Below are 108,493 nucleotides of genomic sequence, written 5' to 3'. Positions count from 1 at the left end.
TTCCGCAAGGCTTGCCCAGAGTTTCCTCTTGAAAGGATACAAGACAATGAAGCCTCCCTCTTCCCCCTTCCCATTTTTCTTTCTTTTTTTTCTAAAGATTTATTTATTTTTATCACAAAGTTAGATATCCAGACATAGAGAGGAGGAGAGACAGAGAGGAAGATCTTCCTTCCGATGATTCACTCCCCAAGTGACCACAATGGCCGGTACTGCGCCGATCTGAAGCCGGGAACCAAGAACCTCTTCTGGGTATCCCACATGGGTTCAGGGTCCCAAGGCTTTGGGCCATCCTCGACTGCTTTCCCAGGCCACAAGCAGGGAGCTGGATGGGAAGTGGAGCTGCTGGGATTAGAATCAGCGCCCATATGGGATTCTGGCGCGTTCAAGGCGAGGATTTTAGACACTAAGCCATGCCGCCGGGCTCACCCCTTTCCCATTTTTCTAAAGATTTGTTAAGTTTATTTGAAAAGGAGAGAGAGAAAAAAGAAGAGAATCTTGTGTCCACTAGTTCACTACCCAAATGCCAGGATGGGGCCAAACTAAAGCCAGACACCAAAAACTTCATCCTGGAACTCCATTTAGATCTTTCATGGAACTCAAACTCCCATTTGAGATGCCAGCATCTCAGAGGCCAAAAGCAAGCCCTAAGCTTCTGGCAGCAACATGTCTGCACTTACCTCCCTCTTCTGTTTCCTTCCTCGAGCCCACCACAGCATCTCCTACCCGACATGTGGTAGGTGGGTTTTGTATAGAATTGTGACATTTTAGAGTTGAGATCATTAGTCCCACCCCTTAATTGTACAAAACAAAACAAAAAACACATAGTAAAGACCAGAAGAGAGGAACTTAAGGTCACAAAGGCAGAATGGAGACTCCAGAAGCCAAATTAAACTAGAAGTCATGCTTACATTACACGTGCACCTACCGTGCTCCCACAACTGTGGAAGGTACTGGGAATAAAGAGAATTTGGCCTCCTCTAGACACTAAGCTCAGAAAGCACACAGAACTGGGAGCCATGTTAGGGTAGATGCCTGTTGTCAAGGTGCAGTGAGCGAGGGTGGGAGCTCTCACAGGCAAAGTGACCACGGGGTATCTTCACTGTGTTGTGGTCATCCAGAGCAGGTGCAGCCAGTCTTGCCTGAAACAGTCAGTCTTGCCTGAAACAGTCAGGGCAGGCTTCCAGGAAGAAGTAGAACCTGAACCAGTATCGAGGCATGAATGAGACCAGATAAGCACAGGGACAACATGCCACCTGGCTCCTGGAGGGTAAGGAGGCCACTGGAAGGACTCTGTGATGTAAGAATGGGAGCTCCAGCCAGAAGCCACACAGGAATTAGCTTATAGGATCCCTAAATCTTCCGTGGCCACTCCACACCTTTCCATCCTATGCCTAAGCACCCAGCAAGAGGACAGGTCAATGGCTTTAGCCCCTAATGGGTGGAGCTTTCCCAGTCCTACCATCTCACAGGGTAGCTACCAGCCTATGACAGAGTCACTCTCCAGCTGGAGGACCATCTCCACTCTAATGGGGGGTCACCAACCAGCCCACAGGACAGGCACCTTAGGGTGTGAACAGAAAGAGAACTATTTAAGCAAGAAAGGAATGCTGAACTAAATGAATGAACCCACTATGTATGTCTCAAGGACCATTTTGAAGAACTGATATCAAGTCCAGGTGTACATTACACACCAACGGAGGCACCACCAAAAACACACATGTCAGTGCCTCACCCCAGACATCAACATGTGAATGCCCAGCATGCATGTCTATCTGTTAATTCCTGGGTCTGTTTGCTTGTTTTAAACTTCTCTGTGAAGCAGGTGTATTGCCCAGGATCCATTTCCATCACAATCTCCTGTTAATCCTTCAAGGGTTGAAACCTTGGCATCACAAGGTAAGACAGCACATTGTCCATTTCACAGATGAGGAAATCAAGGCTCAGACAGGTGAAGTGATTTGCCCAGGATCACACAGTCATGGGATCCAGGTTTGACACCTGAGGTAGAGAGACATATTTCTGTGTTGGAGAGAGGTGGTTCCATTGTAAGACACAAGGACCTATCCAGCAAGCAGCAGCACTAGGAACTGGGAAAGGTGGAAGTGGAGGACCTCAGGGCTTGGCAGTGCCTTCTGGCTGGCAAGGGAGCAGCCTTCTCGGAGACATGCATGGACCCCAGGAAAGATCCTGTATCTTGGTTCAGATGGAACATCAGGATTTCAAGGCCACCCAGAAAATAGGTGGAGCCATTTGGTGTGGAGAAGGGCTATACCATCTCTTCCTCCAAGAAATCTTTTCAAGATCACTGCTCGGTGGAGGAGTAGGTATTTGGTATGGCAGCTGAGATGCCACCAGGGATGCCTGCAATCCTCACTGCAGGGCCTCAGTGCAAATCCAAGCTCTGCTTCTGACTCTGGCTTCCTGCCAACATGCACCCAAGGAGGTAGCATGTGCTAGCTCAGGTGCACAGTTCCCCTCCCAGCCATCTGAGAGAGTCAGATGCAGTTCCAGGCCCCTGGCAGCAGCCTGGTCCAGCACAAGCTGTAGAGGGCACTTGGAAAGTGAACCACCAGATGGACGCTCTCTCATTGGCTGTGCGTATGTGTGTCTGTGCCTTTCATATAAATCAACTGCTGTAAATATTGTCATCTCAGCCTCTGTTTACAGAGCTCTGTAGCCACACTGCCTGATTCCCATTTGTTCTAGAGTGCCTGCTACTGAGAGGGAGGGACTGAGTCCTTGGGCCTCTGTTTCCTTAGCTGTCAAATGGGGCCAAGGCTTCCAAATGTCTTGCTTATACCACGTAGAATCTTACCATCAAGTGAGTCACATGAGAGAAATCAGTCAATTCTACTTCTCCCATCTCAGAATGAGTGGTGGGACCAGTGTTGTAGGGCAGCAAGTTAAGCCTCTGCTTGAAATTCTGGAGCCTGGTTCAAGACCAGGCTGCTCTACTTCTGATCCAGTTCCCTGCGAGTGTGCCTGTGAAGGCAGCAGAGGATGCCCGGGTGCTTCAGTTCCTGCCACCCACATGGGACAGGAGGATGGAGTATCTGGCTCCTGGTCCAGCTTGGCCCAGTGCTAGATAAGCTGGCACTATAGAACGAATGGGAATCAGGCAGTGTGGCTACAGAGCTCTGTAACCAGCAGATGGAAGATACCTCTCCTTCTTTCCCTCTCTTTCTCTGCCATTCTGCCTTTGAAATAAATAAATCATAAAAGGAAAAAAAAGAGAGGTTTATGGGGTCTTTGAGGATAATGTCAACAATTGTAGCTGGGTGAATGTAAGGCCACACCTCTAAATACCTGTGCAGGAATGGAAAACATGCTTTTAAAAATAATAATTAAAAGATTGTTTTGTTTGAAAGGCAAAGTTATACAGAAAGGGGAGAGACAGAGAGATCGTCCACTCGTTAGTTCACTCCCCAAATGGCCACAACGGCCATGCCTGGGCCTAGCTAAAGCCAAAAGCTCCTTCTAGATCTTACATGGCTGGCAGAGGCCCAAGCACATGGACCATTCTTCTGGGGGCATTTCCAAAGCTGCATTAGCAGGGAGCTGGATCAGAAGCTGAACCCATAGGACTCAAACCAGTGCCCATATAGGATGATGGCATTACAAAGGTAGTTTAATGTGCTGTGCCACAATGCCAGCCCCTGGGCTGTGGTTTCCTGTTCCTGGGTCTAGACAGTAGAGCAGAACTTGCAGGTTGACATTCTTAGGCTCTAAACATTTTCAGGATAGGAAGCCAACTTACAGAAGGGAAGTTCCAAAGGCAGCAACTATCAGTTTTAGGGAAGGTCCTGGAAGCTGCCAGTATATTCCATTTTAAAATTCCACACAATGGGGCCCAGCGCAATGGCCTAGCGGCTAAAGTCCTCACCTTGAATGCCCCAGGATCCCATATGGGCGCCGGCTCTAGTCCCGGCAGTCCCACTATCCATCCAGCTCCCTGCTTGTGGCCTGGGGAAGCAGTCGAGTACGGCCCAAAGCCTTGGGACCCTGCACCCGCGTGAGAGACCTGGAGGAAGTTCCTGGCTCTTGGCTTTGGATTGGCACTGCACTGGCTATTGCGGTCACTTGGAGAGTGAATCATCAGATGGAAGATCTTCCTCTCTGTCTCTCCTCCTCTCCGGATATCTGACTTTGCAATAAAAATAAATAAATCTTTAAAAAATTATATTTTCACACAGTGGGTCCAGCACGATAGCCTAGTGGCTAAAGTCCTTGCCTTGCACACACTGAGATTCCATATAGGTATTGGTTCTAATCCCGGAAGCCCTGCTTCCCATCCAACTCCCTGCCTGTGGCCTGGGAGAGCAGTCAAAGACGGTCCAAGGTCTAGGGACCCTGTACCCCACAGAGACCCAGAAGAAGCTCCTGGCTCCTGGCTTCGGGTAGGCTCAGCTCTGGTCATCGCAGCCACCTAGGGAGTGAACCAGTGGACACAAAATCTTCCTCTCTGTCTCTCCTTCTCTCTGTATATCTGACTTTCCAATAAAAAATTTAAAAAATAAGTCTTAAAGAAAATTTCTACACAGTAAAAATAGTAATGTTTAGATTACTAAAAACACATAAACAACAATGACAGAGTGTTGGCAAAGCCATGAGGAAATAAACGCATGTCAGTGAATGGTAAACTGGCTCTGTATTTCCACTGTCAGCTGAGAAGCATCAGTAATAACCTCTGACTGGCACACCACCTCGGGGACAACACAACAATGCAAAGGCGGGAAATTCAACAGGTATGATTACAGGAAAACAATTATTTTTAGCAGAAACAACAGGGGAAGACGAAGTAAATTGGAAATAGCTACGTAGTCAAATATTATGAAAATGTATATGGAACGCATGTATTTTTTTTTTACAAGATTAACTTATCTGAAAGCTGGAGTTATAAGAGAAATATGGAAAAAGAGAGATCTTGGCTGGTTCATTCTCTAAAAGGCCACAACGGCCGGCACTAGGCCAGGCAAAGCAAGGAGAGTTATCTAACTTACTGTGCGGGTGCAGGGTCCCAAGGCTTTGGCCCATCCTCTCTGCTTTCCCAGGCCACAAGCAAGGAGCAGGATGGGAAGTGGGGCTGCCGGGATTAGAACCAGTGCTCACAGAGGATGCTGGTTTGCCAAACGGCAGCTTTACGCACTACACCTCCATGCCAGCCCCAGGTGCACTTATTTTTATAAAGGCCAGTATTCTCCCAAATGTCAGTGTTGATGAAGTCAAGCAGACGCTGAGGAACTGTTGGAAATGAAAACAGACTAAAAGCAGTGACACCAAGATGTAACATGAGCTCCTGCGAGGCTCTTCCAAGTAGTCGGGAAAATTGCAGCCAAACCCCCCCGGGTGGGAATACCAGCTAAAGTGGGACAAACGTAAGACAGCTGAGAAGAAAATATACCAGTAAGAAATGCTGCACACTGCACTGTGATTATGTGCACGAATGTCCACATTTTTAGGGAATGCTATACACGAAGACACAATGAGGGATGAGGAAGTATGCCTGCAAGCCATTCTCAATGGTTTGAAAACAACAATAGGTACAGAGATGGGGATACATGGGTGAGGAGACACAGGGGGACTGAGAGGACAGTCGTTATATATCAGGGCCAGTGTGGTGGCTCAACAGCCTAGTCCTCCACCCTCTGGCACTGGCAACACATATAGGTGCCAGTTTGTGTCCCAGATGCTCCACTTCCCATCCACCTCCCTACTTGTGGCTTAGGAAAGCAGCAGAGGATGGCCTAAGCCCTGAGACCCTTGCACCCATATGGGAAACCTAGAGGAGGTCCCTGGCTCCTGGCTTTGAATCAGTTCAGCTCTAGCCATTGTCGCAATTTGGGGAGTGAATCAGTAGGTGGAAGATCTTTCTTTGTCTCTCCTTCTCTCTGTAAATCTATCTTCAAAATAAAAATAAATAAATCATTTTTTAAAAATCAGTTATCTGGATCAAAGGTATATAGGAGCTCTGTTATTCTTACAACTTCTTTATTACAATGATGTCAACATAAAAAATATAAGCATATGAACTCTGCATCATGGAAAGGCATAAAGGAAAGAAATTCAGTCAAAAAAAAAAAGACATGTTGTAGTTAAGCAAGTAAAGCTGCTGCTTGCAACGCCAGCATGCCCCATCGAATTGCTAGGTCAAGTCCCAGTTACTCCACTTCTGCCCAGCTTGTTCCTAATGTTCCTGAGAAGGTAGTACAAGATGGCCCAAGGGCTTGGGTCCATATCATGCATGTTGGCAATGTGGATGAAGCTCCTGGCTCCTGACTTTGACTTGGCCCAGACTTGACTGATAGACAATCAGGGAGTGAGCCAGCGAATGGATGGTATCTTTTTCTCTGTGTCATTTGCCTTTCAAATAAATAAACTTGTTTTTAAATTTTTATTTATTTTTACTAGAAAGGCAGATTTACAGAGAGAAGGAAAGACAGAAAGATCTTCCATCTAGTAGTTCACTCCCCAAGTGGCTACAACAGCTGGAGCCAAGCCTATCTGAAGAAGGATCCAGGAGCTTCTTTTGGGCCTCCCATGTGGTTGCAGGGTCCCAAGGCTTTGGGCCGTCCTCCACTGCTTTCCCAGGCCACAAACAAGGAGCTGGATGGGAAGTAAAGTAGCCGGTGCCCATATGGGATCCTGGTAGCTGCAAGATGAGGATTTAGCAACTAGGCTATCATGCCAGGCCCTTAAATGAATAAATCTTAAACACGCCTACACATCTTGGCCTAGCACTTAAGATGCCTGAATCCCATATCAGTATGTCTGCCTTCCATGCCCAACTGAAGCTCTCTGCTGGAATAAAGCAGGCGCTGAGTCAAGCTGTTGAACCACTTCTACGGGAGACCTAGGTGGAGTTCCAGGCTCCCAGCTCCAGTCTTGCCCAGTCTTGGCCATTTGCAGACATTTGAAATATGCACTAATGGATGGTTAATCTCTATCTCTTAAATAACAATAAGCACTTTATGTCCTGGCAATTAACACATGGAAAAGGAGGTAAATACGGTAGCTGCAAGTCTACAAAATCTCCCATTACCTCCACAGGAGTCCCCTCTGCTCTGCCAGTTTTCATGATGGACTCAAAGAGATCCACACTCCCGGGGAAGGCAAGCGTTTGGCCCCGAGTGCTGCACTGCCCCCTGAGCATGTGCAATGCAGCCACTTTGAGTGGCTTTGTGCTTTGTTTTCTTAACAAAGGGTGACGAAAGCGCCTCCCTCCCTCAGCCACGACTTCTGTCACCCAGGGCCCTCCATGGGTGGCTGTCTCGGGACAGCCCCATCCCTCCAGCCTCTCTCCAGGCTCTCGTATCTGAGCTTAGTCCCCCAGCTACTCATTCCTGTCACAGCCCTTTGCCCAAGTAGGTTACTGCCTAGCTCCAGGACTAGGCCACGAAGAGCTGCCCCGCTCATCCCAAACTCCCCCACAGATTTGGACGTTCCTCTATGGGCGTATGGCCTAGTCTACCTTCTCATTTCATTTGGCTTTGAGGGGAGTGCCCTTAGACCGCCAATTAAGTCCCAAGTCTCTTCCACCCATCATGGTGACTAACGCACAGTGAGTGCCTGAGACTTATGACTGTCAACATCACTGCCATCATAGAGGCCAGCATGAGTGACAGAACTGTACTATCCCGGGTTGTTTTGCATCTGTGTGGCTCACGGCTCCCTCCATCCTTCAGGACACCTGCCAAGGGCTTGTTGGGGGGGAGGGGCAGGGATTGGAGGGGAGAATGGAGATGGGGACATGGGATGCCAACACTCGCATCTCTGAAGTCTGGTTTGGGATGGGCAAGGTCAGAGATGATGGCAATGACCACTTCCTAGACCCTCAGTGTGGAGGGGGCTGGAAAGACAGAGAGAGAGAGAAAGAGAGACAGCTCCTGTTCACTGGTTCAGTACTCAAATGCCCCAGAAGCCAGGACTGGGTCAGGCTGAAGCAAGGAGCTGGACAGTCAATATGGTCTCCCACATGAGCAGCAAGGACCCGTGAAAGCACCTGAACCCTTCCAGGGTGCGCATGAGCAGGAAGCTGAATTCAGGAATGCAGCTGGGGCAGAAACCCAGGCACTCTGAGACTAATGCAGGCATCCCAAACAGAATCTTAACCAGCATACAAATGTCCACCCCTGGAAGTCATATTTGTGCTTTTGTTTCTTACTTTGTGCTTAGGAAATCCTGGGCAGTCAGACGCTAGGCCTATTGAAACTGGAGACTTGGCTAAGATCTTTTGCCTTATATTTAACTCAAAGCAGATTCCAGATAGTTCTGAAGGTAGCAGCATCTCTGCAACAGGGCAGGTGGGTGGATACAAACTGTGACAAGTTTTTCAGGACCCTTGACACTAAATAAATATGGGAAGCAATAAGCAGGAGGGGTGGGTGGAGAAGGGTGGGTCACAGCAAGCTTGTCCACGAAGTCAGCATTTGATTTGGACTTTTTTTTCCCAAAGATTTCTTTTATTTGTATTGGAAAGGTAGATTTACAGACAGAAGAAGATACAGAGAAAAAAAAGATCTTCCATCTATTAGTTCATTCCCTCAAGTGGCTGCAATGGCCAGAGGTGAGCAGATTCGAAACCAGGAGCCAGAAACTTCTTTCGGGTCTCCCACGTGGTTGCAGGGTCCCAAGGCTTTGGGCCATCCTCGACTGCTTTCCCAGGCCGCAAGCAGGGAGCTGGATAGGAAGTGGAGCAGCCGGGATTAGAACCGGCGCCCATATGGGATCCTGGGGCATTCAAGGCGAGGACTTTAGCAGCTAGGCCATGGCACCGGGCCCGACTATTCCACTTTCCATCCAGCTTCTGCTTGTGGCCTGGGAAAGCAGTTGAGGATGGCCCAAAGCTTTGGGACCCTGCGCCCGTGTGGGAGACCTGGAAGAAGTTCCTGGATCCTGACTTCGGATAGGTGCAGCACCGGCTGTTGTGGCTGCTTGGGGAGTGAATTATCGGACGGAAGATCTTCCTCTCTACCTCTCCTCCTCTCTATAAAATAAATCTTTAAAAAAAAAAAGAAAGTGGAATAGTCGGGATACGAACTGGTACCCATATGGGATCCTGGCAGTTTCAAGGTGAGGATTTAGCCACTGAACCATCATGCTGGGGCCCCTTGATCTGGTCTTTCAAGGGAAAGCATAAGAGCAAGAAGAAAGGAGAACTGCAAGGCCTTGGTCGCAGTGTCATCACAGTGACGGTCAACTCAGCAGCACAGATGCACACCTGCTTTCAAAGGGCTGCCAGTCCAGGGTAAATGAGCCTGAGAGAGGCCTCATCTCATCCTCACCGGGCCCCAGCAACTCAGCCCTTGGGGGGACGCAAAGACATGCAAGTGTGTGCGCCTTCAGTGGATACAGGAGAGGAGGGGACGTGTGGGTGTGGGAAACACCCTTGGGATGATTAGAAGGTTAGACTCACAGACAGAAATAGCCATGGGGCTAAGACGGCTGATGTTTCATGCCTTATGTGGACACGAAACATTTTTTGTATTAAAAAAAAAATCTTTTCACTAAAAATGACTCTCAGATCTACTGCACTGTTGTGAAAAGATATTCAACCTGCGTCACAAAAGTGAAAAGACATTTTCAAGGTCAGGTGATTCCAACTAAATCCTCACATACAAGGGAGTTTCAAAAATTCATGGGGAAAAATGAATCAAAAAATAAGTTTAGGAGACTGTGCCTCATTAGGCTAATCCTCCACCTATAAGTGCCAGTATCCCATATGGGCGCTAGTTTGCGTCCCGACTGCCCAACTTCCCGTCTAGCTCCCTGTTTATGGCATAGAAAAGCAGCCTTGGGCCCCGGCACCTGTGTGGGAGACCCAGAAGAAGATCCTGGCTCCTGGCTTCAGATTGGATCAGTCAGATCCAGCCACTGTAGCTATTTGGGGAGTGAAGATCTTTCTGACTCTCTTTCTGTAAATCTGCCTTTTAAGTAAAAATAAAATAAATATTTTTAAAGTCTTTCAAATAAAAAAATCTTCAAAGATAAATCTATTGTGGTGCAAAGAAAAGAGTTTGAAATCTATTTCTCGGAGCAGTGTAGATGTAGATGGGAGCAAATAAACACTTATAAAAAAAGAAATCTATTTCTGGGGCAGCAGAGTAGGGGGAGGAGTCTCTTGAAAGTTTATAGGAGGGGAGGCATTGTGGCATAATGGGTTAAACCGCTGCCTGCAATGCCAGCATCCCAAATGGGTGCCAGTTGAGTTTCGGCTTTTCCACTTCAGATCCAGCTCCCCACTAATACACCTGGGAAATCAGCAGAGCATGACCCAACTCCTTGATCCCCTATACCCATGTGGGAGAAAGAAATAGGACTCTGGGTTTCAGCCCTGTGACCAAGGATAAACACTATTGTGACTTCTGGCACCATCAATTCAATTTCCCGGTTTTGAACTTGACACCAATGGAGTCACATAGCTACTCCTTTTGAGTCCGACTTCCTTCACTCAACATGTGTGTGGGCTTCAGTCATCATTCCATGTAACAGGCCGTCGTTAATCTTCATTTTCACACAGGGCAGGACAGATAATGAGTTACAGCCAGTAAGACCCTTGAATCTATTTCAAGAAGCAGGTTTATAGACAGCTCTCCCAGAAATCAGGAGGACTTCTCCTGGGCTTTGGGGTGGTGGTACCCAGCTTGGAAGGCAGGGCCTTGCTGGTCCAAACTTACTGCAAAGCTACAGTCTGTCATCTCTGGAAAGCCAGAGGCTCTTGCTTGAACTTAGCCCTATGCCCAGTCCTCTGAGGGACACCCATACAACCAAGAGGTGGGTATGACTCATGCCCCCATTTTGCAGACAATAAAATGGAGACTGAGATCAGTGGTAAAAATGGGTTTAATCACCGCCTGCAACACTAGCATCCCATACAGGTACTGGTTTGAGTCCCCACAGCCATGTTTCTGATCTGGCTCCCTGGCAATGCACCTAGGAAAGCAGAGGAGGATGGCCCAAGTGTTTTGGGCCCCTGAATCCACAGGGGAGACCTAGAGGAAGCTCCTGGCTTTGGCCCTGGCCATTGCTGCCATTTGGGAGTGAACCACTGATTGGAAGATTTCTCTCCCTCTCTCTCCTTTCTCTTTCTCTGTAACTTTACCTTTCAAATCAAATAGCTACAATAAATCTTTTTTAAAAATGAGATAAAGCTGACTTGGAGGAGTTGAGTAAGTTGTCCTAAGGTTCCACAGCAAGAAAGAGGACCCAGACCCTGACCCATGCGGCCCTAAAAGCCAAGCCTCTCCATAATGGCAGAGATTTTGCCAGCTAGATCCGGCCCCCACTACATACCTGTTCTAGCTCTGCTGCCCAGGCTCACCTGCCAGGGCCACTCTGGCCTCCTGGCAGCAGCTCCAGCCCCAGGCTCCTCTCTGCCTCAGGACCTGTCTGCGCTGATTCCTTTGCCTGCATATTAACCCCTCAGCTCTCAAATCCAAGGCCACGTCCTAGCACGGCCTTGTCTGATCACTCAGTCTTAAACTCCGTCCCTCCTCCCACTTTTCTTGGGGACTCCTGTTCTCTCTTATTCAGTCTTTCACACACCTTAAAACAATGTACCCATTGACATTCCTGTGTGTAATGCCTTTCTCTACCAACAGATCATGAACTGCAAGAGGAGGGCTAAGAGGACTGCCCTAGATGGCCACTTTCCATACTTCCAGCTACTTGAGCACAATTGTAGTACACACTTCATTGAGTGCAACATTATCTAACTAATCACCTCATAGGCTTTAAATTGTACCTCATTCCCAGTCCCATGATGCAATGTCTCAGGATCCTGCTCTGTCCCATTTTTGATGCGAATCATCCATTTGGCCATTGGATCCACACAGTATAGGCTACTCTTTGCTTAACCACTTAGTTACCAGTATCAATGCTTGTTTTCAAGTTACCCTGAATTTACTCAATAATGGTCCCAACATACAGGAGTCATGATGGCAATTCAGATATTCCAAAAAGACTATCTGCAAGATGGAAAGGGAAAAGTTCTTGACTCAAGCAAAGAAAAGAAAATCTTAAATCTTATGTTCAGCCTGCCTTGATCCATGACACAAACAAATCTTCTATCCACACAATTGTGAATAAGGAAAAAGAAACGTGCTTTATTGCTGCACTTGCAAACTGTGAAAACTACATCCACAGGCCAAGTGCTTGGTTAGGATGGAAAGGGCATTCAATGCCAAGGCTTTGTATTATTCAGGGTTTGGGGCATACCCTGGGAGATTATGAGGTGATCCCCATAAATGACCAAGGACTCCTACATAAAGGGATAAAAGGAAGCAGGAGAGTTAGGTGGGCGCCTGAGGGCAGCTGTAGTTCCAGGCTATTCTGTGGCCCCAGGAGAGCTCCTTCTTCTCTCTGAACCCGTGGGGCCTCGAATGGAGGACCTCTAAAGATCCCTCTAGCTCATCTGATGCCTATTCCTCTAGGCCTCTTACCCGCTAACAGCCCAGTCAGCACTGGGGGAGAGGAGGAGGAGGTCACCCCAGGCTGGCAGCTGCATGGAGCCTTAGCAGTCTGAGAAGTGGCAGGGGTGGAGGCTCCCCCAGAGCTTAGGTTCTTGATATACAGAATGGGAAGAGACAGATCACAAAAGAATATGACGGGAATTATCCAGGAAACTGCTTCCACTTCCTTCTATAACTAATTATTATTTGAAAGGCAGAGTGACAAAGAGGGAGAACAAAAGAAGAGGCAGCCATCTTCCATCTGCTTGTTCACACCCCAAACTGCCCATAATAGCTACAGGCTGGGCCAGACCAAAATGAGGAGTCAGGAATGCCATCTGGGTCTCCCATCTGAGTGGCAGAAAACCAAGTATTGAGCCATCAGGTGCTGCCTGCCGGGGCGGGGTGGTGGGTAGGGGGTAATCAGGAAGCTGGGTTAGAAATGTGGAGCAGCCAAGACGTGAGCCAGACACCACAGAATGTGGGCATTTGCGCCACAACACTCACTCATATTCTCAGTTCCTTCACACACACAACCTACCTCTCGCGCTGTTTGCATGCATCTGCCCCCACTGCCAGGCCAGAGCCCAGAGAGGACAGAGGCTGTGTCCTCCTCATCTTTATAGCCCAGCTGTTGTAAGGCATTTGGGGAGTGAGCCAGCAGATCAGAAACCTCTCTCAATCTCTCCCTTTTTCACTCTGTAACTGTGCCTTTCAAATACATACTTTTTTTTTTTTTTGAGAACAGACAAATTTATTTTGGTGCAAAATTTTAAAATTCACGATAGATTTTTTCACTTAAGAGACCATGCACAGACTCCAAAAACTTTATGCATCAAAATAAACTTCAGCTGTCATTCTGTTTTCCACCAACTTTCTGAAGTGGCCTCAGGCCTTGCAGAGCTGGGAGGCTTTCTATCTGCATGCTGTTTGGCAAACCTTGGAATGGCCCCAAGTAACTCAGATCCCAGGCTCGTATGGCTAATTGCTCAACACAAATCCACTTCCAGGAGGGTTACTTCACCTCCCCATCAGCCTCAGAGCTTTGGAAACAAAATCCTAGGCACTGCAGAGCAGCCGCAGTGGGAAGCAAGACCAATACCACCAGGTCAGGTGCCCCAGTGGAGCCTGGGCAGGGCTTTGTATGAAAAGGAACATGCAAAACAAGAAGCATCTAGAAGTGCTAGCGCGAACAACACAGATCTCAACAGCTCTAGAACCTTCCAAGGCAAGTCCATCATTCCAGAGAGATGACTATTTGCAGGGTTATTTATGAAGAGGCATAAACCGCAGCAGGTTTTCTAGAATGTCCAACTCATCCTGTGACAAGCCCAAGGCTTGCAATGCTGGCTTGGTGATCCCGGTAGAAGCAGCCCATCCCCTGGGCTCCATCACATGCCCCCTCCACTTCTCAAAGTCTCTTACCTCCCCAGCTCCTCTCCTATGTCATAAAAGTCCTCCACCTTCTGCTGCTTGAACGTCTCCATGTTTGGGCTCCTCATTGAGGCCTGGACCAGGCACCCCTGAAATGGGAGGACACCTAAGATTAGCACAGCCATGCAAATGAGCACAAACACAGGAAGTGTGAGGCCTAAAGCTAATAAGCTGCAGGGGAGAGAGTAACTGAACAGCAGTCCCCAGCCCTGGTTCCTCAAAGACCTCTTGTCACCCATAGCTAACTTGTTATGTGACTTAGATGTATTCCCACTTGTAAAGACAGAGGAACACATACATAGCCAACTGCATCTCTTTCTCATTTCACAGGATGGGCACATGGCCTAGCAGTCACAACGCCTGAATCAGAAAAGTTGAGGCGCCAGTACAATGGCTAAGTTGCCTAATCCTCTACCTGCAAGCACTGCTGGGATCCCGTATGGATGCCACTTTGTGTCTCGACTACTTCACTCCCCATTCAGCTCCCTGCTTGTGGCCTAAGAAAACAGTAGAGGATGGCCCAAAGCCTTGGGATCCTGTACCCACATAGGAAACCTGGAGGAAGCTCCTGGTTTATGGCTTCAGATCAGCTCAGCTCTGGCTGTTGTGGCCACTTGGGGAGTGAAACTGTGGATGGGAGATTTTCTGTCCTTCCTTCTTTCTGTAGATCTGCTTTTCCAATAAAAATAATTTTTTGGAAAAAAAAATAGAAAATTTAGGTCTGATACCAGATCTGGTTCCTGTCTCCAGCTTCTGACCAGTGCAGACCCTAGGAGGCAGCAGATGACGGCTCAACAGTCAGGTCCCTGCCTCCCATGTAGAAGATCTGGATTAAGTTCCTAGCTTCCACCTTTGGCCTGGCCTAGTCTAGCTGCTGTTATAGGCATTTCAGGATGGAACCTCTCTCTCTCTGCCTCTCAAGTAAAAGTATAAATAAAAGAAGAGGAAACTCTGATGCAGGGAGAAAGCTCACTGATGTTTGAGCCAGAACTCCTCGGTTGGGCCCGGCGGCGTGGCCTAGCAGCTAAAGTCCTCGCCTTGAACGCGCCGGGATCCCATATGGGCGCCGGTTCTAATCCCGGCGGCTCCACTTCCCATCCAGCTCTCTGCTTGTGGCCTGGGAAAGCAGTCGAGGATGGCCCAATGCATTGGGACCCTGCACCCGCGTGGGAGACCCGGAAGGAGGTTCCTGGTTCCCGGATTCGGATCGGCAAAGCACCGGCCCGTTGTGGCTCACTTGGGGAGTGAATCATTGGACGGAAGATCTTCCTCTCTGTCTCTCCTCCTCTGTTTATCTGACTCTGTAATAAAAAATAAAAAATCTTTAAAAAAAAAAAAAAAAAGAACTCCTGGGTTCCAGCTTGCCTTGGGTGAGCCATTTCAGTGACCACAGACTTAGCCTCTTCATCTACAAAATGGAGCTAATCGTATACTAATCAAGACAGGAAATCCTTCCAAAAATAGTAAAATGCTGTATTGAAACGCAAGGGATTAGCATGACCTCAGCTCCCTGGGAGGTGTGCCACCCAACTGCAAGTCTGAACTGATGTGTAGACTCTCACTGTCATCACCCCATGGAGACAGTGGGCGGGAAATGGCATGACAAATTACAACAAGCTCCAGGAGCCAGGAGCCTGAGGCGCTGGTTGCAGCTTGGCCCACAACTAGCACTGTGATCTCACCTCATGTCATCAGGGCCTCAGTGTCCTCATCTGTCAAATGGAGCTATCCTGGCTGCCCAGGGCATAGCAGTGAGGGTCACTGGGCAGCTCTGCAGCTTGGGGAGCATTTGGCACTGCATCCAAAGAGACTGCACCTGTGCCTGGGATCCCCCTCCCTGGGGAAGCTCATCTGCTCCCAGAACAGCCACATGCCAGGCTGGACAGCACCCAGAGCACAGCCGGCAAATCACAAAGATAAAGCCAGCTGCCTGTGCACACAGGAAGTCTTTCTTGGCAAAGGCATCGCAGAGCTCTTTCTGCCTGACCTGGGTGACTACTCATCTACCTGCCAATCAGATACAACCCACTCCCAGACTCCAAAATCCCCCCTGAGACTATTTTCACCATTTCTTACTTCAAGGGCAGGTGTCAGTGATGCCAGTGGCCAGGCTGTTATAGCTCTCACTCACCCTCCTTTCTCACCTGTGCCCCTGGCAAAACACAGTTCCATCAACAACATGCCACTGCTCCTCTCCCTCCTAGGGAAGTATACCCAGCCCTGAAGGTCCCTGGCAGAGGTGGCCTGGCATTCCCACCTCATTCTCCCTGCCCATTAGCACTGTGGTCTAGCACATGCCTTCCTCCCTGCTTGGTCTGCACCGTGTGCAGGCCAATGGGTGAGAGCAGCCAGCGGCCCCAGCTGGGAACCAGCTTGGGTCCATGTTACCTTGGTGGCTTACAGGATGCTGGTGCCCTCTCTGGGTTTTGTTCCCCTCCTCCGTAAACAGGGACACCACTTCCTCCCCCAGCAGCTGCACGTGTCTACATGTGATCCATTGTGACAGGGAGGTAAACTACCAGACGAGACAGAGATCAGCAGTGAGTTGGATGCAGCCCAGGCCACAGTTTGTTTGTGCCGCTTCCCAAAGCTGTTGTGATGGCCAATTTGCTGCTTCCTTACTAAGAGAGAAGGCTTTCGGGGTTCCCCTGGCAAGTCTGGCTAGACCAGAACCAGGAAGTAGATGCATCTTCACTAGCATCATCTTGGCACATCTCCCAAGATTAGCCCAGAGGATGGTGGCACAGCTGCCTGCCAGCCTCTCTCTGCTAAAGAAAAAAAAATCCTTCCAAGCAAACCACACGGGTCAGGTCCTGGGAGGGGGAAGTGTTGGAATGAATAATTTCACACAGCTCAATGCAAGCAGAAAGCTCTAGAAAACATGGAGCAGGCCTTGTGCCACTGTAGGTTAAGCTACCTGTTAGGAGGCCCACATCCCATATCGGATTGCCTGGTTCTACTCCCTGCAGCTCCATATCCAATCCACCTTCTTGCTAATGTGCTGGGAGGCAGTAAACAATGGACCAAATACTTGTGTTCCTGCCAATAATACAAGAGACTCAGATTGAGTTCTAAGCTCCTGGTTTCAGCCTGACCATTCCTTGGCTATTGTAGGTATTTGGAAAGTGAATCCGCAGATGAAATATTGCTCTGTCACTCAGCCTTCCAAACAAATAAATAAATCATTGGCGAGGGGAAAGCCTTTAACAAAACAGCTCAGGGGCCTGGTGTAGTAGCCTAGTGGCTGAAATTCTCATTTTACATGTGGCAGGGTCGCCAGTTCGTATCCTGGCTGCTCCACTTCCCCTTCAGCTCCGTCCCTGCTTGTGGCCTGGGAAAGCAGATGAGAAGTGCCCAAGGCCTTGGGACCCTGCACCTGTGCAGAAGATCCAAAGGAAACTCCTGGCTTCGGATTGGCTCAGCTCCAGCCATTGTGGTCAATTGGCGAGTGAACCAGTAGATGGAAAATCTTCCTCTCTGTCTCTCCTTCTCGCTGTCAATCTGACTTTCCAATAAAAATAAATAAAATCGGGCCCAGTGGCATGGCCTAGCAGCTAAAGTCCTCACCTTGAAAGCCCCGGGATCCCATATGGGCGCCGGTTCTAATCCCAGCAGCTCCACTTCCCATCCGGCTCCCTGATTGTGGCCTGGGAAAGCAGTCAAGGACAGCTCAAATGCTTTAGGACCCTGCACCCGTGTGGGAGACCTGGAAGAGGTTCCTGGTTCCTGGCTCCGGATTGGCACAGCACCAGCCGTTGCGGCTCACTTGGGGAGTGAATCATCGGACGGAAGATCTTCCTCTCTGTCTCTCCTCCTCTCTGTATATCTGGCTGTAATAAAACGAATAAACCTTTAAAAAAAATTTTTGCTGATGGTATGTTGGAGCTTTCAATTGACTGGGATGATACTCTGCTGGCTCTGTCTTCAGACCAGAGAGGGTATACCTAAGAAGCCGTTGAACTTGACTGGACAATAAGATGCTGGACTCTATGTTTGGTATACGCTTGCAATGGGGGAATCTCAACTGAACTTGAGCTGTGGTTATGCAACAAGGTGGAGGAATCCACCATGGTGGGAGGGTTTGGGGAGGGGTGGGAGAACCCAAGTATCTATGTAACTGTGTCACATAATACAATGTAATTAATGAAGTTAAATGATAAATAATTTAAAAATAAATAAATAAATAAATAAATAAAATCTTTTTTAAAAAAGAAAAGAAAGAAGAAAAAAAAAAAACCAGCTTGGGTTCAGAAACCTTGAGAGTAGCTCCAGGAACGGCTAAGATCCTCCACACAGTGAGAACAGATCCACCTGTGTGACCCAGACTCAGGCTGGACTTCAAGCAGTCTCAGCTCCCCAGCAAAAGTGCCCCCTTCCCTCCAGGCCTAAATGCTACTCCTCCGTGAGACCTTGCCATCCCTTCCTCCAAAGCCACTTGAACACCCACCTCCCTCCCTACACCACACAAACATGTTAAATTCCCTAGGGAGTGTTCCTCTTGCATTTTTTAAAAGAAGATTTATTTATTGTAAGTCAAGACTTCAAGATTTCAAGTCTGCCATCCATTGGTTCACTCCTCAAATGACTGCAATGGACAGAGCTGGGCTGGCCTGAAGCGAGGAGCCAAAAGTTTCTTCCAGGTCTCTCACATCAGTTCAGGGGCCCAAGGGCTTAGGCTCCTCTGCTGCCTTCCCAGCATACAAGCAGGAAACTAGATCAGAGCTGCAGCAGCTGGAACGTGAACTGACGCCCATATGTAATGCCAGTCGTGGTAGGCAGAGGATTAGCTTGCAGCGCCCCCCACCCCCAAAAATAAATGAAGTGTTAAGAAGTAGAAATTCCATAGGCCAGTGCCGCGGCATAGTAAGTTAAGCTTTCATCTGTGATATCAGCATCCCATAAAGGGTGCCAGTTCTCAAGTTCTGACTGCTCCACTTGTGATCCAGCTCCCTGCTACTGCAGCTGGGAAAGCAGCAGCGGATGGTCCAAGTGCTCTTGGCCCCTGCCACCCACATGGGAGACTCAGAAAAAGCTCTAGGATCCCAGCTTTGGCCACTGTGGCCATTTCAGGGAGTGAACCACTGGACAGATCTCTCTTTGTCTCTTCCTCTCTATATAAATCTGCCTTTTAAGTAAGAATAAATATATCTTTTAAAAATTCTATCTGTATTATAAAAGAAAAAGAAAACCTTGTTTTTCAAACAAATTAATAAATAAAAGGAAGGAAGGAAAGAAGAAAGGGAGGGAGGGAGGAAGGGAAGGAAGAGAAAAAAAAGGAAAGAAAGGAGAGAAAGAAAAAACATAGTGTGGGTTTAACTCAACCATTTTACAAAAGGAGGGTTAAGACTCCTGGGGGAACAGCCGGGAGGATGTGTCCAGGCTGGAGACCCTCTGAAGGAACTGGCCCCTCCCCCGCCCCACTCATGATGCCCTCTCTCTGCTGTGGCCCTCGCCCCCTTGGGCCAACTGAACCCAAGCAAGAGAAGCAGGTCCAGGGGACACACCTCCTGTTACACGGAGCAGGTGCCAATAGACAAATCGGGAGGGGAGTTGCGAGAGGGAGCCCCAGCATCACAGAACCCCTCTGGGCACTGCAGACACCCACCCAGCATCCTCCCACCCCATAAGGAAGCCCCCCGCCCCCCCCCCCCCCCCCCCCCCGCTGAGCCGTCCTGATGAAGACTTCTTCTGGGAAAGCGCCTCTAAACAGGACAGCCTGCTGGCTAACCTCCTGGCCTAAGGAGCTGGCCAGGGACAGTTCAGGGCTCCATCTGTGTCCTCAGGACACCTGCCCCAGCCCCCTATGCAGCTGCTCAGTGGGGCCACTGTGGATATGCTGAAAACATGTCTTGGGATAGGATTTACTTAATGCCAGCAAGGTAACTGTGAGCAGGACAAGGTGCCGGTGCCCCTTAGTCCTCAGGACTCAGTCAGCAATACCTCCCACAAAAACACTGGATTCCAGTGTGCAGGTGTCGGGGACTAGCAGCTAAGTGTCCCTCTCTCCCCAGGGGCACCATCTCCTGGCCTTCCTCCAGTGCCCAGTGCGAGTTACTCATTTCTACTTTGTGTAGACAGCTGAAAGTTAGGGCCTGCTCCAAGCCATGGTCAGCTGTAACACTGTCCGAAGCCAGCAGCAGGCCTGCTGGCTGCCCCCACACCCACCTTTGCTCTGTGCCCACCCCTCTGAGCCCTGGCTCCTGCGGGCAGGATCCACAGCTTCTGTGTGGCCACACAGAAAGCATGCTGTGACTGAACACCTGCCTGGCATCAGCCCCTGGCACTGGCGGTGAGCAGGAGGTGGGAGAGGCACCGCCACTGCCGGTAGGACCTCTGCCCCCTCGAGGGGGCCAACCCCAGTGGATATCTCTGTGGTGCCAGACCTCTGCCCACCGCCCCTCCCCATCTCCCCATCTCCAAAGCGTCAAGTTTCCAAGTATACCGGAGGGCAGAGGCGGGCAGATCCCACGTTCGGGGGAGAGCCCCGGGTGTGGCGTTCACGGTCGTGGTCGGCCACCCGTGGGGGCCATAGGCCCAGGATCCACACATGAGGTCACCCCGGAGCACTGAGACCCGTCAGTGCCGGTCCTTGGACCCACTGCAGCCAGACCAGGCACTGCGTCCCGCCCGTCGAACCCACACACACGCACGCACTACTCACGGTGCGAAGTTGTGCTGCAGCGTCCGCTGCGGGTACTGGGTGCGTGTGGAGGTGCGCAGTGCTCGGCTGCACACTTTCCTCCCGCTGCGCCCGGGGCCCGAAGCCGCCGGGGAACAAGGGGGCGGAGCGGCCGGCCCTGTCCCAGGCGCCGGCTGGAGGCGCGCCCGCGGGCCCGGGACGGGGCTCGGGGCGCCCCCTGCTGGGAGCCGCCTGCGGACAGCACCCCAGGGTACAGTGCACATCACTCCCAGCTGGTCCCCTATGGGCACCTCCTGGGAGAGGGGGCGACATGCGCTGATGCCAAGACCCGCACACCTTGCGTGCAAGAGGAAATAGACTGCCTGCTTCCTCCCAGCCAGACAGGTTAACAAATCAGAGCAGATCTCCATTCTGGGGAGCCTTAGCTCCAATTCTTTCTGCCTGCCTCCAGGCCCTGCTTGGGCACCTTCAACTATAGAGCATGGTCACAGGTAAAGTGAGAAAAGTCTTCCCTCCCCTGCCACTCCCCCTTTGAAAAAGCCCCTCACCAAGCTCTCTCTGACTTGGATTAAGAGTTGAAAGGGTTATTGCCAATGCAACCATCCAATTTGGTCATTTCTTCTTCGAAGCATCTGAAGCTCAGAGAAACAACATCAGTATGCCAAAGTCACACAGTTGCACCCACATGGGAGACCCAGAAGAAGCTCCCAGCTCCTAGCTTTAGACTGGCTCAGCTCCAACTGTTGCAGCCACTTGGGGAAAGAATCAGCAGACAAAAGATTTTTCTGTATCTCCTTCTCTCTATATATCTGCCTTTCAAAAAAAAAAAAAAAAAGAACTTGAGACCACTTTGCTCCCTGCTCAGCATAGTAACTAAGCTGGCCAACGAGCGTCCCCCGGCATTCCCAGCTGCCACCTGTATTCACATCCTCTTTCTTCCCTCTCTGTGTGCATGTTCAGGTTGCACGACTGCCCGCTCTCACCACCATGCTTTTGTTTGAGCTGTTACCACCACTACACCCTTTGGCACTTCCTACAAACCCTATCCATCCTCCAGGGCCCTTGAAGGCCTCATGTCTACCACGGAAGTTTGCCTGGTCTGCCCTCCAAATGCCTCTCCTCTGGACTCCAGCAACTCTTGATCTGTACTTCTCCCTTCTTTCTCCTTCCTCCAATGCAGTTACCATTACTGTCCACTTCTCTTCCCCTCAATGGTAAGGACAATGTCTTGTTTGTCTTGGAGCCCATACAGTGTTTGACATCCCAACCCAATACAAGTTTGGTAAATTTAATTACTACGCTGTAAACCTAAGCTGCCTTGTCATCTATGGTTCCCCCAGGACATGCAGGTGCTGAGCACTTGCTAGCTGCTCAATAGCCACACGGTGGGTGGATGAAGTCGTAATCATTGCCACTAGTCACATTTCTTCCAGGATGCACCTTCCCAGTGTTCTACTTTGGGACAGATGCTGTTAGTCCTCCCTCTGACAGCTGAGCTAACTGAGGGGACACTCACTTGCCCATGTCTCCCTGACTTGTAAGTGGTTGAGCTGTGATGTCAATCTTGCTCACCCATCTCCTAAGTTCTAGTCCTTTCTGCCTTTTCATGAAAACTTTTAAGATTTCTAAATCAGTGTTAATGTGGGGAATTTCATCCCTGGCTACATATCAAAAATCACCATAGGGTTGTTCCAAAATTCCCCAGGCTCCCACTGCACCCTGAATTAAATCACATCAAAACCTCGGGAGGTGTGGCCTGCACACCAGCAGTTGTCAAAACTCCCCCAAAGTGATTCCAGTGCATGGGCTGAGGCTGGCTTTGTTCTTGTCACAGACATGCAGGGCAACAAAGGCATCTTCCATCAACCCACCCAACTGCAGATGCCTGTCAAAAGGCATTGGTACTGGCGATCCCTACATCCTGATAGCTTCCTGACAGGAGATAGGGAGAAGATTAAGAGGATGTCTGATATGGCCACGGCCAATAAGCCCCCAGGGTTGGCTTAGATGTAAAGCATGGGGCTGGCAGTTGGTGCAGTAGTTAATTCACCAGGTGGGAAGCCCACTGCCCATATCAGAAAGCATGGGTTCAAGCCCTCCGCCCCACTTCCCAGCCAGCTTCCTGCTCACACACACCCTGGGAGGCAGCAGGTGATGGCTCAGATAGTTGAGTATACCTGCCACCTATATGGGACACTTGGAGTTCTGGCCTTCTGGTTTCAACCTGGCCCATCCTTGTCTGTGGGTGTTTGGAGGGATGAACCACAAGATGAAAGATCTGTGCGTGCGTGTGTGTCTGCATGCACAAACACGGATGTACATGCCTATTGAATAAATGTTAAAAATAAATTTAAAAACATTTTAAAGATGCCTAGTGTGAGGTCATAATCTTAGAACAGAGGCCAGGCAGCCAGTGGAAGCCAGTGGAAGCCAGTGTGGCTTCCAGACATAATTTACTGTGTGCCCTAGGGCGGGACACTTGATCTTACTGTGCGTCATGAACCCCACCACCCTATCAGTAATGTTTGGGTTACTGTGAGCACTCAGCTCGTTATCAATAAGTGTAAAAGCTGTGGTTCAGTGTGTGGCACTTAGCAAGCTGCGCCCTGAGGATCAGCTGAGTTTATTACTCCATTGTCAGGCGTCAACTTCCTTACGGAGGAAATGGGTGTTGTTCACCTTTGCACCCCAGCCTGGCCCAGAACAGATTTTTCACAAGTAGCAAATACAGTTTCAAACAGGCAGACTCTGAGACAGCAAGGGTGAGCACTGACACAGGTCTTTGGCTGTGTCAGGTCAGCCCAGCAGATCCCTCCCACACCGGCCAGGCCCCTGGCTGGAAGGCACGCAGACAGGTAGCCTCCTCCCATGGGTGGCCTGCTGGCCTGGCTTCTCAGCCCTTTCCCAAGCCCTGCTTACCCTCCCTGTGCCCTCTGCTCTCCCACACCCAAGCAGGCAGGGTCAGGGCGTGGAGCAGGCCTGGCAGTCCTTCCTGATTCCCCCGAAGGAGGCCCCCCTGACTCCTGCAGCTACTTGAGTGTCTAGACTTTCTGGCTTCAACAGGACCTTTGACTCCTCCACAGAGAGGGGCAGGGAGACGGGAGGAAGAAATTGGGGATGGGAGGCTCTGGAGGATGGGGATTTCCTGGGCGCAGGCGCACACACTCATTCACTTGGCAAACGTTCATTGGTGGCTCCTGGAGCTGGGCACAGGAAAGGGAGATGTGGAGGCTGGGTGCTGGTGAGACTCAGGTCTACTCCGGGAGGGGCTGCAAGAGGAGAGGAAGACTTGAGTAAAGCTAGAAAGCAGAACATGTCGCCTGGGAGGACAGCAGAATGGGGCGAAGAAGGGAGGATGCAGGAAGTGGGAACAACCTGACGTTAAAGGATTGGGGATATGACATCACCTGTCTTACCACAGGGATCATACTGTGGGTTTAGGACCTAGGACCCAGGCACATGCCATTGGCTTGTTTTTATTTTTTAAAGATTTATTTATTTATTTTTACCGGAAAGTCAGATTTACAGAGAGAAGGAAAGATAGAAAGATCTTCTGTCCACTGACTTACTCCCCAAGTGACCGCAACAGGCAGAGTTCAGTTGATCCAAAGCCAGGAGCCAGAAGCTTCTTCTGGGTCTCCCATGTGGGTGCAAGGTCCCAAGGCTTTGGGCCATCCTTGACTGCTTTCCCAGGTCACAAGGTTGGGAAGTGGAGCAGCCAGGACACAAACTTATGCCCATATGGGATTCCAACACATACAAGGTGAGGACTTTAGCTACTAGGCTACCACAAAAGGCCTACCATTGTCTTCTACTGAGCAATCACATAACATGTTGATTGACCAGGGCCCCCAATTATGCCCACCTTGAAGTTTACAAATTTTACCCACATACTTGCCTTAGTCTAAGGAACCGACAGGTCTATTTGTATTCCTGCCTGGTAATTTCTGGATAAATCACTTCCTATCTTTGGGTTTCCATTGCCTCAACTATAGAATGGGAATAATTATCTCTTCCTCCTAAGGTGGATGTGAAGTGTAGACTGAAAAAGCACTGGGCCAGATGTTTGAGAAAGCATGGGATGGAGTGGGGGTTGGTTTGAGGTGGGGCACAAGTGCCAGCTTCCCTCCTAGGACAAACATATTCCCTCTTCAGGACTGTGTGGCCCTGTGCCCTCTCTCCAGCCAAGTCGCTCCTGCCCCTGCTGCTTCAACTCCTTCTTTTCTCCTGACTCTACCCAAGGCTCCACACAGTTCCAGCCTCATTCCTTCTTCCAAACTGTCCTGGTGCGCACATCCTGAGCTGGGCTCTGAGAGGAGGCAAGCCCTCACTCCTGGCCTTTAGCAACTCGGGTGTCCAGCTGAAGGTTCAGCCTGGGAACACATCCCCAAAGACTGCGTGTTGTGGGGCCAGGCAGGAGCCCAGGGCTGGGCACAGAGCGCCTGGGCTGGACCCATAAGGCCTTTTGGCAGAAAGGAACCCTTCCCAGTCTCTTGATCACGGTGCAGATGTTATCTGCCCAGCTCCAGATTGGATTTCACCTTGCCTGTATTTGCTAATGGTCCCTTGCTCCTGCACCCCTTCCCACACTGGCCAAGGAAGTGGCCTTTGCTAGATCCATAGGAGAAGGAAGGGGAGATCTGCATTTCCTGTCTCCTTCCCAGCTGAGAAATTACAGGACAATGCCTCACGGCTCTGAGGCCAGCTCCTTTCACATGGCTGCTTGACCCCTGATCTCTGGGTGGGCTGACCCTGCCACTGAGAGGGTGTCCCTGCACTGCCCTCCCTGGTCTACATGGTGACCCATCCCAGCTAAGCCAGATCCTGACCCAGTTATGAACAGCTGTATCCAGAGGAGTAAATGCACACAAGGCTAAGTCCAGACATCTATAGCAACCTCTCCCTGCTCCAGCCCCTGCAGACCTGCTTCCTGAAGGCTGAGGGACCCCAGATTTCCACAAACTTCTCCTTCCTTAGATTCTTCTAGACCCTAAAACTTGGGTGTCCATCACTCCATCCACATAGAATATTTTTAGATCTCAACCCAGACTGAAACTAACATTTTAATTTATTATAAAAAGTTGTTTGAAAGACAAAGAGAGATCTTCCATCTGCTTGTTCATTTCCTCAAATGCTTGCAACATTCAGGCTGGGCCAGGCCAAAGCCAGGAGCCAGGAACTCAACCTAGGTCTGTCATGGGGATGGCAGGGACTCAAGGACTTGAGCCATTACCTGATGCCACAGAGGGTATGCATTAGCAGGCATCTGGATTAGAAGCTGAACTGAGACTTGAACCCAGATAACTCTGATATGGGATACAGGCATTCCAAATGGCATCTTAACCACTGCATTAGTCCCTTGCTTGCAATAAACATTTCTGGAGAATTTATCATGAGTCAAGCATCACGTTGTTTCCTAATTAACTCCTTTAGTCCCCAAGCTGAATATCTTTTCCTGGACCAACATCATTATTATTATTATTATTATTATTATTATTATTATTATTACTATTTAGGTAAAAAAACTAACAATCAAGAATATTGTAGGCATTTGCATATATTTTGGCTGTCCAATTACCAGTCCCCCTTCCTATTTGTAAGGAGATAGTTTAAGTGGCTGTAGTAGCACATAAATGGATGCAATGTACCACCAGAATTCGGAGGAGAAAATACCCTCTTCCGATCCATGAGATTTTGGCCTGGTCAACCACATACTTCTGCCCTGCACTTGAACCCCAAGTGAGTAATGCCAAGACGTCGTTGGCGGGGAAGGAGAACTGGCAACAATCAAAGCATCCTGGAAAGACAGTCACTCCACCCTTGGCAGTCCCTTCGGATCCTGCTGCTCCGAGCACCTCTGGGCTTCCAGTAAATCCCTTTGTGCTAAATCAGCACAAACCCGATTGATACTGGGAAGGACAAGAATGTTCTCAACACTAAAGAGGGGCTCTGCACGATAGCACAGCGGTTAAAGTCCTTGCTTTGAACGTGCCGGGATCCCATATTGATGCTGGTTCTAATTCCGGTGGACCCACTTCCCATCCAACTCCCTGCTTGTGGCCTGGGAAAGCAGTTGAGGACAGCCTAAAGCTTTGGGACCCTGCACCCACATGGGAGACCTGGAAGAGGCTCTGGACTCCTGGCTTTGGATTGGCTCAGCTCCAGCTATTGTGGCCGCTTGGGGAGTGAACCATTGGATGGAACATCTTCCTCTCTGTCTCTCCTCCTATCTGCATATCTGCCTTTCCAATAAAAATAAATAACTCTTAAAAAAAAACACTCAAGAGACCAACTTCAAACACCTTCTGTTGGGGCCAATGCTGTGGTGCAGCATATGAAGCCTCTGCCTGAGACACTGGCATGATATATGAGCAACCAGATCAATTCCTATCTGTCCCACTTTGGATCCAGTTTCCTGCTCCAGCACCTGGGAAAGCAACAGAAGATGGCCAAAGTGTGTGAGCCCTACATCCACATGAGAGACTCAGAAGAAGCTCCTGACTTCAGGCCTCTCCCTGGCCCAGCTCTGGCCATTGCAGCCATTGGCGGAATGAACAAGCAGTTGGAAGATCTCACCCTCTCTCTGTAACTTTGCTTTTCAAATCAATATAAAATGAGCAAATACCTGCTGTCCCACCCTGAGTGTCCCACCCTGACACAGGGTTGCCACCACAGGAGAGAGACGGGAGGAGTTGGCAGCCTACAGCAGCCAGGACCAGTCTGCAGCAGGGAAGAGAGGGTTCCCAGGGCAATACTGCCAAGCAATCAGTTGTTTTTGGCTTTTGTAAATAAAGTTTTATTGAGATCCAGCCACGCTCACTTCTTTATATATTGCCTGCGGCTGCTGTCTTATTACAATACAGGCCACATGATCTAAGAAGCTGAAAATACTTACTATCTGGACATTTGCAGAGAGTTAGGCAATCTTTTTTAACCTTGAGAGTAGAGTTCAGGAGTGAATTCATCACAGGTGCATAGAGAATTGAATCAATACATAATAAAATGATTGTTAGGGCAATCCTATAACAAACAAAAACATACAAGAAAGCAAATGACATCATAACACACTATAGCTGAGCTTTGAGCTGTGAATAATGTTTACACATGACAGTGATGTGAGAGATATCATTTTTTATCTTACCACGGTAGACAGAAGGGAATGAACACTAAATCCTCACCTTGAAGACTCAGAAGTTGGTAGATACTCAAAACTGAATCATCGTGAAAAAACTTTCTATTAATGTTGTTTTGGAAATAGGATTTGAATAACAGAAGAAGGTGTGACCATTGAAACTGCTGGCTTTGGAGCCAGGATGGGGTGGAGCACTTGGTTTTTGTAAGACCTATAAAGCTTTTGACCTCAGAAAGATTGATTTAAATTTTTTAAAAAAGGGGGGCGGAGAAAATGGGTAAAATCATATAGAGAGGAAACAGGCAGATAAAATCACAGTAGAAGGTGGGCATTTGGGCTCACACTGCAACTCCCTCGGAGCTGATGAGACTGCCTGGGCTCCCTCCCGATTCCAGCTCCCAGTGCTCACTTCCTTCACAGACAGCAGGCGATGGCTCAGGCAGCGGGGTCCCCAACACCAATGTGGGAGACATGGATTGCAATCTTGGCTTGTGGTTTCAGCCTGGCCCAGTCATGGCTGTTACACTATTTTAGAAGTGAATCAATAGCCACGATCATTCTAGGCATTTGGGGAAGTAAATCAGTACTACAAGATAGCTCTCTCTTGGGTCCAGTGTGGTAAACCAGTGGCTAAAGTCTGCCTCGCACGCGCCGGGATTCTATGGGTAACAGTTCTAATCCTGGCTGTTCCACTTTCCATCCAGCTCCCTGTTTGTGGCCTGGGAAAGCAGTTGAAGATGGCCCAAAGCTTTGGGACCCTGCACCCACACTGGAGATCCAGAAGAGGCTCTGGGCTCTTGGTTTTGGATTGACTCAGCTCCAGCCATTATGGTCACTTCGGGAGTGAATCATCGGATAGAAGATCTTCCTCTCTGTCTCTCCTCTCTGTCTGACTTTCCAATAAAAATAAAACAAATCTTTAAACTATATATATTTCTCTCAAACAAGTAACAATATTAACTAAAAACAAACCAAACACAGTAGAGTGACCAGCACAGCAAGTTAAGCTATTGCTTGTAATGCCAGCCTCCCGTGTCCAAGTGCCAGTTCCACCTGCTCAGCTTCCTGTCCAGCTCCCTGTTAATCCTCCTGGGAAATCAGGAGAACACAGACTGACCACTCAAGCCCTTGTAGCCATGCGGGGACCCAGATGAAGTTGTATCTCCTGGCGTTGGCCTGGCCCAGTTCTGATGGCTGTAGTCATCCGGGGAATGAATCGGCAGATGGGAAGATCCCTCTCTCTCTCTAACTCTGCGTTTCAAATAACTAAAATAATAATTTTTTCCCTTTAAATCACAACAGTAAGTAATAGTTTTTACTAATAATTGAACTTTTTAAAAACTATTTGATTTTTTTATTGGAAAGGTAGATTTACAGAGAGAAGAAGAGACAGAAAGGAAGATCTTCCATCTGATGATTCACTCCCTTAGGGCCCACAACAGCTGGAGCTGTGCCAATGTGAAGCCAGGAGCCCGGTGCCTCTTCTGGGTCTCCCACATTGAGTGCAGGGTCCCAAGACTTTGGGCCGTCCTCGACTGCTTTCCCAGGGCACAAGCAGGGAGTTGGATGGGAAGCGGGGCTTCCAGGATTAGAACCAGCACTGCCAGGATTAGAACTGCGCCCATATGGAATCCTAGCATGTGCAAGGTGAAGATTTTAGTCGCTAGGCTACCATACCAGGCCCTAATAACTGAACTCCTAGTGCAGACAAATCATGACTTTATCACAATCCCTATTTAATAGATGAAATCTGTGGAGGTTCACATAGTTAACATGCACCAAATCCAAGAAGCTTAACTGCAGAGCCCTAATTATGCTGTGCTCAAAACTGCACTGTCAGGAAGAGCAGAAATCAACTGGGGAAGGAGAGGGGGTCTGCGGGACCATGCATGAAGTGCACAGCAGGACCCTACGTTCCTTCTCTGTTCTTCCACCTAACAGAGGATATTTGGGATTTGCAGGAAAGCCTGAGATGAACTCCAGACTGGCCCAGAAAAACCCCCTAATAAAGGCAGCCTTGGGGAGAGGATAGCAGAGGTAACAGGTCCTCCATGATGGATGGGGCAGGAAAAGGCAAAGGAAATGGCAGCTCCATCTCCAATGTAGCGCCCCTTGGTGTGGAACACACCCAAAAAGCTGTGGCAGTTTGTGGTCCCCAAACGATATGCTCCCTACACACCCCACAGACTGCACAGCTGGTGAACAACAGACATGAATTTCTCACAGCTCTGGGACTGGGATATCTAAGATCAAGACCCTGGCAGGCCTGGGGGTGGTGAGGGCCCACGTTCTGGCCCCTGATGGCATCTTTCCTGTGTGTCCTCTCATGGGGAGGAGAGGACAGGCAGCTCTCTTGTGCCCCATTTTTTTAAATTGTACTTTTTTAAATGTACTTATTTTCATTTCATTTGAGAGATATGATAGACAAAGATCTTCCATCTGCTGGCCCAGCTAGCAAAAACTGGCTACCACGGTCAAAGACAGGAACCTGGAACTCTATCTGTGTCTCTCTCGTGGATGGCAGGGACCCAAGGCCTTGAGCTATCATGAGCTATCATGCCCACTCCACCAGGATGCACATTACAGGGAAACTGTGGGCCCAGCGCAGTGGCCTAGCTGCTAAAGTCTTTGCCTTGAATGTGCTGGGATCCCACACGTGTGCCGGTTCTAATCCCAGCAGCCCCACTTCCCATCCAGCTCCCTGCTTGTGGACTGGAAAAGCAATCGAGGACAGCCCAAAGCCTTAGGACCCTGCATCTGTCTGGAAGACCTTGAAGAAACTCCTGGCTCCTGGCTTCATATCAGCACAGCTCCAGCCACTGCAGCCATTTGGGAGTGAATCATCGGATGGAAAATGTTCTTCTCTGTCTCTCCCCCTCTCTATATCTGACTTTGCAATAAAAATAAAATAAAATCTTAGGAAAAAAAAAAAGGAAACTGTATTTGAAACAGAGCCAGGACTTGAACCCAGGCCCTCTGAGACAAGCTCTAAGCATCCCAAGTAGTGACACTGCTGTTGCACCCTGCCCCTTCCTGGGCCGTTTTATAAGGCCTGCGCCACCCTAATGGCTTGGTCCCTTTCCAAGGTTCTCTGTCCTAGTACTATCACCTTGGAATTCATGAATGTGGAAACAGACACACAGTCACACCACAGCAGACAGTAACCCCAGGGTGGGCGGACATCTTACACTCTTTAAACACTTTGGGGTTTTTGCTATTTTTCTGTAACACTTCTATGATGAAAGAAAACTAGATTAATAAATAAAACATCTACAACAGAGGCTGCTCTGAGGATAGTTAAGTTTGTGCCACGGAGGCCTCTTTAGCCCACAAATGAGAGAGTAAATACCGTGCTTAATGCCTCTCACTGCTCGTTAAGCTTACAGACGTGTTAATGAGTGCCAAGGTTTCTAGGGCTCACCAGGGACTCCTCAGCCTCATTTGTGCTCAACACCAGCACTTATTCAAGGGCACTGTGTTCTTCTCTTAAATCTTGCTAAGGAGAAAAAAAAAAAAAAAAAACACCAAGAATATTCAACATTACCAAGTGAAGACATGTTGCACTTGCTAATGTCTTTCAGAAATTGACAATGACCAAATAAGTAAAGCCATGTCTGATTGTTATGTCGGCTCTAGTCAGGTTTTCATCAAATCAAAACACCTGCCTTTGGCTTACATTTTCAGGAGTCCACAGTCCAAGATGAGGTGGCCACACTGGTTCAGCCTTTCAGTGACACGGGAGGCTGGCCTTGGCAGGGCAGGTGCAGGAATGCTCACTTGGTGAGCCAGGAAGCAGGGAGAGAGGCCTGGTCCTATTCAGGCTAACATCACCCACGCCCCTAGGAAAACTACCTCCTGAGGTCACGCACAATCCATGACTAAGAACCACCCACCAGCCTGTCTCCAAAAATCTCTCCCCCTGGGGGCCTTCTTGGGGTCCAGCCCTTACCACAAATGCCCTTTTGGGGATATCTAAATTAACACCCAAATAAGAGAAATGTCTTAGCTTGTGTCCTTTCTGGGAAAGTTCTATGTCAATCTACTTAGTCCCTTCTTTCAGTTTCAAAATAAATAAATAAATAAACGAAGGACCTAGAAAAATTCACATTTTATTCTAAGCTCACTTTCACCAAGAGAGATACAGTTTTCCTAAATCACACTGCTGATGACCAGCAAATGCTCCCCCAGGCCCCAAGCCTCTCTTCATCTCTCATCACCCAGTTGGTCCCAATTCTTTCATGCTGTACACCTGTGCTCACACTTTGCTCAGCCTCCCTGTCCAGAGTGGGGTGTGAGGAGCAGGTTAACTGCTGTGTGCCCTTTGTTGGTAAGCATGCATTTCCTTGGGAAGGTGCCCCCAGGCTGCACAGTTTGATGAGGTCCACTCTGCAAGGCAAGTCCAGCCCCGCACACAGTCCTTTACCATTCTGACTTATCTGAATGAACTTCACCTGACCGTGGCCAAGAACAAGAGCTAACACACCACCCGCCACAAGGAGACTACACCAGCAAGATCCAGCTTAGCTTTAGCAGCTTAGCCAGAACAAGAGAAAAAGGGGGAGGGGGTAGGAAGCTAACAAGATTTGATGAAAGATCATAATCATTTTTTTAATTCCTCATGAATCTATAGCTTAGCAAACACAAACTAACCTCCATACTACACGTTCCTCTAGTAGCTAATGCATCCTCGGAGCTCTAGCAGAGCTGGAATTCCTCACAGCTTCTACTAGTAGAAAGTTAAAAACCAGAAAGAACTTCCAGACACTGTCCAACACCTTTGTTTTGTAGAAAGAAAAAGAGTCCCAAAGACAGGAAGTGACTTACCCAATGTCACACGTGTCTAGGGCTGAGTCAAGATTACAAATTGCATCTCCTGACCTCTGACCTGTGACATTCCTCATGTGAAACGCCAAAGACTGGAACATGCGGTGAACTGGTGCCACAGTGAGCCTAAAATAATTCAAGACCGGGTTGGCGCTATTACAGCAGATAACGCCACTGACGCTAGCGGCATCTGATTTGTGCAGAGGTTTGAGTTCTTGCTGCTGTACTTGCGACCCATCTCCCTGTTAATGACCTGGGAAAGTAGCAGACGATAGCTCAGGTGTGTGGGCTCCTGCACCCACATGGGAGACCCGGAAGAAGCTCCTGGCTCTGACCACGCCCAGGCCTGGCCTTTGCAGCCATCTGGAGGGCAAACCAACGAATGAAAGATCACTCTCCCTCTCTCTGGCTTTCCCACTTCCTCTGACACTCTGCTTCTCAAACAAAATAAATCTTAAAAAAAAAAAAAAAAAATACAGGTAACTATTCTTAAATTTCTATTTTATATTCTTGTAGCTATTTTATACAAAGAAAAGGGGTTCTTTTGTTTATAATTTGGATTATTAGCCTTATATTGTATTTTGCTTTTCTCTCTACTAAAAATTTTCTTTATTTATTTGGACGGCAAAACAGCAGAGGAAAAGAGAGAGAGGATCTTTTGTCTGTTGATTCACCCCCAACAATGGCTGCAGCAGCCAGGGCTGGGCCAGGCTGGAGCCAGGACTATGTAACTCCATCCTGATCTCCCATGTTGGTGGCAGGGACCCAAGGATGTGAGCCATCTTCCCTCACTTTCCCAGGTACCTCAGCGGGGAGCTAGATCAGAAGTGGAGCAGATGGAACTCAAACTGGCACACCAAGACATGTTGGCATTATACGTTATAGGCTTTTTTTTAAAAAAATTTATTTATTTTTATTACAAAGTCAGATGTACAGAGAGGAGGAGAGATAGAGAGGAAGATCTTCCGTCTGATGATTCACTCCCCAAGTGAGCACAACGGCTGGTGTTGTGCCGATCCGGAGCCAGGAGCCAAGAACCTCCTCCAGGTCTCCCACATGTGTTCAGGGTCCCAAAGCATTTGGGACGTTCTCCACTGCTTTCCCAGGCCACAAGCAGGGAGCTGGATGGGAAGTGGAGCTGCTGGGACCAGAACCAGTGCCCATATGGGATCCCGGGGCGTTCAAGGAGAGGACTTTAGCCGCTAGGCCACGGCACCAGGTCCTATACGTTGTAGGCTTAACTCACTGTGAGTTAAGTCTCCCCACTTAATTTTCACTTGACAACTGTTCCTTGTAGAAACTATTAAAAAACACGAATACTTCATAAAATACTGTAGTAGAAATTATTTCACAATTTACCTATTGTCAGATATTAAGTTGTACATGGGTCATTATAAAAAAATGCTATGATTACATCATTCCTAGAGAAGAATTTACAAATAATGATTATAGATAAGATGAGCCATTCAGGGCCCAGCACGATAGCGTAGCAGTTAAAGTCCTCGCCTTGAATGCACCAGAATCCCATATGGGCGCTGGTTCTAATCCCAGCGTCCCGCTTCTCATCCAGCTCCCTGCTTGTGGCCTGGGAAAGCAGTCGAGAACAGCCCAAAGCTTTGGGACTCTGCACTCATGTGGGAAATCCTGAAGAAGCTCCTGGCTCCTGGCTTTGGATTGGCTCAGCTCCAGCCATTGTGGCCACTTGGGGAGTGAATCATCAGACGGAAGATCTTCCTCTCTGTCTCTCCTCCTCTCTCTGTATATGCACCTTTCCAATAAAAATAAATAAATCTAAAAAAAAAAAAAAAAGATGGGCCATTCAAAAGTTAGTGTCAAGACAGTAATCAGCCATTTGGACAAAAATGGGATTGGCCCCTTCTTCCTCTCTCTACCAGGATAAATTCCAAACAGCTCAAAGATTGAAATGTTAAAAAATGAAATCATCATGCATGGCATGGTAGCCTAGTGGCTAAAGTCCTTGCCTTGCACACTCCAGGATCCCATATGAGCTCTGGTTCTAATCCCAGCGGCCTCACTTCCCGTCCAGCTCCCTGCTAGTGACCTGGGAAAGCAGTCGAGGACGGCCCAAAGTCTTGGGACCCTGCACCCGCGTGAGAGACCTGGAAGAAGCTCCTGGCTCTTGGTTTCGGATCGGCTCAGTTCTGGCCATTGTGGCCACTTGGGGAGTGACTCATCGGAAGAAAGATCTTCCTCTCTGTTTTTCCTCCTCTCTGTGTATCTGACTTTCCAGTAAAAATAAATCTTTTTAAAAAATGAAATCATGAAAGCATTAAAGGAAATAATAGGAAAATGTTTCCCTTGTAGAAAAAAACAGGATACATAAAAACTGACACAATCATAAAGTCTTCATGACAATAAAATAAAAAAACAAATGACCAATGGGGACAGAGGGAAAAAGCAGGTTTAAACCTTGCAGCACAAACTACTGTCTTAATAAAGCATTCCCTCATGTTACTTTCCAATTTGAGAGACAGAGTGTGACAGAGAAAGCTCACAGCTGCTGCACGCCCCAGGGCCTGTAACAGCTAGGGCTGCAGTGGGGAAGAAGCCAGGTGCCAGGAACCCCAGCCAGGTCTCCTTCACGGGTGGCAGGAATGCAGTTCCTTGGGCCATCACCGCTGCCCTCCAGGGTCTGTGTCGGCCATGTCAGAGCCAAGAATTGAGCCCAGGCAGTTCAGCATGGGACGCAGTATCTTGAGAGCTGGGTCAAATGTCTGCCCCACGACACACTGTTAAACATTTCAAGAGGGTTTGCCCTGTGACCCCATGGGTTAAGCTACTGCCTGCGACACCAGCAATGGATATGGGTGCCAGCTCCAGTCCCAGCTGCTCCACTTTTGATCCAGCCCCCTGATAACATGCCTGGGAAAACAGCCGGAGATGGCTCAGGTGCTTACACCGTGCCATCCATGTGGGAGACCTGGATACAAATCCAGGCTCCAGGCTTTGGCCCAGCTCCCACCCTGGATGTTCTGACCACTGGAAGTGAACCAGTGGGTGAAATTCTCTCTCTCTCTCCCTCCTTCCCACATCACTCTGCCCTTCAAATAAAATAAATCTTTTAAAACAGATGATTATACAAAGCCCACAGTTATAGAGTAGATGGAAATTATGCTTTTGCAAAAATTAAAGAAAAATGGGGAGAAGAAGGGTGACTGAAGGAGAGATAGATAGTACAATATGATTGTGGTCTTAGAACTGTACCTAAGGGGCCCAGCATGGTGGCCTAGCAGCTAACGTCCTTGCCTTGAATGCGCCAGGATCCCCTATAAGCGCCAGTTCTAATCCCAGCAGCCCCACTTCCCATCCAGCTCTCTGCTTGTGGCCCGGGAAGGCAGTCGAGGACGGCCCAACAGCTTGGGACCCTGAACCCATGTGGGAGACCTAGAGGAGGTTCCTGGCTCCTACCTTCGCATTGGCGCAGCACTGGCCATTGCAGTCACTTGGGGAGTGAATCATTGGAAAGAAGATCTTCCTCTCTGTCTCTCCTCCTCTCTGTATATCTGACTTTGTAATAAAAATAAGTAAATCTTTAAAAAAATAAAGAACTGTACCTATGAAATAATGAAATATTTTCTCTTTATATTAATAGAAACTAAAAAAGGAAAGTACAAGTAAAAGATGTTCATTTTGGTACAAAACATTCTGAAAGCCATGCAAGAGTTTTTTTTAATGCATTTTCCACAAAGTAATTGAAGCACCCTTATAATATACTCACAGAAAATTTGAGTCTCCATATTACACAATTTGCTTTTTGAAAAGTAAACTTCGGGTTGGGAGTTCTGGCGCTGGGAGCTGCTTGTGGAGCTGGCGTGCCCTGCTGGAGAGCCGATGTCAGTCTCAGGGCTCGGCTTCTGATCCTGTCCCACTAAGGTAGGTGCCGGAAAGACAAAGAAAACAGCCCAGGTGAGAAACCCGGTTAAGCTCCCGGCTCTGGCTTCTGTCTGGCCTCAGGCTAGGCTGTCGTGGACATTTGGGAAATGAGACTGTAAAGATCTCGCTCATGCTCCGGTTTTCAATCTAAACCCATTTTTTTTTCCAACTGAACATTGTACACATTGCAATAGAAAATTAAGCAAAGGGGTATAAGAAGATACTGAAATTTCCAATAGCAGTGTTTTTCAGTATTAGACCTTAGCTAACAGTTACATATGTAAAAGACATCATTTTTCATCCTCTACCTTGGACAAATTTTTTTCAAATAATATCCAATAGGGCAGGGACCCGCCCCCCACATACACATTCTTGGTGGAACTTCAATTCCACCAAGTTTTTCAGAGGGCAATTCAGTAAATTCAGTACATAATAATCTTTGTCAAAGTAACTCCACACCCAAGCAAGCCTGCAAGACTAATGGCTGCCATCAAGAACAGAGGCTCAGACTGCAGAATCCAGCGTGGTCTCTGCTGCGGGTGGGTGCAGCCAGCTGGGGCTGGGGGACAAGGGAGGGCAGAGGGGGGAAATGTGCCCTAGGCGTTCCTGGGAAGGTCTCTCTGCAGGAGCTGGGAACATCCAAGGCAGGAGACGCAAAGTTGGGACTCCTGTCACCAAGGATCGTGTTTTGCTGCCATCTAGTGCTTCCCTCAGGTATCTGCACTCTGTGGAAACACCGCCATCCAGTGACTCAGCACCCAGTAGCCCTCTTCCCTAATTTAACAAATGACGAAGGGTTTACCAGGCTTCAGCCACAGTACTCAGCACTTACTTTTTTTTTTAAGATTTATTTATTTTTATTACAAAGTCAGATATACAGAGAGGAGAGACAGAGAGGAAGATCTTCCGTCCAATGATTCGCCCCCCAAGTGAGCGCAACGGACGGTGCTGTGCCAATCCAAAGCCGGGAACCAGGAACCTCTTCCAGGTCTCCCACATAGGTGCAGGGTCCCAAATCTTTGGGCCATCCTCGACTGCTTTCCCAGGCCACAAGCAGGGAGCTGGATGGGAAGTGGAGCTGCTGGGACCAGAACCAGTGCCCATATGGGATCCCGGGGCGTTCAGGGAGAGGACTTTAGCCGCTAGGCCACGCCGCCCGGCCCAGGACTTAATTTTTTTTAAAGATTTATTTTATTTTTATTGCAAAGTCAGATATATATATATGGAGGAGGAGAGACAGAAAGATCCTCTGTCCACTGGGTCACTCCCCAAGCGGCTGCAATGGATAGAGCTGTGCTGATATGAAGCCAGGAGCCAGGAGCTTCTTCGAGGTCTTTCAGACAGGTGCAGGGTCCCAAAGCTTTGGGCCATCCTTGACTGCTTTCCCAGGCCACAAGCAGGGAGCTGGATGGGAAGAGCAGCAGCCAAGGATACAAACCGGTGCCCATATGGGATCCTGGCACATGTAAGGCAAGGACTTCAGCTGTTAGACTCTTGTGCTGAGCTCAGCATGTAATTCTTTTGTAAAGAATTCCCTTTATGGGCCCGGCGGCGTGGCCTAGCGGCTAAAGTCCTCGCCTTGAAAGCCCCGGCATCCCATATGGGCGCCGGTTCTAATCCCGGCAGCTCCACTTCCCATCCAGCTCCCTGCTTGTGGCCTGGGAAAGCAGTTGAGGACGGCCCAATGCATTGGGACACTGCACCCGTGTGGGAGACCCGGAAGAGGTTCCTGGTTCCCGGCTTCGGATCGGCGCGCATCGGCCCGTTGCGGCTCACTTGGGGAGTGAATCATCGGACGGAAGATCTTCCTCTCTGTCTCTCCTCTGTATATATCTATCTGGCTGTAATAAAATGAATAAATCTTTAAAAAAAAAAAAAAAAAAAGAATTCCCTTTATTTGGTCTATTAACATCACCATACTATCTATAAGGTCATTTTTATCATCTCTGCTTCATAGGTGAGAGAACTAAGGTACAGGGTGGTTAGGTAACTTGGCCATGTTTACACAGCTATTAAGTAAGCAACTGAGTCCAGGGTTAGAACAAGGTGGCGGCTTGACACCAGACTGTTGCCCTTGACTGCATTATGTGTGAGGGTCAAGGGCCCATGTGATGCCAATAGGCTCTCGTTTTCCTGGCACATCTGCCCCCAGTAAGTTCACAGACTGAGCTCATTCCTGCCCTATGCAAAATGCCTGCTCACTCTAATACTTTCTTTCTTTATTTTTATTTGAAAGGCAGATTTACAGCGAGAAAAGAAAGGGCAGAGAGAGACAGAAAGATTGAAAAGAGGGATCTTCCATCAGTTGGTTCACTCCCCAGATGGGCCAGGCTAAAGCAGCAGCCCAGAGCATCCTCCAGGTCCCCCACATGGATGTAGAGGCCCAAGGACTTGAGTCACCGTATGAGGCTCTCTCAAGCCCCAAGAAGGGAACTGGATCAGAAATGGAGCAGCCAGCACTCCAATGGGCACATATATGGGATGACAGTGCTGCAAGTGGAGGCTTAGCCTACTACACATGGCACTGGCCCCTCCAATCTTTACTTCTAAATACTTTGTAAATGTCAAAAGCTACAAGGATAAACAAAAAAAATTTTTTCAACACTTACCAGCAGCATAAAACAACAGAAGTGACAGTAGTGGTGCATGTGTTAACATCAGGTAGCAGTCCTTGAGCTCAGAAGGCAACATGACTTGATTGCAATCCCCTTTTCCAACGAACAAGTCCTCCCCTAATCATAGTCGATATTATTCCACTGGAAACATTTGCTGTTTGGGTAACAAAACAGTTGTTTTCACAGTGGAGCTGAGAGTGCTTCTGGATTATCTGTGAGGGCCTAAGAAGGTACTGCCATGAGCCCAGGGTCTTTGAGTTTCCAATTAAGTGGGCTCCGCTGGTGTTCCCTGGCCTCCGTCGGTGCCTTGACCAGGTCCACTAATGGCCTGGGGTCGCATGCAAAGTGTTGTTTTTCATGTGCAAGGCAGTGACACGGAGAGAGCTCTCCCATCTGCTGCCTCATTCCCTGAGAAGCCAGAGCTCTCATCCCATGTGGAAGGGAGCCATCATCTGCTGCCTCTTAGGAAGATGGAATTGGAAGTGAAACCAAGGCTTCAGTGTGGCACTCCCAAGGGGGGCAAGGGTCCCAAGTGATAGTTGACGTGCTACACCGCAACTCCCTGCGTCGTTTTACACACACACACACATACACACACACACACACACAAGCCAAACTCTAGGTGAATGCCTCTTTCTTTTTTTCTCCCTAACACGAGGGTAGGGGACCTTTTTTCTGCCAAGGGACACGGGGGTATTCTTCACACCATTTGTGGGTACACAAAAGTATCAACGTCAAAATTTGTCTGCTATAGGCCTGGTGTGGTAGCCTAGCTGCTAAAGTCCTCACCTTTCATGCGCTGGGATCCCTCATGGGTGCTTGTTCATGTCCCGGCAGCTCCATTTCCCATCCAGCTCCCTGCTTGTGGCCTGGGAAAGCAGTCGAGGATGGCCCAAAGATTTGGGACCCTGCACCTATGTGGGAGACCCAGAAGAAGCTCCTGGCTCCTGGCTTTACACTGACTCAGCTCTGACCGTTGCAGTCACTTGGAGAGTGAACCAGAGGATGGAAGATCTTTGTCTCTCCTTTTCTCTGTAAATCTGCCTTTCCAATAAAAATAAATAAATCTTTTAAAAAAATTGTTTGCTATAGATGGATTGAATTCCAATCTGTGGTTGCCTGAGAGGGCCAGACCACATGATTCTGCCCACCATGGAAAGCCCATGGGCCAAATGTTCCCTGTCTTGAGACACAGGCCATTCAATATCTTTGGATTCTCATGTGGGTCTGAGACCTCCAAAAAGGTTAAGAAACACACTTGAGAGTCCCCAAATAGCCTACAACCCAAACCTAGCCCACTGCTTGATTTTATAAACTAAAGAATGGATTTTGGGGAATCAAGATGACAGCAAAGGGTACAGACATGTTCAAGATGATGGAGAATCACTAGACAGGGCAAAGAACAGAGAGCAGATTACAGAAAAAGATAGCAGTCAGGAAGTCAACAGGAAGTCAACAGGGAGGTACCTGGAGAACCCCTGGACACAGAGGGAAGAGGCAACGATGGCAGAGTGGTGTTACAGAGAACAGAAAACCCATCAACCACCTGTAAGCTGTGATCTGGACTCCAGCGACAACCAGGGATCCAGCGTCAGGCACAGATTAGCCCTTGCAGCAGCCAGGCCTGTAGATAATACATCTTATAAATCTGCACTAAGCATTCTGGTCTGGATATGGCTGCAATCTCCCTTGGCACAAGTGTGAACTGGGGCTGGGTATACCTAGCCAGGCTAGACACCAGCACCATCTGGTGCTCTGGAGAACCTGGGTAGATGTAGGACAGACTAGTCTAGGTCTCTGTCCCTACTGAGCCATGTGTAAGCAGTGTCTGGGTATGAACAAGCTTTGTCTGGGCTGAAACATCCAACAGTAAGAACTGGAATGGATTGAAGGCCAGCAAGGAGGGCTGCCCACGGACCCACCAGTATGCACAAGATCTGGCATAGGGAGAGGTTCTCATGGAGGAGCTTGGGAAACTCCTCTGTCGGGACACAGTCCCTACAGGTGAGTCCCTACAGACCAGGCCAGAGAAAGATACCGATCGGCCTACATTAGGCATAGGTTAGGGGCAGACCAGGCTGAACCAATTCACATCACCCGCTGGTGAATCCAACCACCAGAACAGTGTGTGGGTCGAGCCAGGTTCAGTGCACAAACCAGTGCACATTACAAAATGTCAACGTGAGGTGAGCTGTACCAGATGTGGCCCACAGCACCCAAACAGCACACGAGAGAACCAGGGAGGGAGGGGGCTAAGACGGCAGGGGGAATGTAGGCTCCCTTGCTGGACCACCACTCTCCCTGGACAGCATGAGTTGGTATGGGGGCAGACCAGACCAAGTAGGGCTACAACACTTGTGGGCCCCATGTGAGCTAAATCAGGGAAAAGCCAGGTTGGGCTGACTGTTCCTACTGGTGCAAGCAAAAATCAGAGTGGGTGAGGGTTGACTGGGCTTTGCTGCAGCATCAGCTGGCACAGGCTGGCACTGGGAGTTAAATCTGTCAAGTTAAATTCCAGAACCACCTGGAAAGTGCATGACCTGGGGGTGGGAGTGGCCTAGTAGGGAAATAGTGGGCACTTCCCTCTTGGATTACCACTCCCACTGGACAGCATGAAAACCAGGACAGGGGCGGAGGTGGCTAGACAGAAAGGCACCCACCAGTATGTGTGTGGGCTGGATAGTAGGGTTGGTTGGGTTGAACTAGGCTTCAATGCCCTTTGACATGTACAGGAGTTAAATGGGATGTGGAACTGACTGAACAAGTCTGCAGTACATACTGGCAAGCATGGGAACCAGGGTAGGGGGCAGGCCTGGTGGGGTTATGAGGAGTTGCCCCAACTAGGCTGCAGCTCCCACTGGTTTGCATGAGGGCCAAGTGTGTGGTGGGCAGGATCAGACTTGACTGCAACACCCACTGGTTTGTGTGGAAGACAGGGCTGGAAACAGAACTGACCCAGCAAATGCAACCACCAGCATGTGCATAAGCTCACTGGGGCGACATACTGTGCCGGACCCTGTACTGGCAAGCAAGCACACACAAGAATCAGGTCTGGGATCACCTCAGATGAAGTTTCTTTGGAGATCCCTCCAACTGAACTGCTGATCTCAGAATCCCAACCATGAAGAGACTGTCAGCCAGTAGATTCTGAAGAGATTTCATTGTGCTTGGAATGGCTACACTGGCAGCAATTCACAACTGTTGAACTATCAAAATTGCTTGAGCAGGACCCTTTGAGTATGCCCCACATCGGGGACCTGGGATGGGTGGGATGCTGGGTGGGGTTTCTCCCTTTGTTTCTCCCCTGACCCCAGATACAGGGAAAAAAATGATGATATTAGTGTGGAAACAATGGTCTTACCCACTTTCCTATAGCCCTTGACCCTTTTCACCCTAATCAACTATGTAAGATTAAAATATATATATATACATGCATATACTTAACTGTAAATAGATAATAACAGTTTCCAGTTACATAAACTTACCTTTTCTTATTTTGTTAGCAGTATGGTGACATCAGTAATAAACTTTTAAATTTCTCCATCAAAAAAAAAAGAGAGAAAAGAAATCTGCACTAAGGAGAAAAATACGCCAAACAGGATTGCAATGTCAAAAATTAAGAGACAGAGGCACAATGAATCTTATTGAAGACTCCCCAATAAAGGAACAAAAGCCTCTACCAATCTCAGAGTTAACTGAGGAAGACATTCAAAGAAAGCACTTACTATTTTTAATGGTTTAAAGAAATTACAGCTGTGGCACATGAAATTCAAATTTGTGTCCAAACATGTGACATGTGGATGGAATTGAATAGTTGCAATTAAATATTTGGTTTGAAAACTCTCAAGTATTTCCTGTCTGGCCCTTTTCCAAAACAGCTGTCAACCTAGATAATATATCTTGCAAAGGCAGGGACCTGTTTTCCATTTATAGATGTTGCTGTAACTCACAAGGTTCATTTTCGAGTATTAGTCATCTGAACCCTCTTTCTATATTTGGGATGTTTCCAAGTCTTTTAAGTTTTGCCGGAAGATAAGAGTTTTTCTTTCCCACATGGAGGCCAGGTTCTCTTTTCTCCCCCATCCATGGCAGCCAGGATGTAGGCATGGGACCTAGGCTCAGGAGATAGAGCCAGCAGAAGGGGTCACATGCATACAAACGAGCACGCAGAGATAGAGGAAAAATCATTCTGATAGTGGTAGTGACAGAAGTTACACCCAACTTCCAGGAACTTAGTGGCCAGCAGGATGGTGGCCTCCTACAGCAGTGACACATTTCTGGTTGCAGATCCTCACCAGACAGTCCCTAAAGCATGGTACTATCTTTGGTCGTGACAGCTAGGGACTACTAGCTCAGGCGCTGGACAGGCCTGAGTCTGCATCTCTCATTGTCCAGAGCAGAGAGGACAAAGACAGAGGCCACCAAATGTGAACTCCAAGTGGACAGAAATGCAGGGTCACCTCTGTGTTCTTGGCACTTTGGACAGTACCTGGGGCAAAATATCGGTGGATGAGACAGCCAGTGAGCAAGTGCACAGATGGACGCAAGACGGGACTAGGGTTTTCTGACTTACTTGCCGCTGGGACTTACCTGCCGCTGGCGATGAGAGCAAGAGATGCAGGAGCTCCTGAGGTCATGTGAATGGCCCTGCTCTGCAAGTCCTACAGGCAGCTGCCTGAGTCTTCCAGGTCCACGGTGAGCCTCAGGGACAAGGAAAGTTCAGGACCTGGAGCATTCTGTGCAGGCTCCGGAGCAAGTCAGGTGTCATAGCTACCTGACATTGGATACCCAAAACTGTAGGGGCGCAGGACATGTGGTGTCTTTCCTTGCTCACATATCATCACAGCTAACACTCCTAGAACAAGACAGGTTAGCAAGAGACTATCATACCAGATTTACTTAGTCCAAGTTTTCCATGGACATGAGAGTTCTCGGAAAGGAAGAACCAAAGATCTAGAGAGTACTATTGATATTGTCAATTGTGATGAGGAATAGGCAGAAAAGAGAAATAGGATTGGACAAAAGGTTATGGCCTGAGGGTTATGAATTGGGGTATGGGGTAGGGCTCAGTCAACCCCTGCAAGTCCTCTCCATTCAGGTTCCTCCTGGCCTTTCTGCTAGCATCACCTGCTCTGCAGGTGGGCACCTCTCCTCCAGGATTAAAGATTTATTTATTTTTATTGGAAAGTCAAATTTACCGAGAGGAGAGACAAAGATTTTCCATCCACTGGTTCACTCCACATGTGGCTGAAACAGCCGGAGTTGAGCTGAACCAAAGCCAGGTGCCAGGAATTTCTTCCAGGCCTCCCATGAGGGTGCAGAGTTCCAAGGCTTTGGGCCATCTTCTGCTGCCTCCCCAGCCCACATGCAAGGAGCTTACGGGAAGTGGAGCAGCTGAGACAAGAACTGGCACTCATATGGGATCCTCGCAGTTGCAAGGCAAGGACTTTAGCCAGTAGCCTACTGTGCCAGACCCCAAGATGTCTTATGACTTGTACTATCAGACAAGGTAGGCCAGCTTCAACGTAGAAGTGTCTAGGTATGCTGACTAATCCAGAGTTAAGATTGCTCTGGGGGAAGAAAGTTCCAGGTTCTATGACCACTCTGGGGAAGAGTAATTCTGGCTTCTCTGATGCTCTTTGGGGGAAAAACGAAGAGTGGGAGGCAACAGAGCAGGCCAAAGTCAGATTTGCATCCGATCTTGAGTCCAAGGTACTCCGCATGTACAGTGCTACTGTTTTCTGAACTCCAACAGTGTTAAGTCTGACCCTGGACCATAATCCGCAAAGCCTGTTCAAAAGATGCCCATCGTATCTTCTAGAAGCAACTGGTCATACAGCCTTCTGTGTTCACATGAGCATACACTGGGTGGGAGAAAACAGAGCTGCAAAAGCATCAAGTACACTTAACCACCTGTCATGGTCCTGGATCACAGATTATAGTGAAGCCGGAAACTTCATATTGGTTCTAACAACATTTTCCTGGTGGATTTGTAATTTTGAAAGAAGGGATCACAGTGATGCTTCGAATCAGGGACAGTTCATTATTTCCGGGTCTACATATAAAAGCTGGGTGACAGACTTCTGAAGAGCTAGAAGGAAAAGAGGAGCTGATGGGAACATGTGACAGCAGAAGATGAAGAACTGAGAGTGGCAGTACCATAAACCTTGTGTTTTGCTTACTGCCAGGTAACAGAATGCAGGGAGGAAGCAAAATGAGCCTTAGCAGAAGCCAGGATGATTATTTTATTTATGTATTATTATTTTTTTATTATCCAAACTGTGTTTGTTGAGAAGGTCTCCCACTCATCTTAATTCAGGATGCCCTTAGTGCTGCTTCCTTGGGGAGAAACATCCTTCTGTAAGCCTCGCTTTGACTCCCATGGGCTAGCAAAGGACAGTCGAGCAGTGAACACACAGAAACAACTGTTTGCGTGTGGTGATTTTGTAGCATCCTGGGCACCTGACATCCATGAAGTAGGAACTGGGGTTCTGCACCAGATGTTTCTTCTTGTTTCCTCTTCTCCCCCAGAAAGGGCTGCAAGAGATCCTTGGCGACAGGCATGTTCGCGTGGGGAGGTCATCACCACTGGAAAACCCCTATAACCAGTGTGTGGGGCAAGAACTGGTTTTATTTTTGTCCCACCTCTTTCTCTGCCCGTGAGTAAAGACATGATTTCGCTCAGACTGGTTTTTCTGACACTTTGATCATACTGTTGCATTTCCTAAGCTATCTGGTCACAGTTCATAGCCAACACCACACACATGGAGGGTGGTGAGTCTAGTTTGGAAGATGCCTGTGTCCCCCTATGTTCAGTTGCTGGCTTGGGCTCCGATTCCAGCTGCCTGTTAACGCAAACATCCGTGAGAAGCAGCAGTAATGGCTCCACAAGTCAGGTTCCTGCCACAACCACTGCAGGCATCTTGAGAATGAACCAGAAGATGAAAGCTCTGTCTCTCTGACTCTCAAATCAAAATGCCACTTTAAACTTGGAATTACATCTTCTGCTAGCTTGAGCTTGCTTCAAGCTTGACACCTACGGGGAAGAAATGGAATGGAATGCTTTGCATGCTCTTCAACTCTCCCGCCATGGCCCTGGAAGCTAGGACAGGGAAGGCAGTTCTTCAGCTCTGTGTTCTCTGGGTCTGCCTGGTTGTTAGAAGTAGCTCTTTCATGGGGTTACCAGCAGTTCCTGCTGAGCCTCTTGACCCTGGCAGCTGCATATCCACACTGGCTTCTCACTGACTCTAATCTCCATCTGGGGAGCCAGGCAGGAATAAATCATGTCCAGACACCTTCTCCTGCCAAGGTCTCCCAGGCCCAATGATGGATTTGACCGTGGCAAAGGTGAACTCCAGCAGATCCACGAGACACACTCTCTTATGCTTTGCCCTGGGGCTGCGCCATCCAAGGAAAGAGCCTTTTCTTTCTCTCACCCTCTAGACTTGCAGGGCAGCTGTCACCTTCAGCCACTTCTATTCTCTACCTCAGGCCGGAGTCTCCCAATCGCACAGACACATTTCCAAACTCTGATTGTTCCCCAAAGTTCGACCACAGCAGTTGTCATCTCCCATTCTTCTGCCAAAACACTGGTCGGAGCACAGTGGTACCTTCTACCTCAATTACAGACTGTTTCATTAACAAATTACCCCAAAACTTAGTGGCCTAAACAGTGGATGCTTATTATCTCTCATAGCTTCTTTGGGCCAGGAATTTGGGAATGGACTGGTGAAGCAGCTCTAGCTCAGGGTCTCTCGTGAGGTTCCAGTCAAAACACCACAAAGTTCAGTCCCTCCTGCTCACATGGAGTCCTCCACAACCTGAGACCAAGGGGAAAGCAGCCAGCTCTTTCCATGATCTAGCCTCAGCAGTCACACTTCCTTCCAAGGAAGGAAACTATGGCACTAGAACCATCTTAAAGGCTGCCTGCCAAATCATGGAACCATTAATCCTTAAACAAACTAACAAAGCCATAAATGAAGAGAAAGTAAATTTAGATTGTAGAATAAAAGTTTAAAAAAATTTTTTTGAAAGGTAGTTACACAGAGAGAGGGAAGGAGATATCTTCCATTATCCTGTTCACTACCCAAATAGCTGCAACAGCTGAGGCTAGGCCAGGTTGAAGCCAGGAGCCAGAACTCCCACTTCTATGACAGGGACGCAAGCACTTGGGCTATCCATGGCTGCTTTCCCAGGCACATTAGCAGGAAGCAGGATCAGAAGCAGAGTAGCCAGCTTTACCACTATGCCATAGCACCAAAAAAAACCTTCTTCGATTCTCAAAATTATGTGTTGGGGGCCAGTGCTTGGGCTTAACTAGCTAAATCTTCCATCTCCAAGAGGCAGGATCCCATATGAGCACCAATTCATGACCCAGTTGCCCCACTTCCCATCCAGCTCCCTGTTTGTGACCTAGGAAAGCAATTGAGGAAGGGTCAAAACCTTGGGACCCAGCACCCATATGGGAAGACCAGGAGGAGTTTTCTGGCTTCAGATTGGCTCGGTTCTAGCCATATAGTCATTTGTGAAGTGATCCAGCAGACAGAAGATCTTTCTATTTCTTTCCCTCTGTAAGCATGCCTTTCCAATGAAAATAAATAAATCCCCCCCCCCCCAAAAAAAAAAGAAAAAATTGGGCCCGGCACCCAGCGCGATAACGTAGGGGCTAAAATCCTCACCTTTCATGCACCAGCATCCCATGTTGGCATCAGTTCGTATCCCAGCTGTTCCACTTCTCTTCCAGCTCCCTGCTTGTGGCCTGGGAAAGCAGTTGAGGACGGCCCAAAGCCTTGGGACCCTGCACCCGCGTGGGAGACCTGGAAGAGGCTCCAGGCTCCTGGCTCCTGGCTTTGGATTAGCTCAGCTCCAGCCGTTGCAGCCACTTTGGGAGTAAATCATGGATGGAAGATCTTTCTGTCTCTCCTTCTCTCTGTAAATCTGCCTTTACAATAAAAATAAATAAATCTTAAAATAAAAACATTATGTGTCGGATAGCCAGTGTTATTGCAGAGGAGTAAAGACGTTGCCTGCAGTGCTAGCATCCCACATGGATAGCAGTTCATGTCCTGATTACTAAAGGTCTGGGAAAATGGCAGAAGCTAGCCCAAGGTCCCAGCTGTTGCAGCCATGTGGGCAATGAACCAGTGGAGTAAAAAATACATGCTTTTTCTCTCTCTCTCTCTCTCTCTCTCTATATATATATATATATATGCATACATATATATAGTCATTACTATGACTCTTTCAAAATAAATCTATATCTATCTATAAATATATATCAGTCATATATATGACTCTGACTTTCAAAACAAATCTATATATATTATATATATATCAGAGTCATATATATATACGACTCTGACTTTCAAAATAAATTTATCTTTGGTAGCACATATACAAAATAAATCTTTCAAAAAATAAAATTTGGTGAGCTGACTGGCAGACAGAAGATCTCTTTCTCTCCTTCTCTTTGTAACTCTGACTTTCAAATAAAAATAACATCAATCTAAAAAAAAAAAAAACCTTAAAGTCTGTCATCTAACCTACATTTTTGTTCCTCTTTTATAACAGGACTCACTGAAGGATCTGATCTTCCAGGCACTTTTAGTTCATAGATCTGATTTTACATAATAATTAGCAAAAATAAAGTGGTGGGAAGTTCTTTTGGAAGTCAACAATTACACTCAAATTTACAGTTTGAAAAACACATTTGAAGCTGAATCATTACAAGAATCATCTTTTTAAAATTTATTTTATAGACCAATGATTTAAATTGGATACATTTGGGCACGGTAGGTATTTGACACAAAAAGTAGCTGTATCAGAATGGGCACCAGAAAAATAGCAACTCATGTTATACATAAGAGCTAGAAAATATTTTTCTGTCTGATCACGTGTTACAAATCCTGAGAATGTTATCTGCTGAGCAAATCAAGTCCTACCTTATAATTAAATGTTACTTGGAAATAATCCTTTAAAAAAGATTTTGAGGTACAAATCACCTTTGTATTAAACATGAGTTTTTTCTATTTTACAAAGAGTTTAAACAAATATAGCAAATAATTACAATTTGGTGGCTCTTAAGACAGCAATTAGTCAGGCTCCAGGACACACTGTTCCACTATCTCCCGTAGGTTGGGGTTCTCCATTGCAGCGGCCACCCGCTCTTTGTCATTGATCTGCTTGTTGACTGTAAAACACAGAGAGAAGGTAACAGAACTTTGTCAGTATATCACACCAGATATTTTTACAGAACAAAGAATTTTTTTAAAAAAAAGCTTCATTTATTTAGTTGAAAGGCAGAGAGAAAGACATCTTCCATCAGCTGGTTCCCACCCTAAGTGGCTAAGGCTGGGCCAAGACGAAGCTAAGAGCTTCTTCTAGGTCTACCATGCAGGTACGGAGGTCCAGAGATTTAGACTGTCTTCCACCATTTTCAGCAGGGAGCTGAACTAGAAGTGGAGCTGTCAGGACTTGAACCAACATTCACACGTGATGCTGGTGCTGCAGGAGGCTGTGCCACAGCACTGGCCCACAGGACAAAGAATTTAACTCCTTAAGACATTAAAGTTGTTTATTACTCATAATGTGGTTTTTAAACTTTGGAAAGCCAACTGAAGGGAAAAAATATTTCCTATGATCCTACTACTCTGCTACAACTATTTTAATTTCTTTTTTTTTTTTAAGATTTATTTATTTTATTACAAAGTCAAATATACAGAGAGGAGGAGAAACAGAGAGGAGGAGAAACAGAGAGGAGGAGAGACAGAGAGGAAGATCTTCCGTCCGATGATTCACTCCCCAAGTGAGCCGCAATGGCCGGTGCTTTGCCGATCTGAAGCCAGGAACCAGGAACCTCTTCCGAGTCTCCCACGCGGGTGCAGTGTCCCAATGCATTGGACCGTCCTCGACTGCTTTCCCAGGCCACAAGCAGGGAGCTGGATGGGAAGTGGAGCTGCCGGGATTAGAACCGGCGCCCATATGGGATCCCGGGGCGTTCAAGGCGAGGACTTTAGCTGCTAGGCCACGCCGCCGGGCCCCAACTATTTTAATTTCTTTCCCATCACTGTTCATGTACATAAACTTTATATTCCAAGTACATACATCTCTGAAACGGCTATTTTTCCTTTTTAGTCATTTTTTTAAAATACATTTATTTTACTTGAAAAAGTTACAAAAACAGAGAGAGGGGGAGACAGAGCTCTTCTGTTGCTGGTTCACACCTCAAATGGCCACAATGGCCCAAGTTGGGGTGATCTGAAGCCAGGAGCTTCTTCTGGGTCTCCCAAGTACATACAAGCACCCAAGGACTTGAGCTCCCCCACCGCACACCACTGCTTTTCCAGGCTATTAACAGCGATCTGAATCTGAGATGGAGCAGCCATGACGAGAAGCAGTGCTGATACAGGATGCTGGCATCTGCTACGTCACCACTCGAGCCATTTTTTAAAAAAGGCAGAGCTGGGTGTCTCTCTCCCTCCTCTTTTGAGAGGCACCCCACCTCCCGACTTTCTCTCTGGAGGTGCTCTTTCCCTTTCCCTGTTCACCTGGTCCCTTCGCAAATAAACTCTTCTATCTGCAACAGAAAAAAAAAAACTGTAGAGTCATTTTTAACATGGAAAAAAAAAGTGTGATTATGAAGACTAAGTTGCAGGGGCTGGTATCCTGGCTCAGGGGATTAAGCTGCTGCTTGTGAAGCAAGCATTCTACTGAGGAATATACCTGTCCTACCTGCTTAGCTTCTAATCTAGCTTCCTACTATTGCGTCTGGGAAAGCAGCAGAAGTCAGCCCAAGTACTTTGGTCCGTGCCAGTCTTATGGGAAACCAAGATGAAATTCCTGGCTCCTGATTCTGGCTTGACCTAGCCCTAGCTACAGCAGGCATTTGGGAATAAATCCGGAAATGGAAGATTTTCTCTCTTCCTTTCCCTCAGTCTTTGTCACTGTGCCTCTATTTTCCAATAAACAAATCACCTCAGAAAAAAAAAGAATGAGGTCAAAGAGTATGAATATTTTATATGTTATCACTGAATCATTTTTCCAAAAATATTTACCAATTTACTTGGCCAAAACAATACACAAACTATAAGTATGCCAGCAAAGCAAATACACACACATAAACACAAAACAGAAAAATGTTTCCACAATAATGCGAGTTGCATTTCCCTAATTAATAGTGCTGGAACATTTTCCATGTTTATTTTTTAGTTCTCCTAGTGTGGATTTTTGGTTATATTCTTTACTATCAATCCACCAGGTCTTTTATTTTTTAACATCACCATAAAAGGACATTGAGATTCATAGGATGACAATTAATAGGTTATCATTTGTATGAGAACAACTGATTGGATTGAATGAGGACACTTGATTGGATGTACAAAACAAAAAACAGTTTCAAACAAGAGTGTGGAAACAATTGATGGGTTCTGTAGAAAGGCTTATGGGAACTACGTAAGCTCCTCCTCCTCAATACCTCCTCCCTTATCCTGTGTGAGCCTCAGTCTATAAAAGTCTGATGCCACTAATAAACTTTGGCTATCTCACCAACACGGTAGTCCATGCGTGTTATTACAAGCTCTGTGCACCAAGTCCATCGCTGCAAGACAGCGAACACATCACCTTGCATGCATCTTCATATAATGAAGGTATTGATCTGTTTTGTTGTAATTTGTTAATGGCTTTTTTTAAGAGATTTACTTCTTTTGTTGGAAATGCAGATTCACAGAGAACTAGAGCTAGAGAGAAGGTCTTACATCCACTGGTTCACTCCCGAAGTAGCCAAAACAGCTGGATGGATCTAAGCCAAACCGGAGCCAGGAGCCAGGAGAAAAGCCTTCTCTGCATCTCCCATACAGATGCAGGGTCCCAAGGCTTTGGACCATCCTCGATTGCTTTCCTAGGACACAAGCAGGGAGCTGGATGGGAAGTGGAGCAGCCAGGACACTAATTGCACCCCTATGAGATCCCAGTACACGCAAGGCAAAGATTTAGCAATTGAGCCATCACATTTGACCCTGCTAATAGTATTGTTTCTTTATTTCTTTAAAGATTTGTTTATTTATTTTATTAGAAAGTCAGATATACGGAGGGGAGGAAAGACAGAGAGGAAGATTTTTCCATCCAATGATTCACTCCTAAGTGTCTGCAATGGCTGGAGCTAAGCTGATCAGAAGTCAGGAGCTTCTTCCAGGTCTCCCACGCGGGTGCAGGGTCCCAAAGCTTTGGGCCATCCTCGACTGCTTTCCTAGGACACAAGTGGGGAGCTGGATGGGAAGCTGAATGGAAAGCAGGGCCACCGGGATTAGAACCCCAGGCCCATATGGGATCTCGGCATGCACAAGGCTGGGACTTTAGCCACTAGGCAACCACACAGGGTCATATTAATGGCATTCTTAATGGAAAAGTTCAAAAGAGAGATGTTGGGATCAGTGATGTGGAGTTATGGTCTATAATGTGAGCATGTCCTGCCTATTCAAATCCTGGAAGCTCTATTTCCAATTCAGCTCCTTGCTAATGCAATGGAGAAAGCAGGGGAATATGGCACAAACACCTGGGCCTCTGCCCCTCGATGTGTGAGGAGACCTGGATGGAGTGCCAGGCTCCTGGGTTCAGCCTGGCCCAGCCCAGCCCAGCTGCTACAATCAGTCATTTGGGAAGTGAACCAGCAGCAGATGGAAGATCTCATTCTCTCTATGCCTCTCCCTGTCTCTGTCACTTTGTCTTTCAATAAATAATTCTTTTCGGGCCCGGCGGCGTGGCCTAGCGGCTAAAGTCCTCGCCTTGAAAGCCCCGGGATCCCATATGGACGCCAGTTCTGATCCCGGAAGCTCCACTTCCCATCCAGCTCCCTGCTTGTGGTCTGGGAAAGCAGTTGAGGACGGCCCAGTGCATTGGGACCCTCCAGCTGCGTGGGAGCCCGGAAGAGGTTCCAGGTTACCGGCTTCGGATCGGCGCGCAACAGCCCGTTGCGGCTCACTTGGGGAGTGAATCATCGGACGGAAGATCTTCCTCTCTGTCTCTCCTCCTCTCTGTACATCTGACTTTGTAATAAAATAAATAAATCTTTAAAAAAAATTTAAAAAGTTGTATTTTAATAATAATAATAATAATGTGTTTAAAATGTTCATGCTGTGGGTAGGGCTAGTGCCTCTACAATGCTGGTATGCCATATAGGCCCTGGTTCTAGTCTTGGTTGCTCAGTTTCTGAATCAGCTCCCCATTTAAAGCACCTGGGAAAGCAGTGGAGGATGGATGGCCCAAGTGCCGGGGCCCCTGCAGCCACCCATGAGACAGGGACAGAGTCCCAGGCTCGTGGCTTAGGCCTAGCCCTGTCATGTTCATTGCAGCCAGGTGGGCAATGAACCAGCGGATCGAAGATCCCTCCCTCTTCTCTATGTCTTTCTTTCTGATAATGCTTTTCAAATAAATAAATACACTATAAAAAAATGTCTCAAGACTAGTACTTACTGTCTTCTTCTGTTGAGTGAGTTCCTTCAGAAATGTAGATCTCCAACTGGGAAGAAAAAAGAGGAAAAACAAAACATTGGCACATTCAAAGACTCCTAGAATGACAGCCTGGATTCTATTTCTAGTATCAAAGATTTGGGGATGAATTTCACAATCTTCTCTAGATAAAGAAACACAAACAGTAGGATTTTTTTTTTTTTTTTTAATTTAGGTCACTTGTGAAAACCTTGCTGGGGGTAATTCCCCTCTCTGCTTTCAGGAACACACATGAACACAGTGGCACACATACAGATTTCAGGGACCAGGCGCAATTGCTCAGTGGCTAAACCACTTACCTGGCATACACCAGGATGCCATATGGACATAGGTTCATGTCCTGACTGCTCCACTTCCCTTCTAGCTCACTGTCTGCGGCCTGGGAAAGTAGTGGAAGATGGCCCAAAGCCTTGGAACCCTGCAACCAAATGGGAGACCCAGAAGAAGCTCCTGGCTCCTGGCTTTGGATCAGCTCTGCTGCATACATTGTGGCTGCTTAGGGAGTGAATCATGAGACAGAAGACCTTCCTCTCTGTCTCTCTTCTTCTCTGTATATCTGAATTTCCAATAAAAATAAATAAATCTTTAAAAAACAAATAAAGAAAAATCATCAAAAGGCGATGGCACTGCGGCACAGAAGGCTAAGCTTGTGATGCTGACATCTCAGATGGGAGTGCCACGTCAAGTCCGATTCAGCTCATTGTTATTGCACCTGGGAAAGCAGCAGACCTTGCCACCCACATGGGAGATGGGGACGAAGTTCCTGACTTCCGCCTTTGCCTTACCCCAGCCCCACCTCTTGCTCACTTGGAAGTAAACCAGTAGACTGGAAGGTCTCTGTTGCTTTGCCTTTTTGAAAAAATATTTTTAATAAATTGAAAAAGTAGGGTCCAATGCGGTGGCTCAATTGGCTAATCCTTCCATTGCAAATGCCAAGATGCCAAATGAGCGCTGGTTTGTGTCCCAGCTGCTCCACCCCTCATCCAGCTCCCTGCTTGTAGCCTAGGAAAGCAGTAGGATGGACCAAACCCTTGGGAGCCTGCATCCATGCAGGAGTCATGGAAGAAGCTTCTGGTTCCTGGCTTCAAATCAGCTTAGCTCCAGCCTTTGCGGCCACCTGGGGAGTGAATCAGTAGACGGAAGATCTGTCCTTCTTTCTGTATATCTGCCTTTCCAATAAAAATAAATAAATCTTCAAAATCAAAGAATCCTTACAAGTCAGGAATAAAAAGTCAACTCAATTTAGGTAAAGGTTCTGAATTACTAGAAACCACTGAATTATACACTTTTTGTATTTTAAGTTTCTTCATTTGAAAAGTTCAACTGTTGCTTCACATTCCAAATGGCCAGAACTACCAAGGGTGGGCCAGGCCAAAGCCAGGAGCCTGGAAATCCATCTGCGCCTCCTAGCCCAGCTGCAGGGGCCCCAATATTTGGGCCATGATCAGCTGCTTTCCCAGGAGCACTGGCAGGGAGCTGGATCAGGACTAGAGCAGCTAAGACTTGAACAGGCATCGTGACATAACAATGTCGGCCTCCTGAATTACTTGAAACAGGTGATATTGCAGTTTACAAATTCACAAGACCATTCTAAACACAAACAACACTTTCCTTACCTTATGTTTAAATGGCAAACATCTCTGAAGTTTTACTCTTAAGCATAGCCCTGAGGAAGAAAAAGAAAAACCTCTCCAGTTAACTCTGCATTGTATCTTACCAGTTTCTGGAAAAGCATAGTGTGTGTAGGTGCCCCATTCAACAGGGCAGCTGAAAACAGCTTGGCAGCAGCCCACTGTAGGTTTCCTTTGAGCCTGGCCCTGTGACGGGGAGTCCTGTATACTGCTCATGATAATCCAGCGAGCTAGGCATTACTAATCATGTTCTTCACACTATAAATCCAAGATCAAATGTAACCTGGCCAAGATCACTAAGCCAGCAAACTGGTACAGTTGGAGCTGGAATCTAGCATGGCTCTAATGCCCAGGCTGTATCTCATCTCTACATCAGCAGGCCTTCAACTGAGGGTCAGGTAAGTCACTCAGCTATAATGATTTTCCGCTTTAGGCCAGAACATGCAGACATGTAAAACCCAATTATACTCACATTTATTTATTTTTATGGGAAAGTCAGATATACAGAGAAGAGGAGAGATAGAGAGAAATATCTAATGCCCGCTGATTCACCCCCCAAGTGGCTGCAATGGCCAGAACTGAGCCATCTAAAGCCAGGAGCCAGGAGCCAGGAGCCTCTTCTAGGTCTCCCACGCAGGTGCAGAGTCCCAAGGCTTTGGGCCGTCCTCGAATGTTTTCCCAGGCCACAAGCAGGGAGCCAGATGGGAAGCAGGTCTGCCGGGATTAGAACTGGTGCCCAGAAGGAATCCCGATGAGTTTAAGATGAGGACTTCAGCTGCTAGGTCACCATGCCAGGGCTGTAAGACTCATTTTTAAAAGGCTGTGTGGTTATAGCCAAACATTCAGCCTACAGTTAAAACTCTAGCTAGGAAGCCTGAGCCATATATTTAGAGAGTCTGGGTTCAAGTGCTAGCTCAACTTCTTTATTATTATTATTTTTTTCTTTTTTAAAATTGATACATTTTGGGCCTGGTGCAATAGCCTAGTGCTAAAGTCCTCACCTTGCAACTGCCGGTATCCCGTATGGGCACCAGTCCGTGTCCCAGCTGCTCTACTGCTCTTCCAGCTCCCTGCTTGTGGCCTAGGAAAGCAGTTCAGCTCAAAACCTTGGGACCCTGCATCCGCGTAGGATGACCTGGAGGAAGTTCCTGGCTCCTGGAGACCTGGAGGAAGTTCCTGGCTCCTGGCTTTAAATCAGCTTAGCTCTGGCCATTGTGGCCACCTGAGAAGTGAACCAGTAGATGGAAGAGATCTTTCTCTCTGTCTCTCCTTCTCTCTATAAATCTGCCTTTCCAATAAAAATAATTAATAAATCTTTAGATTTACAGAGAGAACAAGAGACAAAAAGATCTTCTGTCCAAGTATCTGCAGCCAGAGGTGAGCCAATCTGAAGCCAGAAACCAGGAGCTTCTTCTGGGTCTCCCATGTGGCCACAGGGTCCCAAAGTTTGTCAATCTCCACTGGCCTCCCAAGCCACAAGCAGGGAGCTGGAAAGGGAGTATCCGGAACATGAACTGCTGCTCATATGGGATCCTGGCACTTGCAAATGAGAGGTTTAGCCAACTGAGTCTTCACTCCGGACCCTGGCTCCACTTCTGATGGTAACTTTCTGCTGGGAGCCCAGGGGAGAGAGTAAGTGCTGGTGCAAGCAGTAAAGGCCTTGTCGTCCACCTAAGAGACCCAGGTTGAGTTTCTGACTTCTGATTTTCATTTTGGACCAGCTCCAGCTGCTGCAGGCACTCTGGGAAGAAAGCAGATGAGGGCTGTTTCTGCTGCTCAAATAAATATGAGTAATATCCATCATCTCAAAATTCTCTCTTCTAAAAAAAAAGAAAAAGGTACAAGACCATAAGGGCACCTTCAGCCTGGCAGTTAGGATAACCAGGGGGAACACCATGTTACAGTTTAGAATTTCTGGGTTCAATCCTGGTTCCAGCTCTTGATTCCAGCTAACAGCTAATGTGACTCCTGCAAAGCACCAGGACCACTCGAATAGCTGGCTCTCTCCCACCTATGTGGGATACCTGGATGGAGTTCCTGACTCCTGGCTTCAAGCCCTGGTCCAGCCGTAGCTATGTGGACACTAACGGCATAATCCAACAAGTAGCAGCTGCCTTACTTCTGTCCACGTCTCTGCTTCTCTAATGTATGATGTACCATGAAACTTCCCAATGTGGATTCCTTTATGACTGCAAGACACTAATTACTTTCCCAGAGCAAGCTCAGCTTCTGTTCAGTTTATCACCACAGGTAAGTCACAGTTCAATAGTTGCTGTTTGCAGTTGAGACTTATCACAGAATTTAAAACTGGACTTGGAACCGATCCTTGGTGCCAATGTTCCACTGACTCCTCATCTTGAATTAGAGAGAGAACTTTCAAATCAAATCCATATTCTGGACAATAGAAGATAGATGAAACCACTCTCACTATGAAGAGTGTTTCAGTTAAAATTTATAAACAAAAAAATAAAGACACAATATGAATCTCTGACTTTGCAGGCTTCTATTTGGAGCAATTTAATTCCTCTCCCAACTAATGCATAATGGCTTGTCATGCTGAAGACAATTTCTTAGTGTTTTTGTCTTATTAAAAATTAAATATTAGGACCAGCGCAATGGCTCAACTAGCTAATCTTCCACCTGTAAACACCAGAATCCCAGCTGCTCCACTCCCCATCCACTTCCATGCTAATGTTCCTGCAAAGGCAGCAGAGGATGGCCCAGATGCTGGAGTCCCCGCCACCCACTTATAGATGACAGCCTAAGCTCTTGACATGAGGTTTGCCCCACCCTGGAAATTACAGCCATTTGGGAGAGACTGAAGACCTCCCATTGTCTGTCTGTCCCTCTAACTGTGCCTTTCAAATAATACTTTTAAAAAAAAGACATTAACAACAAAACCCCAAAGCAACACAGCCAACTAGGTGTTAGACTACATTTTTGGGGGAGGGATAAAATTAATTTGCTTTTGATTTCCTAAGAACCATTAAGTTTCAAACAAAATATTTTTTAAAATCACAGAATACAGAAAACAATTTGATGACCCAATGAGACTGTGCTTAGCTCAGAGTATAAAAGCACAGTAGTCCTGTTAAACTATTAAGCGACATTATATAAAATTTATCATTTCCTTCAGAGGAATAAGAGCTGCCTTGAGTATATCCAGGAGGGTTCCTCTCTCTTTACTCCAAATCTGTCTCATGGGCTCAGCAAGAGGGCTCAGTGGCTAAATCCTTGCCTTGCATGCTCCAGGATCCCATATGGGTGTCGGTTCTAACCCCAGCTGTTCCACTTCTCATTCAGCTCTCTGTGTATGGCCTAGGAAAGCAGCAGTGGATGGCTCAAGGCCTTAGTACCTTACACCTGCATGGAAGACTTGGAAGAAGCTCCTGGCTCCTGGCTCCAGCCGCTGTGGCCACTTATGGAATGAACCAGCAGAGAGAAGATCTTCCTCTCTGTCTCTCCTCTCTAAATCCATCTTTCCAGTAAAAATGAATCTTGAAAAAAAAATTTAAAACAAAATCTGTCTCCTTAACTCATGATTTTCACACCACCTGAACATCTTTATGTGTGTGGTCACTATTGCCAGGCATTTTACCCGTAAACAACTGCTTATTATTCACAAAACACTTTCTTTAGAGTTATCCTCAACAGACATGGTATAGCATAACTGAGACATTTTGGGTTCCTAGCTGTGTGACCCTGCACAAGCTACCACCTCAACCTCTCTAACCTTCAGTTTCTATATTTGTAAAAAAAAAAAAAAAAAAAAAAAAAAGTGCAGAAACAGTACTACCACGAATGGGAGCGGAGAAGGCCCATGGAGGATTAATAAATTGTAATACACTCTATGACACATAATAAGTGCCCAATGGGTGCTAGCAATCACTATTTTATAATTTTCATTTTACAGTCAGCAAAATAAGGTAAGTGGTTTATCCAACATCATATAGTGGCACAGGTGGACACCTCCCAAGTCCAAACCCTACACCCTATTCATTGGACCACAGCCACTCTTGGGTGACCTAAGTCAGAACAAACTGTTAGCAATCAGTTCCCTGGCAACTCCGAGTTACATGTGTTCATAGTCTTGTCTTTTGGCATTCCTTTCCAGGGCAAGGCTGAGAAGATGGCCGGCTAGGCAGCCAGGCCGGGGCTGTTACTCAGGAGCCTTTCCTTTCCCTGGGAGGACTGCCTGCTCCTCAGATGCATCACTCAGCACATGGGCCCCAAAGTGGGCTCTCCTCGGCATCTCCCCACTGGATGGATCGAACACAAAGGCTGTGACAGACTATTACACTCCCCTCCGAAAGGCCAACGGTCTTAATCCCTTATCAGTGGACCAGCCAAAGTGATGGGACTTTGGGAAATGAACAGGTCTGAAATATCAACCTGAACCTACTCTCAGCCCTGCTTCGTCTCTGTCCCCACGAATCCAGTCTGTCTATAACTGTGATCAGGATGATTTGTATGTAATTGCAAGAGGAAACTTCAAAACATTCAGGGAAAAAATAAATTCAATGTTAGTTTATTTTAGTGCAAAAAATTTTGAAGTCTATCCATAGGGTTTGGTTAGTTTTTATTTATTATTTATTTTCATTTGATTTGAAAGGCAGAGAGAAAGATAATAGCCAGGGCAGGTCTAGGCAAAAGCCAGGAGCCAGGAACTCAACCTGGGTCTCTGCAATGAGCACAGGGACCCAAGCACTTGAGTCATCACCTGCTCTCTCCTAAGGGGCACCTTAGTAGGAAGCTGGAATTGGAAGAGGAGCCTGAATTTCATGCCCAGCACTCCAATAAGCACAGTCTCAAACACTTGTCCTCAAGTTCTAAAGATAATATGCATTTCCCACTAACTTTTGGAATACCCATCAAAATAATCTGGAATTAAACTGTTAACTAACTAGAGGTTAATATTTAACTAGAAATAAAAGCATTCTTCACATTTCAAGCCTTTGATGACTTTACTCTTACAGCTCTGGAGATAACCTTCATTATTTCCATTTTACAGCTAAGGAAGCTGAGGCATGGAAAGGCTAAGTAAGTCTGCTCAAGGCAACCACATTCTTCTGTGGAATTACTTCCTTAATCCCTGGATCAAAGAATACAGACTTTTCAATACGGATTTGTCATATATACCAACATACATGCTATTCTTCACCGTATCAGTTGGAGCTGCCAGAGCTGCAATTTTAACCCAAATACATGTTCTTTCATGACAGAGGAGTTTTATGTCCCCCATTACGCTTTCTACAGCTTCACATTTACCCAGTAAACTTGCTACTTTTATAACTTAGGTAAGTGAGATTTAAAAAAATAAATAAATTTACTGGGGCAAGTGTTGTAGTGCAGCAAGATAAATTCCTGCTTACAACAACATGGGCTTCCCACATCAGAATGCAAATTTGAGTCTTGCTCTACTTTTGATCCAGCTCCCTGATGAAGGACCTGGGAAGATGTGGAAGAAGGCCCAAGCAAATGGGATCCTGTCACCCATGTAGCAGACTACAGTGGAGTTCCTGACCCACAGCTTCGGCCCACTCCAAATATGGTTGTTGCAGCCATTTGGGGAATGAACCAGCAAATGGTAGAGCTTTCTCTCTCTCTCTCTGCTGTCTCCCTCTCTCTGCAACTTTACCTTTCAAATAAATGAATAAATTTTTTAAAAAAATTTCTCTAGTTTCTTGGACCCTTTAAGGACTCATACGTCAAACTAGGATTTTTTTTTTTAGATTTATTTTTATTGGAAAGACAGATCAGATTAACAGAGAGAAGGAGAGACAAACAGAAAGATGATCCATCTACTGCTTCACTCTCCCAAAAAACTGCAGTGACTGGAGCTACACTAATCCAAAGCCAGGAACCAAGAGCTTCTTGTGGGTCTCCCACATGGGTGAAAGGTCCCAAGCTTTGGCCTATCCTCTGCTGCTCTCCCAGGCCATAAGCAAGGGACTAGATGGGAAGTAGAGCAGCCAGGACACGAACCAGGACCCATATGGGATCCTGGTGCTTGCAAGGTGAGGATTTAGCCACTGAGTCATTGTACCAGGACCACAACATGTCAAAGTATTTTTTAAGACATACTTTCTGGGCCCGGCACTAAAGTGCTTGCCTTGCGCATGCCAGGATCCCATATGAGCACCAGATCTACTCCCGACAGCCCCGCTTCCCGTCCAGCTCCCTGCTTGTGGCCTGGGAAAGTAGTCGAGGATGATCCAAAGCGTGGAAAACCCAAAAGAAGCTCCTGGCTCCTGGCTTTGGATTGGCTCAGTTCTGGCCATTGTGGCCACTTGGGTAGTGAATCAGCGGATGGAAAATGTTCCTCTCTGCCTCTTCTCTGTGTGTATATCTGACTTTCCAATAAAAATAAATAAATCTTAAGAACAAACAAACAAAAAAAGATATGGAAATGCGGCCAATCCACATTTTTTTTTTTTTCAATCCACATTTATATAAAAAAAAAGACATACTTTTTACAGCAAGAAAATAGTAGTCTTTTTAACATCTGTAGGCTCAGATATTGTCCAATAAGAAACATAACTATGCATCCAATAATGCTTTTACTAGTTTTGGAACTTAAGTTACATAATGCCTACAGATCCACAGAGCTTCCAGTCCCTGGGCAGCCCATATGCTAGAAGCCTCTAACACTGGGAACCCAGTTCAACTGATGACAAATAAGACAGAAATCACAACAATCAGAGGAGCAATACTGAAATACTGACCTTCTCAATCCTTTCAATAAATGTGCTAGTCCTTTAATAGAAAATATATTCCATAGATTAAAATATTTTAAATACAGAAAGTCTCCATCTACCCTATCCTCCCATCTCCCCACTTCACCCACCCTTATCCCAAATGTCCATCATATCAATTATTTTCTTCTGCATTCTTATGCATACAACAGCAGAGATTAGCATGGTGGCATAGTGAGTAAAGTTGCCACCTATAATGCCATCATCCAAGCAGGTGCTGGTTACGGCTCTAGCTGCTCTACTTCCTATCCCACTCCCTGCTAATGGCCTGGGAATAGCAGTAGAAGACAGCCCAAACGTTTGGCCCCTATCACTCACATGGGAAAACGAGAAGCTCCTGGCTCTTGACTTCAACTTGGCTCAGTCTCAGCTATTGAAGTCATTTGGGGAGTGAATTAGCAGATGGAAGATCTTTCTCACTCTCTTTCTACCTTTAATTCTAACTAAAAAGAAAACAAGAAATTGTAAAAACTAAAATAGGAGTGCTGTATCAGAGCAGATAACAATTCCTCCTGCAATTCCTTATGAAGGCGCTGGTTCAACCTTAGCTGCCTTACTTTCGATCCAGCTTCCTATGGTCTGGGAAAGCAGCAGAGGATGGCCCAAGTGCTTGGGCCCCATACCCAAGTAGAAGACCCAAAATAATCTTCTAGCTCCCAGCTTCAGACCTGCCCAGTGCTGGCCATTGCAATGAGCCAGCAGATGGAAACTCTCTCTATATATCTCTCTATATAACTCTGCCTTTTCTTTTTTTTTTAAAAAAAAGATTTATTTATTTTATTACAAAGTCAGATACACAGAGAGGAGGAGAGACAGAGAGGAAGATCTTCCGTCCGATGATTCACTCCCCAAGTGAGCCGCAACAGCCAGTGCACGCCGATCCAAAGCCGGGAACCAGGAACCTCTTCCGGGTCTCCCACGCGGGTGCAGGGTCCCAATGCACTGGGCCATCCTCGACTGCTTTCCCAGGCCACAAGCAGGGAGCTGGATGGGAAGTGGAGCTGCCAGGATTAGAACCGGCGCCCATATGGGATCCCGGGGCTTTCAAGGCGAGGACTTTAGCCGCTAGGCCACGCTGCTGGGCCCAACTCTGCCTTTTCTTTCTTTTTATTGGAAAGGCAGATTCACAAAGAAGAAAGACAGAAAGATCTTCCATCCCCAAGTGGCCGCAATGGCCAGAGCTGAGCCGATCCAAATCCAGGAGCTTTTTCTGGGTCTCCCATAGGAGTGCAGAGTCCCAAGGCTTTGAACCACCCTCTACTGCTTTCCCAGGACACAAGCAGGGAGCTGCTTGGGAAGAGGAGCATCCAGGACGTGAACCAGTGCTTGCAAGGAGAAATTAGCCACTCCATTGCACCAGGCCCCTGTAACACTGTCTTTCGAATGAAAAACATAAGCCTTTAAAAAAATTAAGATAAAATACAGATATATACTTGTGGTTTTAGATGAATGGTGGCAATACCATTCTTGTTTACAATGCTTAAGAGAATGTCATCATAAAGAGCTTCTTCACCCCCTTTTTTACCTGTCTTATATCCCATTGTTCACATTTTCCACTGCTGGTAGGTTAATCAGTTCCCTACCAATGAACACCTGGCTTGAAACAAATTCCTTTCACACATTTTATAACAAAGCAGAGATGTCAAAGATACCTATTTCTTAATTTTGCTGTGAACTAACACAAACTGTTGGGAATGCCACCTCCTAAAAAGAAGACTGTCGGGCCCAGCTCAATAGCGTAGCACTTAAAGTCCTCGCCTTGAATGCCCAGGATCCCATATGGGTGCCAGTTCTAATCCTGGCAACTCCACTTCCCATCCAGCTCCCTGCTTGTGGCCTAGGAAAGCAGTTAAGGACGGCTCAAAGCTTTGGGACCCTGCACATATGTGGGAGACCTGGAGGAAGTTCCTGGCTCCCGGCTTTAGATCAGCGCATCACCGGCTGTAGCCCTCACTTGGGGAGTGAACCATCTACGGAAGTTCTTCCTCTCTGTCTCTCCTCCTCTCTGTACATCTGACTTTGGAATAAAAATAAATAAATATTAAAAAAATAAATAAATGAAAAAGAATCAGAGGCTTAAGCCATTTCTCGGCCAATGTGATCATGGGTAGACACCTAAAATCTCTGAGCTTCAGGTTCCACATTTGAAAAACGAAGACTCTATCCATACTACGGAATCGTGTGTGTGTGTGTGTATGTGTGTGTGTGTGTGTACAAAGAACCCTTACCAATAAGAGTTGCCAAAGAGCAGTGAGGTACTGTTGGTGTGAACCTGATGACAACCAAGTAGTCGTCTTCATTTATCTCCTGAACCTCCACGCAGCTTTCCGTCACCACTTCCAGTTCTTCCAAAGTATTGGGTTTTTCTGGGTCCCGGATAGTTCGAATCAAATCTAAAGAATCATGGAAAACAAGGTACTCTATGAAAACATGCATACTTCCCAATAAGGAACAAGTAGCACTGATCATATAAGCACTGATTTTTGTTTGTTTAACGAAAATACTACAGCCAACTCCCAGATATCTGACAGAAATTCCCATGACTGGCTTCTTTCTGAAAAAACTATTTTCTCATCATGCCAGAACATGCCCAGTTTCTGGGGCTCCATGCTGTAGAGAAAACATAAAGAGAATGCGGAAAGTGGCAAGGAAGCCCAGGGGGAAGAGACATTTAGTGTTGGAGCATGTGATATCAAGCATGCGAAACCTGCAGCAAACTTTCCAAAATGGGAAACATTTTAGGGCAGGTGTTCTGTGTAACAGCTGCCACTTCTGACCTACACCCCTTTGCAGCATGCTGGGCTTCAAACCCTAGCTGCGCTTTTACTATAGCGTCCTGCTACTGCATACCTTGGGAGGCAGCAGGTCTGGGCTCAAATAACTGGATCCAACCAACCATGTGAAAGACCTGCCTCAGGTTCCTGCCTCCTGGCTCTGGCCTGAACTAGCGCTGAGCTACTGTAGCCATGTGGAGTGAATCAGTGGATAGAAGAGCTCTGTTTCTGTTTTCGTCTCCATTTTTCAAATAAAAACAATATCTTTAAAAAACTAAAATAGGTAACATTTCAATATGAGGGCACTTCAGTAAGTTCATGGAAAATGGAATTAGAATTCTGGTTGAACAAAAATTCTGAATTGTATACAGGAATATCTAAAACATAAAGTGAATCACAAGAAGTTTAAGATCCCTGGAACCTGACATAAGTGAGGAAGAATAGAACAACAGGTTTGGGTGGGACTATCCAAGGCCTTTCAGGTGCCAAAATAGTGGCCTAACAGGCTAACCTTTCTCCCTGTAGTGTTGGTATCCCATATGGCTGCCAGTTCGAGTCCTGGCTGCTTCATTTCCCATCCAGCTCCCTGCTTATGATCTGGGAAAGCAGCGGAGAATGTCCCAAAGCCATTCATGCACTTGGGAGACCTGGAAGAGGCTCCTGGTTCTTGGCTTCTCACCAACTCAACATGCACATTGGAGACCGGGAAGAAGCTCCTGGCTCCTGATTTCAGATCGGCTCAGCTCTGGCCGTTGAGGCCGTTTGGGGAGTGAACCAATAATGGGAAACCTCTCTCTATCAGTCCTTTTCTCTCTGTAAAATCTGTCTTTCAAATAATAAATAAATAGGGCCCAGCGCTATGGTCTAGCAGCTAAAGTCCTTGCCTTGAACATGGTAGGATCCCATATGGGTATCAGTTCTAATCCCAGCAGACTGACTTCCTATCCAGCTCCCTGCTTGTGGCCTGGGAAAGCAGTCGAAGATGGCCCAAAGCCTTGAGACCCTGCACCTGCGTGGGAGACCTGGAGAAAGTTCCTGGCTCCTGACTTCAGATCAGCACATCATCGGCCATAGCGTTCACTTGGGGAGTGAATCATTGTACGGAAGATCTTCCTCTTTGTCTCTCCTCCTCTCTGTATATCTGACTTTCCAATAAAAATAAATATTTAAAAAGAAAGGAAGGAAGGAAGGAAGGAAGGAAGGAAGGAAGGAAGGGAGGAAGGAAAGAAGGAAGGAAGAATGGAAGGAAGGGAGAAAGAATGAACGGAGCTGAAAAATCTGGGGCTAAAATAGGCAGCACATGACAATGTAAGAGCAACAGGAGGAAGTTCATTTCAGAGGCAGAATTAACCGAATGTGACAATCATTTGGATGTAGAAGACAAGAAGGAAGATGAGTCATATTTTACCTCTAAGAAACAAAGATTTAAGGGAGAGTACTGAGCAAAGGAATAAGATGCTGGCTGAACACTGGAATGACCAGGAACCCTTTAAAATTAAACAACTTGATGTCTGAGTCACATTCCCAGAGTTTCTGATTTAATTGGCTTGGAGTATGGCCTGAGCATTGAAGAGTTGCAAAAATTCCTCAGGTTGGAATGGGTGCTGTGGTGCAGGAAGTTACGCTGCAACTTGAGATACCCACATCCCATATCAGAGTGTGGGTTCAAGTGCCCGCATCTCCACTCAGACCCAGGTTCCTGCTGGCACACCTTGGGAGGCAGCAGATGATGGCTCAAGTGTCTGGGACCCTGCCACCCAAGTGGGAGACCAGGATGGAGTTTCTGGTTTCCAGCTTCAACCCCCGCCTAACTGTGCCATATTCTGGAAATGGAACAGTAGATGGAAGCTCACTCGCTGTGACCCTCCCTTGTTCTATTTTTCAATTTTTTTTTTAAGAAAGTTCCTCAGATGATTCTTATGCTTAGTTCTGTTTGAGGAACTACTGGTGTGAACAGGAAGAGACCCTAGGAGAGAGCCTTATGGGAAGCACATAATGTAAGGTTTAGAATGAGAAAGGGCAGCAAGAATCAGAGCAGGGGACAGGCAGTGAGAGCTGAATCAAGGCATCCATTGGTCAACCAGGAGGCAATCAATCAAGAAGTGAAGGGAGGGCCCCAGATAAGCTTGCAAAAAGCAAAGCAAGTGAGGACTGAAAATATATTCCTAGAGTTTTGGTTGGGAAGAGCAGAGAAAGACCAGCAGCTTAATAAGGAAGCTAGAACAAAGAGAAGGATTAGGGAAACTTGAGTATGCTTTATAGCGCAAAAGGAAGAATGAAACAACAGACTGAAAACATACAGTGGGGAGGAGGGAGGCTGGGAAAATAAGCACATGACAGGGTCATGAAGGATCACGAAGGTGGGGACCGGAGCTGGCCTTGGAGAGACAAGATTTCCTTCTTACTGAGAGGCTACACAGAAGAGAATAGGGTCAGTGCAATAGCTCAGTGGCTACTCCTCCACCTTGTACAGCCAGATCCCATTTGGCTCATATGGGGTTTGTGTCCTAGCTAGCTGCTCCACTTCCCTTTCAGCTCCTTGTTTGCGGCAGTGTAGGATGGTACAAAGCGTTGGGATCCTATATCCTCATGGGAGACCCAGCTTGAGGCTCCTGGCTCCTGACTTCAGATCAGCTCAGCTCTGGCCACTGCAACCATCTGTGGAATGAACCAACGGATGGAAGATCTTTCCTACTGTAAATCTGCTAATAAAAATAAACTAATCTTTATGAGCCCAGCGCGATAGCCTACTGGCTAAAGTCCTCGCCTTGCATGCGCCGGGATCCCATATTGACACTGGTTCTAATCCCGGCGGCCCCACTTCCCATCCAGCTCCCTGCTTGTGGCCTGGGAAAGCAGTCAAGGACGGCCCAAAGCCTTGGGACCCTGTACCCGCCTGGGAGACCCAGAAGAGCTCCTGTCTCTTGGCTTCACATTGGCACAGCTCCAATCGTTGCACACACTTGGGGAATGAACCATCAGATGGATTTCTGTCTCTCCTCTTCTCTGTATATCTGCATTTTCAATAAAAATTAATAAATCTTAAAAAAAAAAAAGCTAATCTTAAAAAAAAGCTGAAGAGAACAATAAAGAGGAACAGAGGGGTGAGGACTTTAGCTGCTAGGCCAACACATCAGACCCGAACTTCTGCAGTCTTTCCTCAAGTCTCTGTGCTTCTGCAAAGCTAGCTCTCCCTCAAGGCTGGTTGAAAGGACTAGGACCACACTCTCCAAGGCTGTGTCCCCAGTGCCCTGCCATCCGTGGATGCCATGGAGGAGGCCTGGAAGGACAAGTATGTCTCCATACACTCCTCCCTAGCTGGCCAGGATGAAGGAAGTCCTCCCCCCATCCCAAACGTCTTTCCCATTCCTAGGTTCCTTCTCCTAGCCTGTAAATCCTCACCAAAACATTACCTGTATTCTTACAGGTGGATCTTTCAATACCTACATCCATTCTTGTTAGTTTTTTTTTTTTTTTTTAATACACAATTCCAGGGGAAAAGCCACATGGCACCTGTAAGGTGCTGGAAAATTCCTCAAGTTGAGAATTGGAAGAGCTAGACTTAGGTCTTTGCCCCATTTCTTACTGAAAGTGATTATACTTTCCTCACATGTACACCTAAGATGGTCCCACAGTTTAAAAAATATTTACTGTATAGAAAAAAAAAACATATATGTGTATACACGAAAGACCTTAAATTTTATGGAGGGTTGAGCTGCGGCAGCACATGCATCCCATATGGCCACTGGTTGCGTCCAGGCTACTCTGCTTCCAATCCATCTCCCTGTTAATGCACCTGAGAAAAGTGCAAAAGTTGGCCCCAAAAAAGAAGTTGGGCTCCTGCACCCACATGGGAGACTGGGAAGAAGCTTCTGGCTCCTGGCTTCACACAGCTCTGACTCTAGCAAAGTAAACCAGTGGATAAAAAAATCTCCTCCCTCTGTCTCTAACTCTGCCTTTCAAACACATAAATATTTAAATAAAACAAAAACAGTTTGTGGCAAAGGGAATTAAAACACTGCTCCTTTTCCATGAACTTTCTGAGATCCCCTCATACATGGGTTTTGCATTTCCTCATGACTGGGCAAAAGACCTCACCATGAGAACTGTCCTCCCCTCAGAGACCTCTGCCTATTGACTTTGCCGCAAAAGAAAGCGGCTGTGACCTTGGCCCGGTACCGAAGTCGGCCATCCCCCAGCAGTGCCCTCTGCAGAAGCGGGAAGACCACACGTCCAGCAGCGAGGAAAGGCAGGAGTATCAAGCAGTACAACCCAGGCCAGATCTGCTTGCGAGCCAAGCACCGTGGACTGCTGCTCCGCCCACGAGTCTTGGGAAGGCTGCAAGGGCGTGGGACAGGCAACCCTCAGGTTCCGTGTGCCTTGGGTTTAGGAAGAGCCGAGGTCCTAGAAGAACCCACACTCCCGCGTGACTCAGTGCCCCCAAAGAAAATGCTGCCTTAGCCACCACCGACAGCCAAAGAAAATCCGGGTCTCACTCCCAAAACCCTCAGGTGAGGCCCTGTCCTCCCCGCCCCACCTCCACACTCCGACCTTGCACTGAGAGCGCCAAAAGCGGCACTGAGTAAAATTAATTACCATAAACCTCTAGCGCTTTCTCTTCCATGATCCGGGGCTGCCGGGCAGCTCCGCTCTCAGAGAAGCCTGAGAGCCACAGGACTCTGTTCAGCGTCCAGGAGAACAGCCCGGACACCCGCTCCATCCTCACGTTCCGCCATCCCTGGCGGCTGTCCCACCCGAGCCACCGTCTCTCAGCAGCCGGTCTCAGGATTTAGCAACTTCCTGGTCTTCGACAGGGCCAACACTAAAAAAAGGGAGCTAGGGAGAGGCGGGGCCCAGCCAGAGTAGCGCGAAAGACCTAAGGAAAGGGGCCGCACGGACTACAAACCCCAGCATGCTTTGCTCGGCTTACCACTCCGCGCGGCGTGCGTGAGGGGATGTATGGGATGTTTTCTCCAGAAAGACAGCGAACTGTATTCTGGGACTCGTAGTTTTCTCCGAGAAGAGGGCGCGTGTAACGGTCTCTTCACACGCCGCTCAAGATCTGACTCAGCCGACCGAAAAAAAAAAAAAAAAAAAATTTAAAGATGAATCCTGAAGAGGTAGAGTGACCGGGAGTTTGGTTTCCAGTACGGGGGGAAGTTTCTATCACGGAGACTATTTACAGACACTTCCTAAAGGTTTCTGTCAGCTGAAGAGGGTGTGAGAAGGCCAGTAAAAAGAGTTAGACATGGCGGGATTTCTTGGTTTTCTCCTCTCCTAGGGATTCAGGCTAGCAGAACTCCTCACTGGGGGCTGAATATTTTTGCCCGTCGCCTCCTAGGATGATTTAGAGAGAGACAACTTTCCCTAATCCCAAAGGTAACATAATAGAGTTGGCCATCCTCAAAAGAATATCCGAAACCCCTTGGTCTTAACCTGTTGTGATGGATGCCACTGTGTCACTTCATCCATCTCTCCTCTGGGTAAATCTCAAGTGTCAGTTGGGTATTTCGTGGTATTCCGTAGACACCAACATGGGACACGACCCCTGTCCTCAAGCAGCCCACATACCTTTGAGGAGGCCAGCTCCAATATTGGAAAATCTGCAAGTAGACACAACGTAAATCTTTTGTTAGTGAAGAAAGGCAAGATTATCTTACAAAAGTATCCTATCTCCTAAGGTTTTTTTCTTAAGATATCATTTGTATTGAAAACTCAGATATACAGAGAGGAAGAGAGACAAAAACGGACAGCTTCCATCCATTGATTCCCCAAGTGGCTGCAATGGCTGGAGCCAAGCTGATCTGAAGCCAGGAACCCAGAGCCTCTTCCGGGTCTCCCACACAAGTGCAGGGTCTCAAGGTTTTGGGCCGTCCTCCACTGGTTTCCCAGGTCACAAGCAGGGAGCTGGATGGGAAGTGGAGCTGCCAGAATTAGAACCAGTGCCCATACGGGAAGCTGGTACTTGTGAGGCGAGGCCCTTAGCCACTAGGCCATCGTGCCAGGCCCTCCCCTAAATTAAAAAACAAAAAACAAAAAACAAAAAAACTCCCATCTTGTTTATCTGGTTGATTTAGACTTCAACACACACACACATATTAAATCTTTTTAAAATCTGTTTAAGAGAAAGCGGACAGAGTGAAACAGATCTTCCATCTGCTGGTTCACGCCCCCAAATGGCTGCAATAGCTGGGATTAGGCCAGGCCCAAGCCAGAAGCCAGGAGCTTCCTCTGGGTCTCTTGTGGGTACAGGAACTCAAAGATTTAGACCAACTTACGCTGATTTCCTGAGGTGTATTAGCAGGAAGGCCGAGCAGCCAGGATTCCAACCAGTGCCCAGAGGGGATGCCGGTGGCATCACAGGCCTAGCTGTCTTCTTCTGAGCCCCAAAGCCAGCCCCTAAGGTCGACTTTAGACTCGGCAATGAGTCACTAGTTTAAACCCTGGGAAAATTCTAACCCGAAAGTGGTTGTTTCCCTGCGACCTGTCCCAGGACTTGTACAGCAGGTGATCAACCTAACTTCTTTCCAACCCAATTTAGTACAGCGGGGTCCAGCGGCCAGTCCTCAGCCCTTGGGGCTTCCCTAGGCACAACTGAAGAGACCTTGTTCACTGTGCTCCCGCAGCACCCTAAGGTGTTGAATTATTGATTTGCATGCCTGGCTTCTAAGCACCTCAGTAGGCAGGCCAAGAGCCTTTTTATTTCTAGATCTCCAGTGCAAGGTGCCAGGCACACAGTAGTAGCTGCTCCGTATCTAGTTCTCAAATGAGTTAACTGCAGTACAAAAAGAATAAAGGGTGACACTTTCCTGCTGTCTGTTCAGAGATTTCAGTGCCAAAAATTCCTTGGATCTCTTGATAGGGGCAGCCTGCTTGGCCTGGGCAGGTGGCAGGTGGAGGTTTTTTGGTTTTTATTTTTTGTCTTTTTCAGTCACAAAGACTGCTTTATTCAAACGCAATCTTTAGAAGTCGGTTAGATAACGCTATCACAGAGCACTGAGAGCCCCAGAAACTTAATTCCTGCTCTTCTGCTCACCCCCGGGTCGGCCTCGCCTGAGCACCCCCGGGTCCGGGGCTCGGATTCTCCAGGCGGCGGTCGAGGGGGCCGGGCTCGCTCCGCCCCGCAGCGCCCCGGGGACCCGCCCCGTCCCCCACGCCCCCGCTCGGCCGGCCCCGCAGGGTCTGTGGCGGCCCTGGAGCTCCGCGGGTAGCCCCCGCCCCTGGAAACGCTTTGCTCGCGGCGCTATCTGCTCTATAAAGTTGTTGTTGCGGCTTCCGCCGCGGGTAGAGGAAGATGGCGTCGGGCGGTGGCGGCTGTAGCGCCTCTGAGAGACTCCCTCCACCCTTCCCCGGCCTGGAATCGGAGTCCGAAGGGGTCGCCGGAGGGTCAGAACCCGAAGCTGGGGACAGCGACACCGAGGGGGAAGACATTTTCACCGGTGCCGCGACGGCCGTGAGTTCGCATCCCTTTCAGAGGGGTGCTTCAGCCGGCGCGGGGAGCAGGGGAGCCCCGCCAAGGAAGAGTGAGGCGACAGCGATGGCGTGTAGGAGGCCGGGCGGGTGTGGGCCGCTCCTCAATGTCCTCCTGCGGACTCGGGGCTTGGAGGGGTATGGGACGTGGGGTGGTCTTGGATGAGCGCCGAGTCATAGGGCCTGGCTGCCCGACTCCCGGACGGCAGATTGAGGCGTGAGGGGGTGTGGTGGCCTCCCCAGCCGCGGGCCCCTAACAATGCAGAGGCGCCGAGGCCGTCCTCTGGCTCTGTTGTGGGGTAACACCCCCCACCCTCCACGGATCTGCGGGCCCGGGCTGACTTGATGGGTCTGGATGAGGGGGTGGTTTGCAGCCCTGTGTTTTGCTGGCGTGGCCGGCCGGGCCCGGGGCAGAGGGGTGGGGGTTGGGGAGTAGTGTCCAGCCCATAGATCATCTAGGTTAGCCCCTAACTTGGAGGTAATTAATTACCAAGGGCTATTTCCGGGTCTTTAGGTAGCCAGAGTTGAGCGGACTCCCCCAGTTGCTAGGAGAATTTTTGCCAGCAGCGGGTGAAGGGCGGGGGGGCTGCCAGCTATCTCATTCCACAGAGCAGAAAGCTTTGTTCCACTTTGAAGGGATGCCTTCAAGTACCTCTGCAAATGCGAGAGGGAAGTGGTGTTTCCCAAAGTGGAAATCCACGTTTCTGGTAGAAGTGAGGCTTTGGGAAAAAAGTTGATCTTTCAACATGGTCCGTGGAAAGCAGTAATCCCCGTGGAGAGATTTTTGGACTGATTGAGAATACCCTGATTTACATCATTTAGTACATACAGTTCATCCCAGCTTGTCAACTTCAGTGCTGGGTCTGTGAATTAATCTGTCTCAGGTCATGCTTCTCCTCCAGTATGTAACTAAGTAAAGTAGCTTTAAATGTTTTAGGTGGCATGTGTCTGAAAAAGTTTCATTCATTTGTGTCAACAAAGGATTAAGGTTTTGATTTTTTTTTGTTTGTTTGAAATTTTCCATGACAGTCATTAGAATTTGCTCCCTACTGTATTCAGTCATTCAGTCATAATCCCCACGCATGCAGTGCTTGCTGGTGCTAATGTCACAACAGACTGTCAAATGATGTTTGTTCTGACAAACGACTCTCAGGGCTCACTTAGATTAGTCTTGTGCATCCCTTTGAAAATAAATCTTGAGTCTGTTGGTTTAGTGATTCTCCCATAAATCATGACCCAACAGCTACTGTTGCTAACTGCTGGGATGACAGATATTCAGACCCAGGGTCTGAAATAGAAACTGTGGCACTGGAAGTGACTGGATACATGGGCAGACCTTGATTTGTTTTCCAAACGGGCATGAAACGGCACAGAGTTGTTTTATTCTAAGAGTTCTCTAAAGAAGTTCAGGAGTCTGGTGATTTTTTCCCACCAGGTTAGTTACTTTCTGGAGGTGTGAGGCCTCTCTGTAGTAAGATGGTGAAAATTCCTTGCCTAATTTCCAGTTAACACACGATCTTATTGTACCAAGAAAGCACAGTTACTTCTATTTATGCTTGATCCAGGAAAACTGAATGGCTAAAGAAACTAAAATATCACTTACCTGCCAGTTGGCTTTTTTGTCCTTAAGATTTATTTATTTATTTGAAAGGTAGATTTACAGGGCCCAGCGTCGTGGCCTAGTGGCTAAAGTTCTCGCCTTGAAAGCCCCGGGATCCCATATGGGCGCTGGTTCTGATCCCGGCAGCTCCACTTCCCATCCAGCTCCCTGCTTGTGGCCTGGGAAAGCAGTCGAGGACGGCCCAAAGCTTTGGGACCCTGCACCCGCGTGGGAGACCCGGAAGAGGTTCCTGGTTCCCGGCATAGGATCGGCGCGCACCGGCCGTTGTAGCTCACTTGGGGAGTGAATCATCGGACGGAAGATCTTCCTCTCTGTCTCTCCTCCTTTCTGTATATCCGGCTTTCCAATAATAATAAAATCTTTAAAAAAAAAAAAAAAAAAAAGTAGATTTACAGAAAGGAGAGAAAGATCTTCCATCCACTGGTTTGCTCCCCAAGCAGCCACAACAGCCAGAGCCGAAGCCAGGAGCTTCCTCTGGGTCTCCCATACAGGTACAGGGTCCCAAGGCTTTGAACCATCCTCTTCTGCTTTCCCAGGCCACAAGCAGGGACCTGGATGGGAAGTGGGGCATCAGGACACAAACCAGTGCCCATATGGGATCTTGGTGCGTGCAAGGTGAGGATTTAGCCATTGAGCCATCACACAAGGCCCACGTGTTTGCTAGTCTTTGAGCTGTCTACCCTAATAATCATCTTTAGGGGGTCAAGACCCTTTGAGATTACTCACTATTTAAACTGTGCCCAATGTTAAATAGCCATTAGATACCAACTGTATTGGTATCTAAACAAATGCTTTCATGGTAAGTCAGAGACAATAAGGGATTACAACCCCCCCCCTTTTTTTTTTAATCTTAGGAGATTTATTCCAGTGGGGCAGGACCTGCACTGAGATGGTAGGAGAGCAGGGGCGGGGGAAGGGGAGGAAGGAGGGGGAGCCGGAAGGAGAAGAGAGAACACCTTGTAGTTTAAGGAATATCATCAAAGAATAGAGCAGTTAAGGTGTGGACTTTAAAGTCTGATTAAAATCTAGGATCTGAGTGGCCAATGTAGCCTGCTGGTTAAGATGCAGTATCGTATCAGAGTGCCTGGTTTCCGTAACCCACCGCTAGCTCCTGACTCCAGCTTCCTATTAATGCAGAATCTTAAGAGGCAGCACTTAAAACTCCACTCATCGTCAAGTCACGCATGTGAGAAACTAACTTCTCTTGAGTTCCCAGGTCCCAGTTTAAAATTTGGGGAATGAATCAACATATTGTAGCCCTGATTCTCAAGAGTAAATAAATGTAGGCTATACTTGCTAGCTTGACCTTGAACCAAGTAGTTCCCTCCACTGTGAAATGTGCATAACAGAACCATGGGTTCTGCATCTATACATTTAACCAACCAGAAATATGAAATGGAGGCAAAACTGTGATGGCACAGAATGTGTCAAGACTTTGTTCCTTGTCAAACAACGTAGTGCAATCACTATTACTTGGTGTTTTGGTTGCAATAAGTTATCAGAAGGATTCCTGACGGAATTCCTTCCTGGGCGGAAGGGTGTGGTCAGGTTACACACAGATACTACCCCTCAGGGACTTGGACATGTTGGACAGTTGGGAGGAGGAGATCCAGAGCCACAGATGCTGAGGGACAACTCGACCTCCATCATTTTGGGGAGGACACCGTTAGAACACTGTGAAGCACCCAGGACAATCCCTTTCATGTTAAAAGCACTTAAAGAGTGCTTGCTGTTTTGTTGGCTTGAGCTGTACTTGCAGATGAGTGTTTTGTATTTACTCTAAGCATCAAAAACCTACAAAGCCTAATAATGGATTAGAAGAGTTCATCACCCAAACAGGTGGATAATGGAGTTTATTAAAACTTGTCATATGATAGATTTGGTTAGCTAAATGCCATCAAAGTGGGCACCTAATGATGTTTTTATTTTCATGTTGTGTTCTGTTGCATTTCAGAGACAATGAGAGGGACAGTGAAGAATTGGGAAGCTGAAGCATGTAAAATCTACAACGAATTTGTAGTATGCGTGCAATTTCTTGGACATTGATATATAACAGCTGCTGCTGTTATCCCATCTGCTCACTTCCTCAGCCCAATGGCTTCGCTAAAACAGTGTGATCTGATTGAACATAGAAAGAACAGCTTGTGACAGAAACGTCTCAGGAATTGATAGACCAGCTAACTGAACGGGAAAGATTAGAATCAAAAAGAATTTTAAAAAAGAAATCTGAAGTCACTTTTTAAAAAGATTAATTTTATTTGAAAGGCAGAGAGAGAGGAAGAGAAATCTTTTGTCCTCTGGTTCATTCCGCAAATACCACAACTGCCAGGGTTGGATCAGGCTGGAGCCAGCAGCCAAGAACTTCTTCCAGGTCTTCCGCATGGGTGCAGAGGCCCAATCAAGTGGGCTAGCCTCTGCTTATTTCTCAGGTGCGTTAGCAGGGAGCTTGATGAGAAGTGGAGCAATGAGAACTTCAACCAGCATACTTCACTGGGTCACAATAGCAGCCCTGGAGGAAATCAGCTGATAGAAGAGCTAATTTCCTGGTTGCTTCACTTGCAGTCCAGCTCCCTGCCAGTGATCTGGAAAACGGAAGATGTCCCCAAGTGCTTGGCCACCCAAGTGGAAGACTCAGATGAGGCTCCTCTCTTCAGCCTGGTCCAGCCCTAGCCAATGGTAGCCATTAGGGGCGGAACCAATGGATGATCTCTTTCTCTCCTCTCTCTCTTCTTGCTCTGTAAACTCTTTCAAAAACATAAATGAACCTTACAAAAAATTGAGGAAATGAAAGAGGATAAAGAAGAAATAATAGAGAACTGGAAACATTATAAGTTGAATTACTTGTCTTTACTCAAGAATCATTTAATTATGTTTACTGAACAATATGTTTAATGAACAATATAACTTTTACTGGTATTCACAAGGCTTGGATAGCAATTAGCTCCTAAAGAACAGTTATTTTATAGTCTTCAGAGCTAATATAAATATAAGGGATGGATTAGCTTGGCAGGCATCATGGCACAGCACGTTATGCCTCTGTTTGGGATGCCCTCATCCCATGTGGGAGCCCTGGTTTAAGTCCAAGGCTTCGCTGCCTTCCATCCAGCTTCCTGCTAATGTAGCCAGCAAATAATGGACCAAGTACCTGAGTCTTTGCCACCTGCTTGGAAGACCTGAGTGGAATTCTAGACTCCTCTGCCTGGCCCAGTTCTGGGTATTTGGTGACTGAATCAGCAGATAGAAGATACTGCTTTCTCTCTCTCTCCCTCTCTTTATGTCACTCTGCCTAACAAATGAATAAATAAAGCTTGAAAATTAGCATGGTAAAAAAACATTTTTGGAAGTTATGTATTAGCTTTTAAATGTAAAGGACATGTCTTTTCAGAATCCAGCCATAAATCTTCTGAATCTAATCATTATAACATTCAGAGCAAAAGGAATCATTTCTTTTTTGTTTTTAATTATGATTTAAAAAAACACATACGTTTTATTTTTATTATTTGTTGATAAAATTTCTTTAACTGTTTAGGAGATGAAATGCCAATCTGATTTAATCATCACTCTGAATATGTTTTTATTTTTATTTTTTTAAAGATTTATTTATTTTTATTGCAAAATCAGATATACAGAGAGGAAGATCTTCCATCTGATGATTCACTCCCCAAGTGAGCCGCAACGGCCGGTGCTGCACTGATCTGAAGCCAGGATCCAGGAACTTTTTCCAGGTCTCCCACACAGGTGCAGGGTCCCAAGGCTTTGGGCCACCCTCCATTGCTTTCCCATGCCACGAGCAGGGAGCTGGATGGGAAGTGGAGCTGCGGGGATTAGAACCAGCACCCATATGGGATCCTGGTGCGTTTAAGGCGAGAACTTTAGCTGCTAGGCTAAGGCGCCGGGCCTTGTTTTGATTTTTAACAGCAAGGCCATAAAAACTTTTTAAAAGTTTTGTTTATCTTTTTAAAAAATATTTATTTATTTTTATTGCAAAGTTAGACATACAGAGAGGAAAAGAGACTAAGAGGAGGATGTTCTGTTCGCTGGCTCACTCCCCAAGCAGCTGCCAAGGCTGGAGCTGAGCCAATGCGAAGCCAGGAGCCAGGGGCTTCTTCCAGGTGTCCCATGTGGTGCAGAGTCCCTAGGCTTTCCTGGGCCACAGGCAGGGAGCTGGATGGGAAGCAGAGCAGCAGGGACATGAACCCAGCCTGTGCAAGGCAAGGACTTTTAGCCAGTAGGCTACCTTGCCAGGCCCATGTGTGTTTTGTTTATTTGTTTGTTTTTGATGATTTTTACATAGTTAATTAGGGTGATAAGGGTCAAGGCCACATTCTCTTTTTCCTTCCTGTATCTGGAGGAAGAAGGGAGATAAGGGGAGAAGCCACACCCAGCCTCCCAAGTGGCCAGGTTCAGTTTGTTTATTTTGATAGAGCTACAGAGAAAGAGGGAAAGACTAGAGATCTTCGGTCTGCTAGTTCATTCACCAGATAGCCACCATGGCCAGCACTGGGCCATGGAGCTTCATCTGAGTCTGCCATGTGGGTGGCAGGAGCCAGACATCAGGTCCAGGTCACCTTCCTCTGCTTTTCCCAGACCATTAGCAAGCATAGTATTTCTGTGGGCATATTGCTCCATATTTAGTTTTAAAGCCCACATCACACCAGTTGGTCAAATCTGGAAGAAGGAGCAGAAGTTGAAATTCCAGAGGCAGTTGTTGGATGTTTGGTGTTTTTTTTTTTTTCTCTCGCTTGGTCCTTGGAGCTCCTCAGCACTCTAAAGTAACGTTTGACATAAATAAATCATGGCTAGTTGGTAAATGCTAGAGCAAGTAGCTGTTTGTGTCTCATCTCCAGGAAAGCCTGTTGCTCAACTTTTTCTGGCTTGTTCTTTTGCTTAGTCAAATGGACAGCTGGGGCTACATTCTGCTTTCAGAGCAAATTTGAAGTGGGCTCACTTTTCCAACATAGAATATAATCTGCTTGGTAATACTGTGGCCTCACCTGCAGTTTTCTGAGCCCTTGCAAGTTCTGTTGGTTGGCAACCCAAGCCAACAGAAATAACACCAGAGAATTCAGTAGAATGTAGCTGGGTTTCTGGGCTTTGGTAGATCGTGGTATGCCCTCATAGTCTGAGGTCTCCACGGTCCCTGCTCTTGCTTTTGCTTAACTCATTTGGTCGTCAGGTGCAGGCACAGTGCCCCGTTTTTATTAGTCCTTCTATTCTCTAACTCAGAACTTCTCTGTTTGCATGGATCCAGTCTTAGCGTTTGCCACAGAACCCAGTGCAAACTTGGTTCTGGGATTAGGACATGGATTCCATTGAGGAGAAGAGGAAAGCTTTATCCTGTCTACCACAGGTAGCTGCTCCTCTCCCAGCACTGTTTCAAACATGGCATGAATGTACCACACAAACATCTGGGCTTAGAATAGACATTCAGTGCTCATAGGATTTGGAGCCCAGTGTGATGGTTCAATGCCTAAATCCTCACCTTGCAAGCACTGGGAGCCCATGTGGGTGCCAGTTCGTATCCCAGTTGTTCCACTTCCCACCCAGCTCCGTGCTTGTGGCCTGGGAAAGCAGTTGAAGACAGCCCAAAGCCTTGGGACCCTGCATCCACATGGGAGACCCGGAAGAGGCTCTAGGCTCCTGGCTTTGGATTGGCTCAGTTCCAGCTGTTGCAGCCACTTAGGGAGTGAATCATCAGATGGAAGATCTTCCTCTCTGTCTCTCCTCCTCTCTATATATCTGACTTTGCAATAAAAATAAATAAATCTTTAAAAAAATAAGATAAAAAGCCAGCAAGAAAACGGACTTCTGTAGGAATGTGCAGTTGTTTAAACCATTAAATTTGAAAATCTGTGCTGTAGCAATGGAAAGCTAGTACACCATGTCACCTTGCTCATTTCGCTCTGGAAGAGGATCTTGCAAAAGGCACACTGTTCTGTGTCAAGACGGAAAGACTGCAAGGCCACCCTTGCTCATTTGGGTGTGGCTTCTGTGGTTGATTTTATTCCTAGTTGTCTTTGCCTTGTACTGTTAGTGTGATCACACAGCCTCTTACTAAAGTTTACTAATTTTGCCTCAAAAAATTAGTATCCTAGTCCTTTACACGTAGTTTACTTTGAATTTGACCTCTAAATATGGTCAAGAGTTCTAGCAATGCCTAACCATTTGGGGTCCCTTGAATGTAATGTGCAGGTTCTGAATGGAGCTATAAACATGTAAGCAACAGGAGAAGACTCACAGCTGTCATTTGGGAGGACGCTAACTGGAATTCCAGTAAGACTGTTTATTACCAAATGGCTGTGTCAGCTCAGGGTGGCAGCCATCCCTCATCGGGCCTTCACTGAGCCTTGTGGTTTGAGGTTGGTGTATCTATTTGCTCTCAACAGAAGTGTTCTCTTGCTTCGTGTTTCTGAGAATTACTATTTGTCTGTATGCTGTTATAAACAGAAGCACTTAAGCTGTTGAACAAACTTATCATAAGCTTGATAACAGCCAAGAAGTGCAGGCAGTTATTGGATACTCTAGCTAGGATTCCGTTATACATGAAAGAATGCATTCATTATACAGAGAGTAAGGGAAGTAGGCAGAGCACTTCTTTTGTCTTGTCTACCACATCACGAACATCGTCTTTTCATCACAGAAAATAGTCCTATCTGATGTCTAGAAAGTTAGCCTCTTTCAAATTGATAGCTGTGTGACTTAGACACCTAAGAAATTTTTAAAATACGAATTAAGGAGCAGGCATTATGGCTCAATGAACTAAGCTGCTACCTGCAAAACAGTGCTGGTTTGAGTTTCTGCTGCTCTGTTTCCAATCCAGTTTCCTGCCAATAATCCTGAGAAGGCAGCAAAGGATGGCCCTAAGTACCTGGATCCCTGTCACCCATTTGGGAGACCTGCATAGAGTTCCTGGCTCCAGCTTTTGCTGGCCCGGCCATGGCTGCTGCAGACATTTGGGGAGTATACCAACAGATGAAAAATCTCCCTTGCCTCTCCTGTGTCACTCTGCCTTTCAAATCTATCAATAAATCTTCCAATGAAATAAAAGTCATATTATAAAAAGCAAGGTCTATTGTTAGTATTGGTTTTGCCACTCAGTGTAATCAACATGTCTTTACCTTCGCCTAAAATAAGTTACTGCTAACATTTTAATTGTTGGTTCAAAATTAGCTAATATCGATTATAGTTTAATGCCATTTTAAATTAGCATTTGAAAAAGATTTATTTATTGGGCCTGGTGCAATAGCCTAGTGGCTAAATCCTCACATTGCATTTTCTGGGATCGCATATGGACGTCAGTTCATGTCCCGGCTGCTCCACTTTCTTTCCAGCTCTCTGCTTGTGGCCTGGGAAAGCAGTCGAAGATGGCCCAAAGCCGTGAGACCCTGCACCTGAGGGAGACCCTGCACCTGAGGGAGACCCTGCACCTGAGGGAGACCCTAAAGAAACTCCTGGCTTCAGACAGGCTCAGTTTCAGCCATTGTGGCCACTTGGGGAGCAAACCAGTACATGGAAAGTCTCTCTCTCTCTTTTTTCTATCTCTATCTCTTCTTCTCTCTATAAATCTACCTTTCCAATAAAAATAAATATATCTTTTAAAAATTTTTTAATAAATTAAAAAAAATTAAACAATTTTAAAAATAATTTTTAAAGATTTATTTTTATTGCAAAGTCAGATATTTAGAGAGGAGGAGAGACAGAGAGGAAGATCTCCCATCCTGTGATTCCCCAAGTGGCTGCAATGGCCGGAGCTGCACCAGTCCAAAGCCGAAGCCGGGAGCCTCCTCCATGTCTCCCACACAGGTGCAGGTTCCCAAGGCTTTGGGCCATCCTCCACTGCTTTCCCAGGCCACAAGCAGGGAGCTGGATGGGAAGTGGGGCTGCTGGGATTAGTACCGGCCTCCATATGGGATCCCAGCATGCATGGTGTGAACTTTAGCCACTAGGCTATCATGCCGGACCCAACATTAATAAATCTTAAAAAGGATTTGTTTATTAATTAAAGAGTCTGAGAGGGCAGGAGAGACAGAGACACTACACAAGTGGCCACAGCCAGGAGTCGGGAGACCTGGAAGAAGCTGCTCACTCTGACCCCAATGTGCCTTAGTCCTGGCTATTGTGGCCGTTTGGGGAGTGAACCAGTGGGTGAAGAATCTCTGTCCCTCTCTCTGTTACTCTGTCTTTCAAGTAAATGATATACAATCCTTTTTTAGAAGTGTAAATAAATAAACTTGTGGAAAATGTATTATTTAAAACTATGCATAGAATTTAAAATCATTATTTTTAAAAATGTATTGTCTGAAAGGCAGAGCTACTGAGAGACAAAGCTCTTCCATCTGCTGATTCACTCCCAAAATAGCTGCAACTGTTAGAGCTGGACTGGTCCAAAGACAGGAATCAGGAACTTCAACCAGGCATCCCATCTGGGCACAGAGACCCAAGTACTTGTGCCATTCTCTGCTGCTTTCCCAGCAAGGAGTTGGATTGGAAGTAGAGGAGCTAGAACTTGAACAGGTACCTGTATGAGATACCAGCACTGCAGGTGGCAGCTTTTACACACTCTCTCACAGTGTCAGCCTTTCAAAATGACTATACCAAGAGAAACTTTTCTTTTTGGTATTTATTTATTCTTACCCACTTGCAAAGCATAGTGACAGAGACCGAGAGCATGAGTTCTTCCATCTGCTGGTTCACTCCCCAAATGCCTGCAGGTGCCAGTACCAGGCCAGCCTGATGCCAGGAGCCCAGATTAGTGGTAGGACCCAACCCATGGGCCATAATGTGCTGCTTCCCAGATTCATTAGTAGGAAGCTGGACCCAAATAATCTAGACTTGAACCAGTACCCTGATAAAAGGTATCAGCATCCCAAGCAGTGAGTTAATCCTGCACCACAATGCCTGGCCCTCAGTAAACTTATCTATTGATGTCATTTTCCCCACATAATTTTGCTTTGTTTTATTTTTTAAAATTAATTAGTTAGTTAATTTTTTTGTTTCCCACATAATTTTTGAAGCACACTTTTGTCTAAGTATTGATAAGAGTTTCTTGCAGGGAGGACATGATATTGGATATAGCTGTTTGCGTGACAAAGCCAGTGTACCCAAATAGATCTGTCATTTCTTTTTCTTGTATTGAGTCAAAAAGCTCTGTCTCCAAGGAACAAACTCCCTCAGATTTGTTAAGGAAATGTTTCATAAATGCTTCCTTAAATCAGGTCTCGGAGCTGATTTGGCCGTAGGGCCTGGCTTCAAAACCCTACAATTTGCACCAAAGCTTTTGAAGCCAGCTTCCCAGCTTCTCTTCATGTTCTGCACAATCTGGCTTTGTTCGTTCTGGTCCCAGGCTGGGGACTCACTCCACCCTTGTTTGTGGCTAATCACTGAGCTTTTAATCAAGGTCATGGACTGACTGTTTCACTGTGTGCCCACTGGCCAGGCATGACTGGTTTTTGTTCTCCCCGCCTGAGACAGGGTGCAGTTGAAATGTGTGTCTGCTTTAGTTCACAATAAAAAAGATATGATCGATTGACACACAGCGTGCAAGTATTCATGTACTAACCCAGAGTCAGGTGGCTTAGTAAGACTTAGCAGTAAGGCTTCAGCCGATAGTTTAGCTAACTCCACAAAGGAAGTCTGGGTCAGAGCTTGAGTTCTGGACCCGAGTGGCCATGAGGATGTGCCTCATCAGCATTTGAAAGAACAAAGGTCATCAACTACAAAGGAGAAATGCCTCTGGACAGCTTCTTTTGAAAACTATCTGTGTGTACACAAACCCGTGTTGGTAACTTGTCATTTGGGACAGGACATTTCAGTAAGGTTGTGGTGTTAAGATATTAATAATCCCAGAACGTGGGAGCTTGCATTAGCTCTCAGATCCCTGGGACAGGGATATTACTAACAGCAATTTGCTGTGTATTGAATCAGCTAACTAAAGATCCTGCTTTTCCCTAAGGCCGAGGGATGCGATAACAGTTACTGTCTACCCAGGTTGGGTTTGGTTTCAACGGTATTGTTTTACTCAAAATACCTCATTGTTTTTAGAGTAAGCCGCAGTCTCCAAAGAGAATTGCATCCATTCTTCCCATCAACAATGGCTCCAAAGAAAATGGGCTTCACGAGGAACAAGACCAAGAACCACAAGATCTCTTTGCAGGCAAGTACGAATGCAAAATTTACACCAGGCACCCTTAACATGGCTTTGTTACGTTTTGAGTGAAAGTAAAAAACAAATGGAAAAAATATACTGGGAAGATGCTATGCAGAATTCCAAAATATAAAACACTGGCTGTTGGAGGTTTCAAAAGTGAGACATAGCATAACAGTTATTTAGGAATGTGAGTTGAACAGTTTGTCAATGATAGAAATGTGGGCAGAGGAATGAAAATACTGTCACAGGCCCTTGCTGAGTAAAGCAGAAGCTTTAAGCTTTTATGACGAATAGTAAGAAGTGTCATAATCCAAAACTGCAAGAAAGATTTTAAGTAACCTGCCCTTATAACTTCCAATACAATCTTAAAATTTTCTAATATTTCCCTTTATTTAATGCTCTATGTAACTGATTTAATTGAATTCTCACTCGCCAACAAGCCGTGACCTACAGATTGAAAAACCCTCAGAGAGAGCAGGGTTTCTCAGCTTTGGCTCTGTTAACATTTGAGGATGGATGGTTCTTGGTTTTAGGAAGTTGCCTTGCTCTCAACAGAGCATGCGTCCCTTCCCTTAAAAGACACCTGCCTCTGGTTGGAGACATTTTCCAACTGGTTGGAGACATTTCCCATTGTCACAACTGGAGTGCTGCACAGAGGCTCTGAGTGCTGCTATAAACACATTGAATACACAGGATAGTCCCTCACAATGGAATTTCTCAGCCCAGAATGGTAACACTGAAAAGCTCCAATCTGTGGTGTTACTGGAAGCCTTCCTAGATTTGTCAGAATTCATATAGGAGGAAAGGAAAAAGGGTCCTGATGGTCAGACAGAACATGTGAACTATTTTTGGGGTAGTTGATAAACATGTCAGACCAAAACAAAACATTCTTAGAGAAGCATGGACTAGAAAACTGGAAAATATAGTTTGGGATCAGATTTGGAAAGACTTCAGACATTAATAATTTTTCTTTAAAGATTTATTTATTTTTATTACAAAGTCAGATATACAGAGAGGAGGAGCGACAGAGAGGAAGATATTCCGTCTGATGATTCATTCCCCAAGTGGCTGCAATGGTCAGAGCTGCACCGAACCGAAGCCAGGAGTCAGGAACTTCTTCCAGGTCTCCCACGCGGGTGCAGGGTCCCAAGGCTTTGGGCCGTCCTCGACTGATTTCCCAGGCCACAAGCAGGGAGCTGGATGGGAAGTGGAGCTGCCGAGATTAGAACCGGTGCCCATATGGGAACCCGGGGCATTCAAGGCGAGGATTTTAGCCTCTAGGCGACACCGCCGGACCCAACATTAATAATTAGAGTTTAAATTTTTATCCTAATAGTAATTTAAGCACATTGGCAGTTTTGCAAGAGGAAAATGATGTGGACCAAGCAATATTGATAGGAAGACTGACCTCGTGGGTTCTTTCATTAAAAATGAGTGACATTTACCAAAGGCTAGAGAGAGGGCAATCATGGGCCCAGCATGGTGGCCTAACTGCTGAAGTCCTCACCTTGAATGCCCCGGGTTCCCATATTGGCACCGGTTCTAATCCCGCCAGCCTCACTACCTATCCAGCTCCCTGCATGTGGCCTGAGAAAGCAGTCGAGGATGGCCCAAAGCTTTGGGATCCTACACTCGTGTGGGAGACCTGGAAGAAGTTCCTGACTCCTGGCTTCGGTTCGGTGCAGCTCCGACCATTGCAGCCACTTGGGGAATGAATCATCAGACGGAAGATCTTCCTCTCTGTCTCTCCTCCTCTCTGTATATCTGACTTGGCACTAAAAATAAATAAAGCTTTAAAAAAAAAAAAAAGAGCTGAGTTTGAAATGGGAATGAGATCAGGAGGAAGAGAGAGCTGAGGACAGAAAGATCCTTTAAGGCTCAGTCTGACAGGAAATGTCCAAAACCTGGAATAAGAAGATGTTAGAACAAAGAATGGAGAGACGTAAACATTTTCTACCTCCTCATGGTGCTGAAGCCTTAACTACACACCTGTTCATTTCTAATGGTGATGAGCTTTTAGCTATAATTCCTGGAGAGCAAATTATATGAATGTTTCTTTAATTATATAGCATACTGGAAAGAAAGTAAACTTTCTACCTTTGAGACCTGAACCTTTACAAGATCCTTTCTTTTTTTTTTTTTAAAGATTTATTTATTTTATTACAAAGTCAGATATACAGAGAGGAGGAGAGACAGAGAGGAAGCTCTTCCGTCCGATGATTCACTCCCCAAGGGAGCCGCAACGGCCGGTGCTGTGCCGATCCAAAGCCAGGAACCAGGAACTTCCTCCAGGTCTCCCACGCGGGTGCAGGGTCCCAATGCATTGGGCTGTCCTCGACTGCTTTCCCAGGCCACAAGCAGGGAGCTGGATGGAAGTGGAGCTTCCGGGATTAGAACCGGCGCCCATATGGGATCCCGGCGCGTTCAAGGCGAGGACTTAGGCCGCTAGGCCACGCCCCTGGGCCCAAGATCCTTTCTTGTAAGGGTTGAAATCTTAGTGTGGCAAGAGTCATTTCTGTTTTATGTTTGTAAATGTGTGGAAGATGACGGACACGTTAGCCATGAGGGCTGCATGCCTCTACCAATTTCCTCAGCAGCCAGTGCCTGCCTGCCCATGCACTGCCATGATATGGGAGCCTCAAATGGAATTCTGGGCTCCTGGCTTCACCTTGGTCCAGCCCTAGCCACTGTGGCCATTTGGAGAGTGAACCTACAGATGGAAGAAGTCTGTCTTTGTTTCTCCTTCTCTGCCTTTCAAATGAACATTTTCTAAAAATAGAAAACACACGGACCTTCACAAGACTTTTAGTCTAATAAGCAAAAGGTTTTCAAAGAACAATACCTCCTGTTTCATTTCCAGATGCGTTTGTTAACTTAGTTATTTTATAGGAGCTGTAGGATGGGACTAGTCTGTATATACATTAGCTCACTGCTTGATCCAAGCACCACAATAGCCTACTCTTCTCTAATGGCGGTTAAGATCGTTGCTAGCAGGGTGCAGGCTTTGCAGACATCTTTCGCCTTTAATGCATAGAACATTGATCCAGAACTTGATTGTTTCAGATTCCATCTTTGGTCTTATTTTAGCTTCAAATGAAAATTTAAAAAGGGAAAACAGCTTTCATTCAATTCCCTAAGACTAAAATTAAATCCCCATTGAGGCCAAACTCAAACGGTTATTTTTTCTTTACTAAAAGGGGAAAAAAATTGAACTACTTAAGTATAGGACTTTTAGCTCCAGCATTCCAAAGTTTAAAGAGCATTCTTTCAGGGCCCAGCGCAATGGCCCAATTGAGTAATTTTCTACCTACAAACACTGCGATCATATATGGGCATTGCTTTTTTGCCAGATGCTCCATTTCCCATCCAGCTCCGTGCTTGGGGCCTAGGAAAGCAGTAGAAGATGGCCCAAAACCTTGGGACCCTGCACCTGTATGGGAAGCCCAGAAGAAGCTTCTGGCTCCTGTCTTTGTAGCTGAGGCAGTGTGACCATTTGGGGAGTGAACCAGCAGATGAAAGATCTTTCTCTCCGTCTCTCCTTCTTTCTATAAATCTGCCTTTCCAATAAAAATAAGTAAATCTCTTTTTTTAAAGATTTATTTTTTATTGGAAAGGCCGATATAGAGAGGAGGAGAGATAGAGAAGAAGATCTTCCATCCGATGATTCACGCCCCAAGCGGCTGCAATGGCTGGAGCTGAGCCAATCTGAAGCCAGGAGCCAGAAGCCAGGAACTTCCTCCACGTCTCCCACACAAGTGCAGGGTCCCAAGGCTTTGGGCTGTCCTCGACTGATTTCCCAGGCCACAAGCAGGAAGATGGATAGGAAGTAGAGCTGCTGGGATTAGAACCGGTGCCCATATGGGATCCCGGGCGTTCAAGGCGAGGACTTTAGCCACTAGGCCACTGTGCTGGACCATGTAATTATGAACAGTTCTTAAACTGTGCTAAAATAATAGTGCTATTCTCAGGGGTGGAAAAATAGTGCCCTTTTTCTAAGTATTACTGGAAGGTGACACCGCATCCTATGGGAGCACTGGTTCTGATCCTTGGCTACACCACTTCCAGTCCAGCTCCCTGCTCAACTGGAGTGTTTGAGGCCCTACCACCCACTTGAAAGACACAGGTGGAGTTCTAGTTTCCTGACTTTGGCTCAGCCTCCAGCCATCAGGGAAATAAATTAAGAGATTGAAGGTCTCTCTGTCTCTCTAATGCTATCTTCTAAATAAATAAGACAAATGTTTATATTTATATTTTGGTTCACACCCCAAAAGGCCTCAAGAGCCAAGGCTGGGCCAGATTGAAGCCAGGAGACAAGAGCTTCTTCTGTGTCTCCCATATGGGCACAGGGGTCCAAACACTTGGACCATCTTCTGCTACTTTCCCAAGTGCATTAGCAGGGAACTGGATTGGAAGTAGAGCAGCCAGGACTCTAACCAGTACCCGTAGGGAATGCCGGCATTGTAGGTGCTGGCTTTACTCGCTACACCATGTGCCAGCCCAACAGTATATCTTAGGGGAAAAAAAAGATGACTAAACTTATTTTTTTTTACAGTTGTAACAGTAAAAAATAGGGTTTGCATAAGGGTCAAAAGAAATATTCCTAAGAGTAAAATTAATTGGCATGCTCATTCTGGCTACTAAAAAGGTAGTCCTTTTACTTGATTCCTAGTTCTTAACTAAATTCTCAGTAGAGGGCCTGGCATAATAGTTCAGTAGCTAAATCCTCACCTAGATTATACCAGCTTCCCTTATGGGCGCCAGATCATGTCCTAGCTGCTCCACTTCCCATCCAACTCCTTGATTATGGCCTGAGAAAGCAATAGAGGATGGCCCAAAGCCTTGGGACCCTGCACTCGTGTGGGAGACCCAGAAGAAGCTCCTGGCTCCTGACTTCAGAACGGCTCAGCTCCAGCCATTGCAGCCACTTGAGGAGTGAACCAGTTGATGGAAGATCCTTCTGTTTCTCCTTCTCTCTGTGAATCTGACTTAATAATAATAATACATCTTTAAAGAAATTCTCAGTAGAAGGTTACCAAGTAGTTTTATTTGTAAAGTAAGAGCCAAAGGTTACTCTCCCAAGCCTGTGCTAGAATACTTTCCTCACCATTTTCCCCTTGGCCCACGTGAAAATTTCATGACTTGAAAGTGCTTGCTATTGTTTTTATAAGTTTCTCTGCCTTCAGAATTATTGTTTAGCCTTTAAAGGCCTGTTACTGACCTTCGTTTTAAAATATCAACTGTTGTTAGATGCCACAGTGGAGCTATCCCTGGACAGCACACAAAATAATCAGAAGAAGGGGCCAGCCAAGATGCTCATTTCACCTCCCCCACAAGAAGCCATGAATTCTCCTAAGCCCCAACCAAGCTATGAGGAGGTGAGAATCTGTATCTTGTTGTTTTTGGATTTTACAGGATTATTTGCTGAAAGTGTGGAACTCGATTGAGTGTCAACCTTAAGAAAAGATTTGTGACTATTTAAGGAGATCTGTTTGGTTAATGGACAGCCAGAATCCAGTGTGGGCTTGCTATTGGGTAGAGCAGCGCTTACCCAGGGAACAGCTCATCCTTTGAATGGTCTCTAATGGTAACTATCAGTGACTGAAGCTTCTCTTTTAAGGATATGCTCTCTCATTCCTTCCTTTGTCTAGAGGAGGCAAGTGTGTTAAATCTCATAACTATTCATTGTCATGAAAATAAGGTATTAAAGGTGTAGCTGTAACAAAGACCTGTGAGCTGCTACCCAATATAAATTTGTAGGAGTTAAATCATTGGAATTGTTGGGAATGGACAGAGCTCAACAGAAAGGCATAAAAGGATGCATCTGTCATTACATCACCACCTGTAAGGTGAATACAGGATTCCCTTTTTGGTATCAATTCTCATAATTTGTCTTTTCTTTACAAAGCTAGAGGAGGAAGAACAGGAGGACCAGTTTGATTTGACAGTCGGTATAACGGATCCCGAGAAGATAGGTGAGTGTGTGCCGGCCTCTTGGTAGTGCTAGGATGTCACTGTGGAAAGCACAGGTGGCTCATTTGGGGATGTGACCTCCAGAACAGCCCAGTGCAAAGTGTTTCACCAGTGTGTTTTTTATAGAAATACAAGGGGTCTCATGGAAAATGTATGTTAAGAAGAAATTATGCATGACTTTCAAAATATCTTGCACCAAAACAAGTTTGTCATTTGTGTGTGTGTGTGTACATTTTGAAGTTCTCCATATGCATCTTTCCTGTGCCAAAGCCAGGAGCCATGAACTCAACTGAATCTCCCAGGTGTGACAGGGATCCAGCTATGAGGCCATCACCTGCTGCCTCCTACGGTACACATTAGTAGGAAACAGGAGCCGGAAGTACAAGCTGGCACTCTGATAAGGTGTGAAGGTGTCCTAAGTGGCATCCCATAAACCCTTCCCTAGAATCCCTTTTCAGGAACACAGACACTGGGGCTGCAGTTGTAGTACAGGTTAGGCCAATACTTAATACACCCAGGGCCCGGCGGCGTGGCCTTGCGGCTAAAGTCTTCACCTTGAACATGCCGGGATCCCATATGGGCGCCGTTCTAATCCCGGCAGCTCCACTTCCATCCAGCTCCCTGCTTGTGGCATGAGAAAGTAGTCGAGGACAGCCCAAAGCTTTGGGACCCTGCACCCGTGTGGGAGACCTGGAGGAAGTTCCTGGCTCCTGGCTCCTGGCTTTGGATCGGTGCAGCACCGGCCGTTGCGGCTCACTTGGGGAGTGAATCATCGGACGGAAGAGCTTCCTCTCTGTCTCTCCTCCTCTCTGTATATCTGACTTTCCAATATAAATAAATAAATAAATAAATCTTTAAAAAAAATACTTAACACACCCACATCCAATATCAGAGTGTCCAGGTATGGTTCATAAGTTCTGCTATTTCACTTCTGATCTAGCTTCCTGCTGATGAGAAGCAGGGTAGGTGATGGCTCAAGTACTTGAGTCTTTGCCACAAGTAAGAGACCTAGATGGGGTTCCTGGCTCCTGGCTTTGACCCAGCGAACATCCAGCCGTTGCGGACATTTGGGGAGTAAACCAGCAGGTGAATATCTGACTCCCTCTCTCTGTCACTCTACCTTTCAAATAAGTAAATAAGTAAATCCTTTTTTTCTTTTAAAGATTTATTTTTTATTATTATTATTTTAATTGGAAAGTCAGATTTACAGAGAAAAGGAGAGACAGAGAGAAAGATATCCATTGGTTCACTCCCCAAGTGGCCAATCTGAAGCCAGGAGCTGCCTCCAGGTCTCCCACATAGGTTCAGGGTCCCAAGGCTTTGGGTCATCCTTGACTACTTCCCCAGGCCACAAGCAGGGAGCTGGAAGGGAGGTGGAGCCCCATTTGGGATCGTGGCACATGCAAGGCAAGGATTTAGCCACTAGGCTATCACACTAGGTTCCAAAGAAGTAAATCTTAAAAACAAGAAAATAAACTCACATGTCATCTTCTGCCTTGGAGTTGACAAGACCATTTCATTCCGTCTTTGAGACAATAAATTGCTTAAGAAGATGCTCTAAAACATTAGGATTCTGAACCTATTTTCACCCTTGAACTTGTTATTTTTCATTTAACATGCACTCTTTCCAAATGAGATGGGGAGTCTGCATTTCTCTTTCATAAATGAAAGACTAAAGGACCCAGGTTGAATTGTGGCCACACAGAAATTTGGTTTTTAGAAAGCACGCAATACTTAACTTTGGCCAGACTTGACTCTTCGGCTAGCCTTCCTGTGCCACAAGCAAGACAGGGATGTTAGTGAAGCGAAAACAGTAGGTCGGGCTTGGCAACGTGGCCTAGGGGCTAAGGTCCTCGCCTTGATCCCATATGGCTGCTGGTTCTAATCCCGGCAGCTCCACTTCCTCTCTGTCTCTCTTCCTCTCAGTATATCTGACTTTGTAATAAAAATAAAATAAATCTTTAAAAAAAAAAAAAAAAAGTAGGTCTTAACTTTGCTTCCCTCCAAGTATAGTTCCTTTACAGAAGAGCATGGCAGCACCTTTTTACCAAATTAGGAGTGGAATCTACATGGTTACAAGAACAGTTGTAATCATTAAGAGGAAAAATGCAATTCCTAACTTCATTTATCTAGACTAGGAATGCGAATTTGTAAAGTCTTAATTAGACTTTATGTCAAAATGGCTTTCAGTAAACTTGATTTTTACTTGACATGGACTTTTACACTGGTGTGTATGGGTGTCCTCTACACCTCCTTCATTTAACTGTAAAAGAAACAGTACTGGGCTCGGCAGCGTGGCCTGGTGGCTAAGGTCCTCGCCTTGATCCCATATGGCCGCTGTCCCGGCAGCTCCACTTCCTCTCTGTCTCTCCTCCTCTCAGTATATCTGACTTTGTAATAAAAATAAAAAAAAAAAAAAAAAAAAAAGGTAGCCTTCTTCCTTTTAGGGCACCAAACCCTTGGTTTACATATCTCGGATTCTCTTTTGCCTCTCTAATATTTATGACTATTCTGGTTATTCACTGCTATGTGTTCCTGGTGGAATATGACAGGTTACTCTTTTAACAGTAAGTTGTGGCATTTGAGCCAAGAGAAGAAATATGTTAGTTTCCTAGGACAGTTGTTGCAAAGCCCATTGACCTGGCTCGCATCAAACCACCAAATGCCTTCCCTAGCTCTCTGGAGTCAAGTGTCAGCAGGGCCCTGCAGCCTTGGAGGCCTGGGAAAGCATGTGCCAAGCCTCCCCTGCCTTCTGAGAGCCTCGAGCCTGCATTGGCATGTGAATGCTTCATTTCCACCTTGGCTTTTATCTACGCTTGACCTTCTCCATAAGTGTCTACAAACATACATCATCTCCCCTCCCGTCCCACCGTTTTTTTTTGTTTTTTTTTTTTATACAAAGACAGATATATAGAGAGGGGGAGAAACAGAGAGAAAGAGCTTCCGTCCATCCGATGATTCACTCTCCAAGTGACTGCGCCAATCCAAAACCAGGAGCTCTTCCAGGTCTCCCGCACGGGTGCAGGGTCCCAAGTCTTTGGGCTGTCCCTCCACTGCTTTCCCAGGCCACAAGCAGGGAGCTGTTTGGGAAGTGGGGCTGCTAGGATTAGAACCGGCACCCTTATGGGATCCTGGCGTGTTCAAGGCAAGGACTTCAGCCGCTAGGCCACGGCGCCAGGCCCCCCCCCCCTTTTTTGTGTTTTGCTTTGTTTTGTAAGAACACTGGTCATATGGGGTACGGCACACCCAAATGCCCTCATTCACTTGATGACAGTATCTGTGAACGCCCTGTTTCTAAAACAGGTCACATTTTGAGTTTCAGAAGTTGAGACTTCAAAGTCTCTTTGGAGCAGCCTAGTTCATGCCATATCAGAGTAATTTAAACACCACAGGGACCACATTTATTTAAATACCAGTCACTCTTGTTGATACACTTCTGTCTCCTTGCCCTGTAGTCTACATTCTGACTTGGGTTGGTGCCAAGGAAGCAGCTCATTACAATGATTTCAGTCATTCTGACAACGTGCTGTTTGTGTGGGCTATGGATTAAACATGTACTTCTCTTTCCCTCATATGTCTAAACAACTTAGAATCCTGCGTGTACCAGGATATTCTTTTCAGAACCTTGGCAACTTGCATTTGCCCTCTTCAACTCTAAAATTCTTTGGGAAGTAAATCCAGATTTTAGGGCTATCGCATCATGCCCTGTGGACTCCGGATGTACATGTAGTGTGTCTTCGCATATGTGTTGCTGACGTAGGCAGAGAGATGAGAGCATTGCTTTGCTGATCTCTGTCACGCATGTCCACTCAGACTTCCCCTTGCTGTGGACACTAAGTTTCTGCACTGACCTTTCTGGCATTTGACCAGAATTCTGTTCTACAAATAGGATTTTTGATGATTCTACTTTCAACATTTTTTCTTTTGTCAGTGGCAAATGTCCTTCATATTAAGCAATAAGGTGTAAGTGGTTAAGAGAACTAAAGGTGTGAGGTAGTTTCCAAAGCTGTGCTTATGATTTGTTTTGCACATAGAGGTAGAGCAGGCAAGCCCCCTCTTCCTGTGTAGTTGGCAACATCTCTGTGTGCGCTAGGAAGACAGGTGTCTTCAGCCTGAAGCCAGGCTGCAGTCTCACCCTGCTGGTCCAGCCTCCCCCGGCCCTTCACCACAAACCAGCTTGGCAGTGTAAGGTCAGACGTGACTGCTGCCCAAGGTTTGCCTGCTTTGTGGGAGAGGAATCCGTCCAAGAACAGAACCACCCCAAGCACCATGGCCCAGCCCCACAGCCAGGGCTGTCAGGGTTCCAGCATATGTCTTTTCAGTCCTCAGGGAGTCAATGGTGCCTCTATTGCCTCAAGTGCTCTAGGTCAGGACATGACTACAGAGAAAAACAGTTGCTCACATCCCGAGTGATGTAACAAAGGCTTTTTCACAAAAATAATTCCTTCAGGAAAGGGAGATTTGGCTGACGTCAGGCTGCCAAAATGTCTTCCTGCCAGGCCCTGGGCCCTGGGTGAACAGGATGGATCAGAGAGGTCCGTATCCCCAGCCCCCGCAGCAGGACCAGGGTGGTATTTCTGAAAGAGCAAACCAAGCCCAGAGTTGGGCCAGGGTAGAACTACTTGTTTCCTTTTACATCAGTCGCTTCCTTCTCCTCCTGCGTTATACAGCAAGAGGATTGTTTGGTTTTAGACAGATGTGTGTAGCTAGCCCAAATATTGGCATGGTAACAACTGATGGATTGTCAGTACCCATTGCTGCTTTGTGGAGGGCATCAGTGGAAGCCTGGCCCTGGAACAGGGGCTGACTCTTGTCTAACTCAGATGGAGGCCCAGCCGACAGCCGTGGGGGCCTAATCAAGTAGGAGCCAGATCCTAGGATTGCAAATGGAGCTGAGAGATGAAGCAACTCCGTGTCCTTCCTTCTCCAGGCCACCTGTGGCTTAGGAACCCTGGTTAAATGTTACCTAAGTTCATACTGATTTGGTTTAAGGGGTAATGCTCTCCTGCTTTGCTTTCCCACAGGGGACGGGATGAATGCTTACGTTGCCTACAAAGTTACAACACAGGTGAGCCTAAGTGCCCTGCCAATGCCCACATGTGCTCAGGAATCTCTCCTGGGCACTCCAAACAGCTTCCCAGCAGGGAAACCCATTTCATTAAGACACACGTCGTCTCTCCAATAGCCCCATCCCTTGTAAGTTCTGTGTGACTTGGAGCTAGTTTGGCAGCTTGCTCCAGCTAAGGGAGTCTGTCTCCGCGCCTGCTGAGCTTTGGCATGCAGAGCCGTTATTGCCTTCTGTCCTCTTTGGCCCTTAGGTCTGGCCTTTTTTGTATGATATAATTGCAGTGCTCACAGTCTACAGATGAGCCCCAGGGGTCCACCTGCGTTGTTTTTGCCTGTTGCATCCCCTGCCCGGTGCTTTAGATACAGCCACTCTTCTGAGCCGTATCATGGTTCCTTTTTGAAGAGTCTTTACATATATCTGTAAATAGTACACTGTTTTGCATTGCTTTGAAGTTTCCTAAAAAAAAATCATGCTGAAGTGGAGCTTGCTTTATGTAGCACCAGCTTGGCATGCTCAGCCCCACTGAACAAGGATGTGGTCAGTCCATGTGTGAGTACACCAGAGTGTTTTCACTCTTTTCCATTGGTTGATATTTTTTTATAACATATCTCGAGCTTTCGTAACTGTGGACTATTATTAAACAGTGTCAGCACACACATGGAAAAGTTAAAAGCAACAGTAGCTTCCAGGTCATAGGCACTTTGGTGAACACCAGGAATGCAAACTGAATTTTATTTTCCCACTGGTAGTATGTAAAAGTTCTTATTGATTCTCTTCCCAGCCAGCAGCTGGGGAGGCCACCCTTATAGTTTGCCTGTCGGGCCAGCAACAGGTTGGCTGCCACCTGTGACACTAGCCCAGTGGCCGCCTGGGGAGTGAACTAGTAAATAGAAGATCTGCCTCTGCCTCTCCTTCTCCCCATTCCTTCCTCCACCCTCCCTACTTCTATAACTGCCTTTCAAATAAATAAATGATTTTTTTTTTTGGCCTATCTGGTGAGTGTCCAGGGTCCTCCTGTGATGATGTAGGCCACCCTTTTTAGCTATAGAAGTCCTTCCTTCCTGTGTCCTGTGAGCTCCAGCCCAATGATGCTTTTAGGGTCAGTCAGTGCGTAAGGTGAGACCACTAGACCACTCTCCTGACCCCTCACCTCCCCTCCAAGAAGCACATGTCCGCCTATCTTGGCTTTGGTTTACCTGGTTTAATTCCAGCAGCTCACATACAGAAATATCAACTTTATACTAGGATCCAGCTTTTTTTTTTTTTTTTTTTTAAGATTTATTTGAAAGGCAGAGAACACAAAGAGAGGGAGAGACAGAGATCTTCCATCTGCTGGTTCACTCACGAATGGCCACAAATGCCTGACCGGGACTGGCCCAAAACCAACAGTCCAGTGCACCAGGGATCCAAGCAGTTGGGCCATCCATCCTCTGCTGCTTTCCCAGACACATTAGCAAGGAGCTGGATCAGAGGTGGAGCCGTCAGGTCTCAGACCAATACCATATAACACAGGCTGTCTGGAGCAGCTTACCCTACTACACTACAGTGTCAGCCCCCAACATTTGTTTCTTTAGGATAAAGGTTTCTTTTGTTGTTGCTGTTTTGTTTTTTAACCTGTGAATTAAACTACATTTAAATTAAATTGGCTGTCTTTAATACAATATATTTAAAATCGCAATTCTGAGACCGGCTCCTTGGGCTTCTAGACTGCCGCAGGGGCTGATAGCTCAGAAAGGTTTAAGAGTCTCTGCTGTGGAAGCCTCTGATTTTCCAGGTGACCAAAAGATCGGGGATCTGGGCACTGGGTCCTTGAGTGGCATCTGGATGTCTTTAGGGACGCTCAGTGATGCTCATCCTCCTACTTGGAATGAAGTCATCTTGCTTTTTTTTTTTTCCCCTCTGCTCCCAAGACCAGCTTACCAATATTCAGAAGTAAACAGTTTTCAGTGAAAAGAAGATTTAGTGACTTTCTGGGTCTTTATGAAAAGCTCTCAGAGAAACACTCTCAGAATGGCGTCATTGTGCCTCCTCCGCCAGAGAAGAGCCTGATAGGTAAGCTGTGGTCTGCAGTTCTCCCTCTGAAGTCTTTCTGCAATATACTGACTGCTCAATATTAACTCACATAACCGGACAGAGTCTGGTTGGAGAAGAGACATTTCTGGTGTTTTCTCACAGTTGAGACCTAGGGATGTGGGCTCACTGGACATGATCCCTTCCCCGAGCATGATAGAGGACCTTATTTTCTTTGTTTTGTCCTCTAAGACGCATTTACTTGAAAGGTAGCATGTCAGGGTGGGGAGAGACCAGAGATCTATCCACTAGTTTATTTGCCAAATCCAGGAGCAGGGAACTCCATCCAAGACTCTCTCGTGGGTGGCAGGAAGCCAAGGACTTGGGCCATCATCTGCTGCCTTCGCGTGTGCATAAGCAAGGAGCTGGGTCAGAAGCAGAGGTGCCAGCATGCAAGCCAGGCACTCCTATAAGAGATGTTTGGCATCCCGGGTGGCAGCTTAGTCAACCTGCTATGCCACTACAGCTGCCCCTCACGTTTTTGTTTCCTTTTCAATTCCAGGAGCCTTAAATGATTGCTGTTCCTTCCAGATTGAGACATTTTAAATGGGATTAGTAGCTGTTTGTTACACTCAGTCCTCTGACCTCTGTTTTTAGAAAATATACACTGGGCAAGTCCCAGGCTTTAAATTTTGGACCTGATCTAAAAAGACTCTAATGAGAAGAACCAGTACTTGCTGCCCACCCAGGATGGAGAAGCAGCCTTAGGTTGTGTTTTGCAATGTGACCCCTCACCTGCCTTTCCTCCTCCTCTTTTTTTTTGTTTAACAGATTTATTTTTTTGATAATGATCTACAGTTATTTTTCTTTCCAATTCCATCCTAGGCATGACAAAAGTGAAAGTGGGAAAGGAAGATTCTTCATCGGCAGAATTTCTGGAAAAAAGAAGGGCTGCCCTGGAACGGTGAGTGCCCTGCTACAGTTCTCCCGCATAGCACGTGAGTCAGCCAGCATTGCTCAGGTTGACAGAGGAACCCTGACAGAATTACAGATCCACCTCTTGGGGTGGGTGTTTAGCCTGGCTGCTAAGACGCTTCTGAAGACATCTGCATCTCCTGTTGGGGTACCTGGATTTGATGCCTTGTGCTCTTGACTGCAGCTTCCTGTTAATACAGAGCCGGGGAGGCAATGACGACGGCTCAAGTAATTGATTTCCCATCCACCCACATGGGAACTTGGGTTGAGTTTCTGGTTTCCAACTCTGGCCTGGCCCAGTTCTTGCCATTACATATTTGGATAGTGAACCAGCAGATAGGAGCTCACGCTCACTCTCATTCTCTCTGCCTCTCAAAAAAATAACTAAAACTTCAGAGGGCGGAATTGTGACATAACAGGTAAAGCTACTATGTGTGACACCAGCATTTCATATTAGTGTTGGTTCAAGTCCTAGTTGTTCCACTTCTGGACCAGCTTCCTGCTTGTGGCCTAGGAAAGCAGTAGAAAATGACCAGATCCTTGGGCCCCCGCACCCATGTAGGAGACCCAGAGAAGCTCCTGGCTCTGAACCAACCCAGCTCTGGTTGTCGTGGCCATCTGGAGAGTGAACCAGCAGAAAGATCTCTCTCTGCCTGTCACATTAAAAAAAAAATCACAGCCCCATATTAGCTCTAGCCCTTTCTATATCTCTTATCTTCCTGCCTCAGGGATAGATGATTTTCTTATTTTTTCCCTATCATGAGCAGACAATCCATATTCCCTTTCTTGCATAATCATATGTGAGTGACTCAGAAGTCTCTTTCTGACCAGTTGGATTTCTGTCCCTTTTTGAAAATGTACAGAATGTGGACTCTTTAGAGACCTATTTAAGTGCCTACTCAGAGAACAAAAAACATGGTACCCCTGCCGGTACTTTACGACACCCAGAACCTTTTTTTTTTCTTCTTTTTTAGATTTATTTATTTATTTCAAAGCCTGAGTTATGGAGAGAAAAAAAAAGGACAGACAGAGATCTTCCACCTGCTGGTTCACTTCCCAAATGGTCTCAAAGTCCAGGACTGTGCCAGGCTGAAACCAGGAGCCTGGAGCTTCCTCTTGGTCTCCCAGATAGGTGTTGGGGCCTAAGCACTTGGACCATCTTCCACTGCCTTCTCGGGCACATTAGCAGGAAGCTGGATAGAAAAAGTGGAGCAATTGGGACTCAAACCATTGCCCACATTGGAACAGCACTGTAGACAGCAGTTTTACTTGCTATGCCACAGTGCCAGCTCTGACACATAGAACCTTCTGAGGCCAGATGGAATAACCAGATAACTGCCTACCCTTTAGGTACCTTCAGAGGATTGTGAACCATCCTACCATGTTACAGGATCCTGATGTCAGGGAATTTTTGGAAAAAGAAGAGGTTAGTATTATACAAACTCAATGTTATAATTTATACCTGCTCTCCCCTGCCCCAGTGAGACTAGTTCTTTCAGCAAGTATTTGAACATGTGATATGCCTAGTTAAACTATATCCTAGCTTCATGTGAGCCCCCATGAGTGACAAGTGTTTTTCAGCCTTTTAAGTCGAAGCAGCTCTGTCTGGTCTTCAAAGCAAGTGAATATCAATGCCCAGCAGCAGCCCAGTTCCTCTGTCTTCCTGGATCAGCAGGGATGTGTTTAGGGAAGTCCTTGGCATGTCTTTCATGAGGTTACCACTTGGCTCAAATTGAATGTATATTTCTGTGCCAGGAGCCAGTTACCACAAACCACAGAACTGTCATGGAGCAAAAGTGTTGACTCAACTGGACAGTCTTTGATTTTTTTTTTTTAAGGTTTATTTATTTTTATTACAAAGTCAGATATACAGAGAGAAGGAGAGACAGAGAGGAAGATCTTCCCTCCGATGATTCACTCCCCAGGTGAGCCGCAACGGCCGGTTCTGTGCTGATCTGAAGCCGGGAACCAGGAACCTCTTCCAGGTCTCCCACGCGGGTGCAGGGTCCCAAAGCCTTGGGCCATCCTCGACTGCCTTCCCAGGCCACAAGCAGGGAGCTGGATGGGAAGTGGAGCTGCCGGGATTAGAACGGCGCCCATATGGGATCCTGGCGCGTTCAAGGTGAGGACTTTAGCCGCTAGGCCATGCCGCCAGGCCCTACAGTCTTTGATTTTTTTAAAGCCTATGCATAGGCTATTCATGATTGTGAAAAGTTGGAGACTGCCCAATTGCCACCAATTGAAGAATTAGGTAAAGATATATCAGTGCAACAAATACTTTATTCTTACAGAAACATGCGTCTACAGTTGCATACATTAAAAGCATTTTAGAAAGAGAAATGAGAGCACATAAACACAGCTGTGGAAACATGTAAGTCATTAAGGATCTTAAGAAATGCTGGTGTTAAACAATGCTTATGTCATTGAAAAGAAAACTGTAAGGAAGTGACAGCCGTAGGACTACTACTGTTTTATCCCAAAATTTTTATTAATTTGTATTGACATGTGTTACTGTAATGAAGAAGATGGTACTAAATGTATGGGATTTTTTTTTTTTACTCAAAATGGTATATTTTAATTAACAATTCCCTGTTAAGGTGATATTTGGCCAAGCAGTTAAAAGATGCTACTTCTGCTTGAGATGCCTACAGCCACTGTCTGAATGTCCCCATCCGTCCCCCAGTCCAGCCTGCTGCTAACGTGTACCTTGGAAGGCAGCAGAGACACTCTGAGTAGTTGAGTCCTTGGCACCCGAGTGGGAGACCTGGATCGAGTTTCTGGCTGCTGGCTTTGGCCATGCCCAACTCTGGCTGATTATAGGCATTTAGGGAGCAAACCAGTGGTTGAGATACCTCACACTCTTTTTTTCTTTTTTCTTTTTTTTTTTTTTTTTAATTGGAAGGGCAGATATACAGAAGAACTTCCATCCAATGATTCATTCCCCAAGTGGCCACAATGGCCGGAGCTGAGCCAATCTGAAGCCAGGAGCCAGGAGCTTCTTCCAGGTCTCCCACGTGGGTGCAGGGTCCCAAGGCTTTGGGCCGTCCTCGACTGTATTCCCAGGCCACAGGCAGGGAGCTGAATGGGAAGCAGGGCCTCCGGGATTAGAACCGGCACATTCAAGGCGTGGACTTTAACTGCTACGCTGTCGCGCCAGGCCTCAGATACCTCACTGTTAAATAATTTTTTAAAAAATTCACAACCAGTTGGTTTAAGCCTTTTAATTCCTCCCTTAGGCATTCCTAAATCCATGCTTTAGACCCCTAGAGCAGTTTTTCAGAGCACCACGGACCCTGCGGGTGGGATCATTGTCCCTAGGATCTGCCCCGTGCTGTGTGAGGCACCATTCCTGGTGTCCTCTCACCAGATGTCAGTAACACCCTCTCCCCAGTGGTCATGTTGGAAACTATGTGCAGCCGTGGCTGGAGGTCCCTCAGGGGTCAGTGTGGTCCCAAGGAGAGAGCTGCTGTCACAGAGCTCAGTGTCTGAGCGTGCTACACTATCCATACTCTATGTTCCTCAGCATCCCTTCCACGCCTGGGGGAAGCAGAGTAAGATGAGACCAGCAAGTGACTGCTGAATATCCGGCATGCTTGGCTTAACTAGGTCATCCCCAAAAGTCGTCTCAGTTGGCATCAATACAGCTCCCATCCTTGGACATTTGTTCGCTGAGGGAAATCTGACTGGAGCTTCAGCACAGCTTCAAAGCCTTCCAACACTTTTTTAAATCCAGTTATGTGCAAACATGTTAATTTAAAGGAAATTTTGACTTTTCACAAAAGCATGCTTGGTATTTGAGCAACTCATACCTCGGTGGGTAGACAATCTCAGTGCAGGGTCACCTGCTCCTGGAACATTCCTTCCGTGCACACGGTATCAAGGGCAAGCATTTGGTTATTTCTTTTTTTTTTTTTAACACGATAGTCTGACTTTTCTTCCTGTATTATTCCATCTACATACAGTTCAGATAATGTGTCGGGCAAGTTTGGGGCATGTGTCTAACAGATACACTAATTCTTCAGAACCTAAACTAGGGACAACAGGTAACCTGCCACACCCGCCTTTGGTCTTGTAGCTGCCACGTGCCTTGGGTACACAGACCTTGAGTGGGGCTGGCCTCCTCAAGATGTTTAACAGAGCCACAGACGCGGTCAGCAAGATGACCATCAAGATGAACGAATCCGACTTCGTGAGTAGCCCCATTCCCTGCCCACTTCCCACCCCCAGGCTCCCTGCCTCTGTGGCCAAGGTTTAGATGAGAAGTCCCAAGGAGTGCGGCCACTCCAGACATTGCCTAAAGACCATCCAGTCCTTTTGTGGGGAAAAAAAAAAACCTGGAGGAAAGACAATCTGCACCCAGCCACATGAGTGCCACTAAAAGTCCTGGGCTTGTGTGTTTCAGTGGTTTGAGGAGAAGCTCCAGGAGATAGAGTGTGAGGAGCAGCGCTTACGGAAACTGCATGCTGTTGTAGAAACCCTAGTCAACCACAGGAAAGGTAATGACCTCTGAACTCTCAGTGGGGCCGGGGGAGGTGGCTGGCTCCAGGGAGTCTGAGAGGGGAGGGCATGCCGTTCCTGAACTCTCAGCCATCCACACTTGAGTTCTCCGCCTACCTGGTCCTTGATGTTCTGATCAAAATAATAGGCTCGCCTCTGCTGGCAGGAAACATGATTCAGCCAGCACAGGGCTGGCCCCATCACCTACCCAGGAGGGGTGCAGGGCAGCCGTCCAGTGACAGCTGGCTCTGGAATGTGGATATCTGTCACTCAAGTGTGACTGGTAGCTGAGTGGTGGTGAACACACATGCGTGAGCTGCCTGGGCAGAGCAACAGTGCACAAAGGCAGACAGCCAGCTCTGGCTCCTGTGCTCATCCTGTTAGCATTCTGCAGTGAGATATGCTTTAGAGTTAGTGGGTATTTTCACGCATGAATACTTTCCTTCTCTACCTTAAACAAAACAGGCAGAAGACCATGAGGCCAGTCTAAGAGGCGCTGAATGGTCACCTGGCCTATGGACCCCCCTCTGGCCCTGGGGCTCAACTGTCACCATGAGCTAAGAACAGTTTCCCATTTTGAAAGAGGGCAGTAGGAGTGGAGGTGTGGGGAGCAGCAGAGACCACGTGTGGCCTGCAGAGCCTGAAGTTCTTAGTGTCCGGCCCCTTACAGAAAGCAGGCCCTGCCTCAGGGCGCCCAGGACTGCGTACTGCACACATACTCACTGGGCAGACCTGCTGCTGGCCCCTAGCATCCACATACCATCAGAGGCATGCCTGTCCCTGGTTCTCCAGGAATATTGCAGCTGCTTCCTCCAGGTTGGCTTCATCCAGTGCCTCTTGGGATCCCAGGGGCCACTACTGCTCCTAGGGCTAGGCCACATTCCCTTTGCTTTGAGTGACTGAGCAGCCAAGTCTGCAGTTGTTGGATGTGTGGGGACTGAGCCGTGCCACGCAAGGTCAGCTGACTAGTCCCTCTGTTCTGTGAGCCCTCAGGACGTCTGTTGTCTTTCCCTCCCTTGCAGAGCTAGCTCTGAACACAGCCCAGTTCGCCAAGAGCCTGGCCATGCTCGGGAGCTCCGAGGACAACACGGCGCTGTCGCGGGCGCTCTCCCAGCTGGCAGAGGTGGAGGAAAAGATCGAGCAGCTCCACCAGGAACAGGCCAACAGTGACTTCTTCCTCCTGGCTGAGCTCCTCAGCGATTATATCCGCCTCCTGGCCGTCGTCCGAGTAAGCTTGTTTGCTGGCCCCTCCCTCCCCTCCAGTGGACTGGCCTTCCTTGCCCTGGCTCCTCCCTTGCCTGGGAAGTCGCATCCCATCGGCCCTACTGAAGAGGTGTACCTTCTTTCACTGCAAAGAGAAGGCACCGTGGGAGCCAGCCAGTCCATCGGACACTCTGAAGCACGTGGCGACCCACAGCCAGCTTCCCGGGTGCAGTGGGAGAAGTAACCATGCCTGAATGTCCAAGGAGGCTCCCGCGTGGCTGCAGCCACCAGTATTCTCTGGGCACCTTCCTGCTGGCCAAGCTGCTGCCACCTGCTCTCCTGGCCCCAGAGCTTCCCCAGCCCTTCCCCAGTCCATAGTGGCCTTGCCCCAATAAGAGTTCTTACTGATTTCTACCTGTCCTCCCCTGTGGACAGTCATGTGACTATACGGTCCAGCTGGGCGTTGTGTCCAGGGAGTGTGACAAAGGGACCAAGAGGACTCATCACCAGAGCTTTCCCCTTCTGTGCCATGCACTCAGGTGACAGCACTGTGGACTGCCCTGGTTCTGGCGACCAGGACATTCTCCGAGTAGTTCAGGAGGCCCAACTGGGGGCATTAGCCGTCTCCCTCAGAAGAGCAGAAACCAGGAGGGAGCCTGACACCCGTGCTGCCAGATCTGGGTCTCCCTCAGTTGTGACATGAGATCAGGATGGGTGAGCCTGGCCACCTCACTCCTACCTCAGCAGTCAGAGCAGAGCCTCTCCCCAGGTGCCGAGTAAGAGCTGAGTGTGCCAGGACCCCTCTCAGGGCTGTTTGGCTTGCCGCTGGCCTCCCAGTGACGAGAGCCTGGAAAAGTGACCCGCTGTGGGCTTCTTAGAACTGGTCCAACCACTTGTTTAGATAGGAAACCACTCTTTACCTAGCCCTTTGACTTGAGATATTAAGAAACTGCAAGGGAACAGCAGGGGCAGTGCTGGGGAAGGTGACTTTACAGGGCATTCACTGAGGTCCTGAGGAGGCCTGGAAAGGGAACTTGTGCAGGGAAGGCAGGCCGGCCTCAGCCCAGGCCAGCAAGTGTCCTTTGGACAGGACAAAGACTGGCAAGGGGACTCTGAGGAGCTTCCTGGAGGCCTGGATAGTTTTGAGCAGGTGTGTATGTGGTAAGGGTGAAAGCAGTGTCCCCAGGATACTTCAAGGATTTGTTAAGCTACCCCTGTGTGCAGTTGAGGAGTCGGGTTTGGTTTCTGTTTTCTCTGCGAGGCAGATCTGCTCCTGCACAGCTGGAACTGGGCTAGACCAAAGCCAGGAGCAAAGAATGCAATCGAGTTTCCTAAGTGAATAGCAGGGACCCAGTGACTTGAGCCCTCACCTGCTGCTACCTCTCAGCATGTGCACTGGCCGGAAACTGGGATCAGGAGCCAGGGCCGGGTGTCAGCCCTGGGCACTCTGACATGGGACAGATACCTTAACTGGTATCTTAACCACCACGCCAAACACCTGCCCCACTTTGGGTTGGTTGGTTTGTTTTAAATATTTATTTTAAATATGTGGTTATTTATTTCAAAGGCAGAGAAGTAGAGAGACAAAGTGGATCTTCCATCCACTGTTACACTCCCCAAAGGGCACAACAGCAAGAGCTGGACAAGGCCAAAGCCAAGAGCCAGAAACTCCCTGCTGGCTTCCCAGGCACATGAGCAGGGAGCTAGGCAGAGTAGAGTAGCCAGGACTTAAATCAGCACCAGGACACCAGAGTCGCAACTGGTAGCTTAGCTGTGCCACAACAGACCCATATGCCCCAATTTAAAGGTTGGAGTTCACAGACACATCTTGGAGCAAGCCAGGCCCTAGTTTGATGGCAGAGTTCCCTGCTGGTTTTTCTAGTGCTTTGCTTACCTGCACTTGGTACTGTCATCTTGGCCTTTTCTGCTAAGTGATAATTCTCTGAGGCTGGGGTCCTGGGGTCCTCTGCCCCCATCTTCTGAGCTCCTGGCACATGGCAGGATGGTATCGGGTCCCAGCATCTGGCTCCCCACTCCTGACCGTGGTCCCAAGCCATTGGGGTCTGGAGAGCTCCGTGTGGCAGCCTGGTGCTGGCCCCCTGGAAGCTGGGAGAGGGGTCCCACCCCAAGCCTGTGCTGTGGGTCATTATACTTCCTAGCCAGACAAGAACTCTGAGATGCAGAGCCTGACCCAGGTGTGGCGGCTGGGCCAGGCTGCTCCCAAAGAGCTGATTGTTCCTCTCCCCCAACCTCTAGGCTGCCTTTGACCATCGCATGAGGACATGGCAGCGCTGGCAGGACGCACAGGCCACACTGCAGAAGAAGCGGGAGGCAGAGGCCCGACTGCTGTGGGCCAACAAGCCAGACAAGCTGCAGCAGGCCAAGGAGGAGATCACCGAGGTGAGTCCAGCCCCGTCTCTTCCTGCTGTGCCTGGGGGTCCTGCCTGGGTGATCCAGGCAAGCCCTTCAGAACTCATGATGTGCTGGGGGCTCCCCCTGCTGTGAGCCCCAAATGTGGATTCAGCCGGAGTCCTGGGTTGCTGGAAGGGGCAGGCTTGGCCCTGGGGGCGCAGGGCACCTCCTTTGCAGCTACCGCTACTTGGCTTTCTGCCCTGCTCTGCCTCAGTTTACATGCTGAACCCCAGGTGCCTGCTCCTCCACCAGGCAGGGGTCGGGGTGAGGATGTCAGACACGCCATCACAGCCACCCCAAGGAGCTTTAGTGAGCTTGTCTCCTCTCTCCCCAGTGGGAGTCACGCGTGACTCAGTACGAAAGGGACTTTGAGAGGATTTCAGCAGTGGTCCGGAAAGAAGTGATCCGTTTTGAGGTGAGCTGGGAGAGCCTGGGCTTGCTCTCCCAATCCTAGGCCCATTTTTTTACTAGGACTGTTACTTTTGTCTAGCCCGAGGGTAGGAAGACGGGGGACACGGTGATTCTTGGGAACAGGCCTGGGCTTGCGTGTGTGTGCATGCATGTCCTGAGTGTACATTTCCACATGTGTGCGCACAGTGGTTCCCAACCCACCCTAGCTGTCTACCCAACTAGAATCAGAAGGCACAAAGCAGAGGCTGCCCGCCCCGTCTCCTGTGGGCCTCCTAGCCTGTAAGGACGCCTAGGCGGAGGCTGTTTGGCTGGACCTGGTGGCCTGGGCAGCAGCTGGCTCTGTCCCCTAAGGCTGTGTTTGGCCTTGGTCAGCAATAAACATCACCAGCGCATCCAATGGGGAAGGAGCAACTGTCTGCGTGGTCAGAGTAGAATCCTGTCTCCCCTAGAAAGAGAAATCCAAGGACTTCAAAAACCACGTGATCAAGTACCTGGAGACACTCCTGTACTCACAGCAGCAGGTAGGCTGGGCCTGACCTTTGTCCTCCATGGCCTGCCTGTGTGGGGCCACACCGATGGGAACCAAGGCAGGCTGTGACCTGCTTTAATAAGCAGGGGGCCTAGCAGGGCTGCTCTCATGCTGGGGAGGGAGGGCGGTTTAAGAACAACGTCATCACTCCTTTCCCCATGGCTCTGGTGGCCAAGGCCACAGCAGGCTTGTGGAGTAAGTGGCCCATCCGAAAGAGCTAATGGAACCAGGCAAAGCAAAGTGGTGGGCCCCTTGGGGGTACTGCATCCAGGGCAGGCCAAGACTACTTCAGAGACCACTGCCCTTGCACTTGGGACTCTGGAACCAAAGCTTGCTCCAGGCCACCGTCCACCTGTGCCCAACTCCTCCCTGCCCAGCCCCGTCCACCTGTGTCCAGCCCTGGGCTTGCTCCTCTCCCAGGCTCTGCCACTAGAGGGGGCACTCCCTTACTTTCCCCCACTTCTTTGCAGCTGGCAAAGTACTGGGAAGCCTTCCTTCCTGAAGCCAAGGCTATCTCCTAAGGGACCAAGGACCCCAGAGCCACCTGCGTGATGCTGCCTTTTTCTACACTGTCCTCCTCCACCGCGATGGCCCCCAGTGATGCATCCTGTTCAGGCCGGACTTTCCCCTCTGCCCACCCCTCAACCACACTCTCCTCCCCTCCCCTGTTTACTCTAACCATAATTTCATTTAGCTTCTATATATATTTTCTTACCTAAGAGAATAGTTTCCTGCTTTAAGCAAAAGACCTACAGTAGGTGGTGGAATTACGGGATGGGGTGGAATATTGATATAAATATATAAATACAAATGTATATTTTTCAGGATGTGGCTTAGGAACTGGGAATAACGTTTTCTGTTACTCCTGATGGTGCCATGAAAAGATTATGTAATAAAATATTTTAAAGCCGGGTCATGGGCCACAGGTGCTCTGTGCTTCAGGCTGGGGCGTAGCAGGAGGCGGGGCTGGGTCAGCACTCCAGGCACAAGGGCAGGGCCGAGCTCCTGCCAGGGGGTGGCCTTTCTCCACTTGCCCTGCGTCCCTAAGCTGCCGGAGGCTGGAGTCTGGCTCTTGGCGGCAGGTCTTGTGATCCCCATCACCACCCATGCCATCATCCTCAGCAGCCAGACGGCACTCGGGTGTAAAGGACTGATAAGGGTCCAGCCCTTCCCCCTGGGCACTGGGGCCGCCCAGGAAGAGGACGCACAGCAGAGCCCCATGTGTCACAAGCATGAGCTGGGAGGGCCTTCAGGTGCTGCTCTGCTGCGTGGCCCTGGGCCGCCTCAAGTCATAGCTCCATCACTGCCAGGCAACCTGGCACCTGCAGCCAGGCTCTAGCTGACCTCACGCCTCCCCTGTGAGGCCCAGCCAGCCAGTGGCCATCCCCCACCTCACAGCCTGGGACCTACTTTGGTGGCTTTGGTGGGTGGCCCAGGTTAAGGGCACAGCAGCCTGGGGTAGCAGAGCAAGACCAGTGTTGGGGGCAGAAGGTACTCTCCACCCCCACCACACGTCCTTATTACCATTGAGCC

General features: G+C 47.4%; 2 protein-coding genes and 1 pseudogene across 6 annotated transcripts; 1 reads left to right on the top strand and 2 right to left on the bottom strand.

Annotated features, from left to right (window-relative positions):
• Window positions 1-45,311: 45,311 nt before the first annotated feature.
• On the bottom strand, window positions 45,312-45,583 carry LOC118759223 (small ribosomal subunit protein eS27-like; annotated as a pseudogene).
• A 3,134-nt stretch (window positions 45,584-48,717) lies between these two features.
• Window positions 48,718-69,549, bottom strand: CIAO2A (cytosolic iron-sulfur assembly component 2A). Of its 4 annotated transcripts, XM_058665696.1 has the most exons (5): window positions 69,244-69,549; window positions 64,102-64,266; window positions 55,104-55,153; window positions 53,452-53,497; window positions 48,718-49,174 (listed from the first exon to the last, which is right to left on the bottom strand). In XM_058665696.1, the coding sequence occupies exons 1-5, from the start codon at window positions 69,365-69,367 to the stop codon at window positions 49,077-49,079; spliced, it is 483 nt and encodes a 160-aa protein (XP_058521679.1). In that variant the 5' UTR covers window positions 69,368-69,549; the 3' UTR covers window positions 48,718-49,076. The 4 variants fall into 4 exon arrangements, with proteins under 4 accessions (XP_058521679.1, XP_058521682.1, XP_058521681.1 ...); XM_058665699.1 differs by lacking the exon at window positions 55,104-55,153 and having other exon boundaries at window positions 69,244-69,540; XM_058665698.1 differs by lacking the exons at window positions 48,718-49,174; window positions 53,452-53,497; window positions 55,104-55,153 and adding an exon at window positions 56,595-56,727 and having other exon boundaries at window positions 69,244-69,548.
• Window positions 69,550-69,675: 126 nt separating this feature from the next.
• SNX1 (sorting nexin 1) lies at window positions 69,676-107,867 on the top strand. 2 transcript variants are annotated; one of them, XM_058665694.1, is made up of 15 exons: window positions 69,676-69,767; window positions 83,780-83,891; window positions 89,133-89,260; window positions 89,791-89,857; window positions 94,880-94,923; window positions 96,834-96,975; window positions 97,819-97,897; window positions 99,259-99,334; window positions 101,984-102,097; window positions 102,311-102,404; window positions 103,428-103,633; window positions 105,865-106,008; window positions 106,355-106,435; window positions 106,881-106,952; window positions 107,431-107,867. In XM_058665694.1, the coding sequence occupies exons 1-15, from the start codon at window positions 69,753-69,755 to the stop codon at window positions 107,479-107,481; spliced, it is 1,425 nt and encodes a 474-aa protein (XP_058521677.1). In that variant the 5' UTR covers window positions 69,676-69,752; the 3' UTR covers window positions 107,482-107,867. The 2 variants fall into 2 exon arrangements, with proteins under 2 accessions (XP_058521677.1, XP_004578053.1); XM_004577996.3 differs by lacking the exon at window positions 69,676-69,767 and adding an exon at window positions 71,793-72,100.
• Window positions 107,868-108,493: the final 626 nt, after the last annotated feature.

The sequence above is a fragment of the Ochotona princeps genome, chromosome 6 (genome assembly GCF_030435755.1).
Source record: "Ochotona princeps isolate mOchPri1 chromosome 6, mOchPri1.hap1, whole genome shotgun sequence".
Taxonomy (NCBI): domain Eukaryota; kingdom Metazoa; phylum Chordata; class Mammalia; order Lagomorpha; family Ochotonidae; genus Ochotona; species Ochotona princeps.
The sequence above is the reverse complement of the archived record's forward strand: the minus strand, read 5'-3'. Positions and strand labels throughout refer to the sequence as shown.

Excerpts from the sequence above, each read along its gene's own strand:
- CIAO2A (XM_058665696.1), bottom strand. The coding sequence starts at position 69,367 with ATGGAGCGGGTGTCCGGGCTGTTCTCCTGGACGCTGAACAGAGTCCTG. Across the intron at positions 53,498-55,103 it reads GTTTGCCATTTAAACATAAG|TTGGAGATCTACATTTCTGA; the intron begins GTAAGGAAAGTG and ends TTTTCTTCCCAG. Across the intron at positions 49,175-53,451 it reads TCACTCAACAGAAGAAGACA|TCAACAAGCAGATCAATGAC; the intron begins GTAAGTACTAGT and ends TGTGTTTTACAG.
- SNX1 (XM_004577996.3), top strand. The coding sequence starts at position 71,942 with ATGGCGTCGGGCGGTGGCGGCTGTAGCGCCTCTGAGAGACTCCCTCCA. Across the intron at positions 96,976-97,818 it reads GCCAGAGAAGAGCCTGATAG|GCATGACAAAAGTGAAAGTG; the intron begins GTAAGCTGTGGT and ends ATTCCATCCTAG. Across the intron at positions 102,405-103,427 it reads CCTAGTCAACCACAGGAAAG|AGCTAGCTCTGAACACAGCC; the intron begins GTAATGACCTCT and ends CCTCCCTTGCAG.